General features: G+C 43.9%; 1 long non-coding RNA gene across 1 annotated transcript; it reads right to left on the minus strand.

Moving 5' to 3' along the window:
* Positions 1-37,522: 37,522 nt before the first annotated feature.
* LOC140134273 (uncharacterized) lies at positions 37,523-78,038 on the minus strand. The gene is made up of 3 exons (XR_011856175.1): positions 77,852-78,038; positions 38,038-38,119; positions 37,523-37,704 (listed from the first exon to the last, which is right to left on the minus strand). It is a non-coding gene; the product is annotated as an uncharacterized lncRNA (long non-coding RNA).
* Between the last annotated feature and the right edge of the window lie 60,264 nt (positions 78,039-138,302).

Here is a 138,302-nt window from a genome sequence, read left to right on the forward strand (position 1 = left end):
CCTTATTCTGTTTTTATCTCTGCTTGTCAATCTATCCATCTATATAACTAAATAAACATGTATATTTATGTATAGAAATAAGAACACCCATAGAGTCTCGGTGTATAAAACCTAAGAAGCACCTCACATGTGGGACCAGTATAATAAGGTCAGGAGGCACAAGACCATAAGATAAGAATATATTTTAAGGCGTAATACAAATCCCATATAGTTTATAATCAGGAGAAGATATATGGAGCAGAAGGATACGGATAATTAATCACATCTGGAACTATATCTAGAATATTAAGCAGAACATCTGCAATGTCCAAGAAAATCTGGGAGAAGTTAAGTTGTGAAAAGGAAAACAAAACGGATCCTTTGGTCCAGACTGTTTAGACTATTGGTTACCATCTACAGCGTAGGCAGTGTAGGGTTCGTATAAGTGTTTCTCCTAAGGATCCCATCAACATTGGCTTCTTACAATAAAACTACACAATGTTATTTCCAAGCCATGTGGTTCCTGTATGTATCTAAGTTACATAGACTCATCGTATATATCAGCGCATCTAATGTAACTCAGACGTAGAGCATCCCATGGTAAATGCTGCGGTTGAAGTGATTATAATACATCCCATTCCCCAGTTTTCGGTATTGTATTTCCCCGGAGCCATTTCATTCTCAGTCTAATTTGCTGAGGTCAATCTTGTCTCCGTGTTAGTAGGGTCTGAGGATTATCTTTGTGTTGGATGATCTTCTGAAGGTAAGGGTCCATTAGGTGCTAGGATTAAAATCTGGTCTCTCAGACACTTGATATTCCAATATAGTTTTTAGCTATGGTGAATAGTTTTTTGGTTATAGCCGAACCAGTTATGTAATAATAATAAATAATAATAATCTTTATTTATATACTCTTTATTGCCCTAATATATACATTTTGTAAAGCGGCTACTGGGGCGTGGAGTAGTCACGCCCCAGTAGCCTCTTTGCTCCTCCCACCCTGAGATCTTCGGTGCGCAGCTTCTCAGACGAGGGTGCGCAGCTAGGAGGACCTGCGCACCAAATATCTTAGGGTAGGAGGAGCAAAAAGGCTACTGGGGCGTGGAGTAGCCGCAACGTGTAGCCTCATGTCCGGCTACTCCACTCCCCAGTAGCCGCTTTACAAAATTTACCTTTCCAGGGAATAAAGTTTTCTAAAAGATAGCGGGGACGTGAGGATTAGCTTTAAAAAGGGATATTCTCACGTCCCATACATGCACCTACCACCCATTCTACCTTTATAGGTAGAATCATGGTGGTAGGTTCCCTTTAAGACCATAAAAGACCTTCAAACTTGTATTTTCAGTTTTATTGGGGTATATAAAAACCCTAAAATGAATTAGGAAAACCATGTACGTATTGTGGGGAGGGGGGATATGGGGATCCCAGATTTAGCATCTTATCAAAAAGAAGTTATCTTGGAGATGGAGAAGAATATTTGAAGGACAGACCCTCGAGACTTTAATGGAGGATTGTATAATAGGTCCTGTCACTGTGAAAGGAGCACTGGTATGTATGCTACTTGGTTCGACAAGCTCAATTTTCTCTCATGGGACTAGTAATGGTCTCTTAAAGACCTGGTAGAAATATGTAAGAGACAATAAGAATATTCAAATTAATCCCGAGGACCTAAGTTTTCTAAAAGGGATTCTAAAAGAACTGGCATAAAATATGTATAAAGACACTAGATCAACTTATTGAAGGAGAGAAGTTAGTTCTAACTTTCAATATGCAAAAATTAGAAAGCTGGGTGAGAATGGAGAACATAGTTCATAAGATTTATAAACAAAACGTAAATCCCTCAAAATTTCCGATCTTCTTAAGATCTAGAGAGAAGAATAAAGGTAGGATAACAGTAGCATATGGTGATTTACAATCAATATACTATAAGGATAAAACAAGTTATATGCTAAATTGGGAAAATGACTTGGGGCAGAGTTTCCCTACAAGTAATTGGCACCATGAAATGATATGGTCAAAGAACACCAATTTACCGATCACATAGAAAGACTACATAAATTACAATTAAGGGACCATAATCTGTGTGCGCTATATACCATAAATAAAGGAATGATTATTATTACTGCCTTCAAGATTAGCAAAAGTTCCAATACCGGTATATCCGATTATGTATAAAAAAAATATACGGTCGGACTGCATCCAAGCCCCAAACTACTGGCAGTTTGGTACAAGTTACTTACAAAAGTGCTCGAAATCAATATTAGGGCATCACCAGAACTTTCTCTTCTCAATTTAAGATTAGAAGAAATCGCTTTAAGATACAGACACTTCCTTAGGAGGTTACTAGCAGAGAGATAGCAGCTACACTACCAAACACAGATACAGCGATCAATAAAATAAACAAAGAACAGGCAGTCCCCGACTTTAGGACACCCGACTTACAGACGACCCCTAGTTAAAGACGGACCCCTCTGCCTCTGTGACCTCTGGTGAAGTCTCTGGATGTTACTATAGTCCCAGACTGTAATAATCAGCTGTAAGGTGTCTGTAATGAAGATTAAGTGATAATTAGAGATGAGCGAACACTAAAATGCTCGGGTACTCGTTATTCGAGACGAACTTTTCCCGATGCTCGAGTGCTCGTCTCGAATAACGAACCCCATTGAAGTCAATGGGAGACTCGAGCATTTTTCAAGGGGACCAAGGCTCTGCACAGGGAAGCTTGGCCAAACACCTGGGAACCTCAGAAAAGGATGGAAACACCACGGAAATGGACAGGAAACAGCAGGGGCAGCATGCATGGATGCCTCTGAGGCTGCTTAATCGCACCATTATGCCGAAATTATGGGCAACAGCATGGCCATGACAGAGTGACAGAATGAAGCTAGATAGCATGTAAAACATCCAATAATTGACCCTGACACTATAGGGGACGGCATGCAGAGGCAGAGGCAGCGGCAGCAGGCTAGAGAGTGGCATGGCGACATACCCTAATTGGACTCAGGCTTCAAACCAATGGGTGTCAGAGAGGAACCAAAGGAGGTGAGCAAGAAGCGCTCAAATAATATCGGTACATGATAAAAGTTTGCCAGTATATTTTGTGGATTACACAGCAGGGTGGCGACAAAGTTAACATGGAAGCCATGAAAACAACCCAAAATTCTGCCTGACACAGCTCGTTTGATAAGGGGACCATGTATGCTTACAGTTCATGCCAGTCGCTGCACTGGCTGCCAGTCTCCTTTCGAATACAGTTTAAAATAATAATAACCCTCATCCATAAAGCTCTGTATAATGCTGCACCCCCCTACCTCTCCTCTCTTATCTCAGTCTATCGCCCAACCCGTGCTCTTAGATCCGCCAGTGATCTTAGATTAACCTCTACCCTAGTGCGGACCTCCCACTCGCGTCTCCAAGACTTCTCTAGAGCTGCACCAATTCTATGGAATGCTCTGCCCTGGACTATCAGACTAATACCTAACCTCCAAAGTTTCAAACGTGCTCTTAAAACCCATTTCTTTAGGCAAGCCTATAACACTCATTAACTGCATGAAGTTTTAACTCTTCTACTAACCCGTCCTGTGTCGTCCTCCCATCTGTTATCCAGCAACCAACAGGCACCAGACTTCTCTGCAGTCCCATTCACCCTGGACCTGGTATATAAGATGACGGCTGAGTGGTTCAAGCGACAGCAATTCCATTTATTATATTTTGTTCTATTCCCTAAGAAGAATGGCTTGACCGTTAAATATTCTTTTACCTCGTGTTACCCCATCATCTTCATAAACCGTAAGCTCTGGCGAGCAGGGACCTCACTCCTGTTGTTCCATACAAATGTTGTGCTCTGTTACAATACATTTGTATTTGTTTCCTATGATTTGTAAAGCGCTACGGAATATGATGGCGCTATATAAATAAAGATTATTATTATTATTATTATGGAGGCAGTGAACTAGTAGTAGATTAAAGGTGCTGCAACTATGTTAGTTGGATCTTGGGATGGAGCTGGCGCTCTGCAGCCAGGCGAGCTTTTGCCAATCCAAGCCCCTGTCTCTAGGCTACTCCCCAAACAGCACTTCTAAGAACCTTTTGTATAAGATCAAGTGTAGTAGCGTTCTTATAAGTTTAGGATATGGCGGGTGAGGGGAATGTAAACAGATGCGCAAGAAGCGCTGAAATAATATCCCTAAATGGTAAAAGTTTGCAAGTATATTTTGTGGATTACACAGCAGGGTGGCGACAAAGTTAACAACTTTGATGTGGAATGCCCTGTAATAGCTCTTGGGCGGTGTGCCTTTTATCGCCTAGGCTCAGCAGTTTCAGCACCGCCTGCTGTCGCTTAGCGACGGCACTGCTGCTGTGCCTAGAGCTACCGACTGATGGCGCCATGCCCACGGATGGTAATTCGGAGGAGGAGGAGGTGGAGGAGGGGTGGGAGGAGGTATAGTAGGCCTTTGAGACCTGGACCGAGGTAGGCCCCGCAATTCTCTGCGTCGGCAGTATATGACCAGCCCCAGGGTCAGACTCGGTCCCAGCCTGCACCAAGTTAAGTGTAGTAGCGTTCTTATAAGTTTGGGATATGGCGGGTGAGGGGAATGTAAACAGATGCGCAAGAAGCGCATGATGCGCATGGAGCTGGCGCTCCGCTGCCAGGCGAGCTTTCGCCAATTCAAGCCCCTGTCTCTAGGCTACTCCCCAAACAGCACTTCTAAGAACCTTTTGTATAAGATCAAGTGTAGTAGCGTTCTTATAAGTTTAGGATATGCCGGGTGAGGGGAATGTAAACAGATGCGCAAGAAGCGCATGATGCGCATGGAGCTGGCGCTCCGCTGCCAGGCGAGCTTTCGCCAATTCAAGCCCCTGTCTCTAGGCTACTCCCCAAACAGCACTTCTAAGAACCTTTTGTATAAGATCAAGTGTAGTAGCGTTCTTATAAGTTTAGGATATGCCGGGTGAGGGGAATGTAAACAGATGCGCAAGAAGCGCATGATGCGCATGGAGCTGGCGCTCCGCTGCCAGGCGAGCTTTCGCCAATTCAAGCCCCTGTCTCTAGGCTACTCCCCAAACAGCACTTCTAAGAACCTTTTGTATAAGATCAAGTGTAGTAGCGTTCTTATAAGTTTAGGATATGCCGGGTGAGGGGAATGTAAACAGATGCGCAAGAAGCGCTGAAATAATATCCCTAAATGGTAAAAGTTTGCCAGTATATTTTGTGGATAACACAGCAGGGTGGCGACAAAGTTAACAACTTTGATGTGGAATCCATGAAAACAACCCAAATTTCTGCCTGACACACCTCGTTTGATAAAGGGACGATGTATGGAGGCAGCTATATGGACGACTTTTGGAGGTAGCAATGGAGACAACGTGTGGAGGCTGCTATGGAGACAATTTAATTTGGATAGTGCCTGTATGTGGCAGTCCCAAACATTTTTCAAACCAGAGGAGCAGGTAGGTGGCCCTCCAGTAAAATGGAATAGATTGAGTGCCTGTATGTGGCAGTCCCAAAAATGTTTCAAACCAGAGGAGCAGGTAGGTGGCCCTGCAGTAAAATGGAATAGATTGAGTGCCTGTATGTGGCAGTCCCAAAAATTTTTCAAACCAGAGGAGCAGGTAGGTGGCCCTCCAGTAAAATGGAATAGATTGAGTGCCTGTATGTGGCAGTCCCAAAAATGTTTCAAACCAGAGGAGCAGGTAGGTGGCCCTGCAGTAAAATGGAATAGATTGAGTGCCTGTATGTGGCAGTCCCAAAAATTTTTCAAACCAGAGGAGCAGGTAGGTGGCCCTCCAGTAAAATGGAATAGATTGAGTGCCTGTATGTGGCAGTCCCAAAAATGTTTCAAACCAGAGGAGCAGGTAGGTGGCCCTGCAGTAAAATGGAATAGATTGAGTGCCTGTATGTGGCACTCACAAAAATTGTTTCAAACAGAGGACCGGGTAGGTGGCCCTCCAGAAAAATTAAATGCATGAAGTACTATAGCAAGAGCCAGTGGGCCCTGTCAAAAAATAGCCATTTTCCTCTGCTTTACTGTACAAAGAGGAGGAGAAGGAGGAAAATGAGGAGGAGGAGGAGTGGATCAATTATTCAGGTTGAGCTTCCTTCACCTGGTGGAGATTGGAAATTCTGAGAAATCCAGCCTTTATTCATTTTAATAAGCGTCAGCCTGTCAGCGCTGTCAGTCGACAGGCGTGTACGCTTATCGGTGATGATGCCACCAGCTGCACTGAAAACCCGCTCGGACAAGACGCTAGCGGCAGGGCAGGCAAGAACCTCCAAGGCGTACAGCGCCAGTTCGTGCCACATGTCCAGCTTTGAAACCCAGTAGTTGTAGGGAGCTGTGTGATCATTTAGGACGATGGTATGGTCAGCTACGTACTCCCTCACCATCTTTCTGTAAAGATCAGCCCTACTCTGCCGAGACTGGGGACAGGTGACAGTGTCTTGCTGGGGTGACATAAAGCTGGCAAAAGCCTTGTAAAGCGTACCCTTGCCAGTGCTGGACAAGCTGCCTGCTCGCCTACTCTCCCTCGCTACTTGTCCCGCAGAACTACGCACTCTGCCGCTAGCGCTGTCAGAAGGGAAATACTGTTTCAGCTTGTGCACCAGGGCCTGCTGGTATTCATGCATTCTCACACTCCTTTCCTCTGCAGGGATGAGAGTGGAAAGATTTTGCTTGTACCGTGGGTCCAGGAGAGTGAACACCCAGTAATCGGTGCTGGAATAAATTCTTTGAACGCGAGGGTCACGGGATAGGCAGCCTAGCATGAAATCTGCCATATGCGCCAGAGTACCAACGCGTAAGAATTCACTCCCCTCACTGGCCTGACTGTCCATTTCCTCCTCCTCCAACTCCTCCAACTCCTCTTCTTCTGCCCATACACGCTGAACAGTAAAGGACTCAACAATGGTCCCCTCTTGTGTCTCACCAACATTCTCCTCCTCTTCCTCCTCATCCTCCTCCACCTCCACCTCCTCCGATATGCGCTGAGAAACAGACCTGAGGGTGCTTTGGCTATCAACAAGGGAATATTCTTCCCCTGTCTCTTGTGACGAGCGCAAAGCTTCCGACTTCATGCTGACCAGAGAGTTTTTCAACAGGCCAAGCAGCGGGATGGTGAGGCTGATGATGGCGGCATCGCCACTGACCATCTGTGTTGACTCCTCAAAGTTACTCAGCACCTGACAGATATCAGACATCCACGTCCACTCCTCATTGTAGACTTGAGGAAGCTGACTGACCTGACTACCAGTTCTGGTGGAAGTTGACATCTGGCAGTCTACAATCGCTCGGCGCTGCTGGTAAACTCTGGATAACATGGTCAGTGTTGAATTCCACCTCGTGGGCACGTCGCACAACAGTCGGTGAGCGGGCAGTTGGAGGCGGCGCTGCGCTGCCCTGAGAGTGGCAGCATCTGGGCTGGACTTCCTGAAATGCGCACAGATGCGGCGCACCTTCGTGAGCAAATCAGACAGATTGGGGTATGTCTTGAGGAAACGCTGAACTATCAGATTTAACACATGGGCCAGGCATGGCACATGTGTCAGTCTGCCGAGTTGCAGAGCCGCCACCAGGTTACGGCCGTTGTCACACACAACCATTCCCGGCTTGAGGTTCAGCGGTGCCAGCCACAGATCAGTCTGCGCCGTGATGCCCTGTAATAGCTCTTGGGCGGTGTGCCTTTTGTCGCCTAGGCTCAGCAGTTTGAGCACCGCCTGCTGTCGCTTAGCGACGGCACTGCTGCTGTGCCTAGAGCTACCGACTGATGGCGCCGTGCCCACGGATGGTAGTTCGGAGGAGGAGGTGGAGGAGGGGTGGGAGGAGGAGGAGGCATAGTAGGCCTGAAACACCTGGACCGAGGTAGGCCCCGCAATCCTCGGCGTCGGCAGTATATGAGCAGCCCCAGTGTCAGACTCGGTCCCAGCCTCCACCAAGTTAACCCAATGTGCCGTCAGCGATATATAGTGGCCCTGCCCGGCAGCACTCGTCCACGTGTCCGTGGTCAGGTGGACCTTGTCAGAAACGGCGTTGGTCAGGGCACGGATGATGTTGTCTGACACGTGCTGGTGCAGGGCTGGGACGGCACATCGGGAAAAGTAGTGGCGGCTGGGGACCGAATACCGAGGGGCGGCCGCCGCCATGAGGTTGCGAAAGGCCTCGGTCTCTACTAGCCTATAGGGCAGCATCTCCAGGCTAAGCAATCTGGAGATGTGCACATTAAGGGCTTGGGCGTGCGGGTGGGTTGCACTATATTTGCGTTTCCGCTCCAGCGTCTGGGGTATGGAGAGCTGAACGCTGGTGGATGCTGTGGAGGATCGTGGAGGCGACGATGGGGTTTTTTTGGCAGGGTCCTGGGCAGGGGGCTGACTAGCAGCTGACACAGGGGAAGGAGCAGTGGTGTGCACGGCCGGAGGTGAACGGGCTTGTTGCCACTGAGTGGGGTGTTTAGCATTCATATGCCTGCGCATACTGGTGGTAGTTAAGCTAGTAGTGGTGGAACCCCTGCTGAGCCTGGTTTGGCAAATGTTGCACACCACAGTCCGTCGGTCATCCGGTGTTTCCTTAAAGAACCTCCAGACTTCTGAAGATCTAGCCCTCGCCGCAGGAGCCCTCGCCACGGGAGCTTCACTAGTTGACACATTTGGCGCTGATGCACCAGCTCTGGCCCTGCCTCTCCGTCTGGCCCCACCACTGCCTCTTCCAACCTGTTCTGGTCGAGGACTCTCCTCCGTCTCAGAAGCACTGTGTTCACCCGGCCTCTCAACCCAGCTTGGGTCTGTCACCTCATCATCCTCCGATCCCTCAGTCTGCTCCCCCCTCGGACTTCCTGCCCTGACAACAACTTCCCCACTGTCTGACAACCGTGTCTCCTCATCGTCGGACACCTCTTTACACACTTCCACTACGTCAAGAAGGTCATCATCACCCACAGACTGTGACTGTTGGAAAACCTGGGCATCGGAAAATTGCTCAGCAGCAACCGGACAAGTGGTTTGTGACTGTGGGAAGGGTCCAGAAAACAGTTCCTCAGAGTATGCCGGTTCAAATGCCAAATTTTCCTGGGAGGGGGCAGACTGGGGGGGAGGAGGCTGAGGTGCAGGAGCTGGAGGAGTGGCGATTTCGGTGACATGGGTGGACTGCGTGGAAGACTGACTGGTGGTGGACAAATTGCTCGAAGCATTGTCAGCAATCCACGACATCACCTGTTCGCACTGTTCTGGCCTCAACAGTGCTCTACCACGAGTCCCAGTAACTTCAGACATGAACCTAGGGAGTGTAGCTCTGCGGCGTTCCCCTGCTCCCTCATCAGCAGGTGGTGTCTCACCCCGCCCAGGACCACGGCCTCTGACCCCTGCAGTAGTTGGACGCCCACGTCCCCGCCCTCGTCCTCTACCCCTAGCCCTCGGGTTAAACATTTTTAAAATGAGAGTTATAACTTTATTTTTTTTTTTACTTTTTTTTGTTTTTTTTTGTGTTTTTTTTTTTTTTTGTGTTTTTTGTTTTTTTTTGAGTTTTTAAAACCAAACAATGCTATCCTATTGCTATGGCTATTTTCTAGCCAAGTATCAAAGCACACTACTATGCCAGATGAGATGACACTGAGTTATTGGCTAATAGAAATCCAACCCCTACTGAATTTTCCCACTTCGGTCTTTGCTATGGATATGTGCGTCACTAAGCGCAGAACACAGCGGTCGCAAGTCTCACTACAAATTGCTCAGAATTGGCTAGTACATGCACTGCAGAAAGTACAGCCACCAGCAGATCAACCAGAAATCAAATATATAGAACGCTACTGTATGCGTAAGTAAGCTCTTTGTATTCTCCTATGGCTATTTTCTAGCCAAGTATCAAAGCACACTACTATGCCAGATGAGATGACACTGAGTTAGTGCCTAATTGAAATCCAACCCCTACTAAATTTTCCCACTTCGGTCTTTGCTATGGATATGTGCGTCACTAAGCGCAGAACACAGCGGTCGCAAGTCTCACTACAAATTGCTCAGAATTGGCTAGTACATGCACTGCAGAAAGTGCAGCCACCAGCAGATCAACCAGAAATCAAATATATAGAACGCTACTGTATGCGTAAGTAAGCTCTTTGTATTCTCCTATGGCTATTTTCTAGCCAAGTATCAAAGCACACTACTATGCCAGATGAGATGACACTGAGTTAGTGCCTAATTGAAATCCAACCCCTACTAAATTTTCCCACTTCGGTCTTTGCTATGGATATGTGCGTCACTAAGCGCAGAACACAGCGGTCGCAAGTCTCACTACAAATTGCTCAGAATTGGCTAGTACATGCACTGCAGAAAGTACAGCCACCAGCAGATCAACCAGAAATCAAATATATAGAACGCTACTGTATGCGTAAGTAAGCTCTTTGTATTCTCCTATGGCTATTTTCTAGCCAAGTATCAAAGCACACTACTATGCCAGATGAGATGACACTGAGTTAGTGCCTAATTGAAATCCAACCCCTACTAAATTTTCCCACTTCGGTCTTTGCTATGGATATGTGCGTCACTAAGCGCAGAACACAGCGGTCGCAAGTCTCACTACAAATTGCTCAGAATTGGCTAGTACATGCACTGCAGAAAGTACAGCCACCAGCAGATCAACCAGAAATCAAATATATAGAACGCTACTGTATGCGTAAGTAAGCTCTTTGTATTCTCCTATGGCTATTTTCTAGCCAAGTATCAAAGCACACTACTATGCCAGATGAGATGACACTGAGTTAGTGCCTAATTGAAATCCAACCCCTACTAAATTTTCCCACTTCGGTCTTTGCTATGGATATGTGCGTCACTAAGCGCAGAACACAGCGGTCGCAAGTCTCACTACAAATTGCTCAGAATTGGCTAGTACATGCACTGCAGAAAGTACAGCCACCAGCAGATCAACCAGAAATCAAATATATAGAACGCTACTGTATGCGTAAGTAAGCTCTTTGTATTCTCCTATGGCTATTTTCTAGCCAAGTATCAAAGCACACTACTATGCCAGATGAGATGACACTGAGTTAGTGCCTAATTGAAATCCAACCCCTACTAAATTTTCCCACTTCGGTCTTTGCTATGGATATGTGTGCCACTAAGAGCTAAACACAACGGTAGCAAGTCCCCCTGCTAATTCCTCACAAAATGGTACTAGATGCAAATTAAAATAAAAAAAGTAGAACGTTATTGTAGCCCTAAGAAGGGCTGTTGGGTTCTTTGAGAATCACTCCTGCCTAACAGTAAGCTAATAGAACACCCTAACGCTTTCCCTGACCAGCAGCAGCTCTCTCCCTAGCGGCATCCAGACACAGAATGATCCGAGCAGCGCGGGCAGCGGCTAGTCTATCCCAGGGTCACCTGATCTGGCCAGCCAACCACTGCTATCGACGTGTAAGGGTACCACGTCATGCTGGGTGGAGTGCAGAGTCTCCTGGCTTGTGATTGGCTCTGTTTCTGGCCGCCAAAAAGCAAAATGGCGGGAGCTGCCATTTTCTCGAGCGGGCGAAGTATTCGTCCGAGCAACGAGCAGTTTCGAGTACCCTAATGCTCGACCGAGCATCAAGCTCGGACGAGCATGTTCGCTCATCTCTAGTGATAATCCTTGGCCACATGACTGCACAAAATTTTTAAACTTTAATTGGCACTGGGGAAAAAATATCTTTTTGTCTGGATCTACAATTATAAAATATACAGTTTCGACTTACATACAAATTCAACTTAAGAACAGAGCTATGGACTCTATCTTGTACGTAACCCAGGGACTGCCTGTACATCAGTATGAGAATATTTTAACAGGAACAGGGCTCTTAAAATCTCTAATTTTCATCAAAGTTGGGATAAATGGATGCAATATTGGGCAAGCAAACAGAACGTGAGGGCAAGAGATAAAACATTGTTGTCTTCTTCTTTTCTTCTCTTCTTGCTTCTTCTTCTTTCTTGCCTTCTCTATTACTTATTCCCTTTTTCTATGTTCTACATCTTCCCTGAGGGGACTAAGAAGTGTAACTCAAGATTGGGGCATTTTAAAGGGCACCTACCACCCCGATTCTACCTATAAAGGTAGAACGGGTGGTAGGCGGATGAATGGGACGTGAGGATAGCCCTTTTTTGGGCTAATCCTCAGGTCCCGGCTATCTTTTAGAAAACTTTAATGCCGGCATATGTAAATTTTTTTATGCGGCTACTGGGGCGTGGAGTAGCCAGACATGAGGCTACTAGTCGCGGCTACTCCACGCCCCAGTAGCCACATTACTCCACCTACCATTTCATCTTCGGCGCGCAGCTCCTCGCAGCCGCAGCCCTCGTCCTAGTTCACCGGCGTTCTGCGCATGCGGCTCCGAGGCCGGAGCGACTGCGTATGCGCAGAAGGCCCCTGATGCCGGGGGACTCGGACGAGGGCGCACGCCGAAGATTAAATGGTAGGTGGAGTAACGTGGCTACTGGGGCGTGGAGTAGCCGCGACTAGTAGCCTCATGTCTGGCTACTCCACGCCCCAGTAGCCGCATAAAAAAATTTACATATGCCTGCATAAAAGTTTTCAAAAAGATAGCCGGGACGTGAGGATTAGCCCAAAAAAGGGCTATCCTCACGTCCCATTCATCCGCCTACCACCCGTTCTTCCTTTATAGGTAGAATCGGGGTGGTAGGTGCCCTTTAAGTCCAAAATACACGCTTTAATCTGATGGGAAGCTTTATATAATTGATACTGATGTTTAACTCTATGTAGTTATTATCAACAGGTTTTTGGGGATTTTATCACATATTTATGTTGTTCTTTCATGTTTGTATGTTTATCCATAAAGAATTAAAAAGAAAAGAGTGTCCTTAAAGGGGTTTCACTTCGTTTGACCACAGGGACCACCAGCAATTACCAAAATGAGGGTCTGTGTGGTGCAGCATTTGTGCCATATTTCTACATTTGCATTTCTGGGATCCTAAGGGGTCATTTAACCCTTTAAATAGTAAAAAGACATATTTCACATATTTAATCCATTTAAAAAACCAATATATTTTCTTTTTAAAGATTTTTCATCATCATCAACATCATCGAATACATGCAGCCATTTGTTGCTAAAGGGACTTTCCATCAAAATGGAACCCCCAGAGGGACTTCTGATTTCGTATACAGAAGCTCCAGTGATCAGGGGTTCTGTATCCTCCAATGACCCTCCAAGTGAGGTCCTGTCTCTGAGAAGGCCACTCATTTGTATCCTGTATTCCGTCGGAACTTCCAATTGGGTGCTGATTCCAAAACCAGAAGAATCAGAGTGATCCCAGAACCCGGCCAAAATGGGGTAAGTATGTGTTCTATTTCTTTCTTACCTCAAACCCTTGGGGGTTTACATATTAATGGAAAATCCCTTTAACATTAATCAGTGATTTGCAGATACTAAAGCCTCCTGGACCAGAGAAACCTATAGAATACAGATGTTCATTCATTTCTATAGAAGAGTGTTGTGGGCATGCTCTGTGACTTGGGTAGTAATTATAGTTGTGGGAGGAGGAAGAGATGGATTGTGACTATCACATATTATAAAAGGTGAATCCTGTGTAACAATTTTCATTGTAATCCCTTCAGTCATAACAATAAGATGACTGATTAAAGTGATCTCTACACAACAGGAAGTGCCACTATTATAAAAAATTATAACATTTCTCTCTTAATAAATTATAGTGACAAGGTAAATCAGAGTATCATAGTTTAAACAGTTGAAAATACAATAGGGGTCACTTACTAAGGGCCCGATTCGCGTTTTCCCGACGTGTTACCCGAATATTTCCGATTTGCGTCGATTTCCCCTGTATTGCCCCGGGATTTTGGCGCACGCAATCGGATTGTGGCACATCGGCGCCGGCATGCACGCGACGGAAATCGAGGGGGCGTGGGCAAACGAAAACCCGACGGATTCGGAAAAACCACCGCATTTTTTTAAAAAAATGTGTCGCGAAAATTGCACTTACCTTCACTCAGCACGGCTCAGTGTACTCCAGCGCGTTCCGATGCTCTTCAGCGCAGCAGTGCCATCTGGTGGACGGCGGAGGAGCTACCTTAATAAATCCCGGCCGGACCCGAATCCAGCGCAGAGAACGAGCCGCTGGATCGCGAATGGACCGGGTAAGTAAATCTGCCCCATTATGTCTATCAAGTTCAACCAAGGAAGGGAAGAGATTGGATGAGGAAGGGATATAGGGGAAACAATTCTATATAACATAACCATCAATGCTATTCAGGTGTAAAAAGGCATCTAGACCCTTCTTGAAGCTCTCTGCTGTCCCTGCTGTGACCAGCTCCTGAGGCAGGCTATTCCACAGATTGACAGTTCTCATAGTAAAAAAGCCCTGTCGCTTCTAGTGATTAAACCTTGATTCCTCCAGATGGAGACAGTGCCCTCTCGTCTTTTGATTTGGTTTAATCTGAAACAACTTACCACCATATTTTTTGTATGGAATTGAACCAAATAATCAAAAAAGTCTTAACATTAAAAAAAAAAAAACTTGAAAAACTTTAGACACTAGGTACTTTTTTTGGATGGAAAATCCTCTTTAAGTTTCCATATTAGGCTTCCGAGGTCAGAAAAACACTGACCTGTGACATGTGGACGTGTGTACAGGGCTCCATAAAACTTGACCTAATGAAAGCCAAGTGAGTGAATCACTTATATTATGAAATATCTTTCTGTCCTCACTTGCTGGATGCATTTAATAAAGAGACCATAGATAATATAAGAAATTTGTGTTATCAGTGAGCTGGATGTATTACAGCACAGCAATTTTACATGCCCTCAAGGTTGCTACAGACAGCTTCTTTGATCTAATACCTTGGATGAATGTTCCGAATAAATTAAAGCGAGAGGATAAAGCAGCATTCTTTTCCATCTCGTGAAAGTGACCTTCTGAACAACCAGTGCAGTGTTTGTTTTATGAAAGTGTCTTTGAACCTTGGCTGGAGAACATATTACCACATTACTTGGCATGATAGCGCGTTAAGCAATGTTTCGCTTTTTCTGCACTTGGGTATTAGGATGGTTGTTTCAATGGGGGAACTTTGAAGGTCTGAAATCAGAAAAGAAATTAAGACTATTATTAGATCAGCACTTTCCTAATACCATATATTAACTTTACTCAAAACCTATCATCATATCTCAAAATTTTAATGGCATTCATGCTAAATATTTAATATATTAACTTATATCTGTTGATGAGTGGACCCGAACATTTGGGTTTGCTGAGTTCCAAGTTCCATTCAGTTACCCAAACCAAACCATCTGTTTTCTCCAAACATATGCTACAATACTATAATTCTGCAGGTGAACTGCCTATTGATCTGATACAGTGTGCCATTAGCACATTGTTACAAATCTAACAGAATTGCAGGCTGGGAAATATGCAAATACGTTTTTCCAATGTGGGAAATGGAAAAGAATGCCGCCTTTTGCTGCCTTGAGAGGCAGCCCCCTTAACATCAAGCATGACTTACAAGAAGCCTAATAACATGATGTGGGATTAAGCCAAACCAGTATATTTGGAAGAGAAGGGAGCTGGCTTTTAAGGTAGCAAAAGGAGACATTGTATCCTATTTACCACCTTGGAAAATGTGTTTGCTTATTTCCCAGAATCCCAGATTTGTGGAGCATCAATGGCTACAAATTTCCACACTCCTTTAAGGCGGCCTTAATTGGCAAACTCTCCATAAGGAGAACTCTTACTTCATGACCCTAGAATGACAGGCCTGGAATCTTGTACAGAGTCTTGAGTCACGGTTGCAGCAAACACCCACCAGGAACAACCTCAGCGCCAGTATACCTAGGATCATGGCTCGCCATTACATCATTGCTTTGGCTGTGACATTTAAAGGGTTTATACCCATAACCAGTGCCAGCTCCAATCATGGTGGTTACCACTGGGTGTGGAACCCTTACGCCAAACCTGAACTTCTAACAGAAGTCCAGAAACTAGAACATTGCAGTTTGGGTCCGCTCAACCCTTCTTATATAGAACTTATTTTGAAGTGCACCCTTGTGGGTCCCTTGCCCCACTATGGCTGACTTTAGTGCCAAGGACAGTGCGAATCAGCCATATGCAGTCATTTTTTTAATCAGTATCTGAGTGCTGCCCGTACAAAATAGAAAATTTCTGGAATAGAATCTTGAAATTCATTCTTTTTTTTCTAAAGATGTGAAAGAACTGATATAACATGCATGCAGCCCTCCTGTTAAAAACAGAGGTTTGACGTCTGTTTTTCACAAGCAAGAATTTGCCTAAAGGCATCTACCCTTAGTGCTCTTGTCCATGACGTGAAGAACAGAAGAGGGTCACTGTCCATTTTTTAACCGACAACAAACCGCTGTACTAAATGCCTTTATGTTAAATGGGCAGACTAATCCAAAAAAATGTCAGATTTTCATGGCTGAGAATCGCCACGGTAGTGAGTATCAAGCCTGAAGGCTTCCTGCACATGAATGAGCCAATTCTGGGCCAAGAAAAATGGACATTAACAGATTATTTTTATAGTTAATGCCATCCGAATACTGTTTTTTCACTGACCCACTGATTTCTCTTGGACAATGGGACCCTGAAAATGGCTCTGACTAGGAGATTCTCTACTGCTTAATAGAACAGACACATGATCCATTAAAATATCAGATTTATGCTTCGATCCATTAAAAGGTATTGAATTAAGTTCAGCTGCTCGTCAGAACACGGGGCCGATTTTCATTATCATGTGCATCTTCCCTTAGGCTTATTAAGACAGGCGTTTCCCTTTTTACATCTGCAAAAAACACAATTTCAGTATTTGCATTTTATCCGTGTCCATTTTCTCAAGTCCATATGGTTTCTATTTTCAAATTATCTGTTGGAAAAAAAAAGACATGAGGTCACCGCCTTCATTTATAAGCAGCTATATACAATACAAGAGCAGCAGCCGTGGATTGCCGGGATCGGAATGCCCATGGATTTTGGTCTTTCTCAGCATGATGACAACAGCCTGCATTCAGTTTCAGTACTTTGGCATCCAAGAGGTGCCAGGAGTAATCATTTTGGTGCATTGTGGTACATTTGGGGCTTGTGTACAGCAGAGTGTTGTCACAGGTGCTCCTGCAACCGTTCTCATGGGTCGCTGGCGCACCCGTGCCCCTCACTGCTGCCCCGGGCCTCCGGCGAGTCACTCACCTCGCCGCGATCCAGTGCCAAGTCCGGAAGAGTGGGGTGTGCGCCACCTTCAGGAAATTTATTGGGCCAGCGCGCTGTTAATTGGCGCTGGCCATTTTCGCCAATATTATTTAAGCCTGCCTCTTCCTGCACTCCCTGCCGGATCTATGTGCCTACGCCTTAGAGAAAGCTCCCCAGAAATATTCCTGCGTTCCTGTGTCTCCTGCGTTCCTGTGTCTCCTGCATTCCTGTGTGTTCCCATGTATCCTGCGTTCCCGCGTCCAGTGTTTCTGTGTCTCCAGCGTTCTTGTGTTCCTGTGCCCTGCGTGCCTGTGTTCCCTTACCCATCTGCCGGGACCTCCCGTTGCTGACCCCGGATTGGACTTTGAAGTAGGATCTCTGCCGCCTGCCCTGACCCTGTGCCTGGACCTGAGCATAAATCTGTCTTCCGCTAAGGTACCTCGACCTTGGCTGCCTCCGCGGGCTAGTCGCACCAGTGGAACGACCTGGTGGTATCCTGCCGCAGCAAGACCATCCCGCTTGCGGCGGGCTCTGGTGAAGAGCAGGTGCCAGGTGTCAGCTAGTACCATCGACCGCTGTGGTCCAGTGGATCCATCGATCCCGAATCGTAAAAGAGTCACTGCACTTCCAGAGTTGTAACAATGCTTAATTTTAAACTCCACGCACCAGACTTCAGGGAGTCTTTTAAGTTAACGAGTCCCCGCACTCAAAAAAGGTTAGTAGTGGTCATAATTCACGGCAACACATGGATAACATCATAGTTTGTAGAACCTTAGAATTCAGTGATCCCCAAAAGAGAGAAAAAATATTTCATTTTATTTCCTACAGACCTGTGGTCCCTAAAATAAAATGATAAAGAGCTTATGGTTGTGAAACACAGGTGTGAGCTCCACTAAAAAAAATTGTACTGCCCACTGATCCCACGGGACCACAAAATACAGTAGCCTAACCTTTTTGCAAATACAATTGCATTAACTTGTGAACCTGCACCCATACTTTCTATTTGAAGCAATAGCAAGTCCCAGATGAAGCCAGAATTGTTGCTAAAAACCTGCACCATAAATAGAAACGTAGGCCCGGTTCTGCTGCATGTTTTTTCTGTGAGATGTAAATTAGATTCAGTAAAATCTCATGTGACTTTACTGTATTACATTATACTGGCAACATATACACCATTTGAACATACTCATTCACGTAAACGGGGTTGAGTTGCAAAAAAATTGTACTGGCCATTATAAGGCTATATTCACACTTTAACTTCCCTTCCCTTGTAAGGATACGTTGTGTCCCAAAGTATCTCTGCAGTGCAGTTCAGTACAGGCAGTCCCCGGGTTACGTACAAGATAGGGTCTGGAGGTTTGTTCTTAAGTTGAATTTGTATGTAAGTCGAAACTGTATATTTTATAATTGTAGATCCAGACAAAAAAATGTTGGCCCCAGTGACAATTGCAATTTAAACATTTTTTGCTGTAATGGGACCAAGTATTTAAAAAAAAGCTTCATTACAGACACCTCACAGCTGTTTATTGCAGTCTGGGACTATAGTAAAGCATCCAGAGAGCTTCACCAGAGGTCAGAGGGGTCTGTCTGTAACTATGAGTTGTCTGTAAGTCGGGTGTCCTTAAGTAGGGGACCGCCTGTATATCCGACTGCCCTGCACATATGATGAGATACATCGTCCTCGTCCTGCCCCTCCCCCATGCAGGCAGGAGGAGGAGTGAACCTGGGGAGCCGCCAGTGATTGGCTGCTGTCAGTGTTCAGGGTGTTTCCCCCAGTGATGTAACTGTCCTTATATGGACAAAGACATCACTGAGGACCTCCCTTAGTGTATGCTCAGTGGAGGCTGGGGATAGATTCAATACTTTATAACCTTAAATGTAACCTAATGGGGGTCATTTACTAAGGGCCCGATTCGCGTTTTCCCGACGTGTTACCCGAATATTTCCGATTTGCGCAGATTTCCCCTGTATTGCCCCGGGATTTTGGCGCACGCGATCGGATTGTGGCGCATCGGCGCTGGCATGCGCGCGGCGGAAATCGGGGGGCGTGGCCGAACGAAAACCCGACGTATTTGGAAAAACCGCCGCATTTAAAAATGGAAAATGTGTCGCTGGACTCGCGCTTACCTTCATTCAGCCGGCCTCGGTGAATTCCTGCGCGTTCAGATGCTTTTCAGCGCAGCAGCGCCACCTGGTGGACGTCGGAGGAACTACCTTCATAAATCCCGGCCGGACCCGAATCCAGCGCAGAGAACGCGCCGCTGGGTCGCGAATGGACCGGGTAAGTAAATCTGCCCCAATAAGTACACAATGGGGGTCATTTATCTTTTTTTTTCTGCGCTTCTTTTGCACCTGTTGTGAGTCTACTTTTTGCACCTAATTTGTCTTTATGGTTTTGGCTCTTTGTTAAATGAGGGTGTTTTGCGCCTTATTAGGCGCAAATTTTAAAAAAGGCGCAGTTTGTTGCGCAAATCATACCATCATTGCCTTTCCAAAACATGGTCAGGACTGGCGTGTTATTGCGCAATTATCTGCGCCCATATAGTCAGTTCACCTAAAAATAAATGATCATTTAAAAAAAAAAATCAGGATATGTCTATTCATTTTTCCATTTTAGAAACATTAAGACTTCAATATCTGCTACCCCCTGACAGGTGCCATTGTCACCAGTTCTTAGTGTTATTCCCTTCCCCAGCTACAATTTTATGGCTGATCTGTAGGGTTATGTTCCATCGGAAGGTGTCAGAAATGTTCCTAATACTAAATAGTGAGATGTCCTCTACGTCTTAAAGTTAAACATTTCAAAAACATAAGGAAAGATTTATCGTTACACAGGATTCGTGTGCCAGTTTTTGCATTAGGAGCTTTTCTGCACATCAGATTTTTCTTAGTAGCTTGTCAAAAAAAAAGTTGTAAGGAGTTTTAAAAAGTTACAAAAATGTCACAAATGTTACAAATGTCTCACAATTGCTACATTTGCCACCTATTGCACTTTTTACTTAAGCCATATTTATCAAGTGTATTCAGATGAGGGACAGATATCCGTTCTTGTTATCTGTGGGGGTCCCATCATGATCAGTAAGTTAGACCCTTTCCTGTGGAAACATCTGTAAATAGGTGAAATACAAAGACAAATGAGTTGAACTTTGTTAAAAAAAAAATTGAGCAAATACCCCAATGCGTCATAAAAGTCACTAAAATACAACAAAAAAAACCCCATTCAACTAAGATAAATCTCTCCCCTGGATTCTAGGGATACATGTAGCGCATGGTGGGGCTTATTTACTAAGGGTCCGCAGCCGCACTTTCGTCGGATTTCCCGACATTTTAGGGATTTGCGCTGCTGTAACAGGTATTTAACAGGGGATTGTGTCGCATGCAATCGGATTTTGGCGCAGCTGTTCTGACTTTCATGGGACAGAAATAGGGGGGGCGGGCCGTTGGACGATCCAACAGATTCGGACTGAGCGCCGGATTTAATTTTCAAATTGTGTTGCAAGATCAAGCACTTACAGGAAGAAGATGGTTAACTCTGTCGGACCTGAGCGGAGAAGCGACACATGCAGGATAATGTTGGCAATCTATTAGCAGCACAAATAGCTTGCACATAGGTAGTTATGGCTTATAGTTTACGTCACCCTCAATTAGAATGTGTACTCTTATAAATGTATATAACACGCTGAGGTTACGCTGTTGCGCGTTTGTCTGATTTACTGTGCTGTATCGTGCAACACTATGCCCTAGCCTGGCTGCGCATTGAATTAGATCCTACTTCCAGTACCGGCGCTCCATACTTCCGGTCATACGCAGTCATTGTTATTGAACGCCGCGCCTGTGGGTTGAATGGTTAACTGCTGTATTTAAGGTGAGTGTCTTAAACTGGGACTACATACCCCTGAGGAAGTCGCCCAGTGCGACGAAACGCGTGGGGAGCCTCATACCCCTGCTTTTTCCTCCACCTGTATGCCTGCCTTTCAGCACTTTACCAGGTAACTAGCATCTTTGTGCCTTGGTTTTCCTCCTTCTGGACAATTTTTTCAAACGTGCTCTGGGGCAATTTGCTGGTTGTGCACTAGCACTTTAGAAACTGATATCCGTTTGGCACCTTAATACTAGGACATATGCGGGATATCGGGTGCACGATCTTAGTGAATCGCAGCAGAGTGCATTCCGGTAGGGCAATGAACTTTCGGGGAACGCGTCCGTAGGAAAATTCAAAAGTGAAGAGGGTATGGAACAGTCACAAAAAAATGCGCAAATCAGCTGATGTCTCAATTTAGTGACATGAAAACCTTTGAAAACAGCAGTAACCACAAAGATAAATTCCCCTCCATAGTTTACAATGAAAAAGAGCCAAATTTTGCAATACAGGGAGCAATATAACACAAATATATATACCGTATATATATATATATATATATATATATATATGAGTAAAGATGGGGAACATTTACTGTCATATGGGGTAGCAGCGTTTGGTGACAATGTTCTCTGGGAATGAATTGATCCGGTTTCTCCTTTCCTCTCCGTCTGGAGCCTGCCTGAAGCGTGAGAGTTGGGTGGAGACTGTGAGGCTGGTGTAGGCTCGCTAGGCAATGCTTTTAAATGATTAGACAGCACTGGACACCTTCTCCGGAGTCAGCGTTTTGCCCTTCAGTCTCTTAGTATCCTGGTGGTGTCTGCCAGTTGTATTACGCAGCAGTCAGGCTGAGCCGTACAAGAGCCATTTAGTATTGATGATAGCGCAGCGGTGCTGGGGTGATCAATATCCGCCTTCCTTATCCTCCTCAGCTAAAAGCTAAAGAGACTAGTTGATGCATAGATGATCACTGTAACTTAATTATACATCAGATTGATTTTTAATGCGCCTCACAATAATTTTTCGGATTAAGGACGGTGTTTTGTAGGCTTGTGGCTATCCATAGATGTCTCCGAATCTGAGTAGAGTTTAATGACTCTTAGAAAACTTCTGCTTTTAAAAAAGAAAGTTTCCTTGTGGAGAATTAAAGTAGGAAAATACAATTATACTAAAAGACGCAAAGCCTAAAGCACAAAGACGTATCACGGATCTGTAATGGACTTTTAAGGACTGAATGTGCTGTGTTATGGAGGCATCAGCTGTGTCTATTGAGCTTTTCGGTATCTGTTCACATTGTGTCATCATCTTGATATTTTTCTTTAAGCTCTTAGACATCCTTAGATGATATCACTGTTTTATACAGATCTTGACATCTCTTACATACACTGTTATTTTAAAAATGATATGGTTACTACCTGCAGCCTCCAGTAGAGGGAGCACAGAAGCTTAGAGTTTGCAGTTAGAGCCTTAGCTCCCTCTAATGGTGGCTCATGGTTGTAATATTTCGAATATGACCGATTATTTCTTCTGATATGTCTGTTTCAAATAATACACGCCTCACTGGTAACTTATAGGCAGCAGTCATTCAGAATCACTGGAAAGCTGGGTGGTTCATTAGGGAGATCAGTGCTAGACACAGGTGTGGGTTGAGTAATACCTAGCCAGTCAGCTGCTTAGGGTGGCATCTAAGGGTGGTAAATTCATTCTCAGTTCATTCAGGGCTGGTTAGCATTTTTTCTGTGATCTGACACAGTGTTTTCCTGTTGTCTGGACCTGACTCTCCCACCTGTGGTTCTCCTGCCTCTTACGCATACCTGACTCAGTGTACCATAGACTGTATCCAGCCTGAAACCTGTATCCGACCCACTATCCAGCCTGAGCCAGGACCCTGAACCCCAGTCTGAACTGGAACCATGTATTCTGTCAACGGCTCTGGAAGCCCATATCCTGAAACTGTATCTGGAATCCTGTATCCAGAACCTGTTCCAGAACCCTGTATCCTGACCTTATTTGGTAACCCCAAACTCCAACCTGATCTGTAACTCCAAATCTGTGCACTCAGCTCTTCCAGCTTTACAACACGCTCATGGAAGATAGAACATAATTTACAATACAGGACACTATGTACAATCTGCTCATCACCTCCTTCTCTATTACATGCTGCATGCAGAAAGGACACTGGGGCAGATTTATCAAGCAGTCTGAAAGTCAGAATATTTCTAGTTGCCCATGGCAACCAATCACAGCTCAGCTTTCTTTTTAGCAGTACTCATGAATATTTTAAAGGGGAGCTGTGATTGGTTGCCATGGGCAACTAGAAATATTCTGACTTTCAGACAGCTTGATAAATCTGCCCCACTATGTACAGTCTGCTCAGCTCCTTTTGCTCTATAACATGTTACCTACTGATTGGACAGACACTATGTACAATCTGTTTAGTTCTTTCTGCTCTACGCGCTGCTGCTGCTGCATAAGATACTATGTACAGTTTTCTCAGCTCCTCTCGTCTCTATAACATGCTGCCTGCAGATAGGACACTATGTGTAATCTGCTCAGCTCCTCCTGCTCTATAACATGCTGCCTGCAGTAAGGACACCATGTACAATCTGCTCAGCTTCTCCTGCTCTATAATATGCTACTTGCAGATAAGACACTATGTACAATCTGCTCAACTTCCCCTGCTCTATAACATGCTGCCTGCAGATAGGACAGTATGTACAATCTCCTCAGCTTCTATGTAAGGACACTATGTAGAATCTCCTCATCCCCCCCTGCTCTATAACATGCTGCCTGCATATAGGAAACCATGTACAATCTACTCAGCTTCTCCCACACTATGGCACAGTGCCTCCAGGTTGGATTGTATTTTCAATGTGTTGGGTTTCCTTTCAACATATATAAATTCATACCATATATAGAACTCTTTCAGCTTCTAAAGGGAACCGGTAGCTGAAGAACCTTAGGTGGGAAAAGTCAATGGGAGTAGTTGCCACTATAACCCTGGTGCCTAAATATCTTCTGTTTGCCAGATGAATATTGTATATATGAAGCCCTGTACCATTCAGTATGGGATCAAAGGTGCATCTCATAGAAATAAAAATATTCTTATGGGAAATAGTCTATGGATAACCTAATTCAGGACTTTGGATGGAGTTTACCTTTGAGGACCAGTTATAGGAAACTCAGTCGTGCCAAATAATATCTGGTTTTATTAATTACCAGGAATCCTATTGAGTGACCCCAAAAATTGAAAGAACCTTACAAAAGGGTCAGTCGTAGCCTCTGAAAGGCGTCTTTTGATTTCCTCCTATTGGCACATCCCCTGCATTCGTGTCAGTGTCACATCCTAATGACTGATGCTGTTAGAGATGAATGCCGACTCTATAATCTCCCTGTCATAGTTTTCTAAACATACAGAGTTCTGTGCCGGCTGAATTTAATACTGCGAATGTCTGCGGGGGCATTTTTCACTTACACAGTATAATTCACTGTTAATCGGGGGAATCTGTGGATTTGGGGTCAAATTAACATCAACTTTATGTGAAATGTTTGCAGGAATCTGGGAAAATGTTTTTCTTAACTATGGGTGACCCTGGCGTTATCTGCTAACACTAACACACGGAAAAAACGTGTTATTGCAATTGAAACAAACAGAGTTATAGCGGAATAACTCCCATTATTATTTCACTTCGGACACCTCATAGACAAGTAATGATTCCAGCAGGGCACAGGGGTGAAGGGGCTTTGATCTCTTTTAATCACGTGAGACGTCAGATGTGAAGAAGCAAAAGAAGAAAAGGAATATTCAGTAAAGAAGTCATTTTTTTTTAAATTTTAGCCAAATTGGTAAAAGGAGAATCTTGTGAGGTCTATAAGTCTCCCTTATAAGAAGACCAGAATGATGAGAGACTCTCGTAAATTCAGCATGTCGAAAATCTGAGAGATTACAAAGTGCTGAAAAATTCTGTACACAAATTGACAATAAAGGGAACCTGTCAGCAGGTATGTGATTTTTAGCAGGTGACAGGTTCCCATAGTCTATGCTGTGCCTTTGTCATCATTCTGAATCATTCCAGTAGTTTACATAAGTGTAATTCACATTACCTGGCTCCCTCCCAGCAACGTACGGTGAGTCCCGGGGGAACGTAACTCTCTCCACCAGTCGCTTTGCCCCTCTACCCCCAGTGTCGGAATGCCCCACCAGAGTACCAGAGGATCCTCCGGTGGGCCAAGGCTCAACCCAATACTGAACCCCAGAGGTCCATCAGAAAACAACACAATTTGAAGCTTGCTAGAGTATATTTCCTGGGTGATAATGAAAAGTGGGCCCCCAGATTTATTTTCTCTGGTGGGCCTAAGGAAGCCCAGTCCGATACTGTCTACACCCCCTCCACGTCCACATGGCGTAGAGATGGTGTATTTGCCATATTAGTGACAAATTCTTGCACTGCGTAGAAACAGTGATAAATCTCCCCCATACAGGCTAAAGCATCCACCATGAAAATCCATCATGATAAACCAGGGACATTACTCATAGATCCAGGCACCGGGACTGTCGTATCTTCTTATATTTGTTATCCATGGCCTCCTTCTTTCTAATATCAACTTTTTACAATTAGGTTAATGAGCCACAAGAGCTCTGTGGGGGTGTTACCAGAAACCACCCTTGCTGTACTGCGCAGGCGCACTTCCCTCCTGCCACTGTGTACTGAAACTCCCTCTGCAGCAGTGAGATTAAATGAGGCAGAAAGAGGGAGAAGGGGGAGCATGGAGGGAATTTGGTAACACCCCCAGTAGCCCATTTGGCTAATTAGCATGATTGTAAAAGTTGATTTTAGAAGCAAAGAGCCCATGGATAGCAACAATTATCACTGTCTTGGTGCCTGTTGAGTGTCCTTGGTTTTCCATGCTGGATTTTAGATTTAATTTAAAGGAAATCTACTAATAAGATCAAGGATTATAAACCAAACACACTGACATACCGGTGTGTGCCACCTCTGGCAGGATACGAACTTTTTTAGCTTCTTTTGCAAATGAGTCTGAGGGACTTCCGGGTCAATAGCTGTTAATTGACGCCGGAGCCCCTTAGGCTCATTTGCATGATTTTTAAAGCCTTTTTTCAACAAAACTAGGGCATAAGAAGATAAAAGAAGATCGGACCCTGCCAAAGCGGGCACACACCAGTATGTCAGTGTGCTTGGTTTACAATCCTTCATCTTGGTGGTAGATTTCCTTTAAATGATGTGGTTGGCATTGGATCGCGTGATGTTGAAAACAGACCTGGCCACTGGTCGTATCTTTCTCTCCTTCATACCTACTAGAATGGTAACCCAGGGCATTTCTCATATTACTGCTAGACCATAGCAAACAGTTAATAAGGGATTACCAAAGGTTCAATTCCTCATTACTACACAATATTCTCTAAGTTTACCCTTAGAGAAAATTCCTCCCTAGAGATTTATTACAATGACTTGTAAGTAAACGCCCAAAATGTATATTTAATTTTGTACATTTTACATTATTCTGGTCCAGAATCAAGTGATATGGGTCTGCCAGGAGCTTTTTTTTGGAAAGTTGAATAACCTAATTTTTCATCTTGTTCAGTGACCTCTCTATTCACCGCTGGCTTGTTATGTTCGGGGTGAGTTGCTGTGGTAACTATTATCTAGGAATAAAGGGATGCTTCAGAAGTGGTCAGTTACAGCATTGCTTTGTCTTTCTGGTATCAGTTATCTGCATGAATGGAGAGACATGAAACAAATGCTGAACCGCTGTAAACATGATCTAATGTGGCTACATTCAGACTTGTACGTGACTAATTGGCAGCTCCATCAAAAATAAAATGAAAAAATATATATTATTAGGTCATTTTAATTAGAAAAAATGATAAACTAAGGAGATAATAATAAAGTATAAAACTAAATTTAATTTAAAATAGACTCGACCTAATTTTCTTGCCTGACTCTATATTTCGATGTTCAATTCTATTAGGTATATTGCAGTGCAAAGCATCCTCCCTAAGAAAATACTCCATCTTAAAGGAAATCTACCAATTCGGAAATGTTGACACACTGGGATCACTTAGAAAAAAAAAACGTTTTTGGAAATATGTAAATGAGTCAGAAAGGCTCTGGGGGCATCAATGGAGCCCCTCTGTGCTTTGCTGTCTTTTAATTTATTCAGTCGTCCAGTACGAGCTTGGCCGCCTTGTCCCACCCCTACTCCAGTCAGAGCGTAGGTGATGTCACCCGACTTTCTGCTACTCCTGTGTATGCCCGTCAGTATCTTCTTTTTGCAAGGAAGATACTACTGAGGAATTTGCAGAGAGCCGGGTAACATCACCGGCTCTGTGTCTGGAGCCCCTCAGACTCATTTACATATTTTCAAAAACTTTTTCTACAAAGTGTGGCCTTCTTAGGACAAACATGTAAGTGTGAAGGGTCTACCATCAGTGATTCTCATGCTAGATTTCTTATAATTTTTAGACTATCCCTACAATATCTTTCTTTTTATTTGCTAACAATCCCATGATGACTAAGCAGAGCATCACATGATCAACTACAGTTTCATTTCTGCTTATTAGGGGATGCTGTGATTATCCTTTTGGTCCATATTTTTCATACCATAAGAATATAGTCAGGGAGGCAGAGATGTTTTATATGTAACTGTGAGACGGGAACCTTCTTAATTGTTATTGCTAGTGATTAGAAGGGGTCCTACTACATTCTTCCTACCAATTCTCGTTATGTATAATATTCAGGAAAATGGGAAGGAGATGCAGTACCAGATGGCACTGCGCCTAGTACACAATGAAGGGCATATTTTTTGCACCTCCTTCTTGGCAAGCTGGCTGAGCAGAAAGCTTGCAGCATATGCGCAGCAATTCTATAGCAGTGGTGGTGAACCTATGGCATGGGTACCAGAGGTGGCTTCCTCTCTATGGGCACCCATGCCATCACCCCAAGCCAGCGCAGGATGTGCCATGGTCAGTGCTTTTTTAAAGTGACAAATCCTTGGCTGCCAGGACTACAGGATGAGCTGCCGGATGCGTTCTGTTCAGAGAATACGGTGGGAAGCACCAATGACAATTTCTCTATCTTCTTTCTAGTGTATTGGTGTCCTCAGGGCGCCATTGCGATTGAAAGCTGTGATACAGCAGTGTGCAATAAGTTACTGCTTCAATTGTCATGTTGGCTCTTTGCAACATATAACTGGGATTCGGTTGTATTTTGGTCATCACTGCTCTATAGAATTGAGATAATTCAAAAAGTTTCAGAAAAATGCTGGAGCACATCCCAATTGGAAGATAAAAAAACTTTTTTCTTTATTTAGGAATCCATTAAAATTTCATAGTATTCGTTACAGCATAGTAGGAAAATGTTTGCGTTTTAGCTCAACAGAACCTTACTCATGGCCTTACTCTGTTGAGCTAAAACGCAGACGTTTTTTGCCTCACCTTCTATGCTGTAATAAACACTAGGAAATTTTGGATTACGAAATAAAGAAAAAAAGTTTTCTTTATCTTCCAATTGGAATGCTCCAACATTTTTCTCAAACTTTTTGGATTATCACAAGTCAGACGCTAAGCTGCACTCCACCACATCATTTGGGGTAAAGTAAAAAAGACTTTCTCTCCTACTACTTGTGTCTATAGAATTGAGGTCTGTGGTAGAGGTTCCACTGATTTTTTATAGACAAGTAACTTGGCTGTGCACCCTGTGTTAGAGCAGAAGGGTTAAAATTTACAATTTTCTCGTAGAATACCCTATTAACCCCGTGCCACCGATGCCCTTTTTTCATTTTGCTTTTCAATTTTTGTTCTCCTCCTTACAAGAGCCAGAACTTCTTTATTATTCCTTAATGAGAGATAAACCAGGTCTTGTTTTCTGCAATTTCTTCTTCTATTCTAACACCAATAACTTTTTCATACTTCGCCGTACGGTCCTATCTAAGGTGTAATTTTTTTTTTGTGGGATGAGCCAACGGTCCATTGCGACTATTTTGGGGACTGTGCCACCTTTTGATCACTTTTTAGTCAAACTGTTGCAAAATGGGGAATTCGGACAATTGGATGTTATATTCCGTAATGGAGTTCATATTTTGATAGATCTGATAGGTCATGACGATACAAGCACGTCTCTGTTTGTTTATGTTTTTTTCTATATCAGTTGTACAGAAGGAGATGATTTAAACTTTTAAATTCTTTTTTAACCCTAGGGGATCTGATCGTACCTACCATATGGTAAATTTACTGCAGACTCCGGCAGATGATTACAGATAAGGCTGAATCGGAAAGACTCTTAAATGTCAAAGTAACTGCACACTGCCCTCCGCACCCGCACACATGACGCCACAGGGCCTACTCCATACATCCTATTCTGTAACATGTCAATAAGGTGATAATACATATAATAATAATTATAAAAATAGTAATCTTGATTTATCTTACTCCTAAGCAATACAGTTCCACTATCTCTTTTACTATCCACATATGAAACATCCGGAATATTCTTCTGTCCAAACCCGCGGAGCTCTGTGACCGGACTATCCCCAGGTAGAGCTCTGCTGTGTTATGTTGTGTAGACGGGTAGCATTTCCTGTAATATGTGACGCTTTAATCAAGATGACCTCTCCATGACTTACTTCCATGAATACCCAGGTTTGTTGCTACCTCTCACACTGACTTTTCTCTAAGGAAATATTCTGTTAAGGGGCAAAAGTTTTCCATTTCAGTGTGAGGCACTTCCCAGATGCTTATTATTTCACTTGGCCGGGAATGAGAAACTAATGGTATGTTTGATTTCTAACACAAGATTCTATTGAAGTCACCCCTGCTTGTATTACAGAATAGATCTGTGTGTGTTTTGTTAGCGCAACACAGTATCACACTCATACAAAGGTAAGGAAGCCAGGGGAGAGCATTCCACCGGAGGATGGTGCCGGTAATATTGTACTATACAGATGGACGTTTGAGTCAATAAATCTTTTTATTTTTAAACATTTAGTCCCAAAAGACCATTTTATTTAAAAAAAAAAAAGAAAATTACAGCTGGTTCTTACAAACTATGTCCAAAAGTATGGCAGCCATCTTGAAATCAGCCATATTGGATCATGGGCAAAGTTTTACAATGGGAAGATGGTCATGTAGCCTATCAAAGATCAAGCTGCAATAAGATTTGTAATATCTCATGTGGTTCAAAATGTTATCAACACAGAAATCTGGAACAACAACTGGGAACGTTCCCTGTAATGTGCAGCTATTTGACAAGTTCTCCATAATTGCCAAACCACAAGAGCTATTGCAAATCTGATTACGGAAATTGTTTGCTTCATGACAGCCTTCCCATTGAAAAAACTATGCTTTGCTTGTATATAGCTGACATGTTCTGGACATAGCCTAAAGATGGGTGACAGGGATGGGGTCTTGTTGGAGTAGTCAGATATGTAATCTCACTAATAAGAGATCAAGCAATCTCATGCCAGTGTCTCCACTTGGGAAAGAAGTAATAAAATAAATAAACAATAAAACAATATAAAAAACAATAAAGTATAAAAAAAAAGTCATGAAGGCGGAGAGTTTAGCACTGAAGCCAAGCTCTCCCAGCCTCAGAATACCTCCTCTGTAGTGATTGACATCATGCACCAGACTTCAGGAGAGCCAGTACTGCTGTCCCTTGAGTCATTACGTGCCATCCATTACAGCGAAAGGACATTCTTTGATGGGGAGGACTTGACTTCCGTACTTAACTCTCCGCCTCAATGACTTCATACAACCAATTTGCATCTCTCTTCAAAGTTGATTTTCTGGATGATGACTCAACACTGTGCAGTGAAAGAAAAATGGTCTGGAAGTTGTTAAAGGACATCTACCTCCGGGATGAAGGATTGTATGTAAATCAAGCACATGGACATAATGGTGTGTGCCCCCTCTGCCAGGATCTGCTCTTCTTTAAGCTTCATATTCCCTCATTTTAATAAATAAAGGCTTTAAAAATATGTAAATGAGCCTGAGGGGCTCCAGGCTCCATTAACACTTATGTAGCCTTGAGCCCCTCAGGCTCATTTGCACAATTTTGAAAGCCTTTTTTGTAAAAAAAAAACAGTGCATAAGAAGCTAAAAGAAAGCAGATCCTACCAGAGGGGACACACACCAGTATGTAAGGGTGCTTGGTTTAAAATCCCTTATCCTTATCCAAAATCTGATGACAGGTTCCCTTAATGTGATTCCGGGAATCTAGGAATGCATATGTAATTTTTGCATTTATTTCAACAGACAAAAACAATAAAAGACATCACAAGACATTTTCTACTTGTACCTGGAAATACACATTAATACTCTGTACAGTCCCTAAGCCCGGGCTATGCTGCAGCCTCTGTTGGCATCTGACTCCTTCCCCACAGTTATTGAAATATTACCCCCGACTTCGGAGCCTCGGATTTATGTGTAACATGTTGTTTCCTAAAGTTACTGAGCCTGTTATCCCTTGATCATTGTGCTAGGTTTACCAACACACCGGCTCTTCTTTGGTGTTTAGTTAAAAGTCTCATAAAGAGGGTTTTAAATCCTTGCGGGTTTTAAGTTGCTTTTCTGTCCACGATTCCCCAACAGAACGGGTGACATTATTAGTTGCAGCTCACAGACACCTAGTCCTCCAGAAAGCAGCCCTTTTTTTTATTTCTGCTTTCAAGCTGAGATGAAAGATTGTAAAAGCTTTTTCTTTTCTCCTTAGGGAACTGCAGCTCACAAACGTTCCAGTGTCCTACGGTTATTTTACTACTTGGGGAAGATATTTAAAGGGTACTTTTCTTCCTGAATTGGGCTACAACTTTAATAAATGGTGGCTGTCAGCTACTTAATTCTCATCATACTTTATTTTGATCTCCGGGTGTATGTAAGATGTTAGGGAGAGTGTGTTTTCATGAACCTCGTAGACCGGAACTACTCTTTAAAGCCAAATTGTAACTTTTTTTTTGTTTTGTATATATTACTAGAGTAAAAAGGGACGACTGCCAAAAGTTCCTTGTAAGTCTATTAGCTTCTTAGCTCTCTGTATTAACATCTGTCTTTACTAAATGGTTACAGGGCCTTAAACACATAATACGGAACATGATGAATTCCAGAAACGGGAGATAGTCAAAGTCGTAGTAGGGCTTTTATTTAAAGGAAGATAACTAGGACTTTTTGATGGGTGTGAATGGAATAGGTGAACTTGGATGAACCTTACTACTAAAATGTACTGTATTTGTCGATTCTTAATTTTGTTTCAAATCTGCCAATTTTCCAAAACACACTGGTAGGTTGATTAGATTGTGAGCCCCATTGGGCACAGGGACTGATTTGGCAAACTCTGTGCAGCGCTGCGTAATCTGTGTGCACCATATAAATAAAGAAAATTATTATTATTATTTCCAGCACTAAAGAAAATTTGAACTTTTTCGAATTCCATTTGGATGGACCGTTGTTGTTCCAATTGTACTGAAGATAAGTATGGTGATGCTACAATCAGTGGGATATAAGTTGCGGCCCAAGGGATTAATAAATTGGCACACGGACTGAGAGGTTTAGAACTCTCTAGACTTGCTACTTGGTTTTAGCTGGGTTATTTTTGCACCACAAAAAGCACAAGAAAATATGTCGGAAAAACTGGTGGATTCAAAAACGGCACCGAAATTGGGCGCCCAAAAATAGAACAAGTTGAGAGTGTCAGAAAACATTTATATCGTGGCGCCAAAACTTCAGGTGCAAGAGGCTCAGAAAGGGAAAAAAACTCTGGTAGTTTTCTGTTTAAAAAGCCATAATAAATGCCCCTCAATGTTACATTCATGTCTGCATCTTCCTCCATTCACGCTGATAGGTTGAGGAATCGCTGACTTTTACGGTGGTTTACTTTCATCCGGCAGTGTTAACAATATCCTAATAGCTGTTGAATTCACCACAATGGGGCACATTTACTTACCTGTTCCTTGAAGTTCACCAAAAGTGCATTGTCCTTGTATAATGCACTGTGCCGCGATTCACTAAGATTGTGCACCCGACAGAGTTCACCTTCTTCTTCCTGGTGCATGTAAGTGCATTGTCTTGCAGCACAATTTCAATCTTAAATCCCGCGTTCAGTTCGAATCAGTCGGATCGTCCGCTGCCCGCCTCCTGATTTCTGATGCATGAAAGCCAGCACAGCTGCGCCACAATCTGGTCCAGTGTGAAACAATGCCAGCATAAACCCCTGTTAAATACCCGTCCAAGCTGCACAAATCCCGAAAACGGGCAACAGTCCGACAAAAGTGTGATCAGCAACCCTTAGTAAATAAGCCCCAATGTCTCTCTATAACCAGACTCTGATGCCCCTTTCCCGAGCGGTTCAGGGGACGCCAGATTCATGAAGACCATGCACCGCTATTCTCTAACCCCAAATCACATCGAGAAGGGGCTGCGGGGGATTTTGGTCACAAGATGGCATGTGATTGGCCACCATTCCCCCTGGGCAGCCACCAAAGGGTGGGCCCCGCGGGGCTAAGGGGTCCGCCCTGGGGATATACAATTAGGAGGACACATGTGGGGGTCTCTTTCCTTCTGCCCTCAGGATCGGAGTGGTGTGAAGTCTCCTTCCCACCCTGCCTCAGGATAACATTTCCTTGCAGGTGAATTTCTCCCAAAAACTGGTACAGCCACAATAACACATCTGGCCCTATATATCCATATATTCCAAGGAGTTTCCCTCGTACACACCGGTGCCATAAATAATGTATTACTTCCTAATATGCCGTAACTTTTCATTTTAGGATTTACTATCTGTTAAGCTCTTTCCTACTTAAACTTTTTCAATTAGTGTAAAAATATTTAGTTAACCTGAGACGTTGAGCGTTCCTTATAATTTATGCCGCGGGTGTCATTTTTTCCTCTTTTTTCATTTCACATGAGTAGAAGTTTGACTAACCTTTCATTCATAATAAACACAGCATCGTATTTCTCTGTGTTTGCTTTTTGGAAAGAGTTCTATATTCTCCGGTTATACATTTTGCATAAAATAATATAATTTGCTCATATTTTCAAAGTTTTTTCTTCCATAAGTCGAAAGTGTATTTATTAGACTCTCTATGACCCATAGTAAGTAGTCTCCCATCCTGTCTACATTGCCACACATATTCCTTACGTTAAAGGGGTGTCCCCGGCATGGGGCAACTAAGAACATTTTTTTGAATAAAACTTCAATCTTTGTGGAGGCCTCATGGTTCCAGTGTCTGTGCTCCATTCTTACAATTCTTCCTTCTGGCCTCAAAAACCAGAGCACTGGTGGCACTCGATAATAGTGAATATGGTGTTTTTGTTAAACTTAAAAAAATGTAAAATTTAGGAATGTGAAATTTAAGGAACCACCAAAATCAAAATCAAAGAAGTTAAGGGCCTTGGACTTTCTGGGGGTTAAACTGACAGAGACAGAGAGGGAGAGGTGGAAATTGGAGCCATGTTGTGATGCTGCTGCAGCTCCACCTATTCAGCAGTGTTCAGAGATGTAAAGAAAGAAGCTTGGAGAGTCTGCACGCAGCACAAATGTAAGTATCAGGACCTCTGAATCACTTGATGAACATTCAGGGATTATCCACTAGCCAATAAAGACACATAGGTAACTTAAAGTGGCTGAACCCTTCAAGTAGCACAATTTACTTTGGTTACAATTTATTAAATCATTTAACTGGGAAGTATCCAATTTCAGTACTCATTAACAGTCTTAAATGCTTCACTTCCTCATTATGCTAAAGAGCCTAAGCGGCCCTGGGGTGTTCCCTGAGCCCCTGCATGCTACAGCTTTACAGGCTGTTACACTGTCTCATCCTCCCACTTTCTTACCTCTGCCGGTTGTAATCTCACTGCAATAGAGGAAGTTTCACTACACAGGGAGGGAGAAGTGCTTCTGCACAGTGTAGCAGCCTGTGAAGTTGTAGCACAGATGTGCCCTTCTGGCTCATTAGCATAATTTTACAATTTGATTTTAGAAGGAAGGAGGCCATGGATGACAAATATAAGAAGATTACCACAGTCACTGTGCTTGGATCCATAAGTAAGTGTTCCTGGTTTATCATGATGGATTTTGATGGTAGATTTCATTCACTTTGAGGGTTTATATAAGGAGTATTGTTGATGACATTACATTGTGTAGCTTGCAATGTGCAGACAGGGAAGGTCCTTCTGTGTACAGTGACTTGCCCTGGCTTCTACATCTTAGACATAGCAGCTGCCCATTATATTTTCATCACATGCACTTTAACATTTCCTATGAATGGGATAAAAGCACATCAAAGCGGCAGGACACCGATGACAGACGCCCCGATGACAGGAGCAGAATACACGTACCTATAGCTCAGATTGCCCGGTGTGTCTGAAAAGATGTTATTAATAGGAAGTAATAAAAATGGTAATTCTACCGAAACTGAAGTCACAGGTCATGACTGTTTTTCTAGAAAACCTCTGGATCAAATCCTATTACTAGGTGTAGGCAGTCTCCGGCTTATGTACAGGATCAGTTATTTAGGTTTGTATGTAAGTTGGATCTGGTATATTTTATAATTATAACTCCAGAGAAAACTTTCTTTGTCCCAGTAACATTTGGATTAACAATATGTAAAGTAAATGCAGAGGCTACTTTTAACAGGTTATTTTAGGTTCCAGGATTATTACATTACAGATTAGGGCAGAGGCAGCAGGAGGAATCTACCATCACATCTACTTCTCATGGTAGATTCCTCATGGTAGGTTTCCTTTCAAATGAACGCGAACTACTCCCTCCCAATGCTCATGGTGTAGTAGAAATAGAGTACAGGGATTCCCCGGGTTACATACAAGATAGGGTCTGTAGGTTTGTTCTTAAGTTGAATTTGTATGTAAGTCGGAACTGTATATTTTATCATTGTAATCCCAGCCAGAACTTTTTTGGTCTCTTTGAAAATTGGATTTTAAAAATGTTGGGTTGTCATAAGAATCAATATTAACACTAAATCTTGATTACAGACACCTCTGATAACTGTTACAGCTGATCATTGTAGCCTAGGACTAAAGTACAAGAAATTACCAATATCCAGAGGTCCGTTTGTAACTAGGGGTCGTATGTATGTCGAGTGTTCTTAAGTAGGGGACCGCCTGTAGTTACATTCTCTTTGGTTGTACAGAGAGTTTACAGATCTTGAGCAGTAACTTTCCATTACTCTTTTGAGCTGCACTTTATACCACGCAAAACATCTGTTACACATTTCGGTGAAAAAAAGACAGTCTCCAAAATTGTCCTGACAGGTGTGAATTTCGTGAATTCCTGTAAAGACCCTGCGGGGACTAGTAATGAACTCAATTTACATTGTATTTCTTCTATCAATAAAATACAAACATCAATAATGTTAAGTGTGGTGAAATTAGAGGCAAAAATGGGTTTTCTTCTTGGTGCAAATATTCTAAAATACAAAACAAAACTGGACAACCCCTTTAAGTGACAATTTTTTAAAAAGAACTATTAAAGGACATCTACCACCAGAATACTGGTGGTAGAGTGCCCTAAATAGGCTGCCCATTATGTCTTGGGGACAGGGGGACCCTGTTTTCCATGTAATTCAGCGTTTTTATTGCCGAAATAATAACTTTGTAAAAGTGCCGTAGGCGCTCAGTCTGATGCCGCCCAAGCGCCTCTTGGCTTCCCCAGACTTTAATATATATTCACGCCCCGGTTCAAGAATCCTCCTGCTGTCGGGCTGGAGAACAAGAAGAGAACACAGCCCGCTCTCTCCACACCCCGGCCCTCTGATGTCATCGACCGGATGGCAACTTCCCGGCCAGTGGCAGGAAGAGTCTTGCCGTGCGAGGAGTGAATATATTATAGTCCATGGAAGCTGAGAGGTGCTCGGGCACCGTCAGCCTGAGCGCCTCCGGCAATTTTCCAAGTTATTATTTCGCCAATAAAAACGCCCCCATTCCATAAACATAACAAGCAGCCTATTTAGGACACTTTATCACCAGTAATCTGGTGGTAGATGTCCTTTAAATTTTTCTGAAATGGTCTCAAATCCTAATAGCTTAATATATCAATAATCTAATAAAGAAGCTCTAAAATCAAAGCATGAAACCCCTCCCGCTGGTAAGGGAAGAAAAAAAAATTCTAAGTTCTCCTTCCAAAGCCGTCAAGTACAAAGAGAAGTCGCCCCAGTAGTGAACCTCAGCGCTCCGGTATTCTACCTGTGAAGTACAAGTGTGAAGTGTAAGCCAAATTCATTTAGTTCCCTTTACATACTTGTCAACTTCACTTACTGCAGTTTTTCTCCTCCTTCTCGTCCAGAAAGGACGGTTAATTGTTGTTCCATTCACTCCATCACATAACACCATTCACCGGCCATGACAGGCGCTGCTTGCTAATTACGAAGCAAAATTTGCACTGCAAGGTTTGTTGTGTCAACAGGTTCCACCGGACAATTCGCTGATTGTTTTCTGAAAAGATTGGGTAGTCGGAGGTTGAGAACTTTCACTTTCATTTACTGTCAAGGTTTGGAGTTGTTCTAGTGGAATGAAATGAACAAAATAATGAGCTCCATTCTGGCCCCATACAAGCAGTTGGTGAACCCTAAAGAAGTCGGCGAGTAGTATGTTGTGTCTCCTTTTATTCAGTGTGGTACAGACGTCAGGCCATATGTTCTCCTCCCTCCCGAGATGAGCAGCCTTGAGAAAATAAAAGAAATATTCCGCATTAGTTTAATGCAATGTGAGCACCAATGTGTGCCCCTACTGCCTGAGATAAATAGCAGCTGGCACTTTTTCATTTGGGCAAATTTAGATAATAGCGAGATGTTTTAATAGCCATTAGCTAACTGTTCTTGGACAGTAAATAGTTTTGACATTGTGTTTCCTAATCCCTCCGCTCCCGAGCCACACATAAACAGTCCCTCACATCTGCTCCAAGACTGGAAAATGGTCATTAGTAAAAAATAAAAAAAAATTACTTCCTACATTGTTAGAAACACTAATGACAATGCCGAACCAAAAATAACCTACAGGCCACGGTCTTGTTATCATCCGGGATTTCCGAGAATTAAGAATGGCGGACGTCTTCATTTTTACAAAATTTAGGCCAATTCTGCAAAGGAGTAAATTTAAGCTTGTCTTATACGTTGCCAGGAAACAACCAAGTCATATCAATAATTATATATTTGGCTCCCAAAAACATAGAAAACGCTAAAGAAGGTCAGAGTCATGTTACTGTTACCAGAGGTCATAACAAGGCCAGGTCCTGCATCAAGGTGCAAAGTGGATTCAGTCAGTGACGCTGCTTCATAGGGTATGAATCAGACTATAGATTTCCTTCAAGCATTTTACATATAAATTAATATAAATAGATATAAATATATGACTTTTGTATTTAAAATAAACTACTTAAAATTAACTGAAAAATGTAAAATGTATGTTATTTATTACATTTTCTATGTAAAATGAATTCCTAAATGCAAAAATAAATATATACAAATTAGAGGCTATCAGTTACTCAACGCTCATTCCAAGAATTAAAAATCATAGTAAACATACGCCTTATCCCATAAAAAACAAGGCTGTAGTCAAGACAAGTTCTATAGTCATCAAAAGCAAAATGCTCTAAAGGTCTGCCATGAAAGTATTGTATCCATAGGAGAATGTGGAACAGAAAGCCCAAGTGCTTCATTGGTAGGCTCCCTTCTCCTATTTGCTCCTGTCCTAGTGGTTGCTCCCCCCCCCCCCCCCCCATCAATCTGACACTTTTTTGCCCTATGGAGATATAATTAGTGCCAGAAATTTTGTGAATCTACATCTTAATCCAACTAGGGGTAAATTCTGCTGCTGCCTCCTACTGAACATATGGAAGAACTACAGTACAAGTAATTAATGGATTTTGTGATGTAAAATTGTATGTTCTCTGGTGACCTCGTAGTTGGAGGACAGCTCTCTTATGGGCAAAGACAAGTGAATTGATTGTTGCTTTGATGTTCTCTTTCTTCAGTCCCACCCAGTTGCTTGGCGCTGGGTACTGCCTATGTACTCAAACCACTGCCTCGATTTGCGCAGCACCAGCTTTGCTGCTGTATAGTCGCTCAGGGCACGGTCTGGGTCACATGTCCATTCTCAGCGTCGGGTCAGATCAGGTTACCGTATCCATTTAAACGGGACCTATGTGTAGTAACCTGGTCTGACCACTAAACTGAAAATGGCACCGTCTGCTTCCTGTTTCATCTTCTGTTTATTATCTCCGAAGATGGCAGAGTGTTGGGGGTGGGGTTGGGGTTGGGTCGGTTCTGCACCCAACCAATGATGACATTGCCAATGGATATGTCATTTTTAGTACATAAAACCCCTTTAAGGGCTGATTTAGGGCTCATGCACACACACAGTCCATTGTGAAGTCAATGGATACAGGCCAGAAGTGACTTACAGTCTGCACACTGTACTATAGTGCAGTAATATATTGCAGTATATTGTAATATAGTGCAGAGGATGGAAGTCTTTGCATTATATTAATATTTGATGGACTTCATCGCCGGTCCTGTAATAATTAATACACTGCCAGGGCTACGAGAAGTCCCTGCATTATATTTTTTCCATCCTCTGCACATTGTACAGTCCTTGGGACTAGGGCGACTGTCCATGTTCATGAGACCTTACACTTATCTTGTGAATCTGCTCATTTGCTGTTATTAAGAAAAAAACTTATTCTTCTAAAAAAAACGTTCTTCTAAACTGACCGATAGGTCTCTGAAATAGTCCCATGTGATTTGGTTTCTATCATACTTTGTGTTGTATTGTGCTTCTGCACCGTTGTTGATAAAGATGTTTCAAATCAAGTCAATTTCCAATATTAGAACATGAGAACATGCATTACCGAAGACCAGACACCACATAAAATTCAGATTTTCTCCCCCAAGTGGATGGATCATCTATTCCATGTGTGATCTCCATGTCTGGAAACTCATCTAGTAGCAATAGGTGCAGACGGGAGCCGGCCTGGGATCATGCTCCGTCTGATGAAGCAGAACAAGCAGAAATCTAAACATTTCATACCAAAATAAAGTATAATTATCTTTAGAAAGCCAGAATGGACATAAGCCAGACATTTGGCAAGATATGGATGCCGATGGGTAAGTTATGATGAACCAAAGATAAAGGTCAAGGGTGAACCTAAACTCTCTGCCGAGGTGAGTTATAGAGTGATGCCCCCCTCTGCCCCATTAAAGAGAACCTACCATCATGGATCTACCTACTAAGGTAGATCTGGTAGCAGGTTACTACAATGTATTGTAGCCCAATACTTTTTGTAATAAAACTTTTTGTGCCCCACAACTTAATAAACCTTTAATCTGATGTGTATGAAAATTTTGGTTAAGAGGCTACTGGGGAGTGGAGTAGCGGTGCCATGGAGCAGGAGCTACGGCTACTCCACGCCCCAGTAGCCTCCTTCGATCCCTCCCACCACAGTCTTCATAGCGCAGTTCACAGCTGCTGTGCGCACTCGTCAGAGAAGCCGCAGATCCCGCTCCATGCCCCAGTAGCCTCTTAAGAAAATTAGCATATACATCAGATAAACATTTTATTAAGTTCTGGTGCACAAACCTACTATTTAGGTTCTTTTTACTGTGAGGTTACAATAAATTGCTGTTTCTAAGGGGGTAAAGACTATTAATTGACCAATATGACAAAATCTGCAATACCAGGCACCACCCATGTGTGGCGCCATTTCAGTCAAATAAAGCAGACCTTTTTCTAATCCTAGACAACCCCTTTAAATTTTGCAATCACAAGGCAAACGCAGTCCTACAAGTTGATACATCCCTTCCATAAAACAGACTACAGCTGTATGATTCACAACGCTTAATAAATAGCCTCTTTAGCAATTTATTGCTACTACATGTAACATTTTGTTTAATTGCCATGTAAAATCCCTATCCTCATAGTCCCCCCTCCCCCCCCCCTCCCTGTCCCCTTAAAACTGCTCTTTACAGAAAAAAACAAGTCATAAAAAAACGGGGAATGACCTCATCCCTGATGGAATGATCTTTAACCACCGAAAGGATTTATACTCTCTTTACCCATTACAGACTGACTCCAGAGCTTGCTGTAACTGGTCTCGGGATATTAATTATGACACTGTGTAATGACTACCCACCCCATCAGACAAAAGGAGGCCCTTTTTTACTTAAAATCACTTTTTGGGTTATTATGTTGCATACTATCCACATGAAACTTGTTACATTTAGTGAATGGTACATAGACATGCTCCTTTTTTTTTACAAAATGGGAGTTTGTGCGATCTATAAACGTCTACGGAAAACGGCTTTTTCTGAGGAAAAGAAATAATTTTTTGCTAATTATTTAATCTTTTTTTTTTGGTTAATTCAATAATATATCTGGGACATCTGGTTTCTAATGGAAGCCTCATCAGGAACATCAGGCATTCCCATTTATGCCATGAGGCAGGGGTACATTTACAATGGGCTGTATGCAAATTGTCAGACCCCCACAAGTCTTATTTTTGTATTGGGTTGACATTTACGACCCATAGAAGCTGCTAGAACCAAGTGTCTTGGGGAAGGAAGACAGGGTTCCTTCTCTCAGCGTTCGGTTTTACAGGTAATGGACCTTTGGAGGGTAATCAAAGGTCCCGAAAGGGGCTCTTGTATCCACGTGTGTTACTTGGTGGATGATGTGTATAGCCAAAGACCCCCTAGAGGCTTTAAGTGCTTAGCATTATAGCCTTGCAGCGCTGGGGTCCTGGGTTCAAGTTTCAGGGTCAACATTTGCAAAGAGTTTGTATGTTCTTTTCGTGTTTGTGTGGGTTTCCTACGGATCCTCCGGTTTCCTCCAACACTCCAAAAACATACTGGTAGGTTTATTAGATTGTGAGCCCCATTGGGGACAGAGACTAATTTGGCAAACTCTGTGCAGCGCTGCGTAATCTGTGTGCTCTATATACATAAAGGAATTATTATTATTAATTATAAAGCCTTGGAACCTGGGCTTCCACCCAAACTAACCATGGCATTTAAAATGGCACAAATGGTTTAGTCGAAGTTGGGGTAAGAAAGAAAATCATCTCGTTCTAGCTCGCTATTCCATTGCCCTGCTGACAGTCCAGGTTGGGATGGAAGTTTCAGAGGTCACATGACTGCTGAGGCCATTCGTTGGATCTGATGGATGCGAAATTGAAATGCTAAGAACTTATTGAAGTTTTAGTAAAAATTCCCTGGGCAACCCCTTTAAAATTTCTAGAATACAGTGGAACCTTGAATTATGAGTATTAATTCCAGGAAAATGCTTTTAATCCAAATCACTTTTATATCAAATCATTGAATCGCAGATGATTCTTTCCCCACTCCAAATATATTTGGTCATGTGTACTAGAACATCTAGCCTCTATTTCTTCTACTTGTTCAACATTGTGTTATACAATTTTGTAAAAGAGGGAGGTGCAGTAAAGTAGAGGGGTGTGGGGTGTGGAGCATGATGTTTGTATACTGAAAATTAACTTGTAAACCACATTACAATTTTTGTAAAATGCAAACTTGTCTTACAAAACTCTTGTAGTCAGGGGTGAGACTAGAGGGGTAGCAGCCATAGCAGCTGCTATGGGGTCTGCAGTGTCAGGGGGCCCGGCACCAAATCTGCCACACTAAAGAATGGAGGATGTGCACCATTATATACATATTTTGCAGCATAGCCCCACTACTTACCTGAAATACAAAACTTACCCTGACCCTGCTGCATGTGAATACTCCTTTGCAGTAGCAATGTTACACAGAAAACAAATACATTGTAGCCAGATCTATAAAAAGTGGTGCTATCTGCCTTTGTGAAGTCTATCTCAGGTTACACCAGATAATTCAATATTTTGGTGCACTTATGTTATACAGCTTGTGACACAGTCGCAGTAATAAATTTGTCGCAAACTCGAACTAAGCACTGCCACGCCCCTTTAGGTGCTCAGTTGTCCTATAAAGTCACAATAAGTAAAAAGTGGCGCAAACACTTAATGAATACACGTGCAAGCTAAAAAAAAACTATTTTTTTAAATATATCTCTTTCATTTTTTACATTTTTGTTCTTTATTGGATAAGGCCAAGGCCATTCCAGAACACAACGCTCAGCCATAAACCTTTCAGCCTGTCCCTCTCTGAGCCTGTAGTACCGGCATTATGTAATTATCACCGGCTAGAACAAGTTTTGGCTTCTTTTATGAGATCTGCCATAAAGACAGATTCTATTATTAATATATACAAAGAAAATTATAGAGCTGATTCTCTAAACTCGCCCAGTTCTTTTGCTGACAAGAGAAACGCATTTCAAAAAAATTCTCAAAAGACTTTGGTAAACTTGATTAACTTTGCATCTGAACCCAAAAAAAAGATATTAGAATTTTAAAATCATGGCTATACTATAATGTACTTAGGATTTTAGTATTTCTAGCACAATGGGGGAGATTTATCATCAAATTTCTGAGGGAAAAACTGTTCTTGTTGTTCATGGAAACCAATCAGAGCTCTTCTTTAATTTTATACACAGATGTGGAGAAATGAAAGCTGAGCTCTGATTGGTTGCCATGGGCAACTAGAACAGTTCTGCTCTAATCGACTTATGATAAATCTCCCCTTAATGCATATGGGCAGCACGGTGGCTCAGTGGTTAGCACTGCAGCCTTGCAGCGCTGCAGTCCTGGGTTCAATTCCCATCCAGGTTTACATCTGCAAAGAGTTTGTATGTTCTCTCCATGTTTGCATGCGTGTCCTCCCACACTCCAAAACATTCTGGCAGGTTGATTAGACTGTGAGCATCATTGGGGACAGGGACCTATTTGACAAGTTCTGTGCAGCACTGCATAATCTGTGTGCGCTATATAAATAAAGGAACTATTATTATTATTATTATTATTGTGCACCTCAGTTCATACAATTTGAGGGAGTGCAGAGAGAGAAGTTGGTACCATGCTGGGGGCCCAATGGACCCACCCAGGTCTCTTCCGCATATGAAGAGACAAATCATGTGAATAATTTATTATAGATGTGGGACCCAGCAGCTTCAAGTGCCGAATCTGCATTAGGGATAAGTGAACCCAGTGGCGTAACTGGAAGCTGATGAACCCCAGTGCCAAGTCTGTGCCAGGCCCCCAAATATAATGTATTGTTTATAATACTAGCAACACATTATGAGCCCCCTAAGCCTCTTTGCCCCGGTTGGGAGCGCACCCCTTGCACCCCCTCAAGTAACACCAAAGTACCGAACCTGACCGGACACCAACTTATGTGGGTCTGCTCATCCCTACTGTGGATACAAATGTATAGTTAATAAAAATGATAATAATAACAACGCTTTTTGTCAGTTTTTTCATGTTTTTGTAACTCAGGATTGTTATTTTATGCTTAAAAGTTGCTAAAATATTTTTAAAAATGTTCTACATTTGAGCAATTTTTCTCTGACTGTGACAAAGTGTTAACCTAAAACAGAATGGGGGTAATTTACTAAGGGCCCGATTCGCGTTTTTGCATCAGGTTAACCGAATTTTTCCGTTTTCCGACGATTTTCCCTGTATTGCCCCGGGATTTCAGCGCACGCGATCGGATTGTGCCGCATCGGCGCTGGCAAGCACGCAATGGAAATCGGGGGGCTTGGCCGTGAAATAACCCAACGGATTCGGAAAAACCTCAGCATTTAAGAAAAAAAAAAGTGTCGCTGGACTCGCGCTTACCTTCATCCAGGACGGCTCGGTGAACTCCAGTGCGTTCCGATGCTCTTCAGCGCAGCAGCGTCACCTGGTGGACGTTGGAGGAACTGCCTTAGTGAATCCCTTCCGGACCCGAATCCACCGCAGAGAACGCGCCGCTGGATCGCGAATGGACCGGGTAAGTAAATCTGCCCCAATGAATTTAATAGTCTCTATGCTCGACTGAGCGCTGTGTCTGCGCTGGGATTTTGGCGCACTCTATCCATTTGTGGCACAGCTGCGCTGGCTTCCATCTGACACAAATTGGGGGGCGTGCCATTGGACGATCCCACTGATTCACACTCAGCGCGCGGCACCCGAAAAGCGAGTGTTTCATGTGAAGCTCCAAACTTCCGGTGCATGTGAACTATCCTGTAAATCTTAATTGTTATACCGTATGAACATCCAAAACAGTTACAATGTTGCCAAGTCTAAATATACTGTTATATATCATCATAAGCGGAAATACCATCCGTACTGGCAATCACATTCAATTTAATTGGCTATTCGGCGCATGCGCTGTAGAACACAATCAACGTAAGTTTTCTTGGAACTCGAGCACAGAGTTTGCCATACAGGTTGAGTGACTCAAGGCCTCCTCCTGTGGTAGCGAAGGATGTGCTGTGTTCAGCGCAACTCTTCCTGGGACTGCAGGAGAAGCAAAGAGGGCTGGATTATCATTCGAGCTCTTCCTGCTCAGAGGGACTCTGGAGGAAAGCTACAATGATGATCCAAATTCTTCCTCCGATACGGTTGCTGATACCATTGAAAACTGTTGAAAGCAGGGAGTAATACGTTGCTCCATTTTGGCACTCTGTTATAAATAAGTTGCTTTTTGGTTGTAATTTGGGCACTCTACATAAGCCTATAACAGGTTCACCATCACTGACGTAAGAGGTCTCACTTACAGGGGACAATGTGGGTCAGACAGGTGTTCTCCTTACGGAAAGATTGCCAATTAAGGCCACCTTGAAGGCGTGTTGAGACTTAAAGCCATAGATGCTCCACTAGGGAATTCTGGGAAGTATGCAAATATGTTTTCCAAGATGTTAAATGGAAAACAATGCCTCCTTTTACCACCTTGAAAGGCAGCCCCTTTAACACCAAGTATGACCTACAAGAAGTCTGAAAACATGATGTGAAATGATGTGTTAATAGCGGTGTGTGGAGCACTATTTCTCGGTACACCCGATACAACATGCTGGAATTACGGTATTAACAGGTTCCGACTATTTAGTAATTCTGGCACAGCACTTATCATCAGGTTGGGCCTGACATAAATTTCAGCTATACCCTGTCCCAGTTTTTGGAGCATTTTGGTTGGCCAGTTGTTCCCCGCTTCATATAATTTTTTTAAGAGATGGATGTGACAAAAAAGGGTCAAAATTCTAAGGTGTGTACCAGGAATTGTGACTTTTTCATGCCACCAGAGAACTGACGCACCAGACAAGATGTATTGGAGCCATCGTTGGCACGGAACTCCATGAACCATCAGCAAATCCTTTCTATAGATTCTCACCGGTAAAGGAGTTAATACTAAAAAAAAAATATCACTGTTTGTTTTCTTGAGACAATAATATACTTTCAGTCCAGCCTCAAGATGAAGACAAATTTTTTTCTAAAACCGCAGTGATGTAAATCAAAATGTCAATTAACCTCCTCCTTACTAGTGAGCACTGTAATAGCACTGTACATCTAACAAGCCCTGGGTATATTTCATTAACTTGTACATGTCTTTCATTGTAACGTCTTTCATCTCATAATATATGAAACAAGCAAAAATCAAAGTCTCTGGTAGCAGCGCGGGAATGATTTACAATGCGTTATGATAATTACTTCCAGACTGACCATCACAGGCATAAAAGATACAGAAACTGGACCTGGGGAAAGTGGAGCAGGATGAGGACCAACTTTATGAAGCATTTAAAGGAGTTCTGCTTCTTTGTGCTCAAGGTTAGACGGGCCTGCTAATTTTAGAAGACTAATAACTAACAGAACTGAAGTAAAGTTGGTTGTAGACACGAGGAAGGACAAAATCATTGAATGCACAAATGCCTATTAAAACATAGTTCCGCCGACACAGGCATACGAATGTTTGCCCATAATGGTCATTCCAGTCATTCAAGTAGTTGAATTGCCCATGGTTCTAGAATAAGCAAAATTACAAATATATAAAATGCAAGTTATACTATTCAACTTCTCCTGGTTGAAACATGTTGCCTGTAGATAGGACACTATGTACAATCTGCTCAGCTCCTCCTGCTCTATAACATAACATCAAATATTGAAAGATTTCCTCTCCCAATAGTTCTCCATTTCATGGTCTGTATATGTAAGGTTTTCTAAGTGCACATTTTGAATTACAGCAGAATTATAGAATTATAGAATATAATCATCACCCTCTCCCATCACTTTCACCTGATATCATCATTCAATTTCTCCCATCCACAGGTATGTCTACAATATTTGCACTACAAATCCCAATCCTCGTCCTGCAGTAGTGTTTTTATCCTCACTTTTCTCATTTGTTTATTGCCAATACTGTCCTACACGTAATCTCTGACCATTTCAAGACCTTGTCCTTTGCTGTCTTACTTTTTGCTCTTCTCACAATGATCTCCAAGATTTGTCATGTGCTTTCCCCATACTGTGAAACTCTGCCAAAACATGTCAGATTGTCCCTCACCTTACAAAGCTTCAAATGTAACTTGAAAACCCATCTGTTTAGGATCGTCTATAACACGCAATAACCCCACTGCTCTGCTCCCTCACCTCCTGTCTCCATCTACCCTACCATATAGATTGTGCTCCTGCACCTCGTGTCTCCATCTACCCTGCCCTATAGATTGTGCTCCCTCACTTCGTGTCTCCATCTACCCTCCCATATAGATTGTGCTCCCTCACCTCGTGTCTCCATCTACCCTCCCATATAGATTGTGCTCCCTCACCTTGTGTCTCCATCTACCCTCCCATATAGATTATGTTCCCTCACCTCGTGTCTCCATCTACCCTCCCATATAGATTATGTTCCCTCACCTCGTGTCTCCATCTACCCTCCCATATAGATTGTGCTCCCTCACCTCATGTCCCCATCTACCCTACCATATAGATTGTGCTCCCTCACCTCATGTCACCATCTACCCTCCCATATAGATTGTGCTCCCTCACCTTGTGTCTCCATCTACCCTCCCATATATATTGTGCTCCCTCACCTCATGTCCCCATCTACCCTCCCATATAGATTGTGCTCCCTCACCTCGTGTCTCCATCTACCCTCCCATATAGCTTGTGCTCCCTCACCTCATGTCTCCATCTACCCTCCCATATAGATTGTGCTCCCTTACCTTGTGTCTCCATCTTCCCTCCCATATAGATTGTGCTCCCTCACCTCGTGTCTCCATCTACCCTCCCATATGGATTGTACTCCATCACCTCGTGTCTCCATCTACCCTCCCATATAGATTGTGCTCCCTCACCTTGTGTCCCCCATCTACCTTTCCATATAGATTGTGCTCCCTCACCTTGTGTCCCCCATCTACCCTACCATATAGATTGTGCTCCCTCACCTCGTGTCCCCCATCTACCTTGTGTCCCCCATCTACCTTTCCCTAACTTAATGTCTCCATCTACCCTCCCATATAGATTGTGCTCCCTCACCTCGTGTCTCCCTCTACCCTCCCATATAGATTGTGCTCCCTCACCTCGTGTCTCCATCTACCCTCCCATATAGATTGTGCTCCCTCACCTTGTGTCTCCATCTACCCTCCCATATAGATTGTGCTCTTCACCTCGTGTCTCCATCTACCCTCCCATATAGATTGTGTTCCCTCACCTTGTGTCTCCATCTACCCTCCCATATAGATTATGTTCCCTCACCTTGTGTCTCCATTACCCTCCCATATAGATTATGTTCCCTCACCTCGTGTCTCCATCTACCATCTCATATAGATTGTGGGAGATTAGAGTCCTAAATCCACTCTTTCTAGTTCAATGTAGTTTTCTATCTGTGTACTTCCATGTGTTTTTGTCTTAATGTAATGTATGTAAATCCTTTATTAAATGTTCAGACCCCATGGAATGAATACTGCTCTACATATAAATAATAGTAGAAGTATAGGATATGTGTAAATACCAATTATAGGGATCCTATATGCATCCAGAAGCCTCTTCTCCAGCAAGTCCTGACACTAATGAAGATAACTGACATAACTAGGTCTGGAGGAATGTGAGGCTTTGAAGTTTGTTGAAGCTGTTATCAATGTGCTACTAAAATGTCCATTATAGCCTCAGCCTCGTTTATGTTGGCAGAGCTCGGAGATCTCATAAGTCATAATTACATGGTGAAGATGAGTAACTTCTGTTAGTCAAAGTCATATCTAATCTACTCCAGCCTAACAGAGCTATTTGGGTTGGCTAAAATGTATAATGAGTGAAAGAATACAAATTATCTGTGTGCAACACAAAAAAAATGTTATGATCAAAGAGCAAGTTGGAAAAAAAAACAACTTTTAAAATTGACATAGGTTAAATTTCTTCAGGGCAGTTAAAGGGGTTGGCCACTCTTTTACATAAGTTCCCATGTGCCTTTACTGCCTTTATAATAATCCCTGAATGTTCACCAAGTGATTCAGCAGTCCCGATGCTAACAATTGTGCAGTGATTCTTTATTTAGATGTCTGAGCTCTGATGAGTAGGAGGAGCTGTAGCAGCAGAGTTATGACTCAACCTGCCGCCACCTCTCCCAATATCTGTCATTGAGGACGGACTGTGAGAGAGACACCGTGGGAGATGCCATGAGGACGGCCTAGAGCAGTGAGAGAGAGGAAGTTGTGTATATATGCAGAAAGAAGCAGAAAAGGGAAGGGCTGAAGCTCTAAAAGGTGAAGGTACATGTACATATACATGCAGAGCAAGTCTAATAAAGAGATTTATTGAAAAGAGGCCAATCCCTTTAAGGTGGATATAGTATGTACAGCAAATTTGTAACTTCAGGTTGATGAGTTGAATACCACATTTTTTGTAGATCCTTCAACTAAATTATAAAATTTGAAATGGTCACTTTGTACACGGAAAATACATCTTATATGCGCAAAACGGCGGTTGTTCGGGATGTGGTGTCCTGTACTTTGTGATCCTCTCCCTCCCACTGTATGAAAACACCTTTGCACTTTTTTGTGAGTATATTCTAAATAAATGGATCATTGAAGATGTTTTTGGTGAGTGCCATTCCCCTCTTACATTTTTCCATATGTCATACTATACTCCAGGAATAGAGCACCATTTTTTCATATCTGACTTGGATAGATATACCCATGTTCCATCTTACGTGAAGAATGTGCTTATTATACAGGGGGTCTGCATTATAATTAATAGGAACAGTGGTCACTCCAAACACATTCTCTATGTTTATTGTTTTAGAAGATACATATATTGTCAGGATTCCAGGGTACTGGACCCAGTGGACACTGGTGGACGATGATATAATCCACCACCTGGTAGTGGAGTCTAAGTGGTACCCGGTTTGCACCAGAGCCCGCCGCAAAGGGGGTTGGACTTACTGCGGCGTGGTACCACCAGGTTGTTCCACAGGTGCGACTTTGTCCCTGGTGGCGGCCAATGTGAGTTCTGTCAGACAGAACTGTGGTCAAGGGCAGACAGGAGGTCAAGACAGGTAGCACAGGATCAACGTCAATGGCAAAGCAGGAGGTCAGGGAAGACAGCAAACGAGCGTAGTCAGGGACGGAGCCGAGGTCACAACAGGAATTCACAGGATGAGCTCTAGGCATAAGGGACAAGTTCTCTCTGAGGCACAAGGCAAAAGATCTGTCAGGGGACACAGGAAGGGGCGGGGAATTTAACAGGGAAGGCGGCTGGCCAGCGCCAATAATCGGCGTGCTGGCCCTTTCATTTCAGAACGCCAGCATGCACGTACCCTAGGCGGCAGGGGAGCACACACCAGAGAAAGGGGACCACCGCTGGAATGAGGGAAGGTGAGTGCTGCTGCGGGGCTCCAGAGGCTCGGGGAGCACACGGGTGCATCTGCGACCAGGGACATGGGTCGCAGGAGCACCCGTAACATATATACAGTAATAAAAAGACATTTGGCCCTTTAAAGGGAACCACAAGGCTGGTGTGGCCCCCCAGTGCAAATTAGTTTGACACCCCTGAACTAAAAGATGTTCATAAAATGGTGGAATTAAAAACTGAGAACCTAGTGTAGATGAGGGAGTGTTCCTCTAAGATGCTAATCCTCGACAGAGGTTTCCCCACAATAACATGGAGAGTGAAAAGTAAGTTGAGTGCTGAAGGAACCTATATGATCATATTCAAACATGAAAAGTGTCTGTAGAAATAACACTTCCAAAGCATAGAGACTGTGAAGGTAGCATTACTAAAAACAAGCTGACCCCAAAATGTTGACTTCCTTCTCTCCATGTTACCAATATTGCCCCCCACTAGGCTTTCCAAACTAATCATCATTTAAGAAAAAAGTCCAAATAACCAACATTGTGTTCTGGCTGTAGGGACTAGAAGTCATCTTCATTACTAAACAACCAATTATGGTCAATGAAATGCAGTAGACCAGACATCTCCAGGGGCATTCACACTGGTGCCATCGCTATCTCCTGAGAGACAATGTTAATACACAGAAAGATGATAGCGAGACCACATCATATAAGCAGCAGACATCCATGGTGCCTTCCCAAGGATTCCTTGTACATTTCTTCTGTGGTCAGAGATATACATAGCGGTTTACATTCCAGTACATGGATTACAAAACCCAGATAGACTGACCAGGATGTCAGTAATGAGTGGAGACACATGGGAATATCTGTGTTATAATAGATGAGGATCGTCACGTAGAAGATGAATGTAACATCTTAGAAACAGTATAGAATAGCGCAGTTATTATTATGGGAATTCTAATTGTATTATAATTTTATTTATCAGTGACGATGTAGTATAGCGATTCTAAGGCATCCTAAACAGGGGATCTGAGACTACGGTGCCCCCATTTCCACAAAGACAGAGGGGAGCATTTATTAATTTGGATGCAGGGTAGTACTTGAATTTTCAGTGGGATGTAAGTTTGTGGCGCATGAACAGTAAGGTTTAGAACTGTCTCCACATTCATGAAGGGGAAAATAGAACTCCCTAGACCAGCTTTTAGCTGCTCTAATTGTGCTCCAAAAATTGCGCCACAAACAGGGTCTGAAAAATAGAAGTGTCAGATTCACAAGAGGTGACACAATTTTGCGCCCAAAAACAGAACACAAGTTGGGAGTGTCAGAAAAGCTCCAATATTGCGGTGTCGACACTTCATAAATAAGGCGCAGCAAGGCTGAAAAAAAATTCTACCAGTTTCCCGTTTGAAAGGCGATGATAAATGACCCCCCAGAGTGTGCCCCCATAATAGAAATTAAGAGGGGCTGTCTGTATAATATTTTTAAAAAATTCAGAGATAATATAGTGAGGGGTACTGTAAAAATACTCTTACTTATTAACCAGGGAGTCGAACATCCAAAGTACATTAGTCTGGAGACCCAACATGTTAGTATTGGGAAGGCAGGAGATCAGCCTGACCCCCATTCTACTGATGAAATGATCTCTAGGTACCACATCCAATTAGATAAAGAATGGAATGGTGGTATAAAAAGTCCATTTGTTTGGCTGTTTTTGCAACCCCCACATAGAAACCCATGAGCTCCTAGTAGTGGATTATTATATGGGCGTTTTTGGCAGCCGCCAGGGGCCCATAGCCACCAAAAACATTTACCAAGTTTGAAATAATACTGATATAATACTTAGATGTAATAAGGAAAAGTACCCTAAACCTGATGCTCGTATCCTGCATATATGCACACAGCAAATGACTACTACTCTCCTCCATGGATAGCCACTGCACAGTACTACTGCTGTTATGCTTCATATGTGGGCACATAACAGAACTTCTTATAGTATTATTAACATGAATATGTGGCACATCACAGCACTACATTTCTCATTCAAAAAAAGTATATAACGGCAAAGCACTGTACTACTACTCTTAGGCCCCTTCCACACTAGCGAGTGTGATGCGATGAACTCGCATCACACTCGCAACGCAAGCTGCCGGGAACGCACGGCCCGAACGCTGCACCGCGGGAGTGAACTGACATGCTGAGTTCACTCCCGCGGTGCAGCGTTCGGGCCGTGCGTTCCCGGCAGCTTGCGTTGCGAGTGTGATGCGAGTTCATCGCATCACACTCGCTAGTGTGGAAGGGGCCTTACACTGCATATATGAGCACTGCAAAAATATACAAAAACTTTGAAATCTGCTTAAATTTGAGATGCAGCACAGCACTAGGTTCTGGTACTATAATTAGGCTGTCACCCACCAGGGGTAGTGAACCCCCTGGACCACCGCAGAAGATGACGTAAGCGAAACCTGGGACCGGAGTCTAAGTGGTACCCGGTTTTCACCAGAGCCTGCCACAAAGTGGGTTGGACTTGCTACAGCGTGGTACCACCAGGTCGTTCCACAGGCGCGACTTTGTCCGTGGTGGCAGCCAAGGCGATATACACAGACGTCAAACAGAATTGTAGTCGGAGACAGGCAGGAGGTCGAGACAGGCAGCACAGGATCAGAGTCGGGGACATAGCAGAAGGTCAGGACAGGCATCACGGGATCAAAGTCAATAATGGAATAACAGGGTCACAACAACAGCGCAGGGCATAGAAGAAAGCTTTCTCTAATGCACAAGGAACGAGGATCCGGCAGGGGACACAGGAAGGGGCAGGAATTTATCTTGGCAGGCAGCCAGCCACCGCCAATTATCAGCGGGCTGTACCGGGGGGAGCGAGGAGAGGTGCGTGAACATGTGGGCAGGCTCCGGGTGCACAGTAAGGTGCACGGGTGCGCCTGTGAAATGGGATTTGGGTCGCAGGGGTACCCGTGACATAGGCAACAAGTGTAAAACATCCTCTTCAATGAGGGGCCCACAATTTTCATGCAAACTGGGGCCTTTCTAGTGTTAACCTGCCCACAATTTCTTCTCCTCCTGGATGTGGTGACAGTCTTATCAGCTGAAACCGAAGTTGAGGGACCCCCATTCTCAACATAGTTGAGGGTCCTAAAAGTGAGTCTTATGATTTGAATATGTCGTAGAAATTGAAAATATAAATATCCTTCTCACCAAAAATGAATGTTCCTAGTGTTCAACCCCTTTAATTTGACACTTATTATATTATTAATACAACATTGATATATTCAAATTCCTAAAAGAAACGTACAGCAATATAACTTATTTTATTCCTAAATTTACCTCCCACCATACTACAAGTTTGAAATTCTTCTTACCCCGGGGGGGTTCGTTCTCCTGTGCTCATGGCTGCCCCCTGCTGAGCAATGCACTTTGTATAACCCGCCATACAGGAGCAAGCGGAGGGAAGTGAGAACTGTTCTGAACATATTTCTGTCTCCAGTCCAGGGATTGCCATTTGTCATGTCCTTGAAGCCATCGCTCCGACTCCAACTAAATGTATTTCCAGCAGCAGAACCGACTACTGTTCTGGTGCACCCTGCGGACAGGAATATGGCCGGGGGCGAGTACGAGGATTTCAGATGTGACTGGAGCTGATCTGTAACAAGTCAGGTGTTTTTCATCAAGATTTTACACAATGATTTCTGAAACGTGGACCAGCGGGTCAGATAGTCCCAGATTTATGAGTCCTGTAGCAGGAAGGAAACTACGCGGAGTAGTCAACGTTTATGCAAAACTCTAGAAGGGGTTTGATCAGTCTAATCCATCCGATGCTGCCCCCTTATATCACTGTAAGAGCGGACTTTAAAACAAGCTTTCCTGCTGTCTAACTAATCTTAAAGGTAGTAATCCAAGCATCGCCCCGGGGCAAATATTTACAAGCACATCTGGCATTGCTCTGCCTTCCATTCACCAGCCACATTTGTTTTCTTTTTATTAAATTTCCCCTCTGCATTTCTAATGTCAACAACCGCTTTTATTACAGATAAAAACTTCCTTTCATGAAAGTATTCCTCTACATATACATTATATTATAGTTTACACTACACTATAGCACCAATACAGATTTATCATGAGAGTCTGGGCAGAACTCTTCTAGCTGCTCATGGGAACCAATCAGAGCTCAGCTTTCATTTTCTGACAGCTCTTTATAAAATTACAGCTGAGCTCTGATTGGTTTGCATGGACAACTAGTTCAGTTTTACCTCAGACACTTCCCCCATTGGATCCTGACAAGCTCATTACCTGATAGAATGAGACTGATATATAAAAAGGAATATTACAGATATTTTTGCAATTACCTGAGTCTACTTTCCACAATTGCTATTAAACATTATTAATAATTTGGTATAAGATATACTTATTCCCCGTGATGTTCGACTTAAAGGAAATCCACCATCCAAATATATACCTGACATACTAGAGACACTTACTCATAGATTCAGGCACCCGGACTGTGGTAATCTTCTTATATTTGTTATCCATGGCCTTGTTATATCTTAAATCATGCCAGTGAGCAATAAGGGCTCTGGAAATGTGAAGCTACAGCACAGAGAGGCTTTTAAAAAGACTATGGGGCAGATTTACTTACCCGGCCCATTCGCGATCCAGCGGCGGGTTCTCTGCGGTGGATTCGGGTCTTCCGGTGATTCACTAAGGTAGTTTCTCCGACGTGCACCAGGTGGCGCTGCTGCGCTGAAGTTCCCTGAGGCCCGCCGGAATGCCCTGAAGTTCACCGGCCTATTCCTGGTGAAGGTAAGCGCGAGTCCCACGACATTTTTTTTTTAAATGCGGCGGTTTTTCCGAATCCGTCAGATTTTCGTTCGGCCACGCCCCCCGATTTCCGTTGCGTGCATGCCGGCGCCGATGCGTCACAAACCCATCGCGTGCGCCAAAATCCCGGGGCAATACAGGGAAAATCGGCGCAAATCGAAAATATTCAGGTATCACGTCAGGAAAACGCGAATCGGCCCCTTAGTATGACCCCCATTGTGTCTCATTAGCATAATTTTAACCCCTTCCCGACGAGCGCCGTAATAGTAGTGGGGGTAGAGAGGGGAGCGCTGCTCACCCCGCCCCTCTCCATAGGAATACACAGCACACGGAGCAATGTCCTATTTTTCTACGGGGCTACGGAACGGTGCCGCACGTGTGCAGCACCGTACCGCTCCCGTATGGCGCCGTGAGGCCATTGAAGTGTATGGGGGACATATATATTTAGAAGGAAGGAGGCCATGGATAACAAATATAAGGATATTACCACAGTCATCTTGTCATGTATCCAAAGTGGAATGGACTCTCGTGATAGGGATGTAATATTACCACTGTACAAGGCACTGGTTCGGCCACACCTGCAATATGCTGTCCAGTTGTGGGCACCGGTCCATAAAAAGGAGGCCCAGGAGCTGGAGAGGGTTCAACGTAGAGCCACAAAAATGATAAGGGGTATGGAGGGTCTTAGTTATGAGGAAAGATTAAAACAACTAGATTTATTTAGTCTGGAAAAGAGATGACTATGAGGGGACATGATTAATTTATATACAGTAAATATATGAAAGGTCCATACAAAAAATATGGTGGTTGTTTCAGTTGTTTCAGATTAAATCAAATCAAAAGACGGGTGGGCACTGTGTCCATCTGGAGAAGTCAAGGTTTAATTATGACAGGGCTTTTTTACTATGAGAACTGTCAATCTGTGGAATAGCCTGCCTCAGGCGCTGGTCACAGCAGGGACAGCAGAGAGCTTCAAGAAGGATGTCTAAATGTCTTTTTACATCTAAATAACATTGATGGTTATGTAATATAGAATTGTTTCCCCTAAATCCCGTCCTCATGCAATCCATTCCCTTCCTTGGTTGAACTTGATGGACAAGTGTCTTTTTTCAACCGTATAAACTATGATACTATAATGGTAAATTTCCTTGACAATAAATTTGGATGCACTTCTGTATCAGAATCAGAGGCATCTTCATATATTTATTGCCGATGAGGAGGTTAAAATAGTTTGATCCTGTCCAGGGACCCAGAGGCGGCTCGGTTTGTGCGAGATGCACTTTAAGCATCACATCACTTTTCCCTCCAGCATCTAGATGAAGCCATGTTCTTCTTTTCAGAGCAATTTTCCTTACTGCACTCGAGAGCGGCTTTAAAGATAAAGAGATGATTGTTTTATATTTACGGACTGTGAGTGATGTCTCCAGAGTATTTTCAGCCTTAGCGAGTGCATGTTCAACAAACTCCAGCACTAACAAACTGATGATAAACATCTTTTCCGGCTTCTCCACTTTTAATACTTTAATCAATGACATCATGCCCCGATCCGGGGGAATTAATTGGATCAAGCTCCAAAGGCTAAAGCCGATGAGAGAGCTTCCATTTGGCTGAGAGTTTTGGGGAAATTTTCCCTTCTGGCTCGCTCTATCTGTTTGCAGGAGACTGGCTGACGTCGGCAGCCGTGAACAGTGACAAGTGAGCCTCTTGTATTGATGTGATGTCATCCATAAGAATGCAAATAGTCTGGGCAAAGTCTTACAGTTGGCATTAGGAGCAAACTCAATCCACAAGACGCTTTTTTACACGTTCGCTAAAAATAATGTTCTTAATAGAGAATTATGGCTTATTTACAAATGTGAATGTGTCATCTCTGGGCAGTGAAGGGATTTGTGTTGTGTGCATGGGTTTTCCTATAAAGATGTGTATTATATCTAATGGTGAGACGTTGGGGAGAAAAACGTTTCGTTATTGTGGTTTCCATTCTGTGTCCATTTGTGTACAGGTGTAATACACACAGTGGGGGCCAAGTCAGCACCGATGCGACACAATACGATCACGTTCGCCAAAAACCTGGGGCAATTCGGCGCAAAAAGGTAACATTCGGAAAACCTGGCGGAAAAACGCGATACGTACCCTTAGTAAATGGGCCCCAGTGTTGTCACATTATAGGGATAATTTACAAAGTGATGTCAAAGGAGAAAGAAAATGCTAACATTGATGTCTTAGGACAAGGACATTACTAACAGTCACATGAGAAAGACTACAGTGATAATACATAAAGTAATGCCACAGTAAAGAGATTATACATGCAGTGATGTCACAGTACAGGGATAATGAACATGGTGATGACACAGTACAAGGATAATATATACAGCGATGTCACAGTACAGAGATAATACACACAGTGATTTCACAGTACAGGGATCATACACATAGTAATGTCACAGTACAGGGATCAAACACACAGTGATGTCACAGTACAGGGATCATACACACAGTAATGTCACAGTACAGGGATCAAACACACAGTGATGTCACAGTCAGGGATAACACACACAGTGATGTCACAGTACAAAGATAATACACACAGTGATGTCACAGTACACAGATAATATACACAGTGATGTCACAGTACACCGATAATACACACAGTGATGTCACAGTATAGGAATAATACACACAGTGATGTCACAGTACAGGGATAATACACACAGTGATGACACAGTACAGGGATAATACACACAGTGATGTCACAGTACAGAGATAATACACACAGTGATATCACAGTATGGGGATAATACACACAGTGATGTCACAGTATGGGGATAATACTCATAGTGATGTCACAGTACAGGGATAATATACACAGTGATGTCACAGTACAGGGATAATACACACAGTGATGTCACAGTACAAGGATAAAACACACAGCGATGTCACAGTACAGAGATAACACACACAGTGATGTCACAGTAGGGGTAAATATAAACATGGATGTCACAGTACAGGGATAATACACACAGTCATGTCACAATACAGGGATAGTACACACAGTGATGTCACAGTACAGAGATAATACACACAGTGATCTCACAGTACAGGGATGATATACACAGTGATGTCACAGTACAGGGATAATACACACAGTGATGTCACAATACAGGATAATACACACAGTGATGTCACAGTACAGGACTAATACACACAGGGATGTCACAGTACAGGGATATTACACACAGTATTGTCACAGTACAGGGATAATACACACAGTGATGTCACAGTACAGGGATAATACACACAGGGATGTCACAGTACAGGGATATTACACACAGTATTGTCACAGTACAGGGATAATACACACAGTGATGTCACAGTACAGGGATAATACACACAGTGATGTCACAGTACAGAGATAATACACACAGTGATGTCACAGTACAGGGATAATACACACAGTGATGTCACAGTATAGAGATAATACACACAGTGATGTCACAATACAGAGATAATACACACAGTGATGTCACAGTACAGGGATAATACACACAGTGATGTCACAGTACAGGGATAATACACACAGTGATGTCACAGTACAGGGATAATACACACAGTGATGTCACAGTACAGAGATAATACACACAGTGATGTCACAGTACAGGAATAATACACACAGTGATGTCACAGTACAGGGATAATACACACAGTGATGTCACAGTGCAGGGATAATACACACAGTGATGTCACAGTACAGAGATAATACACAGTGATGTCACAGTACAGAGATAATACACACAGTGATGTCACAGTACAGAGATAATACACACAGTGATGTCACAGTACAGGGATATTGCACACAGGTATGTTAAAATACCATGATAATATACACAGTGATGTCATGCTACATGGATAATGGTTTATAGATTATTGTGACGGTCACAAAAGAGAATCCTGACTCACATATTGACATTTTGACATAGAAAAGTAAGAGGCATTTCCCATAATTTTCTGAGGGGATTTTTAAAAATAATGTCAAAAATTGTTTGCTCTGGGAGCTACTTCTCTTTTTTCTCTTGTATCCATGTTGCTAAACAAGTCTTTTATATTTAGCTTTTTGTAAGGTCACTTTGTGCCGCAGTCAGTGGTGACACTTTGGTATTTCCAAATAATTTTATTTTTCAGTAAATCACTACATTTGCCATTGTGTAAAACTTTATTTTTATTTATTTGAGATGGAGCCATCCACAATCCCATTTCCATGGCCCGTCATATAAATGGATGTACACGGCTTCGTGGCTTTCCTTCCTATGAGAAGTTAATAAAGATTCTGTCTTCTCTCCAATGAATACCCGCAAAGGAAGCAGCCAAATCAGATAATACAATCCTCAAAGCATTCATATTAGACAAACAAGCTCTGTTACACACATATCTGCCGTCCTGAGACTGTCTGCTATGGATACATATTAATGAAAAAGATAGCCGGCCTTAAATCACCGCAGGGGCTCTGCCAAATATGCCATAATTAAAAATATTAACGTGAAAATCTTGGATATATTCAATGTCTGAAAGGTTGGGAAAATGTTCTATTGTTCCTATGTCTTGTACCTGCGTCTATCATTATCACATTCCTTGCCCAATAAATATTCTCAATATGAGGAGCACTCCCCTGCCAGGTTATTTGATGGACAGAAGAAGCATTTGCTTTGATTTAAAGGGATTGATTAGCAGGGAAAATTGGTGTAATTGCTGCAATCATTCCCATTGTCACGGCAGATTTACTTACCCGGCCCATTCGCGATCCAGCGGCGCGTTCTCTGCGGTGGATTCGGATCTTCCGGCGATTCACTATGGTAGTTCCTCCGACGTCCACTAGGTGTCGCTGCTGCGCTGAAGAGCATCGGAACGCACTGGAGTTCACCGAGCCGGGCTGAGTGAAGGCAAGCACGTGCCGAGTGATACTTTTTTTTTTAAATGCAGCGGTTTTTCCGAATCCGTCGGGTTTTCGTTCGCCCACGCCCCCCGATTTCCGTCGCGTGCCTGCCAGCGCCGATGCGCCACAATCCGATCGGGTTCTCCAAAAACCCGGGGCAATACAGGGAAAATCAGCGCAAATCGGAAATATTCGGGTAACACGTCGGGAAAACGCAAATCGGGCCCTTAGTAAATGACCTCCAGTGCCTCTGCCTCTTAGGAGTTGCCTTTTTAGCATGTTGCGTAACCATGGGTATTCACTATTTGAAATTGGAAAGATTGACTGGCTGTAGACATCTCACAGCAAGGCTGCATACACAAACGTATGCCAGCTCGCAGGGGCGTAACTTTTGGGGCTGAAGAGGTTGTGATCGTACCCGGGCCCAAAAGGTTTAGGCGGCCCTTATGGTGTCACTTTCCCATATGAGAAGACTATAACTATAAACCATACATTATATTCGGGGGCCTGGAACAGACTTTGCACTGGGGCCCATCAGCTTCTAGTTACGCCCCTGTCGGCTTGCCATGGAGAGGAGGAGGGGTGACCCCTCTCCATAGAAATGCACGGCGTATGTCCAATCTTTTCCCCGTGTACAGAGCGGTGCGATCATTGCCATCAACAGGAGACATATGTACATATATCCCCAATACAATAGTGTGAATGTAGCCCAAGTTTGCGGTCTGTGCCTTCCCATAGAAGTCCATTACTATATGAAAAAATCAGCAAACAAAGAGGGCCGTATTTGCAGACTAGATGCTAGTTAAAACGCAGGGCACACTATCAGATGCCAGCGAGATCTATGCGCCCATATGCACCTGACTTTTTGTATATTAGGTATAAGCAATGTGACGTATGTTTCGAACTACATGATTGGTCTGCCACCATACTACTGTGTATCTGATATACAGTATATATACCTTGCCTAACGATACCACAGCACACCTGTACGTTGGGGTGCTGTGATGGTGGTCTGTGGTGTCCCCGGTGCTTACGAGCATTATGCAACGCCCTGGGGTGGTAAATGATTTGCAGCGTGTATGACCTGTTGTTCTGGGTAGTCTTGTGCTAATACTATGAGTGAGAGATGTATCATAAGTCTCTTAGAGCAAAACTGTTCTAGTTGTCGATGGCAACCAATCAGAGCTCAGCTTTCATTTTCCCACAGCTGTTTATTAAACTAAAGCTGAGCTCTGATTGGTTTCCTTGGGCAACTAGACCAGTTTTACCTCAGAAACTTATGATGAACCTATATACTCTTTATGAGGGACTGACCACCACCATGTTTTGTTATTGTAGCTTTTTTGGGTTTATATTGGGACATTGTACGTGGGGGGCTACAGAAAAGATTCCTTAATAAGGGGGGGCTACAGAAAGAGGGGCATTATAAGTGGCCATCTACAGAAAGGGGGTAGTGTAAGTGGGAGGCTACAGAAAGGGGGTCTTATAAGTAAGGGCTACAATAATGCGACATTATACTATGTGGGGTTCCATTAAAAGCTGTATTATTAGATAATATATACATTTTCATTAAATGATATTTAACCTTTAGGTCCTTGTTGTTGGTTTTATTTTCCCACACCTCGCTGCTTTGCAACCAAAGGTTTGCTATGGGGCTCATTATTTTCTAGCCAGGGTAGTGACTGTAGGCACCAAATTTATCTTAATGGGGCACATTTACTTATCCGTCCCATCGCGATCCACAAGGTGCGTTGTCCAACGAGGATTCGGAGCTGCCGCGATTCACTAAGATCGTGCGCCCGATATCCTGCATGTGTCGCTTCTCCGCTCAGGTCCGCCGGAGTTCACCTTCTTCTTCCTGGTGCATGTAAGTGCATTGTCTTGCGACAAAATTTTGAATGTTAAAACCCGAATCAGTTGGGTTGTCCGACGGCCACACCCCCCGATTTGTGTCACATGAAAGTCGGTGCAATTGTACCAAAATCCGATCGTGTGCTCCAAAAACCCCAGTTAAATGCGTTGCAAAATGTAAAAAGTCGGGAAACCCAACGAAAATGCGGTCCGCGGATCCTTAGTAAATAAGCCCCAATGTGTTGCCAACATTTTTCCCCTATGAAGCGATATCTATGCTAACGCTTTAGTGGATGTTTTCTACCTACATGTCATATGTTTAGTGTTGTTTCAAAGTCGACATTTTAATAGACGTTGTTCTCCAAGATGTTCGGTACAACCTTTCTGCCGAGTCCCGAGTGTGGAAGTACCGAGAATTAGTTTTTTTTTAAAATGAAGGTCACACCAAATATTAGCACCATCCATGTCTTTTCTCATCAATTATTTCAGCCATACTTGAAAGTAACTTATATTTTCCTATTAAGTACTTTAAAATTTGTCAAAGCCTTGAAATATTTATTTTCCAAGCTTAAAAAATATTTGTAGTCATTCAATATTTTTCAGGCTCGCTAAATATTTACAATAAAAATAGCTCTGTTATTTTAGGGATGAATAGATGACTTTGCTTTAAAGACATGTTCAGCTTCAACATGGTGTGCCCCTAAAAATGAATAAATAATCTCTAGTAAAACAAAAGTCTAATTGTTCCAAACATGAATCATTTCTTTTTTATCTGTTGTTGGGAAAGCTGGGTGACACAAAGTGGACATATATATTGTGATTAGAGATGAGCGTCCACTAAAATGCTCGGGTACTCGTTATTCGAGACAAACTTTTCCCGATGCTCGAGTGCTCGTCTCGAATGACGAGCCCCATTGAAGTCAATGGGAGACTCGAGCATTTTTCAAGGGGACCAAGGCTCTGCACAGGGAAGCTTGGCCAAACACCTGGGAACCTCAGAAAAGGATGGAAACACCACGGAAATGGACAGGAAACAGCGGGGGCAGCATGCATGGATGCCTCTGAGGCTGCTTAATCGCACCATTATGCCAAAATTATGGGCAACAGCATGGCCATGACAGAGTGACCGAATGAGACTAGATAGCATCTAAAACATGCAATAATTGACCCTGACACTATAGGGGACGGCATGCAGAGGCAGCGGCAGCAGCGGCAGGCTAGAGAGTGGCATGGCGACATACCCTAAATGGACTCAGGTTTCACCAAAGGAGGTGAAATGATTTCCTATGTGAACAAAAGGTTGACGGTATATTTAGTCGATAACACAGCATGGTGGCGACATAGTGACCAAGTTCCATAACGTATCTGGTGAAACACCCGAAAAATGAGCCTGACACAGCTCTTTTGGTAAGGGTACGACATGTGGAGGCAGCCATGGAGACGACTTCCATGATTAAGAGCGACAGTATGGGGCATTCATATTGCGCTGCTATGATTGCAACTTCAGGTCTCCAGCATGGCGGCGACAGATGGGCCGAGTTCCAATATGTATATGGTGAAACACCTGAAAATTCTGCCTGACACAGCTCGTTTGATAAGGGGACGATGTATGGAGGCAGTGAACTAGTAGTAGATTAAAGGTACTGCAGTTAAAACTATGTTAGTTGGATCTTGAGATGGAGCTGGCGCTCCGCTGCCAGGCGAGCTTTCGCCAATCCAAGCCCCTGTCTCTAGGCTACTCTCCAAACAGCACTTCTAAGAACCTTTTGTATAAGATCAAGTGTAGTAGCGTTCTTATAAGTTTGGGTTATGGCGGGTGAGGGGAATGTAAACTGATGCGCAAGAAGCGCTGAAATAATATCGGTAAATGATAAAAGTTTGCCAGTATATTATGTGGATTACACAGCAGGGTGGCGACAAAGTTAACAAGTTTGATGTGGAATCCATGAAAACAACCCAAAATTCTGCCTGACACAGCTCGTTTGATAAGGAGACCATGTATGGAGGCAGCTATATGGACGACTTTTGGAGGCAGCTATGGCGATGACGTGTGGAGGTAGCAATGGAGACAACGTGTGGAGCCAGCTAAATAGACAACATGTGGAGGCTGCTATGGAGACAATTTAATTTGGATAGTGCCTGTATGTGGCAGTCCAAAAAAGTTTTCAAACCAGAGGAGCAGGTAGGTGGTCCTCCAGAAAAATTAAATAAATTGAGTGCCTGTATGTGGCAGTCCAAAAAAGTTTTCAAACCAGAGGAGCAGGTAGGTGGTCCTCCAGAAAAATTAAATAGATTGAGTGCCTGTATGTGGCACTCCCAAAAATTGCTTAAAACAGAGGACCGGGTAGGTGGCCCTCCAGAAAAATTTAATACTAAGGGCCCGATTCGTGTTTTCCCTATGTGTTACCCGAATATTTCCGAATATTGCCGATTGTACCTGAATTGCCCCGGGATTTTGGCGCACGCGATAGGATTGTGGCGCATCGGCGCTGGCATGCACGCAACGGAAATCGGGGGGCGTGGCCGAACGAAAACCTAACGTATTCGGAAAAACCGCCGCATTTAATAACCGAAAATGTGTCGCTTGGGAAGCGCTTACCTTCACCTGGTCCGGCTCGGTGTATTCCGGCGCGATCAGATGCATTTCAGCGCAGCAGCGCCACCTAGTGGACGGCGGAGGAACTGCCATCATAAATCCCGTCCGGACCCGAATCCTGTTCAGAGAACGCGCCGCTGGATTGCGAATGGGCCGGGTAAGAAAATCTGCCCCATAGAGTACTATAGCTAGAGCCAGTTGGCCCTGGCAAAAAATAGCCAGTTTCCTCTGCTTTAGTGTACAAAGAAGAGGAGAAGGAGGACAATGAGGAGGAGGAGTACATACATTATTCAGGTTGAGCTTCTTTCACCTGGTAGAGAATGAAAATCCGGAGAAGTCCAGGCTTTATTCATCTTGATAAGCGTCAGCCTGTCAGCGCTGTCAGTCGACAGGCGTGTACGCTTATCGGTGATGATGCCACCAGCTGCACTGAAAACCCGCTCGGACAACACGCTAGCGGCAGGGCAGGCAAGAACCTCCAAGGCGTACAGCGCCAGTTCGTGCCACATGTCCAGCTTTGAAACCCAGTAGTTGTAGGGAGCTGTGTGATCATTTAGGGCGATGGTATGGTCAGCTACGTACTCCCTCACCATCTTTCTGTAAAGATCAGCCCTACTCTGCCGAGACTGGGGACAGGTGACAGTGTCTTGCTGGGGTGACATAAAACTGGCAAAGGCCTTGTAAAGCATACCCCTGCCAGTGCCGGAAAAGCTGCCTGCTCGCCTACTCTCCCTCGCTACTTGTCTCGCAGAAGTACGCCCTCTGCCGCTAGCGCAGTCAGAAGGGAAATACTGTTTCAGCTTGTGCACCAGGGCCTGCTGGTATTCATGCATTCTCACACTCCTTTCCTCTCCAGGGATGAGCGTGGAAAGATTTTGCTTGTACCGTGGGTCCAGGAGAGTGAATACCCAGTAATCTGTGCTGGAATAAATTCTTTGAACGCGAGGGTCACGGGATAGGCAGCCTAGCATGAAATCTGCCATATGCACCAGAGTACCAACGCGTAAGAATTCACTCCCCTCACTGGCCTGACTGTCCATTTCCTCCTCCTCCAACTCCTCCAACTCCTCTTCTTCTGCCCATACACGCTGAACAGTGAAGGACTGAACAATGGTCCCCTCTTCTGTCTCGCCAACATTCTCCTCCTCTTCCCCCTGATCCTCCTCCACCTCCTCCGATATGCGCTGAGAAACAGACCTAAGGGTGCTTTGGCTATCAACAAGGGAATCTTCTTCCCCCGTCTCTTGTGACGAGCGCAAAGCTTCCGACTTCATGCTGATCAGAGAGTTTTTCAACAGGCCAAGCAGCGGGATGGTGAGGCTGATGATGGCGGCATCGCCACTGACCATCTGTGTTGACTCCTCAAAGTTACTCAGCACCTGACAGATATCAGACATCCACGTCCACTCCTCATTGTAGACTTGAGGAAGCTGACTGACCTGACTACCAGTTCTGGTGGAAGTTCACATCTGGCAGTCTACAATCGCTGCTGGTAAACTGGATAACATGGTTAATGTTGAATTCCACTTCGTGAGCACGTCGCACAACAGTCGGTGAGCGGGCAGTTGGAGGCGGCGCTGCGCTGCCCTGAGAGTGGCAGCATCTGTGCTGGACTTCCTGAAATGCGCACAGATGCAGCGCACCTTTGTGAGCAAATCAGACAGATTGGGGTATGTCTTGAGGAAACGCTGAACTATGAGATTTAACACATGGGCCAGGCATGGCACATGTGTCAGTCTGCCGAGTTGCAGAGCCGCCACCAGGTTACGGCCGTTGTCACACACAACCATGCCTGGCTTCAGGTTCAGCGGTGCCAGCCACAGATCGGTCTGCGCCGTGATGCCCTGTAATAGCTCTTGGGCGGTGTGCCTTTTATCGCCTAGGCTCAGCAGTTTGAGCACCGCCTGCTGTCGCTTAGCGACGGCACTGCTGCTGTGCTTAGAGCTACCGACTGATGGCGCCATGCCCACGGATGGTAATTCGGAGGAGGGGTGGGAGGAGGAGGAGGCATAGTAGGCCTTTGAGACCTGGACCGAGGTAGGCCCCGCAATCCTCGGCGTCGGCAGTATATGAGCAGCCCCAGGGTCAGACTCGGTCCCAACCTCCACCAAGTTAACCCAATGTGCTGTTAGCAATGTGCCCTGCCCGGCAGCACTCGTCCACGTGTCCGTGGTCAGGTGGACCTTGTCAGAAACGGCGTTGGTCAGGGCACGGATGATGTTCTCTGACACGTGCTTGTTCAGGGCTGGGACGGCACATCGGGAAAAGTAGTGGCGGCTGGGGACCGAATACCGAGGGGCGGCCGCCGCCATGAGGTTTCGAAAGGCCTCGGTCTCTACCAGCCTATAGGGCAGCATCTTCAGGCTAAGCAACTTGGAGATGTGGACGTTGAGGGCTTGGGCATGTGGGTGGGTTGCGCTATACTTCCTATTGCGCTCCAGCGTCTGGGGTATGGAGAGCTGAACGCTGGTGGATGCTGTGGAGGATCGTGGAGGCGAAGATGGGGTTTTCGCACGGGAGGTGTTTGGGCCGGGGTCCTGGGCAGGGGGCTGACTAGCAGATGACACAGGGGAAGGAGCAGTGGTGTGCCCGGCCGGAGGTGAACGGGCTTGGTGCCGTTGAGTGGGGTGTTTAGCATTCATATGCCTGCGCATACTGGTGGTAGTTAAGCTAGTAGTTGTGGAACCCCTGCTGATCCTGGTTTGGCACAGGTTGCACACCACAGTCCATCGGTCATCCGGTGTTTCTTTAAAGAACCTCCAGACTTCTGAAAATCTAGCCCTCGCCACGGGAGCTTGACTACGGGCAACATTTGGCGCTGATGCACCAGCTCTGGCCCTGCCTCTCCGTCTGGCCCCACCACTGCCTCTTCCAACCTGTTCTGCTATAGGACTCGCCTCCGTCTCAGAAGCACTGTGTTCACCCGGCCTATCAACCCAGCTTGGGTCTGTCACCTCATCATGCTCCGATCCCTCAGTCTGCTCCCCCCTCAGACTTCCTGCCCTGACAACAACTTCACAACTGTCTGACAACCATGTCTCCTCATCGTCCGACACCTCTTTACACACTTCTTCCACTACGTCAAAAATGTCATCATCACCCACAGACTGCGATCGGTGGAAAACCTGGGCATCGGAAAATAGCTCAGCAGCAACCGGACAAGTGGTTTGTGACTCTGGGAAGGGTCCAGAAAACAGTTCCTCAGAGTATGCCGGTTCAAATGCCAAATTTTGCTGGGAGGGGGCAGACTGGGGGGAAGGAGGCTGAGGTGGAGGAGCTGGAGGAGTGCTGATTTCGGTGACATGGGTGGACTGCGTGGAAGACTGACTGGTGGACAAATAGCTAGTAGCATTGTCGGCAATCCACAACATCACCTCTTTGCACTGTTCTGGCCTCAACAGTGCTCTACCATGAGTCCCAGTAACTTGAGACATGATGAACCTAGGGAGTGTAGCTCTGCGGCGTTCCCCTGCTCCCTCATCAGCAGGTGGTGTCTCACCCCGCCCAGGACCACGGCCTCTGACCCCTGCAGTAGTTGGACGCCCACGTCCACGCCCTCGTCCTCTACCCCTAGCCCTCGGGTTAAACATTTTCCAAATTAAAGTGTAAACTTTAAATTTTTTTTTTGTTGTTTTTAAACAAAACGATGCTATCCTATTGCTATGGCTAGTTTCTTACCTACACTGACAGCACACAACTGGATTTTGTGCTGTGCCTGATGACTTTGAGTTATAAAAAGAAATAAAGGTAAAAAAAAATAAATCAGCAGACTCTGCCTAATTCTAATCAAACCCCTAATAAATTGTCCCACTTCAGTGTTTGAGGTGGATATGCGTGTCACTAAGAGCTAAACACAACGGTCGCAAGTCTCCCAGCAAATTCCTCACAATATGGTACTAGCTGCACTACTAATGCCAGCAAGCCCAGCCACAAGCAAACAAAAAAAAGGAAAATATAACGCTATTGTAGGCCTAAGTAAGCCTTTGGGGTTCTCCTATGGCTATTTTCTAGTCTACACTGAAAGCACACTGCTTTGCAAGATGACTTTGAGCTTTAAAAAGAAATAAAGGTAAAAAAAAATAAATCAGCAGACTGTGCCTTATTCTAATCAAACCCCTAATAAATTGTCCCACTTCGGTGTTTAAGGTGGATATGTGTGTCACTAAGAGCTAAACACAGCGGTCGCAAGTCTCCCTGCAAATTACTCACAATATGGTACTAGCTGCACTACTAATGGCAGGAAGCCCAGCCACAGGCAAACCAAAAAAAAGTAAAATAAAACGTTATTGTAGCCCTAACAAGGGCTGTTGGGTTGTTGTAGAATCACTCCTGCCTAACACTATTCTAATAGAACACCCTAACGCTTTCCCTGACCAGCAGCAGCTCTCTCCCTAGCGGCATCCAGACACAGAATGATCCGAGCAGTGCGGGCAGGGACTAGTCTATTCCAGGGTCACCTGATCAGGCCAGCCAACCACTGCTATCGACGTGTAAGGGTACCACGTCATGCTGGGTGGAGTGCAGAGTCTCCTGGCTTGTGATTGGCTCTGTTTCTGGCCGCCAAAAATCACAACAGCGGGAGATGCCATTTTCTCGAGCGGGCGAAGTATTCGTCCGAGCAACGAGCAGTTTCGAGTACGCTAATGCTCGAACGAGCATCAAGCTCAGACGAGTATGTTCGCTCATCTCTAGTAAAGAACGATCTCAAGATCCCTGTGGCTGAACTCCAGATATGTATTATGGAGGTGGGAGAAAATTCCACAACTGCAGATAGAAGCCTCTCCAAACATATGAAGCCCCATACAGTGTGCAAAACACACGAAGGACTCCCAGACTATGAGAAATAAGATTCTCGGGTCTGATGACACCAAGTTTGAACTTTTTGATTATAATTCTAAGTGGTGGAGAAAACCAGGCGCTGCTCATCACCTGCCAAATACAATCCCAGCAGTGACATGGTGGGGGCAATATCATGCTAAGAGGGCAGGAACAGGGGCACTGGGTGCAATGCAAGGTCTTTTCCAGAGTACCCTGGACCTCAGACTGGGCTGAACCCTCCAACAAGACAATAACCCTAAGCTTACAGCTACAATAACACAGAGGCTTCAGATCATCTCTTGTGACCATTCCTGACTGGCCCAACCATATCCTAAACCCAATGGAGCGTCTCTGAGGGGCCTGGAAAATGGCCTCCACCAACGTTCACCATCCAACTTGAGGGAACTGGAGAGGATCTGCAAGGAGGAGGCAGAGGATCCCCAAATCCAGGGGTGAGAGAGTTCTAGCATCTTACCAAGAAGACTCCAGGCTGCACCAGCTCCAAAGCTTCTACTCAACACTGAGCAAAGGGGCTGAATACTTATCACCAGGGGCTGAATACTTATCCCCAGGGGCCAAATACAGTACTTATCACGGGGGCTGAATACTTTTTACTGGGGGCTGAATACTTATCACCAGGGGCTGAATACTTATCCCCAGGAGCCAAATACACTACTTATCACCAGGGGCTGAATACTTATCACCGGGGGCTGAATACTTATCACCGGGGGCTGAATACTTATCACCGGGGGCCGAATACTTATCACCGGGGGCTGAATGCTTATCACCAGGGGCTGAATACTTATCACCAGGGGCTGAATACTTATCACCAGGGGCTGAATACTTATCTCCGGGGGCTGAATACTTATAACCGGGGGCTGAATACTTATCACCAGGGGCTGAATGCTTATCACCGGGGGCTGAATACTTATAACCGGGGGCTGAATACTTATCACCAGGGGCTGAATGCTTATCACCGGGGGCTGAATACTTATCACCGGGGGCAAAATACTTATCACCGGGGGCTGAATGCTTATCACCAGGGGCTGAATACTTATCACCGGGGGCTGAATACTTATCACCGGGGGCTGAATGCTTATCATCAGGGGCTGAATACTTATCACCACGGGCTGAATACTTATCACCAGGTGCTGAATACTTATCACCAGGGGCCGAATACTTATCACCAGGGGCTAAATACTTATCACCATGGGCTGAATACCTATCACCATAGGCTGAATACTCATCACCAAGGGCTGAATACTTATCACCAGGGGCTGAATACTTATCACCAGGGGCTGAATACTTATTTCCGGGGGCTGAATACTTATCAACGGGGGCTCAATACTTATCACCGGGGACTGAATACTTATCACCGGGGGCTAAATACTTATCACCAGGGGCTGAATACTTATCACCGGGGGCTGAAGACTTATCACCAGGGGCTGAAGACTTATCATCGGGGGCTGATTACTTATCACCGGGGGCTGAATACTCATCACTGGGGGCTGAAAACTTATCACCGGGGCTGAATACTTATCACAAGAGGCAGAATGCTTATCATCAGGGGCTGAATACTTATCACCACGGGCTGAATACTTATCACCGGAGGCTGAATACTTATCACCAGGGGCTGAATACTTATCACCGGAGGCTGAATACTTATCACCAGGGTCTGAATACTTATCACCAGGGCTGAATACTTATCACCGGGGGCTGAATACTCATCACCAGAGGCTGAATACTTATCACCGGGGGCTGAATACTCATCACCGGGGGCTGAATACTTATCACCAAAGGCTGAATACTTATCACCAGGGGCTGAATACTTATTACCAGGAGCTGAATACTTATCACCTGGGACCGAATACTTAACACCAGGAGCTGAATACTTATCACCAGGGGCTGAATGCTTGTCACCAGGGGCTGAATACTTATCACCGGGGAAAAATACTTATCACCGGGGGCTGAATGCTTATCACCAGGGGCTGAATACTTATCACCGGGGGCTGAATACTTATCACCGGGGGCTGAATGCTTATCATCAGGGGCTGAATACTTATCACCACGGGCTGAATACTTATCACCAGGGGCTGAATACTTATCACCAGGGGCCGAATACTTATCACCAGGGGCTAAATACTTATCACCATGGGCTGAATACCTATCACCATGGGCTGAATACTCATCACCAAGGGCTGAATACTTATCACCAGGGGCTGAATACTTATCACCAGGGGCTGAATACTTATTTCCGGGGGCTGAATACTTATCACCGGGGGCTGAATACTTATCACCGGGGACTGAATACTTATCACCGGAGGCTAAATACTTATCACCAGGGGCTTAATACTTATCACCGGGGGCTGAATACTTATCACCGGGGGCTGAAGACTTATCACCAGGGGCTGAAGACTTATCATCGGGGGCTGAATAGTTATCACCGGGGGCTGAATCCTCATCACCGCTGGCTGAATACTTATCACCGGGGCTAAATACTTATCACCATGGGCTGAATACCTATCACCATGGGCTGAATACTCATCACCAAGGGCTGAATACTTATCACCAGGGGCTGAATACTTATCACCAGGGGCTGAATACTTATTTCCGGGGGCTGAATACTTATCACCGGGGGCTCAATACTTATCACCGGGGACTGAAAACTTATCACCGGGGGCTAAATACTTATCACCAGGGGCTGAATACTTATCACCGGGGGCTGAAAACTTATCACCAGGGGCTGAATACTTATCACCGGGGGGCTGAATACTTATCACCAGGGGCTGAATACTTATCACCGGGGGCTGAATACTTATCACCGGGGGCTGAATACTTATCACCGGGGGCTGAAGACTTATCACCAGGGGCTGAAGACTTATCATGGGGGCTGAATAGTTATCACCGGGGGCTGAATCCTCATCACCGCTGGCTGAATACTTATCACCGGGGCTGATTACTTATCACCGGGGGCTGAATACTCATCACCGGGGGCTGAAAACTTATCACCGGGGCTGAATACTTATCACAAGAGGCTGAATGCTTATCATCAGGGGCTGAATACTTATCACCACGGGCTGAATACTTATCACCGGAGGCTGAATACTTATCACCAGGGGCTGAATACTTATCACCGGAGGCTGAATACTTATCACCAGGGTCTGAATACTTATCCCCGGGGGCTGAATACTTATCACCAGGGGCCGAATACTTATCACCGTAGGCTGAATACTTATCACCAGGGTCTGAATACTTATCCCCGGGGGCTGAATACTTATCACCGGGGGCTGAATACTTATCACCGGGGCTGAAAATTTATCACCGGGGCTGAATACTTATCACCGGGGGCTGAATACTCATCACCAGAGGCTGAATACTTATCACCGGGGGCTGAATACTTATCACCGGGGGCTGAATACTTATCACCAAAGGCTGAATACTTATCACCAGGGGCTGAATACTTACCACCGGGGGCTGAATACTTATCACCAGGGGCTGAAGACCTATCACCGGGGGTCGAAAAATTATCACCAGGGGCTGAATACTTATCACCAGGGGCTGAATACTTATCTCCAGGAGCTGAATACTTATCACCAGGGGGCTGAATACTCATCACCGGGGGCTGAATACTTATCACCGGGGGCTGAATACTTATCACCGGGGGGCTGAAAACTCATCACCGGGGGTCGAAAAATTATCACCAGGGGCTGAATACTTATCACTGGGGCCTGAATACTTATCACCGGGGGCTGAATACTTATCACTGGGGGCTGAATACTTATCACCGTGGCTGAATACTTACCACCAGGGCCTGAATACTTATCACCAATGGCTGAATACTTATCACCGGGGGCTGAATACTTATCACCAGGGGCTAAATACTTATCACCGGGGGCTAAATACTTATCACCGGGGGATGAATACTTATCACCGGGGGCTGAATACTTATCACCAGGGGCCGAATACTTATCACCGGGGGATGAATACTTATCACCAGGGGCCGAATACTTATCACCGGGGCTGAATACTTATCACAAGAGGCTGAATGCTTATCATCAGGGGCTGAATACTTATCACCAGGGGCTGAATACTTATCACCAGGGGCTGAATACTTATCACCGGGGGCTGAATACTCATCACCAGAGGCTGAATACTTATCACCGGGGGCTGAGTACTCATCACCGAGGGCTGAATACTTATCACCAGAGGCTGAATACTTATCACCAGGGGCTGAATACTTATTACCAGGAGCTGAATACTTATCACCTGGGACCGAATACTTATCACCAGGAGCTGAATACTTATCACCAGGGGCTGAATGCTTGTCACCAGGGGCTGAATACTTATCACCGGGGGCTGAATACTTATCACCGGGGGCTGAATACTTATCACCAGGGGCTGAAGACCTATCACCGGGGGTCGAAAAATTATCACCAGGGGCTGAATACTTATCACCGGGGGGCTGAATACTCATCACCGGGGGCTGAATACTTATCACCAGGGGCTGAATACTTATCACCGGGGGCTGAATACTTATCACCGGGGGGCTGAATACTCATCACCGGGGGCTGAATACTTATCACCAGGGGCTGAATACTTATCACTGGGGCCTGAATACTTATCACCGGGGGCTGAATACTTATCACCAGGGGCTGAATACTTATCACCAGGGCTTGAATACTTATCACCAGGGGCTGAATACTTATCACCGGGGGCTGAATACTTATCACCAGGGGCTAAATACTTATCACCAGGGGCCGGATACTTATCACCGTGGCTGAATACTTATCACCAGGGCCTGAATACTTATCACCGGGGGCTGAATACTTATCACCGGGGCTGAATACTTATCACCAGGGGCTGAATACTTATCACCAGGGGCTGAATACTTATCACTGGGGGCTGAATACTTATCACCGGGGGCTAAATACTTATCACCAGCGGCTAAATACTTATCACCAGGGGCCGAATACTTATCACCGGGGGAGGAATACTTATCACCGGGGCGAAATACTTATCAGCGGGGGCTGAATACTTATCACCGGGGCTAAATACTTATCACCAGGGGCTGAATACTTATCACCGGGGGCTGAATACTTATCACCGGGGGCTGAATACTTACCACCAGGGGCTGAATACTTATCACTGGGGGCTGAATACTTATCACCAGGGCCTGAATACTTATCACCGGGGGCTGAATACTTATCACCGGGGGCTGAATACTTATCACCGTGGCTGAATACTTATCACCAGGGCCTGAATACTTATCACCAGGGGCTGAATACTTATCACCGGGGGCTGAATTCTTATCACCGGCTAAATACTTATCACCAGGGGCCGAATACTTATCACCGGGGGATGAATACTTATCATCGGGGCTGAATACTTATCACCGGGGGCTGAATACTTATCACCGGGGCTGAATACTTATCACCAGGGGCTAAATACTTTCACCAGGGGCCGAATACTTATCACCGGGGGCTGAATATTTATCACCAGGGGCCGAATACTTATCACCGGGGGCTGAATACTTATCACCGGGGCTGAATACTTATCACCAGGGGCTGAATACTTATCACCGGGGCTGAATACTTATCACCAGGGGCTGAATACTTATCACCGGGGGCTAAATACTTATCACCAGCGGCTAAATACTTATCACCAGGGGCCGAATACTTATCACCGGGGGAGGAATATTTATCACCGGGGCGAAATACTTATCAGCGGGGGCTGAATACTTATCACCGGGGCTGAATACTTATCACCAGGGGCTGAATACTTATCACCGGGGGCTGAATAATTATCACCGGGGGCTGAATACTTACCACCAGGGCCTGAATACTTATCACCAGGGGGTGAATACTTATCACCGGGGGCTGAATCCTTATCACCAGGGGCTAAATACTTATCACCAGGGGCCGAATACTTATCACCGGGGGATGAATACTTATCATCGGGGCTGAATACTTATCACTAGGGACTAAATACTTATCACCAGGGGCTGAATACTTATCATCAGGGGCTGAATACTTATCATCGGGGGCTGAATACTTATCACCGGGGGCTGAATACTTATCACCAGGGGCTAAATACTTTTCACCAGGGGTCGAATACTTATCACCGGGGGCTGAATATTTATCAAAAGGGGCCGAATACTTATCACCGGGGGCTGAATACTTATCACCGGGGCTGAATACTTATCACTGGGGGCTGAATACTTATCACCAGGGGCTGAATACTTATCACCAGGGGCTGAATACTTATCACCGGGGGCTGAATACTTATCACCAGGGGCTGAATACTTATCACCGGGGGCTGAATACTTATCACCGGGGCTGAATACTTATCACTAGGGTCTGGATACTTATCACCGGGGGCTGAATACTCATCACCGGGGGCTTAATACTTATCACCTTGGGCGGAATACTTATCACCGGGGGCTTAATACTTATCACCGGGGGCTGAATACTTATCACCAGGGGCTGAATACTTATCACCGGGGGCTAAATACTTATCACCAGGAGCTGAATACTTATCACCGGGGGCTGAATACTTATCACCAGGGGCTGAATACTTATCATCGGTAGCTGAATACTTATCACCAGGGGCTGAATACTTATCATCGGGGGCTGAATACTTATGACCATAGGCTGAATACTAATCACCGGGGGCTGAATACTTATCACCGGGGGCTGAATACTTATCACCTGGGGCTGAATACTTATCACCAGGGGCTGAATACTTATCACCAGGGGCTGAATACTTATAACCGGGGGCTGAATACTTACCACCAGGGGCTGAATACTTATCACCGGGGGCTGAATACTTACCACCGGGGGCTGAATACTTATCACAGGGGGCTGAATACTTACCACCAGGGGCTGAATACTTATCACCAGGGGCTGAATACTTATCACCAGGGGCTGAATACTTATCACAGGGGGCTGAATACTTATCATCAGGGGCTGAATATTTATCACCAGGGGCCTGAATACTTATCACCAGGGGCTGAATACTTATCACCGGGGGCTGGATACTTACCACCAGGGGCTGAATACTTATCACCGGGGGCTGGATACTTACCACCAGGGGCTGAATACTTATCACCGGGGGCTGAATACTTACCACCGGGGGCTGAATACTTGTCACCGGGGGCTGAATACTTATCACCAGGGGTTGAATACTTATCACCGGGGGCTGAATACTTACCAACGGGGGCTGAATACTTATCACCAGGGGCTAAACACTTATCACCGGGGGCTGAATACTTATCACCAGGGGCTGAATACTTATCACCGGGGCTGAATACTTATCACCGGGGGCTGAATACTTATCACCAGGAGCTGAATACTTATCACCAGGGGCTGAATACTTATCACCAGGGGCTGAATACTTATCACCAGGAGCTGAATACTTATCACCAGGGGCTGAATACTTATCACCAGGGGCTGAATACTTATCACCAGGGGCTGAATACTTATCACCGGGGGCTGAATACTTACCACCAGGGGCTTAATACTTATCACCGGGGGCTGAATACTTATCTCTGGGGGCTGATACTTATCACCGGGGGCTGAATACTTATCACCAGGGGCTGAATACTTATCTCTGGGGGCTGATACTTATCACCGGGGGCTGAATACTTATCTCTGGGGGCTGATACTTATCACCGGGGGCTGAATACTTATCCCCAGGTGATATTTGAATTTTTCTTGTTTAATATTAACCAAAAAAATTTTTTTTTCTGTCAAGATGGGGGCAGAGGGCACATTAATGAGCAAAAAAGAACTTTATTGATCTTACCAATTGGGTGCAATGAAACAAAGAGTGAAAAATGTACAGGGGTCTTAATACTTTCTGTGCCCATTGTATATTGTGCTGGATTGTATGTTTAGTATACACCTAGGACTATATACCAAGAACTGACTTTACGCGCTATGTGTATAGGCAATCGCCGGGTTCCATAGGTTTATTCTTAAGAACATTATGGTTTTTAGAATTCAAACTTAGGAAAAAATAAAAATGAAAATTAACGGATGCTCATAAAATATTCTGGTCACTAAGGAGTTAACATTGAAGAACTGCAGAGAGGGGAGAATTCTGACCTCTCTGTGATGTCACGGAATGATGAGCTGCTGGCTCCTCCTCCCACATTGTAACATCCTGCTTTTTGATTGGTTTCCTTACTGCTATAGAATAGCTGCTGCTTGTGATGTCATGGAATATTGAGTTTGGCTCCTCCCCCCACATTATGACTTCACGTTGGTATATAAGAAGCTGCGGAACTGACACACCCCTGAGGGTTTCTGTAGGTGTTGGAGGTAAGTCGCTGTGTCCCCGGCTCTTGTTTGTGTCCTTCATTCTCTTCTCTCTTGTCTCCTCCTCTTCAGTAATGGCCACTTATTTACTTTCCCTGTTTTGCAGAGTTGTTGTTGGAGAATTTGTTGAGTGATTTTGGTGAGTGATTTTGAGGTAAGTTCATGTTTCCTATTAATGTACATTTGGGAGGGGGGGGGGGATTTATCAATGTGTCCCAAGTTCCGTCAGTTTAGTGGAGGAAAACCCGAGTCATATTCTGCGCCAGATTTATCACTCTGTTAATGAATCTGGTGCAGGATAAGTCTGCCGGTTTCCAGTTTAGACCTACTTTAAAGTGGTCTAAATTCTGCAACACAATTTTTGGCCCCCTTTTAGACCACACCATGCCCCTTTTCCGAAGGCCACGCCCCCTCAGTCGGACAATGGCTTAAAACAGGTCTCAAAAGCCTTGATAACTGTGGTGTAAGGCTTTTCATACTGTTTTTTGGCACAAAACCACCAGAATTGTGGCGCAAGTGCGTTAATACATCCCCCTCCCAATGTGTCTGATAACGCTGGGGGGATGTTTATACCCGGGGCCCCTGTATCACCGGCCATCACTGGCTCCATGCAGAGGAGTCTATAGATAGATGTCTGATAATCATCAATTCTTTGTATGTGGAGCTTATAGAGAATGTTCTAGACAATCCTTGTCCTCTTCACTTGTAGGACGGAAGTTGTGGAGATGGAGGAGAAGGAGGCGGAGGTTCAGCCAGTTGTCATCTTGGTGGCGGAGTGGAGGGAAGCGGAGGAGCAGAGGGATAACATCTTGGATGAGGAGAAGGAGGAGAAGACGGAGGAGAAGGAGGAGAACATCAGGCAGGAGGAGGAAGATGAGGAGGAGAGATATGAGCAGATGATGTATGTATATCACAGTAAAGTTTACTTAAAGAGGACCTGTCACCTAAAATTTCGGCACTAAAGTAAGCAGCTCCTAGTGCATGGACAAACGCCGCAGTGTTAGAGTGATAGCGTTACCGGAAAACCTCCAGTAACGCTATCTAACACTGCGACGGGGTACAATGTAAACGTGGGACCACTCACCAAGCGGTTCGATATATTCATGAGGGGGCGGGGTTAGGGCGGGGTTAGGGGCGGCCTATGGAGCGAGCGGGGCGGTCCGGGCCAGAGACAGTGCCTCGGACCACCCCCTCATGAATACGTGGGACAGCTTTGCGAGCTGTCCGATGATTACACTATACCCCGCCGCAGTGTTAGATAGCGTTACCGGAGATTTCCGATAACGCTATCACTCTATCACTGCAGCGTTTGTTCAAGCACTAGGTAAGCAGCTCCTAGTGTCGAAATTTTGGGTGACAGGTCCTCTTTAATGATTTAGGATGCTGTCACACTTTGTGTTTCTGAACAGTTCTTGGTGCGTATGAGTTTTTCCTTGTCTTCCTTGCGTTGGCTGGTTTGACGGAGTATCACATCTGCTCACACTTCCAGAAATGAAGAAAAACAGATTTCAACCAGACAAATGCATGGAAATATACAAAAACGCATGTCTAAAAACACACCAAAAAGGCCCAAGAACTGTCCAAGAACGCACCATGTGACTTGACGCAGTTGTCCAAAGTAACCAATCAGGTCACATTATACATTTCCTCCTGGGTCTGGTACATAAACCACAGCGGGGAATGGATGATGTGGATGTTACCAAATAAATATACAGAAATGTTACATTGTATCGTGTCTGTGGGTGAGACTATTCTGACCTGTACACTTCATCATTCCCCCAACAGATGGAGGCAGCGTGTGAGAGGGGCGCATCTCCCAGTACGGTAATTATACTTCTCTGCAAATTACTTCCTATCCAAGGGGTTAATTATATATCAGCATCTTAGATTACACAACATTATAGATATAGATTATTACTGGGGGGAAATAAGGGGGGGGGTGCCGATCCTGCAGTAATTTAGGGAGGGCATAATGTATATATGGTAAATGCGATGGGTATATAACGCATATGAGCAGTATTTGGGGGGCATGAGGGGTATACGTGGAAGAGGTGTGTATATGAGGGGTATATAGGGGGACATGTGTGGGGCAGTTCCAGTCATCAGCTCTGTATTTTCTATTACAGGATAAGAACATTGTACAAATTTTGTCCTTTCACCCTGGAGACCATGTAAGTATATAATCCAGGGCTGCTGGAGTCCAGGGGGGGCACAAATGGTTTCACTTTAAGACCCCAAAGAGTATAATACAGATTTGTTAATAGAGATATAATCTATGTCATACAGCAAGGAAGAAGAAGAGCCGGAAGAAGAGGAGGAGACGGAGGGGAAGGAGGAAGAACAGGAAGTTGTGGAGGAAGAGGAGGAAGTGGAGGAGATACAGATGGAGACCATCATTGAGAGTGCGGGGAGGTGAGTGCAGACTCCAGATATACAGACTTTATACATATATACAGTGATGTCATCAGAGTCCATACATTCATCTCTGTGTCTTCTATTGTAGACCTTTGGGGCAAGAGGTGCGTCAGGCCTGGCCCAGCGAGGAGTCCATCCCGTAAGTATATAGGAGAAATAGGACGTCATTTACACTGCTGGTAGGAGAAGGGGTTCACATACATACATGCACATGGGACTGATATCTACTATCTATCTGTGATTATCTATTTATCTATTTTCCTTAAGAAGGAGAAGGAGGTGGTGGAAACCACGTTGGCAGAGAAGGAGAAGTCAAGACAAGGACAAGTGAGTGACTCCTTATCCTCTGTTACCTGCTGTGGTCTATAGGGGGCGCTCTCTGCATAGGGATTTATACTGCTCCTATAGAAGAGTATAATAAATCAGTCTGCAGAGAGCTCCCCCTAGTGGTGGCAGACAGGGTGATATAATGTTCTTCCCCATGTGTTGCTCCCTATTATTCCTCATACTTATGAACTCTTTATATTTCCACTGCAGAAGCTCCAGAGACAACAGAGCACCATCCAGGTAAGTACATGACATTGGATCACACCCTTCACTTCTGCCCTATAACAGTCTGTTATTCCAGCTGATTGTGTGTGGGGTGTTCCTATAATCCACTTGTGTCTCCAGGACCTGTTCCATAGTGATGACCCCAGTTCTCTCGCCTCCTACCCCTCGCGTAGACCCTCCGCACCAGTCCCCACAGGCACCACCAGTCCCATCTTACAATCTGCTCTTATCCCCTGCAGGTTCATCAGGTGCCTCCTCTGCTGCTTCAGTATTAATACTGTGGAATGAGAAGACCTTGATCCTGGCCGATGGTTACAGGAGCAGCTCCATCACTGCCACCAATGAGGGTGATGGCTTGAGTCCACCCATTCTGCTTCCCACATCACCCGCAGTGACAGTGAGGAACGTCTTCCCACCATGGAGGTCTCCAAACCAGGGAATCAAACATGTCTTTTACCCAGTGCTGAGGGTTGGAGATCCACCGGATGCTTCATGAGAGGATGAGGAGAGCTGCTGTCACACAAGGAGAAGCCAGAAGGTACATGGAAGGAGCAGCCGCTACCTGGAGGCCACAAGCTAGGGAGTAGCCTGCAGAGGTCTTGGTGCTTTCTCTGGTGCTTCTCTGCAGATCCTGGAGATGTCCAATTGCAGGTTTCCCAACTGAGGACGGACCACCTGGAAACCATCTCCAAGTAACATAAACTATGAGCAAGATGTGTCCATCCCAGATCAGGACTCCTGAGGAAGAGGAGGACACATGTAGCATCAACTGCATGAAAAAAGTAAAATATAAATATTACAAAATATTCAATAAAAATGTAAAAAATGTATCCAGTCTGTATGTGAGTCATTGGGGCTTATTTATTAAGGGTCCCACGGCCGAATTTCATTTGGTTTTCTGTATGTGAGTCTGTATATATGTATGTGTGTGTGTATATATGTATGTGTGTGTGTATATATGTGTGTGTCTATGTATGTATATATGTAGGTGTGTGTATGTATATATGTGTGTGTCTATGTATGTATGTATGTATGTGTGTGTGTGTGTATATATGTGTGTGTCTATGTATGTGTCTATGTATGTGTCTATGTATGTATATATGTATGTGTGTGTATGTATATATGTATGATTCTATGTATGTATATATGTAGGTGTGTGTATGTATATATGTGTGTGTCTATGTATGTATGTATGTATGTGTGTGTATGTATATATGTGTGTGTCTATTTATGTATATATGTGTGTGTCTATGTATGTATATATGTATGTGTATGTATGTATATATGTATGTGTCTATGTATGTATATATGTATGTGTGTGTATGTATATACAGTATAGGTGTGTGTGTATGTGTATGTGCTTTCCACACCATCACAATTACAATGATGAAATTTTGCCCAGCCACATCCTGTGACCTGGGGAACATCATAGACTTTGTTTTGAGTTGAAACTTCCAAAATATGCTTAGTAACCTAATGCTAAACTATCGGAGCCATTATGGTCTATAAGCTGTAGCAGCGGTAAGCTTGGATATTCAGCAGGTTGCCGCGTTGCATAAAGCAACCAATCATAGCTCAGCTCCTATTTTTTTTTAGGTCAATAATATGAGCTCTGATTGGTTGCTATAGCCAATGCAGGAAATTCATAGTATAAGATAACTTACTCAAGTCACATCCAGAGCTGCAATTTTATCTTTGGCACATGCTTAGCAAACATTGTTGCAGAGGCATTAACTCATCTATGATACTCCAGTCATAGCTAGAGCTGCAGTATTATATCTGCCATTCGATTATCTGATACTCCAGTCACATCCAGAGCAGCAGTCTTATCCTTTCCATAATATAATAATCCCTGATACTCCAGTCACATCCAAAGCTGAAGCTTATATCTGCTATTAGATCATCTCTGATACTCCAGTATCAAAAATGATATATTGTCAGATTGATACTCCAGTCACATCCAGAGCACATCATCTGAGATTATATAATTGTAGATAGATGATTACAGCTCTGGATGTGACTGGAGTATCAATCTGACAATATATCATTTTTGATACTCCATTCACATCCAGATCTGTAGTCCTGTATCAGAAAGTAAGTACCTCCTGAATTTTCTCCCACAATCTATTGCTCTAAGGGATGAGGAGATAACAATGACTATTTACTTCAAGCTTGGTAAATCATGAATATAATACCAGGACTACAGTTAGGACTGGAACAGGGACAGAGCAGTGAGGGAGGGGGAGCTATGAGCACCTATTGGTGTCAGATACAGAGATGGGACCCCTCCGCAGGGGGATGTATATATTAACATGAAGCTCTGTTACATATCTGTGGGGTTGAATATGTTGTAAGATTTATGTAAGCTGTGTGAGAGCGTAATATTAGCCTGCATTCCCACACTTTTCGTTTACATCATGTTTACATTGTGTTAACATCACATTAGTGTAAACAGTTTTTTTACATGCACTTTGAACATGTTTACACCTCATTTATGTAAATGTGATGTCAGTGTGATGTTTGCACTGAGTTTACATCAAGGTGTTATGTTTACACCTCATTTCCACACCTCGTTTCAACACGTTGTATTTACGTAGTGTTAACATTGCACTGATTTAAACAGTGTTTACATTAAAAACAGCGTCAACGCCATGTTTACACCACATGTCCGTAACCGTTGTAAAAAGTCAACTATCTTTCTTTTAAGGGACACAATGGTGACATTTATGAAAAATTATCTTCACACAGGGACATTTTTTATAAGAGGAGGAGCAGCATCTCCATTGTATGTTCTGACCCATAAGTATCCGCACCTTCCACAAAACTGCATCAGAAAACCTCCATGTGAGAATGAAGCCTGACAGTGATGTGATGTGTGCGGAAGCACTTAGGTTTCTCACTCAAAGGGGTTTTCCCACGAACTAAAGTTAATCTCTATTGAACTGACGGAAATTGCCGATCGCAGCGCTCACTGATCTCTGTCAGCTCCATAGAGATTAATGGAGCAGAACGGTCATACGCACCCGTCTGCTCCATTAGTCGGGCAGACCCCTCATTTTTGCAATCTGCGAGGGTCTCAGCACTAAGACCCCCACTGATCAGCAAGTTAGATCCTACAACCGATTTAAGAAGCCCTTATAAATAAGTCATTTCCATTCACTTAACTGAGACTGAGGAGTTTTATAAGAAGGTTTTTCCATGTGTCTCCTCATCTGGGGTAAAGACAGAACATGCAGCAAGGCTCTTGGGTGTATCCTGACCCTGCACCTACAAGTTATTCCCCTGGGCAATTCTAGTAACATCTCCCATAGTTGTCCATTTAGAACCAGGACATTGGCAGCACATTTTTACATGATTTTAGCACTAAAATGCTCGGGTACTCGTTACTCGAGTCAAACTTTTCCCGATGCTCGAGTGCTCGCCTCGAATAACGAGCCCCATTGAAGTCAATGGGAGACTCGAGCATTTTTCAAGGGGACCAAGGCTCTGCACAGGGAAGCTTGGCCAAACACCTGGAAACCTCAGAAAAGGATGGAAACACCACGGAAATGGACAGGAAACAGCAGGGGCAGCATGCATGGATGCCTCTGAGGCTGCTTAATCGCACCATTATGCCAAAATTATGGGCAACAGCATGGCCATGACAGAGTGACAGAATGAAGCTAGATAGCATCTAAAACATCCAATAATTGACCCTGACACTATAGGGGACGGCATGCAGAGGCAGCGGCAGGCTAGAGAGTGGCATGGCGACATACCCTAAATAGACTCAGGCTTCAAACCAATGGGTGGCAGAGAGGAACCAAAGGAGGTGAGCAAGAAGCGCTGAAATGATTTCCTATGTCAACAAAAGGTTGACGGTATATTTAGTCGATAACACAGCATGGTGGCGACATAGTGACCAAGTTCCATAACATATCTGGTGAAACACCCGAAAAATGAGCCTGACACAGCTTGTTTGCTAAGGGGATGACATGTGGAGGCAGCTATGGAGACAACTTTTGTAGGCAGCTATGGAGACGGCGTGTGGAGGCAGCTATGGAGATGACGTGTAGAGGCTGCTATGGAGACGACGTGTGGAGGCATGTGGGGGGGGGGGGGACACGCACTCAGTCATACAGCTTTGCATCCATTATCAAAATGAGTGACCCATATAAATTACCAGAAAATCACAGCCGGTAAGCCACCGGAAAATGTAGCCTGACAAAGCTCGTTTGATAAGGGGATGATGTGCTGTATTTCCTCTCGCGTTCCAGCGTCTGGGGTATAGACAGTTGAACGTTGCGCATGGAGACATTGGTGGACGCGGTGGAGGATCGTGGAGGCAAAATGGACAGGAAACTGCAGGGGCAGCATGCATGGATGCCTCTGAGGCTGCCTAATCTTGGGATGGAGCTGGCAGTCCGCTGCCAGGCGAGCTTTCGCCTGTCCAAGCCCCTGCCTCTCGGCTCCTCCCCACCCAAAAATGGGCCTTGGGGCCAGAAGCGTTTACTTTGAAAAAATTAGCATTTTCAAAGCAGGCGGGGGCTACAATCAGCACTTCTAAGAACCTTTTGTATAAGATCAAGTGTAGTACTGTTCTTATAAGTTTTGGTTATGGTAGGGGAGGGGAACGTAAACAGATGCGCAAGAAACGCTGAAATAATATCGGTAAATGCTAAAAATTTGCCAGTATATTTTGTGGATTACACAGCAGGGTGGCGACAAAGTTAACAAGTTTGATGTGGAATCCATGAAAACACCCCAAAATTCTGCCTGACACAGTTCGTTTGATAAGGAGACCATGTATGGAGGCAGCTATATGGACGACTTTTGGAGGAAACTATGGCGATGACGTGTGGAGGTAGCAATGGAGACAACGTGTGGAGCCAGCTAAAAAGACGACATGTGGAGGCTGCTATGGAGACAATTTAATTTGGATAGTGCCTGTATGTGGCAGTCCAAAAAAGTTTTCAAACCAGAGGAGCAGGTAGGTGGTCCTCCAGAAAAATTAAATAGATTGAGTGCCTGTATGTGGCACTCCCAAAAACTGCTTAAAACAGAGGACCGGGTAGGTGGCCCTCCAGAAAAATTAAATACATAGAGTACTATAGCTAGAGCCAGTTGGCCCTGGCAAAAAATAGCCAGTTTCCTCTGTTTTAGTGTACAAAGAGGAGGAGAAGGAGGACAATGAGGAGGAGGAGTGCATACATTATTCAGGTTCAGCTTCTTTCACCTGGTGGAGAATGAAAATCCGGAGAAATCCAGGCTTTATTCATCTTGATAAGCGTCAGCCTGTCAGCGCTGTCAGTCGACAGACGTGTATGCTTATCGGTGATGATGCCACCAGCTGCACTGAAAACCCGCTCGGACAACACACTAGCGGCAGGGCAGGCAAGAACCTCCAAGGCGTACAGCGCCAGTTTGTGTCACATGTCCAGCTTTGAAACCCAGTAGTTGTAGGGAGCTGTGTGATCATTTAGGACGATGGTATGGTCAGCTACGTACTCCCTCACCATCTTTCTGTAAAGATCAGCCCTACTCTGCCGATACTGGGGACAGGTGACAGTGTCTTGCTGGGGTGACATAAAACTGGCAAAGGCCTTGTAAAGCGTACCCCTGCCAGTGCTGGAAAAGTTGCCTGCTCGCCTACTCTCCCTCGCTACTTGTCCCGCAGAAGTACGCCCTCTGCCGCTAGCGCTGTCAGAAGGGAAATACTGTTTCAGCTTGTGCACCAGGGCCTGCTGGTATTCATGCATTCTCACACTCCTTTCCTCTCCAGGGATGAGAGTGGAAAGATTTTGCTTGTACCGTGGGTCCAGGAGAGTGAATACCCAGTAATCGGTGCTGGAATAAATTCTTTGAACGCGAGGGTCACGGGATAGGCAGCCTAGCATGAAATCTGCCATATGCGCCAGAGTCCCAACGCGCAAGAATTCACTCCCCTCAGTGGCCTGACTCTCCATTTCCTCCTCCTCCAACTCCTCCAACTCCTCTTCTTCTGCCCATACACGCTGAACAGTGAAGGACTGAACAATGGTCCCCTCTTCTGTCTCGCCAACATTCTCCTCCTCTTCCTCCTCATCCTCCTCCACCTCCTCCGATATGCGCTGAGAAACAGACCTAAGGGTGCTTTGGCTATCAACAAGGGAATCTTCTTCCCCCGTCTCTTGTGACGAGCGCAAATCTTCCGACTTCATGGAAACCAGAGAGTTTTTCAACAGGCCAAGCAGCGGGATGGTGAGGCTGATGATGGCGCCATCGCCACTGACCATCTGTGTTGACTCCGCAAAATTACTCAGCACCTGACAGATATCAGACATCCACGTCCACTCGTCATTTTAGACTTGAGGAAGCTGACTGACCTGACTACCAGTTCTGGTGGAAGTTGACATCTGGCAGTCTGCAATCGCTCTGGGCTGCTGGTAAACTCTGGATAACATGGTTAATGTTGAATTCCACCTCGTGGGCACGTCGCACAACAGTCGGTGAACGGGCAGTTGGAGGCGGCGCTGCGCTGCCCTGAGAGTGGCAGCATCTGTGCTGGACTTCCTGAAATGCGCACAGATGCGGCGCACCTTCATGAGCAAATCAGACAGATTGGGGTATGACTTGAGGAAACGCTGAACTATGAGATTTAACACATGGGCCAGGCATGCCGAGTTGCAGACCCGCCACCAGGTTACGGCCGTTGTCACACACAACTATGCCTGGCTTCAGGTTCAGCGGTGCCAGCCACAGATCGGTCTGTGCCGTGATGCCCTGTAATAGCTCTTTTATCGCCTAGGCTCAGCAGTTTGAGCACCGCCTGCTGTCGCTTAGCGGCGGCACTGCTGCTGTGCCTAGAGCTACCAACTGATGGCGCCATGCCCACGGATGCTAATTCGGAGGAGGAGGTGGAGGAGGGGTGGGAGGAGGAGGAGGCATAGTAGGCCTTTGAGACCTGGTCCGAGGTAGGCCCCGCAATCCTCGGCGTCGGCAGTATATGCGCAGCCCCAGGGTCAGACTCAGTCCCAGCCTCCATCAAGATAACCCAATGTGCCGTCAGCGATATATAGTGGCCCTGCCTGGCAGCACTCGTCCACGTGTCCGTGGTCAGGTGGACCTTGTCAGAAACAGCGTTGGTTAGGGCACGGATGATGTTCTCTGACACGTGCTTGTGCAGGGCTCGGACGGCACATCGGGAAAAGTAGTGGCGGCTGGGGACCGAATACCGAGGGGCGGCCGCCGCCATGAGGTTTCGAAAGGCCTCGGTCTCTACCAGCCTATAGGGCAGCATCTCCAGGCTAAGCAACTTGGAGATGTGGATGTTGAGGGCTTGGGCGTGTGGGTGGGTGGGTTGCGCTATACTTCCTTTTGCGCTCCAGCGTCTGGGGTATGGAGAGCTGAACGCTGGTGGATGCTGTGGAGGATCGTGGAGGCGAAGATGGGGTTTTCGCACGGGAGGTGTTTGGGCCGTGGTCCTGGGCAGGGGGCTGACTAGCAGATGACACAGGGGAAGGAGCAGTGGTGTGCCCGGCCATAGGTGAACAGGCTTGGTGCCATTGAGTGGGGTGTTTAGCATTCATATGCCTGCGCATACTGGTGGTAGTTAAGCTAGTAGTGGTGGAACCCCTGCTGATCCTGGTTTGGCACAGGTTGCACACCACAGTCCGTTGGTCATCCGGTGTTTCTTTAAAGAACCTCCAGACTTCTGAAAATCTAGCCCTCGCCACGGGAGCTTGACTACGGGCAACATTTGGCGCTGATGCACCAGCTCTTGCCCTGCCTCTCCATCTGGCCCCACCACTGCCTCTTCCAACCTGTTCTGCTATAGGACTCGCCTCCATCTCAGAAGCACTGTGTTCACCCGGCCTATCAACCCAGCTTGGGTCTGTCACCTCATCATCCTCCGATCCCTCAGTCTGCTCCCCCCTCGGACTTCCTGCCCTGACAACAACTTCACCACTGTCTGACAACCGTGTCTCCTCATCGTCCAACACCTCTTTACACACTTCTTCCATTACGTCAATAATGTCATCATCACCCACAGACTGCGACCGGTGGAAAACCTGGGCATCGGAAAATTGCTCAGCAGCAACCAGACAAGTGGTTTGTGACTGTGGGAAGGGTCCAGAAAACAGTTCCTCAGAGTATGCCGGTTCAAATGCCAAATTTTACTGGGAGGGGGCAGACTGGGGGGAAGGAGGCTGAGGTGGAGGAGCTGGAGGAGTGCTGATTTCGGTGACATGGGTGGACTGCGTGGAAGACTGACTGGTGGACAAATGGCTAGAGGCATTGTCCGCAATCCACGACATCACCTCTTCGCACTGTTCTGGCCTCAACAGTGCTCTACCACGAGTCCCAGTAACTTGAGACATGATGAACCTAGGGAGTGTAGCTCTGCGGCGTTCCCCTGCTCCCTCATCAGCAGGTGGTGTCTCACCCCGCCCAGGACCACGGCCTCTGACCCCTGCAGTAGTTGGACGCCCACGCCCTCGTCCTCTACCCCTAGCCCTCGGGTTAAACATTTTCAAAATTAAAGTGTAAACTTCAAATTTTTTTTTTTGTGTTTTTTGTGTTTTTTTTTTTAAACAAAACGATGCCATCCTATTGCTATGGCTAGTTTCTAACCTACACTGACAGCACACAACTGGATTTTGTGCTGTGCCAGATGACTTTGAGTTATAAGAGAAATAAACGTAAAAAATAAATAAACAGCAGACTCTGCCTAATTCTAATCAAACCCCTAATAAATTGTCCCACTTCGGTGTTTGAGGTGGATATGTGTGTCACTAAGAGCTAAACACAACGGTCGCAAGTCTCCCAGTAAATTACTCACAATATGGTACTACAGCAAGCCCAGCCACAAGCAAACCAAAAAAAAAGGAAAATATAACGCTATTGTAGGCCTAAGTAAGCTGTTGGGGTTCTCCTATGGCTATTTTCTAGCCCACACTCAAAGCACACTGCTTTGGCAGAGTTCTAAAAAGAAATAAACGTAAAAAAAATAAATCAGCAGACTCGGCGTAATTCAAATCAAACCCCTAATAAATTGTCTCACTTCGGTGTTTGAGGTGGATATGCGTGTCACTAAGAGCTAAACACAAGTCTCCCTGCAAATTACTCACAATATGGTACTAGCTGCACTACTAATAGCAGCAAGCCCAGCCACAAGCAAACCAAAAAAAAGGAAAATAAAACGTTATTGTAGCCCTAAGAATGGCTGTTGGGTTGTTGTAGAATCACTCCTGCCTAACAGTAAGCTAATAGAACACCCTAACTCTTTCCCTGACCAGCAGCAGCTCTCTCCCTAGCGGCATCCAGACACAGAATGATCCGAGCAGCGCGGGCAGCGGCTAGTCTATTCCAGGGTCACCTGATCTGGCCAGCCAACCACTGCTATCGACGTGTAAGGGTACCACGTCATGCTGGGTGGAGTGCAGAGTCTCCTGGCTTGTGATTGGCTCTGTTTCTGGCCGCCAAAAAGCAAAACGGCGGGAGATGCCATTTTCTCGAGCTGGCGAAATACTCGTCCGAGCAACGAGCAGTTTCGAGTACGCTAATCGTAATCGGAAATCGTTTAAGGACTTCTATGCCAGTGTTTCAGGCCTGAATGGGCGCTGGCTATAAGCTAGTGCCCATTCTGTTGCTGGGCACACCCACTTTCCCACTTTTTTTCCGCAGTGTGACTGTAATAGGGAATCACGGACTACAGAGAGGACAGTGAGTCCTAAGCTCCTGCCCCCCAACAGCCCTGCCTGTTTGCCCCTGTGTATCCTATTGATATGGGACAACCACAAAGACAATCCCTCCCTAGGTTACTGTGCAGACCCGTAACAATACAAACAGAAAAAAACAATAAGGAATAGTAAACTGTCAGGGACGCAGCTGAGAGAGCATACAGGGAACAGATTCACAAATACTGAAGAATAGTCACTAAACACAGCCAAGTATCAAATACCAAGAGTACAAAAGTAGCAAACTACACCAGAGCAGAAAATGAGCTAGCAAAGCAAATTTGACCAGAGAGGAATGAGCTGCATGCAGGATATTTACAATCAGCAGGAACTCTGCCCCCGGTGGAAGGAGCAGGCATTCACAGTCACATGGTGTTAACTCTTTCTGGTCCAGAGCCTGGCCACTGAGAGACAGGCGGGGTGAATATAATTCACAGCTAGCCACTAGAACATAATTCACATTGCTGGATAAGAGTAAACCTCAAGAACAATCTGCATTTCCTCAACCTATTAGCGTGAATCGAGAAAGACATAGACATGGGCGTAACAGTGCGTATAGGGTTTGGCTATATCCCATACACTACACTACTGCTGTACTATTCTGTATACTTACCGTGCCTGATTCATGAACAATTATAATCAATCAGCAGCAGTTTCAGACTGTCTAATCCAACTTTGAGACAATATTAGTAAATCTGCCAGGATGTCTCTGATTTTCCTCGTGCCTGACAAGTTTTGGGCCTGACAAGGTAAATGTTTAGACGGAGACGGATACAAGGAATGACACTTGTGGTGAATAATGGGTAATTCAGAATATAAAGGTCTATTAAGCCGCCACTAGTCAGGATTTTCATAGTGATGTCCCGGCAATAATGAGGACTTACAACACTTGATAAACTTGTAGAGGCCAAGAATAGCTCTTCACGATCCTCGCTACAATCCTCAGCTATTCATAGAGCTCAGAACAAGTTAATTACTTTGGGTTCTTGATAAATGAACTGCTCTCTTTTTTTTAGTGCTCAGATTTCTGGCTCCAAAATAATCTTGAGCTGATGCTAAGAATACCTCTCAAATGCCCCTATGTTTCTTATCCAAGCAAAGGCTTTGGCAGGAGTGATCCTAAAGTGGTCTCATTTAAGATGATCTAAGGAAGTGGACTGACAGTGAACTGATTGCAGGCCTCTTACAGGCTCCGCGGCGGAATGAGAGAAGCCATTCTCCGTGTACTTCTCCTCTGACTGCACTTTAATGGGCGGCATTGGGTGCAGGGAAGTGTATTTAGGGCTAAGTAAAACAAAGCCCTGCCAGACTCTCACCACAATGTTCCTGTTTCTGACATCTAGGCACTTTCTGAAAATGTTTGAAGATAACAGGGAGGGAAATCAGAAAATGATAGGGTGAGAGCAGGAACCCGGCGCTGCAATCCTGCGCCCCCGGCCTCTCAGCGTTATCAGGAGAGCCTGAAAAATAACCTTGGATCCGCTATAAAAAGACTATAATAGCAAGAGGGTGAAACAAAAATCGTTAAAGGGGTTGGCCACTTTACCTTATGACAGGATATTAGTTATTTTACCAATATCCATCTATTACTAGTTCTGTTCTGCTTACGGAATATGTAAAGTGAAGCCTCCTGTCTTTTACTTCATCAGTCAGAGATTCCCGCCCATAAAATGGCCACAGATGGAGGGTCATGTGATCTCTTACTGGTGATTGTTCATGGACAGATAGAGATCACATGACCCTCCATCTGCCTGTCTGGCTCATTAGTATAATTAATAAAGTTGATTTTAGAAGGAAGGAGGCCATGGATAACAAATATACAAAGCTCATCCTCATAGACTGTAAGCTCTTGTGTTACCTCCTCATCCTCATAGACTGTAAGCTCTTGTGTCCCCCCTCATCCTCATAGACTGTAAGCTCTTGTGTCACCCCATCATCCTCATAGACTGTAAGCTCTTGTGTCACCCCCTCATCCTCATAGACTGTAAGCTCTTGTGTCACCCCTCATCCTCATAGACTGTAAGCTCTTGTGTCACCCCCTCATCCTCATAGTCTGTAAGCTCTTGTGAGCAGGACCCACCCTCCTATTGTTCCATATGACTGTCTGTACTCTGTAATATTATATTTGTATATGTCTCCTATGATTTGTAAAGCTACGGAATATGATGGTGCTATATAAATAAAGATTATTATTATTAAGATTACCATGGATTGTCACGGTGCCTGGATCTATGAGTAAGAGCCCCTGGCTTTACATGCTTCATTTTGAGATTTCTTTTAAGGAGGGTCTTGTGGTGAGCAAGATGAACCTCAGTCATGTGCCAAGACTATAGAGTATAATATAAGTAGTGGTTTATACTATATGTGTGTCTTCTCGTGTTTAGAGATCCTTGCAGTCCTGGATGTGAACGTGGAACCAACGCGTTTCAGAACCATCTCTTCCTGTTCCTTCCTTGCTGTTGGTGGCTGATAAGAGGACATTTCCTCTCTTATGAATATACACACACACCCGGGTCATTACATACAAGCAGCTTCCGCATCCTCCATCCTCTTCCCTTCACCCATGGCACAATGTGACGGGCCATCTGGCCGCTAGGTGCCCCCCATGATGTTGTTTCCTCTTGTTCTTCCTATTTCCTGCCACTGCTGGTAACAGATTACAGAATCACATAAATAAACCTGGAGGTCGGATTCTTCCATTACAGACAAAACTTGGATACAATAAATAGCAATTTGTTCTAAGAACCAAATGTAAAACAGTAACCTAGTGTTTATGATGATGTCCGGTTAAAACCCTATGTCTGATCCTGTATATAATATTAAGAATATATATATAATATATAGATACCTTATATACTCGAGTATATGCCTAATTTTTCAGCACAAAAATATGTGCTGAAAACCCAAACTCGGCTTATACTCGAGTAAACAAAATATAGGTTTTACCAGGTTTTTGTGGTAAAATTAGGGGCCTCGGCTTATACTTGGGTCGGCTTATACTCGAGTATATACGGTAATATTTTGTAGTTATAAGCTTTGCAGATCAAATACAATTTCTATCCATAAAATTAAGGATGTAGAGAGGGTAAGGAGCCAGCAGTGACACCCCAGGCCTGATATACAGCACATGATAGATAGGGTCCAGATCTAACATTTGGCCAATCTTAGACTTTAGAAGTGACCATAATATGACAAGAATTTGGGGTTTATGCGGGAAGCCATTTTAATCTTGGGAAATATCATGAATTTGTATTTTGTGCTTTAATCTTTGTTAAAGGGAACCTTCCTAGTATTTTGCCATCCTATATATCAGCAAGTAATGAACTAAGGTTTGTGTTACTAAAAAGTCAAGTTTATTAGAAGTATTTATACCCTTAGGCTTTACACGAATAAAGATTCTAGCCAGGTGCTGGGGAGAGTAGGGGTGAGCACTCCTTCCCCCTGCCCTCTCCAAGACTTGCAGATGGCTCCATAATACGGAAAAATATAGGACAATTCACTGTGCGGAGAGACAGCATGTGCTCATTGCACCGTGAGCGGGTGCCATAGACGTCTATGGGGATCGTGATGCGGCCGGGGTGGAGAGCAGCATCATTTAGCCATCACATTAATTGTGCCCTGTGAGATCTGATTGACATGTCCCTCCGTGTCTGATGTCAGGATGATGCCTCTTGTACCACCAGACAAATCTTACACATTGAAGTCATTTAGTGTAATTACTACATGACCAATTGAAGCTGCTCCCCACCCCCTTGACTAGTTATGCTACATTTGCATATGTCAAAATAAGGTCGTAAAAAGCTTTTAACATAATTTTTTACCAACAGGAACCTTAGTGATGCAGACGCCATTGGAAAGAGCATTACTTCATGCTACAAGATTATCTTCCATGGGGTTTTCTGGGGTACCACAAAATAAAGGAAGATTAGTTACCCTTCACACGGTTCCTGTATCACATTGCTCTTGAGGGTCACAGTATCCGCTTCAATCAAGTCAAAGTGACCTCCTCAGGCCATGTCACTTCCTGTTACATCACAAGTAATGGCCCATGATATGAGGAAAGAGTTAAGGTAGTTCCCATGTCCAGTGCCATAACTTGAAGCTGTCGGGTCCAAAAGAAAAACATGTGCCAGGCCCCCAATTATTGTTTATAGTACTAGTCTTCTCATATAATAAAGGAACTCTATATGGGCCCCCTAGACCTCTTGGGCCCGGTTGCAACCGCAGCCTTTGCACCCCCACAATTTACACCCCTGTCTGTATCAATTACAGCCAAGACTGGAAGACTCGGACTTGGAGCTGGTGGAGGGTAAGTACACTTTCCTTATTTTTTGCTACTAATGGGATTTTCCAAGATTCCAGGAAAAACCCTTTAAGCTTGAATGTATTATTTTCTTACCATAAATGGGGCAAAAAATTATCATCCCAGCGTTGTACACTGGTGATCATCAATCTCAACAGGATTTAGTCTTTCCTCTCATGACCCCCCTATGACCATCCTATAGATGACATCCTATATATTTTATTCAGACAACCCTCGCCAACCTCAACATGATCCAGAACTTACAAAAATTTATATCATTTACATTTTGGCACGATAACATGTAAAATTCTTTCTGCACAATAACCATAATCCTCTGTGCCAAGTCCATATAAACCATTGTGCTTTATGAACATTATCTGACAGCAAAGTCAGAAAATAAACATTTAGGTGTAATATATCAAAGTTTCATTATCGTCCAAACGTTAAAGGGTCGACATTGTAACATCACTACATGTGCTGCTCCTACCATAGTATAATTTTCAATTCTCTAGGTACAATATATATATAATGGGGGTCATTTACTAAGGGCCCGATTCGTGTTTTCTTGATGTGTTACCCGAATATTTCCGATTTTCCCTGTATTGCCCCGAGTTTTTGGCGCACGCGATCGGATTGTGGCGCATCAGCGCTGGCATGCACGTGACGGAAAATGGGGGGCGTGGCCGAACGATAACCCGACGGATTCGGAGAAACCGCCGCATTTTTTTAAAAAAAAGTGTCGCGGGACACGCGCTTGCCTTCACCAGGAATAGGCCGGTGAACTTCAGTGCGTTCCGATGCTCTTCAGCGCAGCAGCGACACCTGGTGGGCGTCGGAGGAACTGCCTTAGTGAATCGCCAGAAGACCCGAATCCACCGCAGAGAGCGCGCCGCTGGATCGCGAATGGGCTGGGTAAGTAAATCTGCCCCATTATCTCTGCATCAGCTGACGGTATTCTGAAAGCATGGCATAAACTCAATGATTTTCTGGATGTTTAACTTGAACATCCAGCTTGAAAACCATTTAGCATTTTTAAGACCAAATTAAAACAATATTTTCTACTTATTAAATTCTCAATGTGCATTTATAGTAGTTGAGCTCCATTTTTTTGATATAGATCCCCATATCCCAGTACAGGCGGTCCCCTACTTAAGAACACCCAACTTACAGATGACCCCTAGTTAAAGACGGACCCCTCTGCCCACTGTGACCTCTGGTGAAGCTCTCTGAATTCTTTACTATAATTGCGACACAATTGTAAATGTTAAATGCCCGTGCGTTGTCTGAATCCGTCGGGTTGTACGTCGGACCACTCCCCGATTTCTGTTGTGTGCAAGCCGGCGCCAATGCGCAAAAATCCGATCGCGTGCGACACAATCCCCGGCGCAATGCAGTGCAAAACGGAAATAAACGGGAAACCTGACGAAAATGCGCTCCACGGACCCTCAGTAAATGAGCCCCATTTTTAAGGTGAATTGAAATGCTTTCTACCTGTAGCCACCACTAGAGGGAGACTGAATACACATTGAATACAATAATCTGTTCAAGACAAAATTTGTTTAGATTTATTTCAGCAATTTTTTTTTTGTTGCTTCTAAATTGAGTGAAGATTGGTTAAAATATTTAAAGGTGTAAGAAGTTGACTTTCAATATTCCGGTAGTATCCTCTCTCCTTTTTCAGGACACATGCACACTCAGTCGGGCTCAGGATTCATGTGCATGGGGTGATCTGGTGGGATAAGTGATAATGGGTTTAGGCTAGATAGGGGCTGCCCTTTGGTTTTGTTGTTGACCTGGTGCCTGGTGTGGCCTATGAATTATTATTTATAACAAAGGTCACCAAATAATTTTATTGCATTTTTATTTGACTTTACTTTACTATACTTTACTAAGTAGCATACACGCCCGTCATTAGAAATTCATTTATCCCGTCTTAAAAAAAAAAAAAAAAAATCTTGATGTTTAAAGTATTCCTCTGTTTATACAAATATTAAACAGGGTTCAAAGGTTCTGCTGGCCAGACATCAGATGTGCCTTCAAAAATAAACACTCAGCTCAGTCAGTTCTGCAAATTATCGTGATAAGTTCCTGCCATGCTAAACGCAAGAGCCCTGCACAACTTCAAATAGATCATATCTGGAGTTTTTATTTATTTGCAGATTTTTTTTTTATTATTATTCCTGGGAAAATAACATTTTCTTCTAAATCTCATTAACAGCTATTTTTGGCAATGGATATGGAAAATGGACATTCATCTATTTCTATAGGATTACGACAAGCGCCTAGGACACTTCATCCTCTTCGTTCGGGGTTTTGTTTTGTACTTTAAATAGTAAAAAAAATAAAAATTTTCATTAGAACTGTATGCGGAAAATAAGTGGGAAAATGTTGTGTTGGGCCACCTACCAGGAAAGTGGCTTCAAATAAAATGTGTCTCATAATACCGCCCTACAGTGCAGAAATAATAGTGTTGTACAGTGCTCACTAGGTAGAGCCATCACACAAGGAGTGTCAAGTCAATGGGGCAGATTCACTCCAGTCGCGATCCAGAGGCGCATTCTCCGACGCTGATTCGGGTTCTGCCGGGATTCACTAAGTCGTGCACCTGATGTCCACTAGGTGAACTGCGGCACTGAAGTCCACTGGAGTTCACCTTCTCCGTTCCGGTGTATGTGAGTGCTATTTTTGAGACATAATTTTTTTTTTAATTCCGCTGTTTTTCCGAATCTATCGGGTTTTCCTATGGCCACGCCCCCCCCATTTCTGTCGCGTGAAAGCCGGTGGCGATGCGCCACAATCCGATTGCGTGTGCCAAAATCCTGGGGCAATTTGCCGCAAATCGGAAACATTCGGGAAACCCGGCGGAAAAAACGCGATTCAGACCCTTAGTAAATGACCCCCAGTGACTCCTTCCACACTTAGTGGACAAGACTAAAGAAGTTTAAAGGCAAAGTGATATGACAAGCCCAAGGGTGGTTTTCCATAGTAAGACAACCACAGCTGCCCTTAGGATAGCCAAACAGTATATGAGGAGAGGTGGCCCAACTCCCAAGGACAGAATTGATTTGAGTTAGCATGAACTGCAGTACCAAGCATAGCCACAACTATATGCATTGCGCTGTTTCTAAGTAAACATTTATAATTGGTGGATTGTCTCAAGTGCCACACCCCCATTGATCCAAAGGATAGATCATCTATACTAAGCTGTTCACATACATTAGATTTCTGTCCCCAGAAGTAAAGCGGAATCATCATTTCAGATGATTTTGATAATGTGTGTGTGTGTGGGGGGGGGGTATTGTGAACATTTTTTTAAATATATATCTCAGTAAGAAATTCTGTTTAGTTTGTAAAAGAAAACAGATTGCAAAGTGCCCCCTAGTTACTTCTACACTGCTATGGCAAATCTATCTACAGGATTGAAAACAGGTCTCTCTCTCTGTTTGTTAAACAGCTGTGAGTATTAACCCTTTCTGCTCTCTCCCTGGCTGCAGTATGCTATGATTTTCAAAGATCAATCTGAAAGTGAAGGGCTTAATCCTCCCATCTCAGAGCTGTTTAACCCAACACAGAGATTAGATGTGAGGTCACGCAGCCTCCACAGACACACAGTATACAGGCTAGAATACAGATCTTTATGGGAGGAAGTAGCTTGATTTCTTTACAAACTAAGCAGAATTCATACATGACGCATATTAGAACAATGTTCATCACATATAAAAAAATAATCTCAAATTACAGTTATGTTTTAAGACTTATAGAGGCAGATAGAGGCATACCCAACTGTGCAAAAAGCAATATCGAAAAACATAACAATCTACATATTTCCATCCTGCTGCCTTTTACTGAGTGACGTGCACACTCGGCAGAGGCCATTGCAGTCTAAGTGGAGCAGATGCCGCAGTATTGCATCCCCCCCTGGCCTCCGCTGAGCATATACGTAAATGAACAGTGACATCAATGGAAAAACACCCTCAACATTGTCGGCAGCTAATCACTGGCTATTGCCGTTGTTCACTCTTCCCCCCACTTTCAGAGGGGAGGAGGAAGTCCAGGAGGCACTGGTGGGATAAGCATACAGTGGGCTACGTCATTGCTATTGGTTGTAAGCAGAGACTGACTGGCATATGTTGGGCCTACCAGATGTGGTGATCTTGAGGGCCGACCCTTCAACCATAACACACCATAAAAAAAATCATATCATGTAAGATGTATCATCAACAAGATCTAATATTTTACTGTATAATTTTGGAATCATTCTATATGAAATAGATTATAATCTCAAATTATCTCAAATATCTTTGAGGCGCATTATAAAGTTTTAAAACCTGGGGTTCACCAGAGGGGAATCTTCCTGATGTGTCCATACAACATATGGACAGTCTTATGTTCAGTCTTTTGATGAACACAATGGGGCAGATTTACTTACCCAGTCCATTCGCGTTCCAGCGGCACGTTCTCTGCGGAGGATTCAGGTCCGGCCGGGATTCACTAAGGTAGTTCCTCCGACATCCACCAGGTGGCGCTGCTGCACTGAAGTTCCTCGGAACACACTGAAATTCACCAAGCCGGGCCGGGTGCAGGTAAGCGCGTGTCCAGCGACACTTTTTTTTCTAAATACGGCGATTTCTCCTAATCCGTTGTGTTTTCATTCGGCCACGCCCCCAGATTTCCATAGCGTGCACGCTGGAGCTGATGCGCCACAATCCAATCGCGTGCGCCAAAAACCTGGGGCAATTCATGAAAAATCGGCGCAAAACGGAAAAATTTGGGTAACCCGCCGTAAAAACAAGATTGGGGCCCTTAGTAAATGACCCCCAATGTTTCCCATCAGACCCAAATACAGTGGGTACAGAAAGTATTCAGACCCCTTTAAATTTTTCAATCTTTGTTTCATTGCAATTGCAGTTCCTTTGTTTGCTCATTAATGTGCACTCAGCCCCCATCTACAGAAAAAAAACTGAATTGTAGGTATTTTATTTGTAGTAGAAAAACCTTTGCAGCTAGTCCAGCCATGAGTCTTCTTGGGAATTATGCTTTTTTTCGCACCTGGAGATCCTCTGTCTCTTCCTTGCTGATCTTCTCCACTTCCCTCAGGTTGGATGGTGAACGTTGGTGGACGCCATCTTCAAGTTTCTCCAGAGATGCTCAATTGGGTTTAGGTGTGCTTAGGGTCATTGTCTTGTTGGTGGGTGAACCTTCGGCCCAGTATATCCCTGTACATGACCGCTTTCATCTATCCTTCAAATGCAACTAGTTGTCCTGTCTGTGCACCTGTAAAATACCCCCATAGCATGATGTTGCCACCACCATGTGTCACTGTTGTGAATGTATTTGGCAGGAGATGAGCAGCGCCTGGTTTTCTCCACACATACCGCTTAGAATTAACACCAAAAAGTTCAATCTTTGTCTCATCAGACCAGAGTATCTTATTTCTCATAGTCATAGTCTTGTGTTTTTTGCACATTGTATGCGGCTTTCATAGGTCTTGCACTGAGGAGAGGCTTCGGTCAGCAGACTGCCATAAAGCCCTGACTGGTTGAGGCTGCAGTGATAAATTACTTTGTGGTACTTTCTCCCATCTTCCTATTGCATCTCTTCTTTATTTCTCTAACCAAGGCTCTTCTCCCATGATTGCTTAGTTTGGCTGGACGGCCAGGTCGAGAAAGAGTTGGGGGTCATACAAAACTTCTTCCATTATGAAGGCCACTGTACTCTTAGGAACCTTGAGTGCTGCAGAAATTCTTTTGTTAGCTTGGCCAGATCTGCGCTTTGCCACAATTCTGTCTCTGAGCTCCTTGGGAAGTTCCTTAGACCTCATTATTCTCATGTGCTCTGATATCCACTGTGAGTTGTGAGGTCTTATTTAGACAAGTGTGTGTCTTTCCTAATCAAGTCCAATCGCTAAACTGGTGAGCAATTCCAGCTGCAGTGTTAAAATGATTACCCATGGAGATTTTATGCATAATCCAATACTCTGTTGCATTTGTCCTTTGTGGAGACTAGCCTTCTTGAGGACTTGATTGAGTTTGTGACATTGTAAAGATGCAATATTCTAAAAATCACAGACTTGGAACGTCCACCTTCTCTTGCTAGGGCTGATAGGGTCCCCCCTTTAGCTTTCATCTGGACGACCTACTGCTTACTTTGCCAGATTAACAGCAATAACTTGCAGGCATCTCAAAGATTTCTCTCATTTTGATTAGTGTCTTTTACAAAAATCTCATTAACATTTTTATTCTGTGCATTAGAATATATACAATTTATGAAATAAGCTTAAAATCCTGCTATTTTACTCATAATAATAATATTTGTATAATATTAAATTTACATAGTGCACACAGATTACGCAGCGTTGCACAGAGCTTTCCAAATCTGTCCCTGTCCCCAATGGGGCTCACAATCTAATCAACCTACCAGTATGTTTTGGAGTGCGGGAGGAAACCGGAGGATCCACTACCCTTGAAGTCTGACACCTGTCCCCATGGGGCTCACAATCTAATCACCTACCAGTATGTTTTGGAGTGTGGGAGGAAACCAGAGGACCAGGAGGAAACCAACCCAAACTTGGAGAGAACATACAAACTCTTTGCAGATATTGACACATAGGACTACACAATGACCTGGACATTTAGGAAATTGGTTGGTACCAAGTTTCTTTGTTGTCCCCTATCCACTGACCGGGGATAACTTCGATCACCGGGGTCCAACTGCTGGAGTGGTGATAGACATATACAGGCGGTCCCCTACTTAAGAACACCCGACTTACAGACGTCCACTAGTTACAAACGGACCTCTGGATGTTGGTTATTTACTGTACTTTAGCCCCAGGCTACAATAATCAGCTGTAACAGTTATCACAGGTGTCTGTAATGAAGATTTATTGTTAATCCTGGTTCTTGTGACGACCCAACATTTTTAAAATCCAATTGTCACAGAGACCAAAAAAGTTCTGTCTGGGGTTACAATTATAAAATATACAGTTCCGACTTACATACAAACTCAATTTAAGAACAAACCTACAGAACCGATCTTGTATGAAACCCAGGGACTGCCTGTATAGACAGGTCACCACTACAGACTGAAGAATAAAAACCTAATGTAAAGGACCGGAGCACAGCGTTGGATCTGGCGTCACAAAGGATGAGTAGCTAGAGGTTATTTTGTTATTTTAACTTTTTTTTTTTCAAGCATTCCGGAACGTTTTATAGTAACCCTTTAACTCTAACGCTGAACTAATCTCCTACATTACAGATGAACTCTATTAAATATCATTATCAACACCAAAGCTTTATTTATGGCCGTCCTCTGACAAATGGGCCGGCGGCCGATGTTCTGCTCTTTCTCATGGGACAGTTTGTCTATTTTTTCTATAAAGTGATGTGAAGTCATTGTTCGCCAGATTTCGAAAAAAAAAAATCCCTTTGATGGTTTTCGAGGCTTCATGCGAGGAGTTTATCTTCGCTGTGAAGTAACTATTGGAATAAAAGTAGAATAAAATAAAAAAACTGCGGCCTGATGGCAGCTTATTGCTGATCCTTTCAATTAAAGTAAGTGCTCTATCTGTTCCCGGCGTCTTTGGAAGAAAATCATATTTGTGACGTGATTTATTATATTACAATGTAATCTTTGGAAGGAGACGGTAAGTTATCAGCTGATAGTTTCCATCTGAGGTTCTCGCTGGAAGGTCTGCGCTTCAGTCAATTACAGAGTGAAAGGAGGATTATCGCTAAGGACAAGGCATTTGAACTGGGAGATAAGGGCTCCAGAACAAGGAGACTCCAGTATGTAATCTACACATGAAAGAATGCAGAGTACAGTATCCCTGAGAGACAAAGGGATTCCGCTTATCACAACATTTTCGAAATACCTCCGGAAAGTTCGTAGTATAATTGCTAAATATTTTACCGGCTAAATGTTGCAAAATATTTTACATACAATGGGGGTCATTTACTAAGGGCCCGTTTCGCGTGTTACCGACGTGTTACCTGAATATTTCCGATTTGCGCCGATTTCCCCTGAATTGCCCCGGGATTTTGGCACACGCGATCGGATTGTGGCGAATCTGTGCCGGCTTGCACGCGACGGAGATCGGGGGGGCGTGACCATAAAAAAACCTGACGGATTCGGAAAAACCGCCGCATTTAAAAAAAAAAATGTGTTGCGAAAATTGCACTTACCTTCACTCAGCCCGGCTCGGTGTATTCCAGGGCGTTCCGATGCTCTCCAGCGCAGCAGCACCACCTGGTGGACGTCAGAGGAACTGCCTTAATAAATCCTGGCCGGACCCGAATCCAGCGCAGAGAATGCGCCGCTGGATCGCGAATGGACCGGGTAAGTAAATCTGCCCCAATGTGTTCAGAGAACCTCTAATACTCAACCAATAAAATAATACATATAATATCAATAAAGTTGCTGATTCTATATAATATGTACATTTTGGGAACACTACATTATATTAAAATTCTATAAAAATTTTAAAGGGAAAATTACAGGAAATCTAAAAGTTCCCTCAAAGGAAGGATGACGTTAAAGTTGATAATTGATAATTGATATTGTTTGTGTAACAAAAAGTTATACAATTTTCCAATATACTTTGTGTGTCAATTCTGCATGGTTTTCTAGACCTCTGCTTGCTGTCATTCAACAGGAAGTGCCATTGTTTATTTCCTGCGAATAAAAAACAGACCATGTTCCTGTGGTGTCACACAGGTGCACTGCTCATTATATCTGCGATCATGTGATCACACATGGTCGGGCGAGTCGTTATAGCCCTGGTCATGTGATGTCACACAGGTGCACGCAGGGCCGGATTAAAAAAAAACATACTGTTAGGTTGTTTAGATTGTAAGCCCCATGGGGACAGAGACCAATTTGACATGCTTTATGCAGCGCTGTAATCTGTGTGCGCTATATAAATAAAGAATTATTATTATTATTTATTATTATTAAACGTGGGGCTCCCAGGGCTCAAGCCCTGGGGCCCCCACCACTTTCACTTTTAAAGGAGCTCCCACCAGTTTACGACAGTCAGCGACTCAGCTCAGCTGGCAGGCTACATACTACAGTGGGATGGCAGGCTATATACTGCAGGGGGTTGGCAGGCTATATACTACAGGGGACTGGCTGGGTATATACTACAGGGGGCTGCCAGGCTATTTACTACAGGAACTGACAGGCTGCATACTACAGGGGCTGCAGGCTATATACTACAGGGGATGGCTGGCTATATACTTCCAAAAACATTGTTTGAAGGGCCCCGACCAGTTTGCGCCCTGGGGCCCCCACCAAACCCTGTTAATGTGATGTCACACTGGTTCATTGCTCTTTATATCCCTAGTCATGTGATGTCATACAGGTGCACGGCCTGTTATATCCCTGGTCATGTGATGTCACACAGGTGCATGGCTCGTTATATCCCTGGTCATGTGATGTCACACAGGAGCACGGCTCGTTATATCCCTGGTCATGGGATGTCACACAGGTGCACGGCTCGTTATATCCCTGGTCATGTGATTTCTTCACACAGTTCCATAGCTGGTTATATTCCTGGTCATGTGATGTCACAAAGGACACGACTTTAAAACACAGCTGTGATTACTCTCTGTGATACTAACTGTCATCACATGATCACAGGGAGTAAACAATTAAGCTCCCTGTTGCATGACAGCAAGCAGAGATCTCAAAAACTGTGAGGAATTAATACACAAGTAAGTATATTGGAAAATTATATAACTTTTTATTACACAAACAATATCAATTATTTCCTGAAAGAGGACAACACATTTACTGCGACAAAGAGAGAGATACTTCTTGATCTTCCATTGCAGAAAAGAGGTTCTGGCTCTCCTCATCCTCATATTTCTGGCATAGCATGATGAGCTTATATCATTGTTTAGCCCCACTGAGTGACAGTGAACTAAATCTCTGTTAAACCTGACTAGTGACATAGACACAAGGTACTAGAGGGAAAGCCTGTAGCAGGTCAGTCAACAATCTAAGGTCAGGGCTGGCAGAATTTGGTTAACTTCATGCAGATCTGTGGCTGAGCAAAATGAAAATGTGTGGCACATGGATGGCATAAATCTCAAGGCAGATATGGATTTGCTCGGCAGAAAATACACATTTTGGGGCACATTTACTAAGGGTCCGAGGACCGCGATTCTGTCAGGTTTCCCGAATTTCTCCATTTTGAGCTTTATTTTGAGCTGAATTTTTGGCGCACGTGATCAGATTGTGGCGCATCAGCGCCGGCTTTCATGTGACACAAATCGGTGGCGTGGCCGTCGGACAACCCGACTGATTTGGACAAACCGTGGAATTTAAAAATCAAATTTTGTTGCAAGATCAGCACTTACGTGCACTGGGAAGAAGAAGGTGAACTCCGGCAGACCTCAACGGGGGAAGCGATACATGCAGGAAATTGGACGCACGATCTTAGTGAATCGCGGCAGCTCCGAACCAAGGTTGGACAACGCACAGCGGGGTTCGCAATGGGATGGGTAGGTAAATGTGCCCCAATATGTGAGTCAATGATCAATGTAGGTCAATCAGGGGGACAATGATCAGGACCAAGCATTTACACTCATCAATCTACACTCATCAGCCAATTATTGTCTTATATAAAAGACTCTGAAAGCACATCATTTATGTACCCAAAAAAATCATAGGCAGCACATCTGACTATATATACTGGGTGTATGTATATACACCCAGGGTTAATCCTGGGTGGTCCTCTGGTTGTCCCCTTTAACCTCCTTTAAGTATCTTTGCTTCACTGCAGAGAAACTATATTTTGAAGTGACAACTGACCCAAATCGGTTGAGTGACAAAGATGCAAGGTACTCAGGCTGAGGCTGAACAATCTAAGGTTAGGGCTGGCAAAATTTGGTCAATTTGAGGCAAAGAGTCTGGGAAGGCAAAACAAGTGGAGAGTTACAGAAATGAGCCAAGTTCAGAACACAGAAATACATGGACAAGGACGATAGCAGAAGCTGGAAAAGAAACTTTTGCTCAGGCGCCTTTCTATGGAAGAAGGTGCCTTAAAGGAAATCTACCACACTTCTTCTGGCCCGAGAACCTTTAGTATAAAAAGATGCTTAAACACAATGGGGCTCATTTACTAAGGGTCCGAATCGCGCATTTTCGTTGGGTTTCCAGAATTTTTCCGATCTGCGCCGAATTGCCCTCGGATTTTGGCGCACGCGATCAGAATGTGGGGTATCAGCGCCGGCTTTCACGCGACAGAAATAGGGTGCGTGGCCGTCAGAAAACCCGACGGATTCGGAAAAACCGCGGAATTAAAAAAACAATTTGTGTCGCACTCACATACACTGGGACGGAGAAGGTGAACTCCGGCGGACTTCAGCACAGCAGAGACACCTAGTGTCTAGTGACACATCTGGCGCACGACCTTAGAACCCGAATTAGCGTCTGAGAACGTGCCGCTGGATCGCGACTGGACCGGGTAATTAAATCTGCCCCAATATACTTTGGGTATATTAGATGTATACTGTAAACCAACCCTGATGTGACTGGAGCCGTCCCGGCACCTACCTCCAAACTGAATGAAAGTTGAGTATTTTTAATTTACTCTAAAAGTCATAAAAAATAATAAGTGTATAACTGGCAGCTAAAACAGGTAAAAAGATCATGTTTCATTTTTACAGAACTAGCACTAAGGCCGCGCTTGCCAATAGTGTATTTCCTGACAAAAAACCTTGTGTATTGTCCATGTTCAGATGTAGAGAGTAAATGGTTTTAATCAGGCTACTCAATAAGTGCTATGCATTTGCGGTCACATCTCAGGTTTCGGGGATGGGAGGAATTTGGTGACGGGGGTTGAAAGTTTAAATAAAGTCTTTAGTTTTACTTTGTTTTCAGTACCCCATGTATTGCTGATTATTTCCTAATGTATACTCATTAGTCCTGCTATACCGTAATGTAGTGCTGCGGTTCCATTAGGCGCACGTTGCTACATCCTTCAGGTTATAACATGATTAAAAGCAATTCATGATACAATCTTATACTCGCTAATGTTGACATTAACCCCCCACTAATGGCAGAAAATGTTGATTACTGAAGTGTTGGAGGTGAGTTTAATCCCAAATGAATCTCAAGGCAGCATTATTTCCAAAATTTTGCCATATAGTCCATAGTATGGGGGTGGGAACCTCAAAAATTTTGTCCTAAAGGCTTGCTATAAAATGTCATAAAACCCAACAATAAAAGTAACTTTCATATATCTACATTGACTTAAAATCTATAGAGAAGTTTCCTAATTCTCTATGTACACTATATTCTACTTTTATAGGGGAACATTTACATTCTAACTGTGGGCTTAGGCGTCCAGTGGACATTGTCACTCATAGACAATATTGTCCTACATAGATAGTTCTCAATCAATGGATGGTACCACCCACAGGCAGTGTTAGACTTGGCAAATGATCCTCCAGTAGGCCCAAGTTCTCACTCTGTACTGGACCTCACTGGTATGGTAAAAGACAACACAATATGGAGGCTACTAGGCTCTCTTTCCTATGGGATGATGGAGGGTGGACCACAAGGATCATTTTTTTCTGGTAGACCCAATTAACCCCAGACAGATGCTACCCACAGGACTCAATAAGCCTAAAATAATGTCTCAAAATTTACATCTTATACTTACCTTCACCAGCGCTCCCGCTCACCCGTGACACTGTACATCACTGCTGGTTCTCTGTTTGTATACAGAGACTGGCAGGGGGTAATTATAAGATGCTTAAATCCACCCCCTTGCCATTTATAACTTTTTTTAAATCCTTTACAACCCCTTTAAAAATTATTACAAAAAGGAAGCACCAAACATTTGAGGGTCCTCAGAAATAATTTCAACTGTATCGGCAATGGCGGATTGGCACCTACTGAAGGACACGGAAAACACCGAGTTGATGGAGGTGGTGAACAGTTTGCTTTAAACTGTATATACTCTTGTGCTTGCCATAGTTATGAGATATGTTATGGCCAAATTAACCTCGGTCCACCCCATCTCACCCGACCACGGTCAACCATCATCTCATCCACCCTTGGGTAATCAACCATCTCACTCAACCACGGTCTATTACCATCTCACCCAAACTCTGTCAACCATCATCTCACCCAACCTCCGTTAATCTCCATTTCTCCCAACCTCTGTTGACCATCATCTCACTCAACCTTGGTGAATCACCATCTCACCCAATCTCTGTCTATCACCATTGCACCCAACCTTGGTCTATCACTATTTAACCCATCCTTGGTTCACCACCATATACATTGTGGTGTGGCTTAACTTAGCAGGATATTTGTATATTTGGAGGTGGGAATAATCTGCTGCCAGGAAAATCTCATCTACGAGAGAAGAAAAGGATTAGGCAGGTAAACTCCAACTACCTGATCCTTATTTCTGATGATATCTATATTTGGGGGAGAGTAAGGTATCTATTCACAGAAAGTCACACATTTTGACAATATTTACTATATATTATTCTTGACTGTCTTTCAACCTTTTCTTTGGAAGGGAAGTATCTTCTACGACTTAAAATAATTGTAAAATGTAGTGTCCCATCTAGCAGACAAAATGCACAACACTCCCAGTTGATGATGTAGACATCATATGATAAATGGCTACACATAAGAGCCAGACATTAACAAGAATAACATATGTATTAGGTGTAATATCACTCAACTATGGGAAAGTAACCATATGACGAGGCTATAAATACACTGATAACCTTCCTGACTAAACATCATAGATCCATGAGCTCCAGTGAGAACTAGCAGGAGGAGATAGCAGGAAGCTGGAAGATAAGCCGGATGACAGACCTCCTTTATTTCTGGATCAGACTGACCTCTCGTCCCATCGACATAGGTCAGCATTTAAAAAGTTCCCATCAAAACCTCAGTCGGCTTAAATTATGATCAGTCTCATGTTGCTTCATTATATAACAAAAGTCTGTTTCCCACTTAAAGGAAATGTTCCATCAAAATCCATCATGATAAACCAGGGACATCACTCATAGATCCAGGTAATCTTCTTATACTCGTTATCCATGGTCTCCTTCCTTCTAAAATCAACTTTTAAAATTATGCTAATAAGTCCGAGGGGCTACCCTAATCCCTGGTTTACAGACTATTACGCTGTTACCAAATCTATGCATCAGTTTAATATTATTTGTTTTAACAATTTTTCTTAACATGTTTTCCCCACTTGTATGGTCCAGAAACAATCCACATTTTAAGTCACATGTCCCTTTAAATCAGCCAGACTGAGTGAGCGCCAGCAGAGATAGCAGATATGGACAGCTGTCACATGTAACATTTCCCAGACAGCTACTGCAAGAAGATAGGAGAAGCTTTTCTGTGTTACACAATTGTTGTTTTTGTCAGGGAACACTTCCTATGACTCCATCGTGATGGGATTTGATACCATGTCCTTCTAGGTCTAATCATCAAAGTCGCGTCTTGAAGATGGAATGCACAAAGCAAAACACCACCAAATATTCTTGGTATCAATAAGTCGTCACCTTAGCTTGATGTTACTTGGCTCTGGTTTATGAACTATATACGGAGCCACCATGTAACCGCATGACTTCAAGTGCCACCACATATGATGACATTTAATGACATAGACCCACATGCAATGTCTTAGGTCTGACATATAATGATAAGATTTTAAGGGGTTGGCCACTAGTAAGAAAGTTTACCAGGGTAACTAAAATTCCCTGATAGGGTCAGCCATCTTGTACTCAAAGTTTCTCTGTTGTCCACTGGAGCCACGGGCCACATGATGCGCTGGCAGCTGGTCTTGGGACATCTTGTGACGTCCCATCTCCTGCCGATTTCAGGGGCATGGTGAAGTCCTTGGCACACCCCGCTGACCACTTTTATGGGGAGGGGGGTATGTGCACAGTTCACGGCCTCATGACCCCTCCCGTGAATTGCATGGCCCCATGATCCACCAGGATTCCATAAAACATGGGACATCCTAGGAAGTCCCGAGTCCTGTTCCGGTATGCTACATGGCCCAGGGCTGTTACGGACTAATGAGGAAGGAAGTTTAATAAGGTAAGTACATGGCTGAATGGAGCTGTAGGACGCATACTTGACCTGCCGCTTCATTCAATTGGTTAGAACGTAATCTCCGTTCTCGTGACCGGTGAAGGTCCTAGCAGTCGGATCCCACCAATCAGATTGGTGAATAGGGGATTACAATCAAACTTGGTACAACCGTTTTAAGGCAGATTTACCAATACCCTGTGAACCCGTTAAGCGATCAACTAAAGGAACTACCATAAATTTATGCTTTTTGGATACAGAACCAGGGCAATGTACCAAATCTGTCCTTCCATCACTCTCCCTGTAACTTTCCGGATCTGTTTTCTATTATTACTGTTATTTTTGTAAGGTTGTATGTTTATCACGTTGGATGGGTTCCCTCTTTCTGCTCTTACATCCTATTTGTGTTGACAAAACTGAACAATGCCGTTTTCCATAAAAGTTACTGTCGGTAATAATCATATATTCTGCTGCTTTATGTGTATGTAACCTCGCAGCCGTATAATTCAAGCTGTCAGGAGGCATTTTTCTGCTTTTAGTCGTCCGTCTCACGCTTCTTTCTCACTTTTGTTTAGATTTTCTCCATTTGTCTCCGGCATGAGACTTCGGGGGCCGTATTCTCATTCCAAGAGCTAATATTCCGGAATGTTCATACATTAGACACCAGGTCCATGGAATATTCTGCCCTTTCTATGATAAAGTGCTGAAGCCGGAGCTCGGGTTGGGGAATAAATTGCACCAATTATGGGCTACTGGGTTTTGTTGTTTTGACTTTCTGGCTTGTTCGTCTTTTCCATAAATTACGCACGGGGCTACAATGGAGAACTGTATTTTAAACAGGGTACATGTTGAATCCTTTTTCCTTTCAACTAGGAAATGTTTGACACAGTTGTAAATGAAGTTTACTTATTAAGAACCACAAATTATTCCTGGTTTACAAAGAATTTTCAAGGAGGGGAAAATTAAAAGTGGAGAGTTTACAGAACAGGCCGAGGTTGCACAATGGGTACATTTAACCCTACGACCGCTGCGAGTAAACTTTCCTTTGAGGCTTATATTTCTATGGAGTTCTTTCTACTGCTGGAGGAGGAGAAGGGTAGAATGAATTGATTGTGACAGCAGCTTCCTCCAGTCTGGCTGAAGCCTTATGTGTAGAGCGTATATTGATGGAGAGTTTAATGGCTAAAAGTAGCCTGTTCTCCTCCGTTTATACAGTATAATAGTAGTGAGCGTGAATGGCTATTTCATGAAAGAATAAATGCTTTTTTTAAGGTCACAGATAAAAAAAATTTAAAGCAATAATCACTATAGTGGAATAAAAAAATGATTGGGAGAGATGTAAAATACCTTTATATGTTTTGAGTAGCAGCAGGACTGGGAAAAATTAATGTATATTCTAGGATTGTAGCTGGATTTGTGCACTGGTGTGTAAAATCTCTTCACTGAACATAGCACCTTTCATCTGTTCCTCTGTTCTGAGCAGTAGTACACTTATGATTACATATTACGGGAGCAGTATAAATGCAGAAATGTAATAATTTCACATCAATGTGAGAGCAATCCCCCAGTGCGCTAAGTTCAGCTACAATCCTAGAATACAAATGCATTTTTCATAGTGCTGCTGCAACTTATAATGCATGCAAGTCTGAGGATGCAGCCAGTTCTTCACAGTGTCATAAATGTGGGTAGGGGAGGGGTGCTGTCACAGATTTTAGGAAGATTTTAGGTAGAAATGTGTGTTCTAGTTTGTTTGGAACCCAATCCAAACCAACTTTGTTAGCCAGAATGGAAAACACAGGTGGCCAGGGTAAGAACACATACTTACCTGGCTCTGGCTCCCTGACCCAGTGGGGGTCATTTACTAAGGGCCTGATTCGCGTTTTCCCGACGTGTTACCCGAATATTTCCGATTTGCACCAATTTTCCCTGTATTGCTCCGGGATTTTGGCGCACGCGATCGGATTTTGGCGCATCGGCGCCGGCATGTACGCGACGGAAATTGGGGGGCATGGCCAAACGAAGACCCAACGGATTCGGAAAAATCGCCGCATTTTTTAAAAAAAAAGTGTCGCGGGACTCGCGCTTACCTTCACCAGGAATAGGCCGGTGAATTTCAGGGCATTCCGGCGGGCCTTGGGGAACTTCAGCGCTGCAGCGCCACCTGGTGGACGTCGGAGGAACTGCCTTAGTGAATCGCCGGAAGACCCGATTCCACCGCAGAGAACGCGCCGCTGAATCGCGAAAGGACCGGGTAAGTAAATCTGCCCCAGTGTCTTTCCTGTATGTCCAACTATTGGGCCCACATTAGGCCAGAAGTTCCCGGGGGTCATGGGATCAACTTCTTATGACTTACGTTTTCCACTTCCTATGTCGTCCCCCTAGTCCAAGGAGGACATAGTAGTAGAGGTAAGTAGGTTCCCAATGCTGATGCAGTCCAGAAAGGTATAAAATGCTTCTTGGAAGTCAAGTTACTTGAATGCTGCAGAAAACATTACATAGTGTTTAGAGCGCTGATGAAGATTGGTTACCCGACCTGACGTGAATGAGGCCAAGTGAATGTAGTGTTTACACCAGGCTTGGATTTCGGATAAATAAACTGTGTTTTGTTTAACTCTGAAATGTTCACTCCAGTCCCCAACCACTATGGAAGACGACGATTTTCTCCGGCCTCATAATAAACAGACCTATAGAGAGCAAAGAACACAAAACCATTCAAATTTAAGATTCTGTAATATTTATATAAATTTTAGTATTTTTTATTGTTAAACAAATATTATTTTTACATTGAACTAATAGGATAATTAGACAAAAATGTAATATATATATATAATTTTACCGTATATAAAATTAATACATTGAGGACACTCAGATTGATGTGTCTGCCTCTAGATGTGCGGAACCAAAGTTTCCATTCGGGTTAGGGTGCATCCCGCATGACCCGGGCATATTACAGGATTGGCGGCTGAACATCCAAAATGGCAAATTAACGCCCTTAGCTACTAACCATGGCTGTGATTGGCCAGGGGGACACCAATCCGGAAATATGTCTGGATCGCCCAGGACACACCCTGAACCCAAATGGAAACTTCAGGTCAGCTCGCTCATCTCTATTTGCCTTATAACACTTGTCTCATCATCTATATCAATATGTGTTTGAAGATACCTGAGTGGTCTCGAAACCATCCATTTATCATAAAAATTTTTAGTTAGCCATGAAGGTAAAAATGACTTTTAATGTTTCTCAGCACCATCCAAAGAATATTGACACTCCTAGCTATTAGCCATGGCTGTGATTGGCTAGGGGGACACCAATCCGGCAATATGCCCGGGTCGGACAGGACGCACCCGGACACAAATGTAAACTTCAGGTCCACTAGCTCATTACTATTTGTCTTATATCACTGGCATTTGCCCCTATCCATTCACTCCCATTAAACCATCCCCATGGGGATGTGCATGGAGTGGGGTGTGCCGGGCTGTGGAGGGCACCGGCATTTTAGCTATAGTATACGCGAGTTCCTGATGCAGGTAAACTCTATGCCAGTCAGGAGCCTCTGGGCTGGAGCCTCTAAGTATATCCGATGCAATCTGCGGTACAATGCACTCGATAAACTCCCAACATGGAGTTTTTGTTGCTTTTTATTGGCCTTCTGTTAAAACAGAGGGTGTGGCAAAAAAGGGAACGTTGTTGAAAAACTAGGGATTTTTAGCACCTTATGCTAAGGAGAGTGGTGGCCGTAGCTTAATACTACACCAAACCGGACCTGGCATAGAATTCCCCCCGGAGCCTCTTAGTATTGCTCTTAATACCTCAGTTACTCCTTGATAGATCCTAAAATATCAATATAACAACAAAAGCAAAAAACAATCAGTATCAGCCGTACAATAATTCCAGGGGTCTCGGACCACGCGGCGGATACATCGTATCAAGTCTCAATTGAAAATAAATACAAACACAATGGATCTCACTGGGCATTGTCTCCAGGCTTGATGTGCAACTGTGCGTTTAATATTCAACAAACAAAATGAATATTCAGCATTGAACCAGATCATGGGAAGATCAGGGAGTGAGACACGGGGCCAGTAACTCTATAGAAACCAGATATGGCTGTCAAGGTTCAGGAACTGTTTATTCTCAGTGAAAGCTCCCAATAAGTGCATCCCACACATGTAGCACAAATTGAGTGTGACATGTATGGACGGGAGATAGGAACATAAATCAGAGGCTTGTGGTTAGTGCAGTAGTTACTAGGGGGATTCTCTGCCCTCTGATAACTTTTATTTATTGCCTTTTACGCGCCCTCATGTCACTTTGACATGCTGTAATGCCTGGTTTTATCAATCACATCTTTCTTATGTTATATCTTTGCTTTTCCTTCAGATATCATATATGATCAGGGAGAATTGTTTATTGCTTTTGGCTTGAGTTATGACAGAAGTGTAATGTGATTTCTGCGTTGGAATACTATTATTCTTTACTTCGTGGCGTTGTACGTAGAGGTTAGCGAAGGGCCACATGATGAAATCGCTTGACTCTTTCTGGACAAGTCTCCTAAATTTTTGCTGTAAAAGTGTAGCACAATTATAGGACAGGCCATTAATATTTGGTGTGGGGAGGCCCCTAGGATCTCAGCTGATCACACATTGGGGAAGATTTACTTACCCGGTCCCGTCGTGATCCCCAAGGTGCGTTGTCCGACGAAGATTCGGAGCTGCCGCGATTCACTAAGATTGTTCTTCCGATTTCCTGCATGTGTCGCTTCCCCGCTGAGGTCCGCCGGAGTTCACCTTCTTCCCGGTGCATGTAAGTGCTTGGCTTGCGACACAATTTTGAATGTTAAATCCCGTGCTCAGTCTGAATCCGATGCCCCCGCCCCCCCCATCACGTGCGACAAAAGCCCCTCTAAATGCGGCGCACATCGGAAATTGGCGGATATTCCGACGATAGTGTGGTCCGCGGACCCTTAGTAAATAACCCCCAATGTGTTGCTTTATTTACTCCCCTTTTATCAGTTCTATACAGATGTACCTGATACTGCAGAACAGAAAACCCACAGCTATGAAATATCAATTCCCTGTCCTGTACCAAAAACTTCTGAGTGAGCTGGATCATTAGGCTCTGCTCACTATGAAGAGCCGGCTTTTCTGGCTCCTTAATGCTCCCTATGTAATTACATAGGGAATCGTTTTCAGGCAGCCAGCCATCGATCCACACTCCACTTTTAAACCAAATGGGGCTTGACCCAAAAAAGAGGCGGACCACTCAATTTGGGTGTGGCTAAGTGAGCCATCGGATTTCTGCCAGGAGCTGACTACTGTCATTCCCCATAAAGAGCCGACTCTCTCTTGCAAACAACCCATTAGAGAACACTGCTTATTCTATGGAGGTGTTAACAATCAGTTTTTTCAACATCTGTACCTCAACCCGACAGAACACCTATGACCATCTTTGGCAGCATGGGAATGGCAGATCCCTTTATACCAAACTATGTAAAAGTTTTAGGAAAATATGGGGAAAATGCCGCAAATTCCTGCAAAGTAAATGGACAAAATAGAAATCTAAATCAAATCAACTTTGTTGTGCGCACCCTTTCCTTTCAAAACAACATTCATTCTATTAAGTAAACTTGCACGCAGATTTTGAAGGAGCTCGACAGGGAGGTTGTTCCACACATCTTGGCGAACTCAGCAGAGATGTTCTGTAGATGTTTACTCAAATCCTACTCTCTCTTCAAAAAGACTGGACGATGGCGAAAATCAAGTATCTGCTGGGATCATATCATCACACTTCACACTGAAGATAGTTATGGATGTTTGGGATCATTCCCCTACTTCTGAATACATTTGTAACACTTCTTTTCTTTTATCCCCACCTGCCTAAAACTTCTGAATAGGACTGTATGTGTATTTGCTATATCTATTTCTATATTTTATCTTCACGGTTGCCTAAAAGTCAAAAGGTTATGGAAAAATATTTCAGGGCCTATAATTTTTTTTTTAAGTTTTTTACTTTATCTCCCACTGTCTAGCAGATGAAAGCCTAGAATACACAAGCCATAATAACAGAGTAGCACAGAAGACGAGATAAATACTGTGTCTTCCATGAGCCATCCCCAGTCTTTGCTTTGTCATAAACAATCTTATGATGTGCACACAGTAGGCCTCTGGCTTTCATGTTAACCTGTATGTAGCGAATAGTTAGAAACATACAATTATCTAGAATAACAGCCCAGAAGAAGAAACGACTGGACTAGGGGGCTGCTGCTATTCTACCAGGAAACCTTCCTTTGATCTTTTCCCGGGAGCTGTCTTACAGATCATCTAGTTAATAGACTTCTTACCCACTAATGGTCCCATCAGCTTATTACTTTGGACAGACGTCCTACTTATCAGATCCACACCCCACACCCCCCCAACCGTACTCCACGAAGCCGGACTCCCTCTCTAGAAATAACATAATTATCAAACCACTTTGTGCCCCTCATGGCTAATGATTTCCGTCTTGTAACACAGATTCGTGGTAAAAAAATTTTTAAAAAAATCCTAGTTTTCAGAGCGCTCCTATTTCCCATTACGCTCCTATTGAGGTTACGAGCTACTTGAACCCAGTAATTAAATCAACATCTTGTTCGAATCACTTTTGTATGCTCGAAAACCGTTTTAAGCATGAATTTACTGAGAAAATATACCTGAGGTGAAAAAGTCACACTAATTTTCGATAGCGTAACGTTTCTACTCTGGAACTCAAAACATGGAGAGATTGGAAGTGGCTTCATGTTTTCTTTTCGCCTCTTTCACTGAAATTGATTATTTCTGCCAGGGGGGTGATGGAGAAAGACAGTGAGGAGGGTGGAAAGCGTCATGCGGATATTATTATGGGATAGGGGTCAGTAAAGGATGGGGGGGGGGTATTTACTAACAATGTGAAAAGTTCAAAACTGAAGGGATCTAAAGCGTAGAGGGGGCGGTGAGGATCGAATTGAAGTAACGTAAGGAAAACAAATGTCTGATGGATTGTTATGGGTCGCTGTGTATTTGCACATTTGGACTGTGTTAGTGGAAAAATATATACTCCAAAAAAGGAAATAAAAAAAAAAACACTGTACAAAAAGTTGAAACTGTTTTCAATTGAGCCAAGTTTTATGTCATTTCCAGTTCGTCACATTTCATTTGGTAGTGACTGCTTCCATAGATCTTTAGACCATTATACTTAAAGGGTTGTCCTTTCTTCAGAAAATCAAGCTGGAAAATCTTCTAAACCAAGCACAGGTTTGGTTTCGCTATTGGTTTTGTTTCCAATTGCTTAGTTTATGAGAAAAAAGTATTTTAAAATTATGCAAATGAGTCTCCTGGGCTCCTTTCTACATCACTGAAGCCCCTTCTGGCTTCTTCACCTGCTAACTATTAATGCCCCTGTGCTTCTACTTGCCTCCTCCCTCCCGTCCCTTCCCCTTCCAGCTCTGTGGCTGGGGAAAGGAGGCAGGAGGCGTGCAGAAATGCTGAATGGGGTGTGAGTTGCTCTTTAAATTACATATCTGGAGTGTTATATTATTTGGGCACCTCCTATCCACTAGGAGTGACATGTATTCTACATAAAATAAGTATTGCTGAATTCTGACATTGGATCGTCCTTTAAATTTTACCCCTCACACCAGTAATACCTGCTGGTAAAGGGACCTCCACATATCAACTTAAATAATCTACCACTGAAGCACTGTATTCTAATTACAGCTGTTTTTCTGATATGAAAATAATTGGAGATGAGTCAACCTCTGAAGGGAAGAGTCATGTTTTCTCCAGGCTGCCAGTGAACCCCGCCTCCTTCTCTCCAAATCTCAGGCTGAGCAGACAGGAAGTCCTCTCCTTATCCACTTCCATAGAAGAACACTGTCCCGCTCACTGCATGATAAATATTCACTCGCCATTTCACATGTCCCGTAATGGGTGGAGTCAAGCAGTGGTGGTGGAGCCAATATAGACAAAGGCATAAGCTATGAGGAACGATTTTACAGGTGGGAAGAGGCAGATTTAAGCTGGGACGCCAACAAAGGCACAGTGGAGTGGTGAGTAAGGTTTATTGTGCCTGTTTTTGATGACAGGTTCCCTTTAAGCTCTGTCTGAAGTCCCTTATCTATGAAGCACATGCAACTTCCACCTGGGCGTGCTGGCTGAATCGGATGCCAGAATATGCTATTGTTAGCTGAAGACGACATGTGGTGCCCAGTTTTGCAAAAGACTTTTTTATCCTTTATCTACAGCAAAGGGCAAAAATGCTTGTGGGGGAAGAGTCTGGTTGGTTGAACTCTTTGGGATAGGCATGGGGGTCGAAAGTATTGCTGACTTCTGGCATCAGCTTATATTGTTGAATTGTAGCAGAAGTCTATGAACTACAAAAACCCTGTGCTAAAGCAAGTTCAAGCTGGGACCACAGGATGAGCCAATGCCGGAAATTGCCGTTGTATGGCAGTTGAGGGGATTATGTAGTCCCTCATTTTCCGATCTCTGGGAGTTCAGGCATTTGGACCTCTGCGATCAGACATTTACCGTCTATCATGTGGCAGGATCAGTGTCCTTTATAGGAAAACGTCTGTAAATCCTAACAAGACAAAGTGGATCTCTACATAAGGATGGGTTCCAACTTGTCCTACCCTTATCTCCTATGACATCTGCCATCGGAAGACAACAGAAGCGAAGTTGGAAGGCCCAAACACATGAGATGGAAAGTCAAACCTGACAAAATCAAGAGATTCAGATGATTTTCATCTTATGTGCACAAGCCTGGCCTTGGTGGGAGCAGATCCAGTTTCTCGAGTTCTCTCGCGGCCAGGAAACGTTCACATCTACCTTTGTTAATGATTGTATTTAATATATATGGAACATAACATTTATTCATAGTTTCCCGTTATAATCTACTTAAGACCCAGCTGCGATTTTTAAAGACGCGGAATAAAAAGTGTTCATGGTTAATAAATCTTACACCGTTTAATCCACTGAGTCATTAACTACTAATTACCATTTCTTCAGAACGTAAGGCTTGGAAATAAAAATGGGGAAAATAGGGCACAACCCACCAGTACAAGAGTATAAAATGAAGACTATTTGGTTTCCATCATGTGCACATAATCCCGTGGAATGAAGCCAAAGTGTGGTCCTGACCTGCGCTTTTCCTCCAATTTACAATGAACTGATGACCTCATCCATTTATATACTAAGTGAGCTTATGAATAAGGTTAGAAAATTTAACCTCACACAGTAAATGAAAACAAATTATGAAAACTGGAATCTCACCAACTTCCTCCCATCCAGTTCATGTCACCAGAGCTTGTATGGAAGTGCTGGATTGCTGGACGTAATTTATTATACTTAGGGAAACCTACTGAGCGAGCTGGCAGGGCAATAGTCCAGATGAATTTAAAGGAATTGACCACATTTCTTTGCTTTTGCACGTTGTATCCATAGCTGAGTCAGGATATTTTAGGTTAACTCTTTGATTCGACTACGCCCTCATATATCTGACGGGATCATGTTGACCCAACATTTGACCAAGTGGCTTGGATCAGTTACTTGATCGTTTTACGGGTTGGGTTGACCTGGGTTCGATCAAGCTGGAAACATTTGAGCCTAACTGTAATGGGTCCATAGGGAAAATATATTGCTGAGCTAGCCTTACATTCACTTGTTGCTTTTTAGATGTAGTAGTTCTGCCAGACAGCCTCTGAGTATCACATGCTCCTCTATCAAACCTCTGTTGGCTTGGTAATCCCATTTCTACTGATCTTGCATCTCATCTCAGACCACCATTGAGATGTGACCTTTTCTACTTCTAGTTTTCAGGCCTGCACAGGACCCACAGGGGATCACAGGACCCACTTCAGATCATGAATATCCACCTCAGTTCATGGAACATCACTTCTAGTGTTTAAGTGTTGACCAGTTGTTGGCTGAAGAAGACCATGAAAAAGTCTGATCCCCCTTGGAGTGGGGTTAGTTTGCATTTTTTTCCCATACCAGATTTCCCAATTCCCCTTTAACATCCACTGCTTTGTAAAGACCCCCATACACAATTGCTACAAATTTCCCCAATCCAGTGCTTTTGCCGGCGTCAGACAACCCTGTAATGTATTTGGAGCTTACCAACTCTATCCAGATGGCAGATGGGAAGGTACATATCAGGCAGGTTGATCTATACTTTTGTTCTTGGGATGCAGGCAGGGGCGTAACTTGAGGGGGTGCAAGAGGCTTATGGGGCCCATAAGGGTTCACTTTCCCATATGAAAAGACTAGCACTATGGATCATACATTATAATAGGATGCATGAAACAAACTTTGTATTGGGGCCCATCAGCTTCAATTTACCACTGAGCATAGGTGATAGCAGCTTATTTTACGCAGGTCCTATTCTGTCTTCTGAAGCTCCGGCTTCATCTCCGAGTCCCTGCTGCGTTGCACACACCATGACATCAGCCGCTTGCTGACATCATAGAGTGTGTGCCGCCATAGGCACACACTATGATGTCCGCAAGCAGCTGACATCATGGTGTATGCGGCAGCAGCGCATGGAGACCCAGAGCTTCAGAAGACAGAAGAGGACCTGCGGGGGGTGTCAGAAAGGTGAGTACAGAGGGTTTTTTTTAGTAGGCTGGGCATAGCTGCTGGCTATATACTAAGGGGGCAGGCACTGACTATATACTAAGGGGGCAGGCACTGACTATGTACTAAGGGGGCAGGCACTGGCTATATACTAAGGGGGCAGGCACTGGCTATATACTAGGGGGCAGGGATCTGCTGACTATATACTGGGGGGCAGGGGGCTGGCTATATACTAGGGGGTAGGGAGCTGGCTATATACTAGGGGACATGGGCTTCTGGCTATATACAGGGTGTAGGCTGTGACTAATGCATTTCCCACCCTAGGCATATACTCGAGTCAATAGGTTTTCACAGTTTTTTGTGTTAAAATTAGGTTCCTCGGATTATACTCGAGTCGGCTTATACTCAAGTATTTACGTAATTATTACAGTCACATATATAAAAGTTGTAATTCATTATAACAATGCTTACTTGGTCTGTTATATGAGGGGGGGGGGGCAAGTAAAATATTATTATTTTCCGCATAATTTTATTATATACCAAGAGAAAGCAAGTCAGAAAATCATAACCTCTGAGCCGTTTCCTATCTGCCAGCTATAGAGTTTGTATATAACTAGATGTTTATTTTTCCATAGCTAAAATATGTAAATGGCCAGAATGTTTTCCCTCGGCGGACACTGAACACCAGATATTCCATAGTGCCGGGCTGGAATTGAATTCCACTGAGATAACAAGATGGATGCTTATGGACTGACATAATGCAGTGGTTTTTATGCCATGGATAATTATAGGATACAATTACATGAAATGTTCCCTTAATGCATAGTTAAACGCTGTGTTTCATTAAGAATAATGCTAGTTTGTGTTGTCCAAAAAAATATTTTTCCCGATTCCATGTCTAAAAGGGCTTCAAAGAAGAAGGTATTTTTAACCTTGTTTGTTTATGTCTGTTTGCAATTTTAGACATCATAAAAAAGTCAGACTCTGGCGCTATAATTTACTATTATGTTATGCAGCTACTGGCTTCCTCCGGTGTCCGGTACTGAAGCACAGATGTTCTGGTGTAGAAGCAGTGCAGATTCACGATGGGGGTGGACCGGCAAGCAATTAGGGAACTTTTTTATAATTTTACTAGTATAATAATAGAAGAAGAAGAAAGTTATTCATTTGGTTTCATCTTAAAGCGAGTTATAATAATAATAATAATTCCTTTATTTATATAGTGCACACAGATTACGCAGCGCTGCACAGAGTTTGCCAAACTAGTCCCTGTCCCCAGTGGGGCTCACAATCTAATCAACCTACAAGTATGTTTTGGAGTGTGGGGGGAAACCGGAGGACCCGGAGGAAACCCACGCAAACACGGAGAGAACATACAAACTCTTTTCAGATATTGACCCTGGGACTTGAAAACAGGTCCCCAGCGATGCAAGGCTGTAGTGCTAACCACTAAGCCACCGTGCCGCCCCATTGGTTATGTTATTGCACATCTAGGTTACCCTGGTCCACCGGAAGTGTGGCCGATTACTATATTCAAAAATACTTCTCCGGTATCGAAGATGCTGGAGCATCGTGCATCAGCACATTATGGTAACCCCCACCTCGAAAATGGCAGCGTGCTAAGCATAGAATTGCGCTATAATCTGCAGCAGGACACAGACAATAGCTAATGCGCCAGCACGGCCCAGTATGGCCCAGAACACAACCCCCTGACTAGGCATGGAGGTGGCGCAAGGTTTTGCAGAGCTTATACACCACTGTTTGATAGTAGAGACACAAATGTTTTTATTCAGCAAATTTGCCATCATTGGAACATTAAGGATGCTGATGTCAGAAACTTAGTTTAACTTTAATAATTTCCCAGGTTCTTCTCACACATACATAAAAAGTGAAAAGCTCAGCCTCCCTGACTTCATACTTATCATATGGGGGATATACAGGCAGTACAAGATAAGTTCCTTGGGTCTGTGCTTAAGTTGAATTTGTATGTAAGTTGGAACTGTATATTTTATAATTGTAGCTCCAGACAAAATGTTTTTTTTGCCCCAGTGACAATTGGATTTTCTAAATTTTCTGCTGTAATGGGACCAAGGAGGATTAATAAAGCTTCATTACAGACACCTTACAGCTGATCATTGCAGCCTGGGACTATAATAACAACCAGAGACTTCACCGGAGGTCACATTGGATCGAGGGTTCCGTCTGTAACTAGGGGTCATCTATCAGTCGGGTGTCCTTAAGTAGGGGACCGCCTGTAGATGGAAAGAACAATCAAAGTGCTCCTGGCAGCATCGGAAACAGTTCTGTCTTTAATTGCTCATGTGATGATGTGCTGAGACATCATGGGATTGATAGCAAAGCATTGCAAAAAGTAAGTTCTGTATGTATAATAGAAGTGCAGAGTGTGGTATACAGTCATTGAATGATACATTTCCACTGTACTATGTGTACAATGATGAAGACAGGATCACATTTCGGCTGGGCATGTTTGTGTTTAGGTATTTCGCGAGCTGTTGATAGACATTGCTCTCATGATAATGTTCTATCTATAGGCACAACCCCAAACGAAAATAATAATAATCTTTATTTATATAGCGCCATCATATTCCGTAGCACTTTACAAATCATAGGGGACATATACAAATATAATATTACATTACAGAGTACAAACAGTCATATGGAACAATAGGAGTGAGGGCCCTGCTTACAGTCTGAGGATGAGGGGTGACACAAGAGCTTACAGTCTGAGGATGAGGGGTGACACAAGAGCTTACAGTCTATGAGGATGAGGAGGTGACACAAGAGCTTACAGTCTATGAGGATGAGGGGGTGACTCAAGAGCTTACAGTCTATGAGGATGAGGGGGTGACACAAGAGCTTACAGTCTATGAGTATGAGGAGGTGACACAAGAGCTTACAGTCTATGAGTATGAGGAGGTGACACAAGAGCTCACAGTCTATGAGGATGAGGGGGTGACACAAGAGCTTACAGTCTATGAGGATGAGAGGGTGACACAAGAGCTTACAGTCTATGAGGAGGAGGGGGTGACACAAGAGCTTACAGACTATGAGGATGAGGGAGTGACACAAGAGCTTACAGTCTATGAGGATGAGGGGGTGACACAAGAGCTTACAGTCTATGAGGATGAAGGTGGAGACACAAGAGCTTACAGTCTATGAGGATGAGGGGGTGACACAAGAGCTTACAGTCTATGAGGATGAGGGGGTGACACAAGAGCTTACAGTCTATGAGGATGAGGGGGTGACACAAGAGCTTACCGTCTATAAGGATGAGGGGGTGACGCAAGAGCTTACAGTCTATGAGGATGAGGGGGTGACACAAGAGCTTACTGTCTATGAGGATGAGGGGGTGACACAAGAGCTTACAGTCTATGAGGATGAGGGGGGATACAAGAGCTTACAGTCTATGAGGATGAGGGGGTGACGCAAGAGCTTACAGTCTATGAGGATGAGGGGATGACATAAGAGCTTACAGTCTATGAGGATGAGGGGGTGACACAAGAGCTTGCAGTCTATGAGGATGAGGGGTGACACAAGAGCTTACAGTCTATGAGGATGAGGAGGTGACACAAGAGCTTACAGTCTATGAGGATGAGGAGGTGACACAAGAGCTTACAGTCTAAGAGGATGAGGGGGTGACACAAGAGCTTACAGTCTATGAGGATGAGGGGTGACACAAGAGCTTACAGTCTATGAGGATGAGGAGGTGACACAAGAGCTTACAGTCTATGAGGATGAGGGGGTGACACAAGAGCTTACAGTCTATGAGGATGAGGGGGTGACACAAGAGCTTACAGTCTATGAGGATGAGGGGGTGACACAAGAGCTTACAGTCTATGAGGATGAGGGGGTGACACAAGAGCTTACAGTCTATGAGGATGAGGGAGTGACACAAGAGCTTACAGTCTATGAGGATGAGGGGGTGACACAAGAGCTTACAGTCTATGAAGCTGAGGGGTGACACAGGAGCTCACAGTCTATGAGGATGAGGGGGTGACACAAGAGCTCACAGTCTGTGAGGATGAGGGGATGACGCAAGAGCTTACAGTCTATGAAAATGATACCCTACCTGTACGGTGTAAATTAATGGCATCAAACTTTGCCCTTATGTGTATGGGTATCTTAAAGGGATTTACCAGGGTCCAAGGTAACCCAACTTCCCCAAATATTGAAAGATCACAATGATGGTGGAACTGGAAGCCGAAGCAAGAACACTTTTTTTTTCTTTGTTGCCCCTGCTCTTACCCCAAGTAGTTTTTCTCGTATTCCAGTATTATATCTCTGATAGATAAATGTACAGCTTGATATAAATGTATAGTGGATATAGTCTGCATGAAATGTTGCATGCTAACTGTGACTTTATATACTTAAAGGGAATCTACCACCAGGATGAAGGACTGTATGCAAATGAGCGTCAGGGGGCTCGAGGCTCCATAGGTGTTAATGGAGCCTGGAGCCCCTCAGCCTCATTTGCATACAGTCCTTCTTCCTGGTGGTAGATTCCCTTTAATCTCGAACACTGGGGCAGATTTACTTACCCGGTCCTGTCGCGATCCAGCCGCGCTTTGTCCGACGAGGATTCGGGTCTTCTGGCGATTTGCTAAGGTTGTGCACCCAATGTCCACCAGGTGTCGCTGCTGCGCCGAGGTCCGCTGAGGTCCGCCAGAGTTCACCAACCTATTCCCGGTGCATGCAAGTGGGAAACCCGATGAAAATGCTGCCGCGGAGCCCTTAGTAAATGAGCCCCACTGAGTTAGAAACAGCCACACGACAGTCCACAGATGAGCGTTAGACAAAAATAGACAATAATAATACATGTGACATTTTTGAACAATATCCATCTATAGTTATAATAAAATATGTAATAATTGACACCTACAGAAGACGCGAACATAGAGAGAGAGAGTGAAAACACAATGTCCATAACACGCAGAGGAGAAGGACATAGTCGCTCCGCGCCACCCTTGCCCCAATGACTGCAGACACGCAGGTCCTATAACAGCACCTCGCTATTGATTTCTACTTTTATTATTTCCTGCTTTTGAAAAGGAATTATCAGACTCTGCCCAAATAACTTCTCATTTATCTTCCCGTGACAGATCATACAACTGGATGTTGGACATTTCCAGATACAGCCACATGGAGTTCCTGTTTGTGCAAGATGCAAAGCAAACAGAGAATATTGTGCAACGGCTGAATAGAAGAAGTAAGAACTGTCTGCATTAGCTTTGTAATACACGTGGAGAGTTAGGGAGACCTTGGAGAGCTGTCAGTATGATGTGATGTTTCTGGAAGAATTTTTCCAAATAAATGTAAAGATCTTTTGGACTATTATTAAAAGGAGCCAGGTAAGACCAGCTGCCTAGTGTTTCCCATACCGTAGGTCATAGGTCAAAGACTCAGGACCTCTGTTCTTGTTGCCCTCAGTGCCGAAAGCAACAACGAGAACATGAGTGGAAGCACAGCTCTACTCTCTGAGCAGTGGTCAGGTTGTGTTATTGCAGCTCAGTTCCAAGGGGTGGGCACCCAGACAACAGAGTTCTTCTTCTAGCCTTGTGGTGGCTAATCTGTGGTGGTCCCATATTTTGAACCCTCACTGTTCAGATTTTGATGTCCTAATCTACAAATTAATCATTATTGTCAATATTAAAAGATTTTGGCACTAATTTTCCATCAAAAATATCTGTGCCCAAATTTCCCTTCCATCTAAGTCAATAGGAGGTTGTCATGTCTTTTGTGCCCAAGTGGGTAAGGAGAAAACATGTCCTATATTTACAAAAGCCACTAGAAGTTTAAAGGGGTTGTCCCACGAAGCAAGTTAGGCACTATCCACAGCATAGGGCTTAACTTGCTGATCGGTGTGGGTCTCAGTGATAGGACTCCCATGGATCCTGAGAACAGGGTTCCAATGTACCCCCGTCGCACCCCAAGATGACCAGAGTAGCCGGTCGCACCTGCGGGAGTGCCCCATTCATCTCTATGGAGCTGATGGAGATTGCCGAGTGCGGAACTCGGCAATCTCCATCAGCTCTGTAGAGATAAACGTGGTTGTTGAGGGGTGCAACAAGGGGTGCATGCTCGTGATCCCTGGGGATCCCGTTCTCGTGATCCCTGGGGGTCCCATCACTGAGACCCCCACCACTCAACTTGTTACGTGGGACAACCTCTTTAAGGCATTGAAGTAAAAATCGACCTTAGAAAACCCAACACCCAACAACACATCTTCCCAAATAATTCTTCTTGATCAAAGGCTTCATTGAGATGTCGTCTCACTACCTGTGATTCCTCCGAATATATGATATACAATCCTACTAGATATTGAGATAACATCTATTCGAAGATTGACACTTTTGGAAGTTGGATTGAGTTCAGCCAAGTAGACAGTTAGACAGAGAACTTTTTTGTTTTACTGCTGACAATATTGTTCCAAAACTGGTAAAAAAAAAAAAAAAAACAGCCGTCGAGACTAAAAGAAACCCAAACATCACACATCAAGCTGATTAAGAAACAACCATGTCATTGCAATAACACAATTTCCTTGTCTGCACCTACTTTGTCTTCATCTTACCAAATGATGTGTTACAGTAATTGTTTGATGTGGAGTCAGGAAAAAAAAAACATTTCCAAAGTAACCAAAAAAATATACAGCAAAAGCAGGGGGTTTTTTTTAAATATTTTTTTTATTTTTACATCTTGAAACTTTTATTAGGTTGCAAAAACTTGCCAAAACGGCACAGCTCTTTAACTAGGCAGAAACTGGAGTATAAAAATTGTTTTAGGCATTTTAATGAGGCTTTTGGTTCTTCGAATGGTCGCTTTGAGATTGCTACATTCCAGACCGTGTAACTTCTTCTAGCAGAACATTCCATTTTCACGTTGCAGTCGTATTGTCAGGGTTTTGGTGTTTTCAATAAAGTTACACATGTTTTAACTTTTAAAGTCTACAACACGCGAGATGTTGCCAGAAACGGCACATGGTTGTGATTACTTGTTGCGTATTATTTTTCCTAATTAGACTTTTAGCAAGTAAATGACACATGATAAATACTTTGCTAAATAATTGTGGTGATCGGTTTTTTTTTTACTAGGTTTACTGTTTGTTTAATAGAACGCACTTTGGGGGGAAAATCAACAATATTCATAAGTTCTACTGTTACAAAATCTAAAATCAAGAAAGTTGTATCCACATGCCCAGGATACTCAGATTTCTGAAGGCCGCCAGAAAATTATATTAAAGTGTAACTCGCCCTTCAACAAACTTTAAGGAAACTGTTAGTCCTGGGTGTAAGAAAGTGAATAGAAAGTAACAGAAAGTGAAATCCCTTCAAAAAAGAAGCTTATGTGTCGCAGTCCAAAGAGACCCAAAAATCAGAAGTGCCAGAGGCACGTGGGCACCATTAGCCGGAGTGGGGTAAGTATGCATTCTTTTTTCCCCCATCCTGAGCAATCCATAACAATTGGGAGTTATCTTCCATTACATATGGGGGTATAAAGTATCAGGTATGCAGATTTATTTAACAAACCTGTGATATCACCACCCTACATGACCTCCCCATTGCATGTAGCTCATACACTATTATTTTCTAAGAAAGGGTAATATAACACGGTTCCCCTTTGACAACACTATGGAAATATATAAAGTTTGTTGTTTTACTTAATATGGAATATGGTTTCCAGGTTCATAAGAAATGGATCTTATTGAAGAATAACTGTGTAAAGGTTCATTTACGGGTCATTTGGGAACAATAGTTTAGGGTTTGCAGAGAAAATCCGAATAGTTGTTTCTCCAAAGTGCGAAAGTGAAAATATGAGGCAATAATTACAGAAAAACAGGTATCAGATACCGTAAAGCCGTATTACTTGCAATGGGTATATATAAATATTTGTGTTATGAATTGGAAGGCTGCCATATATATATAAGTACGTGCGAGTTTCATTTTATATAGACTCCACGACCTGACACCACATTTTTTAATATGTCAGTATATTATAAGCCGCCATCAGGCTTTATGAATGTTAAATGAACCTGAATGTTGGCTCATTATTGGCATGTAAATGCAAAACTCAAGAAAATGCTGAAAAAAAAGTTGGCACCCATCATGCCAGGAATGCCCAATGGTTCCAGAATAAACTTGACGATACTCAAAATTAGATAATATGTTAGACCTGACTGTACAGGTTTTCTTCTTTCCTAGAGACATCTAATGTGTTTCATGTAAATGTTTCTATATGGATGTTTATGTCTCTGTTGAAAAAATATGTAGACGAATGTTAAAAAAAGTAATGCTTGACAGTGTGTAATGCTAAAAGGCAAGGCACAACTGGGCTCTTCCCCTACAAAAGGCTGTATATTTCATCCTGGAAAACCCCATTGGAAGTGAGGCAGAGTGTCAAGACAGGAACGAAGTGCAACCTCTGTCCCTGCCTACTTTCCCACACTGCAATAGCCGTCAGGTGACAACTGGACAACAGTCCCTACTTTGGGTACATGCACAGAACAGACAAACAAACATCCATACAAGCAAAAGTAAGGTCAGGCTAATAGGGTCAAAACCAACATGGTGTTGAGGCACAGAATTGTGAGATGATAGAATAATCAAAAGGTCCAAGCAAAGGTCAGAAAACGCAGCACTCACTCAATGGAGTGAGGAATGGGTATAAATGGAGAACCCGGATGCCAGCCCAGCAGTCGATTGGCTCAACCATCTGTCACTCCAACTGCACCGGAAACACACACCCGCTCTGAGATGTAGCCCTCTGCAGAGCACAACCGCATGGATGTCATACTAGCCAAGATAAGTTCTACAGAGCTTCTCTTGAAGCAATTCTGACACAGGGATTGCAAAAAAAAATAGAAAGCGCACTTACCCATCTCCCGGTTCTCTGTCAGTTCTGTAACCCGTGCCCATACCATTCCACCATTTAAGAAAGTGGTGGAGGCACAAATTTTTGCTATGCACCTATTGTTCCAAAAGTAACAACCCTTTGCCTTCCGTCGTCTCAGTAAATTGGCCCACTGGAAACTCAATGACCACAATAAGTTCTATCATTTCCCCTAGGAAGGTTGGCATAGAGGAAAAAACCTACAAAAAAATTACCTTTTCTGAATTAAAAAAGGGTAAACAAAAAATTGCTTATGTTACTACAATAATATTCCATGACTTTTGTTGTGTGCCAGGCTTGGGCATGTTTTTGATCTGGATTTTCGGTTGGAAATTCCGTGTCAAATACCATGTCGAAATGTGTTTCGGATCTTCACCAAAATGAATTATACTAAAGGCCCTCTCGTAGATTTCAATTAGAGGGATTTCCACCTTGTAAACATACTTATGTAAGGTTCTCAAGTGTGGAAATCAGGACCTGAATTAAAGGTGAACATAAGCTTATAAAAACATATCTCCTCCGTAGTAACTTGTTGACAAACATTTTTTAGAATCTAGAAAAATATCTCTACTGATTGATGAATCGGATCACATGATGTCCAGGCGTGCCCCTTTTCTGCACATGCGATATCGTCAGCTTCTTATATTTAAAGGTATTGCCAGTTCTTCTACTTCACAGGGTCCAGAATTCCCCACTTGTATCAAAAGAATGTTTACTTCCTTAGAACATAATAAGGTTCTTCAAGATTTCGGGACAATTTCCTGCCGAAAGCAAACCCCAGCTTTTACTTTGCAGCCACTGTAAATATTACTCTATGCATCCTTTCTGTTTATTTTTCTGTGTAGATCTCAAAAATCAGCAGCAACCACCGTGAATGTGATCGCAGCTTTGTGCGAGCGCCAATTAAAGCAATGAAGGCAGTTCCTCTTACCGAAGCCTGCTCAACATTCCCACCAAAAGTGAATGGGCCTTCTGCACAGTCTGGCCTTGTCACGTTACACATCAGAGACATTGCTGATGTAGACTGAATGATGTGACCTAAAACAATGTTATATGATCGACTATATTACTGAGGCCTTCTGTGCTTTCCACTGAGAAACATCATTTGTCAGAATCCCACTGACAGCGAGTTAATAAAATGAATATCATTAGGAATGTACAATGTTTACTTATCCTCTTAAAGGGGAACTACAACTACCCCTTGTCTAACCCACATTATAATGTTCCTTTATTCACCATGCCACCTCTAACTTGTTATTCAGAGGGGCATTGTCCATTTTCGGTCTAGACTCTTGATTGTAGGAACCAGCTTGCAGGAAATAGGATATACTAGGAGGGTCTACACAATTCTACGCCATTGTTCTAGGCTGTAGCTAGTGCGTCAGTGCCCTGGACCGGCCAACTGTGCCGTTAAACGCCCAGCAGTGGCATAAGGGGTCGAAAATTCACAATTCCTGGCCATGTGCTTTTATTTATTAAGAAAATGTTTTGTTCAACATATTTGAACAGTTGAAGATTTTTGAAAAAAATATTTCAATGTCACAATGTAACATGTGTGACAGCGTCTTCCTCTGTCCGTAGAATGCGGCTTAAGATGTGTTCATTGTCCCTTTGTGTTTTGTTTGACATTTGTAGTGTGAAATGAGCTTTATGTTGGTGGCGTAACTACAGCAGAAGCAGCCATAGTAGCTGCTATGGGGCCTGGCGTGTCAGGGGGCCCAGCAGGCTGCTGACAGTGGCTCCCCCTCTCTGCACAATCACCATCCTCCTGCATTCTTTTACTAGAAAGCTGAACGGAAGCTGTTCCCTAAGCTGTCCTGAGTAATTAGAGGATATACAGTCTCCACAGATCACCATGAGAAGCACAGCTGCAGCTTCATGGAGTTGTCGGGGCACATGGGAGAGGACCGACAGAAAGGAGATCACCAGATCATGGCCGCCAATACTCTTATTTTGTATGGAGCCTAAGGGACAGGGGGCTCCATAAAGAAATGTGCTATGCATTGAGACTAATTGCACCACAACCGGTTCCTCTGCAGCTCTGCTCTGGTCCAGCAATAGTTAACCTGCTGCGATGGACAAACCTCTGCTCCAGTCATCTGAAGATGAGGCTATTTAGTTTCCACTCACAGCTAATGTATTTTTGGTATATATTTTCCAACAAGCTCTTTGGATTGTTTTTCTCTTGCCATATTTCTGATCCTTTTTTGACTTTCCCTTTGGACTCCGATTTTGTGCTGTATCTGCCTCTTCAGTTGTGAACCTGACTGATGACCATTTCAAGTGTTTGTGAGCCTTGTTTTGTCTCCTCACTTTGGCGTAGGGAGGGGACGTCGACCAGTTACTGGTCACTGGTTAGGTTGGACCCAGTAAGTAGGCAGGTGAAATTTGGGCAGCTCAGTTTTAGGGCTCATTGTTCTAGACTCTCCATTACACACTGGGGTATTTACTAAGAGTCTGCGGAGGGGATTTTGGCGAAGACGCGCCAGCTCTCATGCAACACAAATCGGGGGGCAGGCCGTCGGATGATCCAACGTATTAGGACTGAGCACGGGAATTTAACATTTGAATTTGTGTCACAAGCCATGCACGTACATGCACAGGGAAGAAGATGGTGAACTCCAGTGGACCTGAGCGGGGAAGCAACTCAAGCAGGAAATCGGGCGCACAATCTTAGACTGATATTTGCTAATTCTCCCTGCACAGAGTATTCCTAGAAAACTCTCCCTACTTCAACATATCTCAAAGAATCCCTCCAGACCATTGCTGTCTATGACCATGAGGCTGCAGTAAAGCATATCCCTAAACGCTGTTAACAAAAGCTCATAATTACACATATTTAAAAAAAATCAAGAATCACAAAATAAAAAGATAAAAAGAAAACTGTTCTTAAGGAAATAAGTCCAAATGACAATAATTTACGCCATTATTATATTTATGGGCTTTAATTTTTACGATTTAATTTGCCAGAAGAGTCTTCATTCAGCAAAATATTTTGAGATGATGGATCAACCTCATAAAAAGCAAGTAATCTCTTGTGGGACATCAGTGGTTTTACAGGAGAATGGAAAGAAATATAGATTATCCTAAATGTACCGCAGTAATTAACTCCGACAATGATCAATGCCTCCATATCACCAAAACCAGAGCTGGATTTGGGGCCATTTTTAATGCTTCTTTCTGGTTTGATGACTTCCATGAATATTTCAGAAGTACTGAGAACAGCAATTACAAACGTCTATTTTCGTCTTTGCCTCGTATCACAGGCGGCGATTGATTTCTCATTTTAAACAATAAAACTGGAAGAAAAAAACAAGGAATCAATCACGTGTAGATGTCAGGAGTGTAAAGGGGAGTCTGTGCGGAAAGAGGTTATTATCCCATCATAAAGAGATTTATTTTACATTGTCAGATATCTGACATGCAGCTCTAAGGGCTCATTCACACGAACGTGATGGGAACTGATATCCAACCGCACCATTTGAAGCTGGATACCGGTTCCCATTGACGCCTATGGCGCCCCCCACCCACTGTGTTGTGAGCACACATTGGGGCACATTTACTTACCCGGTCCTGTCGCAATCCCCGATCCGGACAGTCCGACGAAAAAGTCCGTCGCGATTCACCAACATGGTGCGCCCGAGATCCTGCATGTGTCGCTTCCCCCGCTGAGGTCCGCCGGAGTTCACCTTCTTCTTCCCGGTGCATATAAGTGCATGTCTTGTGACACAATTTATGATGTTAAATCCTGCTACACAACAAAAAAAGGGGGAAAGTGTGCACCAAAGATAGCTCAGTAGACACTATATGCAAAAAGTGTTGTAAACTTTATTCATTACCAAACAAGATACATATATGACACACATTTAAAAACATCTAAAACATGTAATATACATACATATCAACTGGTGACCAAGGTGCAGGTCGACCCAATGAAGACCCCTGCTGAAGTCCTACCAACAAAAATGTATAGAGGAATGCCAAATCACAACAAATAGAAACATCAGTAAATAATGACAGTGCATCCCTAAAAATTCATGAATCCCGTGAACTGCCAAGGCAAAAAATCAAGTATCAAAGAAAGTAAATAAACCTGAAAGTGCAAGTGCAAGCAGTGTGCCAATGGTACCCCGGTATAGCATCTAAAGTGCTCTCATAAGGCTGGCAATCAGGCGGTAGGGAAATGCAGGGGTAGCTTAACTCAAGAACAAACCTCCGGACCCTATGTTGTAAGTAACCCGGGGACTGCCTGGTATGTAAAACTATTAAAAAGCCACATTTTAACTTAGATTTCACTACAGGCAGTCCCCGGGTTACGTACAAGATAGGGTCCGGAGGTTTGTTCTTAAGTTGAATTTGTATGCAAGTCGAAACTGTATATTTTATAATTGTAGATCCAGACAAAAAAAAATTTTGGTCCCAGTGACAATTGGAGTTAAAACATTTTTTGCTGTAATGGGACCAAGGATTATCAATAAACCTTCATTACAGACACCTTACAGTTGATCATTGCAGCCTGAGACTATAGTAACATCCAGAGAGCTTCACCAGAGGTCAGAGGGGTCTGTCTGTAACTATGGGTTGTCTGTAAGTCGAGTGTCCTTAAGTAGGGGACCGCTTGTATTTGGATTGTGTGGGTTTTTGGCTGGTGGAATAAATAACAAGACCAGAAGCGTCTTGGTTATACAGACAGTCCCCTACTTAAGAACATCCGACTTACAGATGACCCCTAGTTACAAACGGACCACTGGATATTGGTAATTTATTGTACTTTAGTCCCAGCCTACAATAAACAGCTATAACATTTATTAAAGGTGTCTGCAATTAAGATTTATTGTTAATCCTGGTTCTTGTGACAACCCAACATTTTTAAAAATCCATTTGTCATAGAGACCAAACTAATTCTGTCTGGGGTTATAATTATAAAATATACAGTTCCGACTTACATACAAATTCAACTTAAGAACAAATCTACAGAACCTTTCCTGTACGTAACCTTGGGACTGCCTGTATAGTCTTCTTCTTTGCAGATGCCCTGTGCCCTATGTGCCCTACAGTGTTTCCCAGGGGCGTAACTTGAGGGGGTGCAAAGGATGCGGTCGCAACCGGGCCCAAGAGGCTTTGGGGGCCCATAAGGTCTCACTTTCCCATATGAGAGGACTAGTACTATGACTTTGCACTGGGGCCCAATATACGTGCCCTATATACGACGTGACATTGGCACATAGATACCCTGTGCCAGGGATATCATTTCTGTGTAGTGTTCTGGGCTATGTTGGCACTATATAAAAATAAATATAACAGAAAAAATAGTGAGTGCTTAGAGACATGTGACAGAACCATTGCCTGCGCAAATATGATGTATATCAGATCACAGCTACTATCTAACCAAGGATCTGGAGTGACCCCTAGAAGCCAAAGGGATAATCCTAGTGGACCCATAGTTCTCACTCAGTCAAACGTTATTAAGTTATCATGTTACTTTGTTATCGACTTACATTCCACGAAAAAAGGAAATATTTATTTGTGCGCTTTTAATCAATGGGGGCCTACGATTGATAAAACTAATTCAATCATGGAAACGTCTGGCTGTAAATATAAACATGTGTTTTGTGTTACATAGAAACTACTGTAGCCAAAAGTCCAAAAAGTGTTTGAAAGTTTTCAAGACGGAGCAGATGCAATTTAATTAAAGGCATTAAAAGTGATGACAGCCGCTGTAAACTGCAGGATCCAAATGAAATGTTACTTAAGAAACTCACATTTTTTTGCTGTTTATATTAAATATACTTAGTTATGTATTTTTTTTAAAATAGCTAGAGGAACCGGAACATTAAGAAAACTGGCAAAAGTCAGAGCGTCCAATCAGATTCTGTTCTTATATTAGTAAGTAACAGAAGATGCCAAAAATATTACTAAAGGTAAATGCACATGGGAAAAAAATCTAAAACTTAAGTAGGTAAATGCTCACCTTCCATGGGTTACATATAGTTGCCAGTTTAAAGGGCATCTACCACCAGGATGAAGGGTTGTAAACCAAGCGCACTGACATACTGGTGTGTGCCTCCTCTGGCAGGATCTGCTCTTCTTTTAGCTTCTTATGGCCTTGTTTTTCAAAAAAAACGGCTTTTAAAATTATGCAAATGAGCCTGGGAGGCTCCATAGATCACGCCTGCTGCTCTCTTGTGTAGTTATGACCTTTTCTTTTAAATGAAATGAAGAATGGTATTTCTGTAATCTACCATCAAATTCCATCATAATAAACCAGGGACATTTTCTCATAGATCCGTGCACAGTGACTGTAGTGATCTCCTTATATTAGATATCCATGGCCTCCTTCCTTCTGAAATCAACTATTAAAATTATGCTAATTAGACGGAAGTGCTCTGGGGGAGAAATTCATCCACTTCATCCTCCCACTGCAGGCAGATTGAGCAAGGGGGAGGAAGTGTTATTTGCACAGTGTAACAGCCTTTGAAGCTACAGCACAGAGGGTCTTTTTTAAATCCACCCAGAACCCTTCTGGCTCATTAACATAATTTTATAAGTTCATTTTAGAAGTTAGGAGGCCATGGATAACAAATATAAGAAGATTACTACAGTCATGGCATCTATAAGTGAGTGTCCCTGGTTTATCATGGAAGATTCCCTTTAAGAAAAAAGTGAAAGCTGGATGAATATTTTCTTTTCCTAGATACACAGAGGAGGGGGGGCGGACTATCCATACCGGATAGAGATTAGCAAATCTATTTGAACAAATCTGCCGATTTTCCGGTCCTGATTTGAATCAGAATTTAGTTCACTTTGGACAAAGAGATGTTGCTCTTACTGTCCTGGAAATGTAAAAAAAGGGTCCTGTGTAATTTTCTACAAACTTTTTTTTATAAGGGTTAGGGTTGGTGTTAGGGTTAGCATACACATAAGGGTTGGAGTTAACCCTAAACCTAAATCTAACCCTATGCATCAGACACAAGCCTATATCAGCCACTTTTGGGGATGCAATTATGGTAGTGCCCATGCATCTTCACTGTATAGGAGGTTTGTTGGGATTAACTGCGGCATCTAACACCTAACAACTATTGATATCTCCTGTATAATACAGCAGACACCTGCCCTATATGGAGAGGGCTGAGCTCATCATCTATTTCTATAATACAGCAGACACCTGCCCTATATGGAGAGGGCTGAGCTCATCATCTATTTCTATAATACAGCAGACACCTGCCCTATACACGGTGCAATACATTGTTACATGCAAAGTATTATAAACCAGAAGAAAAGAGAAGATATTGGCCAGAATAACTCTACGCCACACCTAACACCTAACAACTATTGATGTCTCCTGTATAATACAGCAGACACCTGCCCTATATGGAGAGGGCTGAGCTCATCATCTATTTCTATAATACAGCAGACACCTGCCCTATACACGGTGCAATACATTGTTCAATGCAAAGTATTATAAACCAGAAGAAAGGAGAAGATATTGGCCAGAATAACTCTAAGCGACACCTAACAACTATTAATGTCTCCTGTATAATACAGCAGACACCTGCCCTATATGGAGAGGGCTGAGCTCATCATCTATTCCCATACAACGCTAACAGCAACATGATGTACCGATACGCCATTGTGCATTAAGAGCTTAAAATTAAGGTTCACTCTTTCAATACTCTATAATCCCTTCTTTTTATTATTATTTGTTGGTAACCTGTCGACAGTCTTAGTGTACAAAAAGCTGATATCATTACGTTTTTATGGGACTAACCCTTCGCCTGGCTGCCCCTTTTAATGTTCTCGTGGTTATTCACAGGAATGGAATGAGGGAGGCAAACCTTAGTTTGGTTATGTTATCTAAGACAACGACAAATACAATAAAGTAATAAAACTTACAGCTGTAGCGTAACTAATGGGTTATCCTTCTATATTATACACAGTGCAATACATTGTTACATGCGAAGGAGGTTCTTTCTCCATATTGTTGTGAGTAGGTGATGTGCTATTATAAACCAGAAGAAAAGAGAAGATTTTGGCCAAAATAACGCTTAGTGATCATGTTGTCTTACTGTAAAGGTGTAAAGACATTAGTTTTTGGCAAGGCGAGGGTGTCCCAGGAATATGCAAATATGTTTTGGAAAAAGTGAGATCAGACATTGATCTTCTTTGTTTAAAGGAACACCCCAGTCAAAGATAATTCATTGAATAATGCCGGGTCTGGAGGGAGGCGCAGGACTCATTGGGGCTTATTTACTAAGGGTTCGAGGATCGCATTTCCGTCGGGTTTTCCAACGTTTTCGGGGATCGCGCCCCTGGGACAGGTATTTAGCAGGCGATTGTGTTGCACGCGATCGGATTTTGGCGCAATGGTGACGGCTTTCATGCAACACAAATCAGGGGCCGGACCGTCGGACGGATAAACCGCAGGATTTAACTTAAAAATTGTGTCCCAAGACAAGCAATTACATACACCGGGAGGAAGCTGGTGACCGGCGGACCTGATCGGGGAAGCGACACATTCAGGAAATCGGGCGCACAATCTTATTGAATCGCAGCACAGTGCATTGTCGTCGGACAATGCACTTTCGGGAACTCCTCCTGAACGGGTAAGTAAATGTGCCCCATTGTCATTGCATTCCTAGAACCTGGAGTCCTGCTCCTCCATTCAGGTCTTGCATTACACATTATTCAATGAATCAGCTGT

Source organism: Engystomops pustulosus, chromosome 5 (genome assembly GCF_040894005.1).
Source record: "Engystomops pustulosus chromosome 5, aEngPut4.maternal, whole genome shotgun sequence".
NCBI classification, from domain to species: Eukaryota; Metazoa; Chordata; class Amphibia; order Anura; family Leptodactylidae; genus Engystomops; species Engystomops pustulosus.